Source organism: Eleutherodactylus coqui, chromosome 13 (assembly GCF_035609145.1).
Source record: "Eleutherodactylus coqui strain aEleCoq1 chromosome 13, aEleCoq1.hap1, whole genome shotgun sequence".
Taxonomy (NCBI): domain Eukaryota; kingdom Metazoa; phylum Chordata; class Amphibia; order Anura; family Eleutherodactylidae; genus Eleutherodactylus; species Eleutherodactylus coqui.
Genome location: NC_089849.1, coordinates 18,882,090 through 19,026,268, shown reverse-complemented (window position 1 = coordinate 19,026,268; position 144,179 = coordinate 18,882,090).

The window sequence follows — 144,179 nt, the reverse complement described above, 5'->3', positions numbered from 1 at the left end:
GAGGCTCTAGTACCCTGTTGTACATCTTCTAGCTTGGATACAAGATGTGATATGGGTGGCATGGAGGCTCTAGTACCCTGTTGTACCACCTCTAGCTTGGATACATGATGTGATACGGGAAGGCATGGAGGCTGTAGTACCCTGTTGTACCGCCTCTAGCTTGGATACAAGATGTGATACAGGCAGGCATGGAGGCTCTAGTACCCTGTTGTACCACCTCTATAGCTTGGATACAAGATGTGATACGGGCAGGCATGAAGGCTCTAGTACCCTGTTGTACCACCTGTAGCTTTGATACAAGATGTAATACGAATGGTATGAAGGCTCTAGTACCCCGATTTTCTACCTCTAGCTTGGATACAAAATGTGATACGGATGGATAAGGAGGGTCTAGTACTCTGTAGTACCACCTCTAGCTTGGATAAAAGATGTGCTATGGGGGGCATGGAGCCTCTAGTGCCCCATTGTTTCACCTCTAGTGTGAATATAAGATATGATATGGATGGGCATGAAGGCTCTAGTACCCTGTTGTACTGCCTCTAGCTTGGATACAAGATGTGATACGGGCGAGCATGAAGGCTCTAGTACCCTGTTGTACTGCCTCTAGCTTGGATACAAGATGTGATAAGTGCGGGCATGGAGAAATACAGGGTCCATATGGTATTCTGAGGCATATTGCTCCACATTTGCTGTGACTGAGCCTATAGATAATTCAAAGTTGTAGGCTGTGGAAGTTGGCACCTTAGATGGTCCCATACATGTTTTATTGGTGATAAATCTGGTGACTGGGCAGCCACGGAAGTGTGACAATGTTGTGGGGATATTCCTGTGACCCCCTTTGCGTGCGGCTGAGCATTATCCTGCTGGAAAATGCCTTTTGGAAGCCATGAGAAGCAACACATGTGGCTGTAGGATGTCTTGAACATATTGCTGAGCTGTCATTGTCCCTCATACCACTACTAGGGGTGACCGACTGTTGTATGCGATGACCCCCAGACCATCACACCAGTAGTGAGGGCAGTATGCCACTCCACAGCAAAGGCAGGATTGAGGCGTTCAACACTAGCTCCCCAGACACGAACATGGCTGTCATCAGCGCTCAAACTAAACCTTGATTCATCACTGAAGACAATCCAGTTCCACTCCGTAGCGTTCAGTTTCGATGTTCACAATACCACTGCAAATGGAGGTAACAGTGGGTATCAAAGGCAGTATACGTAATAGGTGCCATGAGACCAAATGTCCTTCAGCCAAGTGACTGGAAATGGTTCTGACAGACAAAGGGGCCCGTAACAATGGGACCACGTGTCTGTTAATGGGGGACAACTAAACATTTGGAACTGCTTGTGCTTGTCTGACAATCAGATGATCCTCTCTACTGGTCGTCTGTCGGGGGCATCCCTGCCTGGTCACGTTGTGGTCCCAACAACTCCTAACAGTTTGGTCAGAACGGCCCAGGTAGTGGCCAATTCGTTAATATGACCATCCGGCTTCTCACATCCCAGTAATGTGCCCCTCTCAGACTCTGGTAATGGGATGAAATCTCTTCTCTGAGTCATGGGCCAATCAACCACAGCTTTAATTTTGCTAGAGTCCATCCTCAGACCATCTGAGGAGATGATATATTCAAGGAATTGGATCCTGGTTTGTTCAAACGTACATTTTTCAAGTTTGATATAAAGATGATTCCTTTGCAAATGTTCCAAGATGAGCCAGACATGCCTGCGAAGTTCCAATTATATACAGTATATACAGGGAGATTTATAACTTATACAGCCGTAGAGAGATATAAGAGAAAGAGATATGAGAGAGAAATATGTGAGAAAGAAAGAGATAGATATGAGAGAGCTATGAGATAGAGAGATATAAGAGATAATAGATAGATATGAGATAGATAGATATGAGAGATAGATAGATATGATTATCTATTTATATATATATATATATATATATATATATATATACACAGAGAGAGAGAGAGAGAGTGTCTCCCTCTCTCCGCCCCTGGGTGGAGGCTTGTGTTTTTAAGGCTGGCAGTGACCTGCATTCACTGCCAGTTATTTGGTTTCCTTCAGCATGCTAGCATCCTGCCTCTGTTGGTCTCCAGTGTTGTCAGCTTGTTCTGTCATATCTGTCAGGTTCTCCCATCTGCCTTGGTCTGCTTGTATTGTTCTGTTGGTTGTATCATCTGCCCATCCTGTCGGTATTCTACCTTGGTATGCCAGTGTCCCCTCTCGGTCCCTAGTGAGAGTAGGGACCGCTGCCCGTTGCCTGCCCGGGGTTAGCCAGGAGTGGAGGCAAGTAGGCAGGGACAGGGAGTTGCGGGTAAGTTCTAGGGCATCCCGGGCTGGCGTACCGGTGAGTAGGATGCTGTAACAGGAGCTCAATAACCATGCAGGGAAGAAGTGGCAGGGCCAGGCTTAAATAGTGTGCCTAAAAAAGGGAACTGGGGAGGGACCAGACAGAGGAACTGGATCAAGCCAGAGCAACGACTAGGCTGCGCTTCAGCAGGGGAGCTGTCCAGCAAACTGGATAGCTTAATAGGTAGAGCTGGAGCACAGGAGTTCCCAAGTTCGAGTACTGAAAAAAATCCTCCAAACTCTTAGGGGTCTCAACTCTGCCCAGCTCATCTTTCACTGGCTCAGATATTTCTCATTAGATTGACTGTTCTGGGTGGTATCAGTCACCCAGCAATGAAATTCTACTGTATATTTATTGCTAGGGACCCCACAAACCTTGCTGGCAGTGGCATGCGGACATCAGAACCTGAATTGCACTTTTCCAGAAGTTGCCTCCGTAAACTGTCAATCTCTTTTTGTTGGTCAACAACCTTTCCCTAGTAGGTGGCACAACGAACTCCATTTTGGGTGAGATTATGTTGTAATGATCCGGTTCAGTCCCTTGTCATAACCGGTAGCATGGGAAAGCCAGAGGTTGGTAGACAAGCAGATATTAGTTCATGGTTCAGAAGAGCAAGCAGATAGCATAGTCAGGAAAGCTAGAGTTCTGAACACAGGTAGCTAACAGTTTGCAGTACAGAGGAGCAGGTGATTAATATAGTCATGGAAGCCAGAGGTCAGTACACAGGTAGTTATCAGTTCATGGTACAGATGAGCAGGCGGGTTGTCAGGGAAGCCAGAGGTTAGTTCACAGATAGGTATATCAGGTAGCAGAATGCAGAATCAGCAGGTGGAAGAGTCTGACTACTGGCTGGGAGCATAATAATCACACAAGCAACTGGAAGAAGGCCCAGGCTTTTATTGCATGTCCAATTAGAAAACAGGGTAGAACCAAAACAGGAACTAGATCAAGAACACAGGAACAGGGCTAAAGTTCAGCAGTGGAGCTGTCCAGAAGGCTGGATAGCTCAGCAGGGAAAGCTACCTCTTAAAGCACGGGAGCTCCTAAATTTTAGCCCTGACACTCTGAGAGCCTTTTTATAGGCCAAGGGTGGAACCACCTTTAGGGCTTCAGATGACAAGACCATTCATCCAATGGCACCACAACTCTCATCATTTACATATCAGCCTGAGATATAACTGCATGCCGAGTTTTGCAGCAAAATGACAACTGCTTCTGGGGGTGGGATTTTTTTTTTTGACAAAGTTTAACCTAAAACCTAACATGTTAAATAAACTGTGTTAAATAATCCTGTACTGATCCCGAGTCTATTGAAACCAGTGGCGAAAAACAGAGACATTTAATTCCATTTTTTTACTCCAAAAATGGAACAGAGAGATGGAAAGCCCTAATGGAGGCCTAAAGCATGTGTGAACAAGCCCTAACAACCTCTCTGAGCTACAATGATGTGCTGGGACAGAGAGTTCTTTCTGCAATGGCCTGTCTACTACATAAAAGAGTGGAGAAAAAGCACAAAATCAAGAAAGAAGCAGTATGCAAGCAATATTTTTTCTTAAAGGTTGGGTAACCCCTTTAAGCCAAGAACTGGGGGATTTTAGCTTGGAAAAGTACAGAATTTTAATTACAGCTCTGAAGTATACTACAGGCTGGAGCTGTAGAAGAAAAGTAGTACACAAAATTCCTCAGCTGTTCATGTAGATTAATTCTACTTATTAAGTGTTCAGAGGTGGATATGTGGCTCATCATGGTGTAGATTCCACTAGGGGATGTAATCGTTCTGCAGGAATATCGGCCCCTGCGGACAGGAAGCTTCTTGTTGTTGCTGCAGTTTAGTTAGAGGTGCTGACATGTTCTGACCAGCTGACGGGAAGGGGTCATCGATTCATACAATCCAAAAAAAAATGTAATGAGTAATGAAAACAGCACAAGTGCTTTCTCTTAATGAATTACACCATTTTCCCAGTAGACCGCAATGTTTTTCAATAAAGGTGACTTAGGATTTTGAGATGGCGATGCTTTGACAATCTGATATCCAATTATTTCAAATGGGAAAACACTTTGTAATGATTGCTCCCAGGAGACGACTTCCAGAAAATCCTTGTCACAGTAGTTGTAATTGATTGTACGAGTAAGGACTACATAACGAGGACTGTTGGCCTATTCATCCGGTTGTCATGGAGAATACATAGACTAGTCAGCTTACAAATCAACAGAGTGGCCTTAGGAAGTTGAGGGTCATCATCTGCATATAGAGTCATGTAGTCATAACTACCTGTAACTTTATTTGTGTTTAATCTTTTTGCCTGCTGTTTTGTTATTACCGGTAGCACAATAATCTGTATAAGTTCTGGTGAAAGTTTTCATTATCCTTCAAATTCACACCAACATGAGGATACAATCAAAATGAAGTTGATATGCTAATGTCCCCAGGAGAACATCATGTCAAAAAATGCATCCGATAATGGATTCCAGGCCCAACGTTCATGTGTTATGTCTGCAGTTCTTAGGGCTGATCACCCATGATGGTGACCAGGGACTGAAAACTGTTAAATAATGGGACTTGGCTTTGTAGGCAATATTTTCTTCAGAACTGAGACACGCTGATAAGTCTGCTGCTTGTGCTAAAGTTTACATTCTAAGAATATTTGCTAGGATAAATGGAAAACAGTTTTTGCATTTTCTTTGTTTTCTTCCTACTCCTTTTCCTCTTATTCCTTCTCGTAATCCTCATATTCTTACTACTCCTCCGCCATCTCATTTTCCTTTTCTACGTCTTTCACCTGTTTGTCTTCTTCCTTCGCCTCTTCTTCTTTCTCCCAATCTTCCACTGCTTCTTTCTTCTCTTCTTCCTACTTCTTTCCTTCTTCCTCCCCCTATACCTCATTTTCTTAATGTATGTACTCCCATATCTTTCTCTTCCTCCTCTTCTTCCTTCTTTCTCCTTCTCCTCCTCCTCATCTTCTTCCTCCCTTCCGCATCATTTTCCTTTCGTGCTCATTTGTCTTCCTCTTCTTCTTCCTCTTTTTTTCTATTCCTCTTCCTCCTTTTCCATCTTCCCCTATTCTTTTTCCTTCTTGTCTTCCCCCTCCTCCTCCTTAGCATCTTCCATTTCCATCTCCTCCTTCATGATCTCCCTTTTATTTTCCTCTCCCTCGTTGATCTCTTCTTTCTCCAATTGTTTCCTTCTTTTCCACCTCTTTTGTCCCCCACTCTTTTTTCTAATCCTCCGCCTTTCTTCTTTCTTTTTTCCTCCTCAGTTGCTTCCTCTTCACTGTATTGCTCCTCCATTCTTCTCCTATTTCTTTTCTATTTCTTCCTGTTCTACTTCCTTTTCCTTTTTTGTTTACCTTCTGTCTTCTCCTTTTTTATTTCTCTTTCTCTTCTTTCTTATCCTCTTTCTATTCATCCTCTTATTTCTGCTTTTTCTTCGCTTCTATTTCCTTCTCTACTCCTCCTCATCCTCCACCACCTTTTCCTTCACTTTCTTCTCTCCTTCCTTCACCTCCACCTAATTTTCTTTTTGTACTCCAACATCTTTCTCTTCATCCTCTTCTTCATCCTCTGCATCTTTCTCCTCCCCTTCCACCTCATTTTCATTCTGTAATCCTTCTTTCTCTTCTTCTTGTTCTTCCTTTTTCTTCTCTCTCCCCCTCTTTCTTATCCTCTTAATCCCCCCTTTCTACACCCTTTTCATCCTTTGCTTCTTCTATTTACTTTTCCTGCTCTATCATCTCCTATACTTTTTTGCTTCTCTTCTCCCTCTTGTTTTCTTCTTCTTACTATTCTGTTTCCTTCTTTTCCTCCTTTTTTGTCTCTTCCTCTTCTACCTAATCCTCCACCTCTTTTTCCTCTATTGATTTCTCTTTATCTTATGGCTCCTCCTTTCTTTTCCTATTTATCCTCCTCTTCCATTTCCTCTTCTTATCCTCCTTTTTTCTTCTTCTCCTTCCTTTTTGTCTTCTTCCTTCCTCTACTTCTCTTGCTTCTTTTCTCCCATCATCACTATTTGAACTACATAAATTGCCATTTCACTTTCCAGTATGATTATTGAGAAGCACAGTCTGCACAACTATTATTATCATGAAAAATACCAAAAAGCCCAACACCAACCCCGATGCATCCCATCAAAGTTAATAAGGCTCTTCTATCTTTTGAATCCAGCAGTGGTATTGCTGATATCCAGGGGCGTAGCTAAAGGCTCATGGGCCCAGGTGTAAAAGTTGAGCTTGCCCATACAGCCCCCCTCGCAGCTACTTTGCTCAGCTTCTGGCCGTGGTCCACCACAAAAAAACATACACACAGAGGCGTAACTTGAAGCGTCTGGGCCCCAATGCAAAATCTGTAACAGGGCCCCCAACTATAATACTTTATTCATACTACTAGGCTTACTACCTATGCGTATATGTCATTATTTATTACATTCACTCAAAGTCAAAAAGTGTAAAAGGGGATGAAAAAACCCTTCCATACCTTTGGAACTAACCCCATCAATGTTAGTAGTGAGGGGGCCCCCCTAGCTTATGGACCCTAGTGCAATTTGGACCCTTTTCACCCCTATAGCTATGCCACTGTTGCTATCATTACCATTTTTCCTGTTAATAGGGTGTGTACCTACATACACCGACACTATCCCATCACTGCTGGCAATGTCAAAGTGATTTGAGGCCATTACAATTGCCATGGGGAATGGCAACACTCAGCTGACACTTTTTTCATACATTTCCAGGAGGAAGAACAGAGAAGCTGCACCATTCCGCCGAAAAGATGATCTAGAGTACTTACGTCATCAGAAATACAGTACATGCATACCCTACTAACATACATGTCAGGAGAGTTGTGGGTTCATCTTTAAAGGCCTGTGTTGTACATAGAGACCAGAGATGGATCACTCACTAAACGATTGCATCCTTTCTCTCTCCTACCTGATAGCATTTCATAATGGACTTCCGTAAAAACATGTCTGTTACAGGACGGATGAGCTAATTTTTATCTAATAAGAGATATGACACAGTAAGAGACTGTAAGATATCGCTCTCTCATCCTCGCAGCATTTGCAAATTTAGTCCAATTTGTGGATCATGAGGCGGATGGAAATTCAAGTCTGTCAGGTGGTAAATTGGGTGTGTGGGAGTCTCAACTAACTCCCAGACTTCAATCTGTTGTAAAATGTACTTTATTTAATAAGTTGCTGCGCTGGGAACGATCCAGACAACATTACTGGCGAGATAAATGGGAATGTAAAACGGAGTCACCTCCATTTTATTAAAACTCGTTTTGCTGCTTGCTGATTCGCAAATAGATTCTAACAATGTAGATATGAAGCGTCAATAATTTACCAAAAGTCAAGTTTTAAGTTCTGGATGTTAAGGAGGAGGATTCAGTATTTGTTCCTGTGCTATGATGTATATCCTATACTTGTATTTTCTGGAAAGCTCAAGTAATTGCGGCTTAAATGAGAAAAAGTCTTTTTATTTGATATACGACCATGTTATTTTTTTTTTTGAAGGGGGGGGGTGTTGTTGTTTGTGCGTTGCAGACAAAAGAACAGTAGAGTACGGAAGAAGGAAAAAGCAGATGCTGCAATGGCTCACCTGAAAAGCCTGGTATCGGTTATCCCTTGGATAGTTCATGAGTAGTTGATGGATGGGGGTGTGCCATTTAGGACCCTGTCCATCAACTGATCATCCAGCGAATGGCAGCTTCACCCTCATTGAAATCTGTTGGAGCACCAAGCTTCTCCTACACTTTTTGCTCAAGATCATGGTCAGGACACTGTGTCCTGTCCTGAAAAATAGAAGTGTATGGCATGATCAGCCAAATTCAGCTAATCATTCGCCACATTGAGCAAACCCAGGTTCATGTTGATCTGTCTTCCTAAAAGATGGGTAGCTTTCACATATAGGCACTCACCCATCCTGGTAGTGGAGAGGAGAACACTATGATCATCACTTTTCGGGCCAAGGGGGTGTGCACCATCAAGATGGTTTCAGGAGGCGTGAAAATGCCTATGATGTTACGGACCAGATATAGACAGGAAAAAGGAAGGATTCCCCTCCTCAGGTGTGACAGTGTCCTTTGTTGCATAGTTTACTCTGGCACGTTGCTAGACACAGACTAGTGATTGGCCACTATGTTGCCGATCAAAGTTTCTAGTGTATGGCCAGCATTAGATCGGTGGATGCACCAGGCTTGAAGCAAGGTATTGCAGGAAACACTTGTCTCCAGATTTGTTGGGTCGATCCCATGAAGGGTCCGAGCGCAGGGATTCCTCCACTAGGGTGGGCATAGCAATAACTAGCATCTCCTCAGGAGGAAGGAGTTCTCTAGGCATTGTTAGAAGGAACAGTTTATAACTTGAATCTACAGGCCATGTTATAGCCGCGGGGCGATATTGCAGTTGGCCCAGGGCGCAACGTATGAGTAGCTGCTGCAGCTCCCTGGATAGACCATATGATGACCACATGCTGAGATTCTTGCAAGTTTACTGCAAAAAACACATAACAGGAACAATTGGCATTCTCAATGTAACTCGAGTATGGTAAGTTGTATGGCTCGGCTCTTGTTTGTAACACTTTAATAACCCTTTTTGTGGAAGTTTCACCATAACTTTACAGCCCGTGAGACTCTAGTTGCAGCGTTTCGTTACCCCATTGAGTAAAGGTCAATATATGGAGCCCATCAATCAGCTTCTGCCGTAGGCATATTCCTTGCTTCTCACTTTCCGTCTGCTGCGTCACTCACTGTAGGACCTTTCCCAAACCACCTGACCAGAACCAAGTGTGCAGTACATCCCAGACCGTCCCAAGACTAAAGGCACATCTACAATTATTTTCTTAAACATGAATCCCTATAAAGTGTAATATCATATATCAATAAAGCAGATAGTGATTAAAGAGCACCAACTTCTATTTGGACTACTACTGTATATAATAGATCCCTTTATGGCCACGGTTGAAAGGTTCCTCAATACTCCATATTAGACACCTAAAACGTTCTTAGATATCTGTATTTGTCCACTGCTCAAAGTCACATGAACTCTAAATGAATGACTTAAATGCTATTCCAGCTCGTTCTTTTAAGAATAGACACTGTAGTTGCCACCGGACTCCAGCACTCACCATATCACAAGACGCCATCGCGCAATGTGTCTGCACCCCTACGTTCTCCGAGGTATAGCAGATCGTATATGTGTGCTACACGTGTCATTGGACCACTGGGACTTGAACCAACATTGAAGGCCTGAGTAATAACACTTCAGCATGTCAACCAAACCATTGGGAGGATAGCGCAACAAGTCGCAGCACTCCCAATGACACTTGTAGCATGCATGTGTGATCTGTGCTATGGTGAGCGCAGCAGTCATTTTAAACCTACGATATCTATGAACATTATAGGTGTTTGATATGCCGTACTGAGGAAATTATCATGTGTGGTAATAGAGAGCTCTTTGGACTATTAGAATTATCCATCTTTAGGAACATTATATAAGAGTCCAAATATAAGTTGGTACACTTTAACCCCTTTGTGACCGCAATATGCCTTTTCTACTGACCTCACTAACATCTTTAAATTTGCACATACATCATCAAAGCAGTGGCTTGGTTAACTGACTGATAGCCAGACTCCTGCTCTAACAAACAGGAATGGAGAAACCTCCGATCCTGGCAGTTGTTATGGGAATAAATCATATTCCAGCAGATTTCACTGGTTTGCTCCAGATTGGTTATAATGAGAAGCTTCATGCATGAATATATGCATTTGAACTCACGGATGCTATCCGTCAGCCCCCATACTCTTCTGGTTTATTCAAAGGAAGTACAATACAGATATACTGAATATGACGCACCACTTACATGCATGCCCCCAACATCATAACTCATGATTGGCTTAGTATGTAATGATGCTGATGATTAACATATGTGAACACATAATTCCTATATACCCAAGTAGCATAAACTTTATAAATATTCCAGCTGGATCAAAAGTATGCAATCAGAGATAAGAAGTTCCTCCCCTTGCTAGCTAATAAGGTACCAGTAAAAACTACAGTTCATCATGCAAAAAACAAGCCTTCGCAGAGCTCCATCCATGGAGAAATAAAAAAGTTAGGTGACTTTGAACGCAGTGATGCAAAATGAAATATATATATATATATATATATATATTTATTTTTTTTTTAAAGGGGTTTTATTTTGCAAAAGTGAAAAACCTAGAAAAATAAATAATTTTGGTATTCTCGTAATCATAGCAACCCGCAGAAAAATGTATCATGTCATTTATACTGTATGATTAACACTGTAAAAAATAATGGCAGAATTGATGTTTTTTTTCCTGCCGGCCTAAAAAAAGTAATAGAAATTTTACAATACATTACATGCACACAAGACTGGATGTACTCGCTCTTCTTTTTCCTTAACCCTCCCTTTCTTAACTTAAACAAAAAACTCCACGTATACTTTGACTTTTAAAGTGCGGTAGGCCACAGCTTTGTTAGTTATTTTCAGCCCTTTAAAACTTTTCCATGGTTAAAAAACACAACTTCTCCCATGAGTCCGAAAAGGCATTACAAAGCCTGGTATAACTCAGGCTTGATGAAACGCCCTTCTCCTACCAACTGCTGGCATGGAAAAAACTTTCCGCCTACATACAGCTGTGACAACTTCTGATATCATAAACAGACCTATTAGTCATGACTCTAACAAGCAAAATATCCTTACTCTACTCCAGGGTGGGAGGGTGTCTTCTTATCCACGCTCCTGGCTTGACTGCTGCAACTAATTCCTCCTCTCCCCTTTGCTCCTACTTCTCTCCTCCCCTAATTATTCTCTCTTCACCTCCCTCCCTGCAGGTCGCAGCCCCCCTATTGCCTAACAGTGCCCTCCAGTCGAAAAATTGTACCAAGAAAAACTACAGCTTGCCATGCAAAAAACAAGCCCTCATGCGCCCATGTCGACAAAAGATTTTAAAAAAGTTACGTCTTTTGAAAAGTGGTGATAAAATCCCCCAAAAATCATTAAATCCTAAAGGCCCAAAATAGGCTGTGTCACTAAGGGGTTAAAGACAAGGAATAGTTAAATTGCAAAATATCCTTTCGCACATTTCTGTATTTCAGCTAAAGTCTTCTGCTGTCATATTAGTTTCCCGTTGACGCGCTGTCACTGCTGCTGGACTTCCCACGACTTCTGCAGATGCTACTTATAAATAGGTTTCATTTGGTAAAGATTTATTATTAAAGTGCGCAAAAAGTAATTACGTTAATATGGGAACTTTTTATCTGATCCAAGATGTAAAAGGAAAGCAATGAAATGCAGGTACACAGGGGCACGTACTCACACCGCAGGCATCGTACATTCAGTTACCAGTGTGACCCACCACTTTGAGGTTAGCAGAGTCTTGAAGACCGGTCTTCGTGACGGCACACCGGTGCAGCAGAGGACAGCAATAAAACATCTGAATTCACTGGAGACAGGTGTGAACTATAGATTCTGGACTCTGATGTGCCAGGGCCCCAACTTATTATTATGGTCCATTTATAGTACTACAATCTACTGCATTTGAGGGGCCACTGGGTGACATTATCCACCAAGGCCAGGGTATGACTACACCCTCTGCACCTCCTATAGCTATGTTCGAAAATGGTGTAAATTCCATATTTGGGGCCACTTGTTGGTTTTTCAAAAATCTTTATATATTTTACCATTGCAAGTTATTTTCAAACTAATACACACTGAATGCCACATTATTAGGGACTCCGGCCCTTTCATGATTGACACTTTACTGTACGGAAATTGGATCTATGACCCCGGAGTGCAGAACAAAATCATGTTACAAGTTTTCCGTGGATCAGCTTCAGTGTAAGTCCACATTAGATAGAAAAATCCAATTATTTGAGCGACTTCCAACAAGTCCTGGTCATCGGTACTAGACTAGTCGGGTCAGGATTTCACATTCAGCCTTGTGGGGTTTCCTTGTGCAGAGGTGTTGAGAGTATACAGAGAATGGCGTGAAGAACTTCCAGCAATAGAGGATCCTGTAGATGGAATAACCCATCACCGAAAGGGGTCAGAGGAGGATGTCAGAAATCGTTGTGATGAACAAGTGCACTGTCAGAGAAATTGCAACAGAATACAAGGCTGGTGCTCCCACTAACATGTCTGAACACACAACTTGTCGTTCCTTAACATCGAGGGGCTATAACAGCAGGCGACCAGTTCCAGTGCCATTTAACATAGAGGTGAGACTCCAGCGGGCAAAAGAGCACAAAAATTGTATCACTGAGCAGCGGAAAAACATCTCCTGGTCAGATGGATCCAGATTTCTGTTTCACCAAACTGATAAAAGGTTCAGAATCTGGCACAAGCAGCATGAATCGATGACCCCTTCCTGTCAGCTGCTCAGAAAATGTCAAAATTATCCATCTAATTTGCAGCTAGTGTAAGGAGCTTCCTGTCCGCAGGGGCCGTTATTCCTGCTGAACACTTAGTAGACTCTATTCCACAAGGAAATCATGCGCTTCTAAAGGCCAAAGGAGGTCCAATGCACTACTAGATGGGGCCTCTAATAAAGTGGTCATTCAGTGCGATGCCTAGTGATGCCAATACATGGTTCCATAGTCACTGTTCTTGATGTGGAATCACCACTTCTGAAAGATGTGTGATAGTAAAGTAATTATTTACAACCTGTATTGCCCAAATTTCAGTGCTAGTGTTTCTGAGTTGTCTGGGACATCCCACCTACCCCTTTTTTAATATTACCCGGCACATAGAGGTCCTCCATGCAGAAACCTCACATTGAAGTGGATTTAAGTTTTAACTAGTGTCCATTACACTTAATCCCATTCGCTACCTAAATATATCACCTTGCTTCAGGGTGGGGGTGCTCCGGTGTACAACCTTCTAGTTATCGACAAGTCTCTGGAGAGGAAACGTATTTCATACTTTTGCTTTAACTTTCTTGACATTTAGCTAGTCATGCCTTAGGCTGTGTCCTCCGTGCTGGAGGCAGAGGAATCATTTTTCGGCTTCTTCTTCACACTCCTATGAGCTCTATCCCTCGATATCCTCATTAGTGCGACTGGTAATTCTGGCGTGATTGCTGTCTGCAATATTTATACCCAGTGGGCATGCAGCACTTCTCAGACGCCCTGTGTTAGCATTTCTGCGACGTTCTTTTTAACTTAATGTTCTCTATAATAAAGGATCTCTGTGCTCCCAGTACACCGTGCCGCATTGTACCCCTGTGTTACCGCCGAACAAAACAAAACTCTAGTTGTGTAAATTAAATTATTACCTCGCCATGGAATTAATCAGTTGGAAGCGTTAATGAAGAACAGAAGGATAGCCGGGCTCCAAGTCTGCGATTTAAGACATCTCAGAACGTCTTATTAGCCATCTAATGTCTTGGAGACAGCACTGCGTTTTCTGCTGTTTTCTTCCAATTCCTTGATAGTTTTCTTAAGATGATAAATTAGCGTGGGGAACATACACTTTTAAGATGTTAATCTTGACCCGTTCACACTAGATAAATTTCTTCAATAAATATTCTTAAAGTGCTTATCAGGCACTATCTTGAAAGTGATGTTTTTTACTTTCAGTTGCACATTTATCCAGTGATGCAGCAGCACAGCATTAGCTAAGGTTATACCATTTCTGCCTGCTGGGAGGTCAGTTTAATTATTATTACCTTCTATATTCACCTAACTAAACTACATATCATAAGTGTACAGGATGAGCTGTGGTCTCCTCTATTATACCTGTGTGACAGGAGCTGTGTGATCTTTAGTAACTATGATAGGAGTGTCTATGTCACCTTGCAGGTAGTTTCAGTGGTAGATCCATGTAACAGCATCACACTGACTAAGAAACTGATTAGAAAATGAATTCATAACCCCCATGTAGATTTGAACTGGTCTGAATTGGGATCACATGACCATCTGAGACAAAAAGAGGCCAGGGGTTTCAGAGAGAAAAAACTAACCAAGATAACACCAACTCACTTATATATACTCAGGGATAGCTACATAATGAATGAATGAAAAAAAATATACTGGAGTGTCCCTTTAAGCCCTTTGAAGGTTGAGAACAGAGCACAGATACAGTAATGACATTCGCACCAGCGGCGGGCCAATGATGTAATTAGAACCAGCAGCTCAGCAGTCATTGCATTGATCCCAATCGCCAAGTATTCCTTAGTGGTCTACATAGTAGGAAATTCAAGATGTCTGTGTTTTTGTATCATGTAAATGGACCCGCAGCTTATCCCTCCAGATGGTGACGGATGTGGATACGTTCTGTCACCTTCTTGTCCTTCTTGTGTCCTTCTTTATTCTTTTCTCCTGGTTCTTGCACAAGTCAGCTTGGAAGGTTAAGATGCATAGGACTTAAAGGGGTTGTATAGAATTAGAAAGACTAAGCTACTTTCTTCTAGAAACATCGACCAAACCTGTCCACAGGCTGAACTTCAGCCCCATTGACTTCAATACAGGTTTAAAGTGCTGTGCTTTGATAGGCTGTGGGGAGGTCACAAGGGGGAAAATCCTAAAAAGGAGAAAGAGAGAGAAAAAGAACTGAGCATGATCATTGGGAACCTATTAGTGAAATGATGCCCTGATATAAAAGGGGGCAATTGAGCTGCATAGTGAGCTGTGTGAATGCAGGGACTGAAAGTAACAGTGGAGGAGCTGCTGCCCGACAGGGTGAAGGGGGGAGAAGACGCTAGATAGGGGGACAGGAGGCTGCGGGCTGAGTGGACAGAGAAGAAGAGAGAAGAGACCAGACCAGAACTGTCCCAAGGGCTGAGTGCAAAAGTGGAGAGGAGCACTCCCGACCTCCAGGCAATACTGTAGGATCTCTGGTGTCAACAGAAGCTGTTGCAACCACACACACTGTAAGTGAGGCCGGCCTCAGTAAAACCGTTCTTGTTGCATTATTGTTCATTTCTATTTTTTTGTGTGTTTTCAATAAATATTGTATATTTTGGTTACTCCTTCTGCTGCATCGTATCATGAATCCTGCATTGCTCTACCTCCACTCTCAACCCTAGTTTAACACTAAAAATGAACTGCGGGTATTAGGTAGATTGCGTCAGCCATCATGGACAGCCAAAAATGGGACCCAAAAAATGGACAGACAGGAGAGAAGAACAAGTGCAGATAATGTATCCCCCCTTTTGCGGTCCTCGAATTGGAGGGTCATCTTAACTTTTTTATTTTTATTCTCTTCAGAAACTACTGGAAAATGTATAATAAACCCGCAGAATTCGGTGCTTTCCCAGCAAATATTTTACCTAATGGGCTCGTTTGTACCATAAAGTAGCCATGTTTTTCTAATTCTCTAGCGGGGTTGAAAACAAAAAATAACCCAAAAACAAGATGATTTATCTGAGAAATGTCTGAAATTGAAACACACTTCATGTCCATGTGGACTGTGTGAAGCATTGGTCTCTGGCTACAATATTGGGCTTAACAAACCACAAGTCCCCCTCTTGCCGTCCTCCTTGAATACTGTTGTTCAATAGATAGAGTTTCATAAATTGTAAATGATTGTCATAATGTTCTGGTTTGATGCCGGAGTGGATATGTGTCTGAGCAAAATACACATCATTTCGAGTCAGTTTACTTTAGCATTAAAGTAGATGCATCGGTAAATAGCTTTGGCCTCTACATATCAACAAGAGGTCGCCCGGAGAGATGGATACCTGAATGTACTGATTGAATAAGGAAAAAGACAATTGTGATAAAAGCATAGCGCGTTTCATGGTATTATTGTGTATCATGATAATGCATTAGGAAGTAAAAGTCTAAACAGGCTCCTCGGGCCATTAATGCAATAAGTGGAATATACAGCGGTAGTTGGTTGATGATAAAAGGTGGATTTTAATGGACCTTAAGAGTCTAACAGGTTTACCAGAAGCCCATCAGAGGGCAGGGCCAGCGTCAGCTGGTAGACCAAGGCAGGTGCCGGGGCCCCACTGTGTCTGGGGGAGTGTGGGCACAGTGCGCAGGTGTCCAGGAGGGGAAGGGGGTCCGGGCTATGTCATCATGTGACACACACAATTGCTGCAGACATTCCCCAGTCACATGATCACATAGCCCAGAGGTCACTCAGTGGGGACAGCGGCGCCAATTACAGCTGCCGGGGAGCGACAGAGGAGGTGAGTATGTACTGTTTTTAAATTTTTTAATCACCTATTTAAAAGAGGGCATAAAGTGGCATGGCTTCTATATGCAAAAGGTGGCATCGCTATGTAAAAGGGGCAAGATGTGGCATCTATATGTGAAAAGAGGCAAGACATGACATTTAAATGGAAAAGGGGGCAAAAGGGTGACATATCTAACGGGGGCAGAAGGTGGCATATCTAAAGTGGTAAAGGGTGGCATATCTAAAAGGGGGCAAGAGGTGGTATTATACCTAAAGGGGCAGAAGGGGACATTATATTTAAAAAGGGGCATAACTATAGTGAGTGGAGCATATGTGGTTGCATCCAAGCCCTCAAACCCTATGGGGTCTATAAGTTCTCTCTTCCCTATTTGGGGAGATCAGTACTATAAACGAGCCATTATAGTTGGAGGCACTGGTGTAACTATTGGGGATGCAGTGGATGCGGTTGCACCCGGGCCCAGGAGCCTTAGGGGGCCCATAAGGCCTCTCTTCTCCATATAGGGAGCCCAGTACTATGAATAAAGCATTTTAGTTGGGGCCCCTATTACAGGTTTTGCATTGGGGCCTAGGAGCTTCAGGTTACACCTCTGCATTAAGGGGGTTAAGAAACGTTGGGGGGCTCCAAGATAAACTTTTGCACCCATACCCATGAGCCTTTAGCTACGCCCCTGGTTGAAGGGTCTTGTTTCAGATTTTGCATTAGAGCCCCACAGCTTAGGACTCATGTCCACAGGGAAATTATATTTATCAAATCCGCGTGATTATCCCACGCATGAAATCCACATATCTGCATGCAGTAGGAAATCATTGACCATCGCGGTTAATTAAATAGCCGTGGATGGTATTTTCAGTGATTTGCAGATTTCACGCGGGGGGAAAAAACGTAACATGCTCCATTTTAACGTGAATCACGTGTGGGTGGGCTCAATTGTCCTTTATTTCAATGGTTCTCCCGCATGCAAAAAAAAAAAGACAATTTAAAGTGCATCCGCTGTGGAAATCTACAGCCGAAATCCGTGCAGGCCATATTTTTCCCGTGGACATGAGGCCTTAAAGTTATGTCTCTGCTGAAGTCTATGATCATTTTAGGACCTGGACCACCAAAGGATCCTTCAGTCCTCTGCTGAGCCAGTCGGGCCCTGTTGGACTACAACCAAACCAAATCTACTATATTTTATTAGGTGTTCAATGTTTGGTAATACACATTTTTGACTTGGACTTGACTTGAAGATTTGGGGATCACGTGAAAAAACTGATCAACCACCCTCATGACCTTATATGTAACTGAAGAATGTATAGACGTAATCTGTAATCTGACTGTACTAAAGAATGTATAGACTCTAATTTGGATTTTGTTTTTCTATAGGGATGCCGCCTCTATGCACATTAAAGGGGTGGTACCCTACCCCATTAAATAGGTGATTAAAGTTTAATCAGTGGGGGTCTCACTACTGATCCTGAGATCAGGGGTTCTGTATCCTCCTCCCCTCCTCACTGTAGGATCACTGCACCACCCTTAGTGAGGAGGAGATCGTATGGATCAGCAGTTGTGCCATTTTTGGCAGCCCCATTGAAATGAATGTAGCGGCAGTGCACATGCGTGATCGCCACCCCATTCAATCTCCACATCATTGCGAGTAAATGCAGCGAGCCGCGTTGGTGAGAAGAAGGAATCACAGGACTCTCATTTTCGGGATCGGTTGGGTCCCAGCCGTGAAACACCTATTGATCAGACTAAAAGTTCTTTTTTTGGTGCAACCCCTTTAATGAGTCATCTGACCTGCCGTTTTCGATGGATTCGGCCAACTAAACTCTAATGTGTATAGAGACCTCTACAACCTTGCAGGGATCTTGGAGCAGATAATAGATATTACAGCCAATAGCGTAAAAGATAAGTTGACAGCCATTTCTCCGTCACTTTAGAACTGCATGAGGCTGAAGAAATAAGGGAATAATAGCTTCTTCGCATTGGCAAATAACTGACTACAGCTCCACTTTAATGATGATTAAAGAATTCTAAGGATGTCAATTACTCCGATAATTTGTTTAAACAAACCATTTTTCCCACTCGGCGGGAAGAAGCCATAAATAAACGGCGCTTGATGTTCTCTAGTCTGAAAGCCCCCTCAGTGCAGCGTTCCTTTTAACATATGCAAATAACATCAAGATAGATTGTAATGGTGGAAACAGGCAACTTTCCTCCTTATGAGTGTAGGGGCCTAATGGGCAGATAAAAACATTTGCCGCAATCTAGATATATCACTATTAGCACTATGCAAATTAGTTATGGAATAATACCTCCACAGCACCAAATACTGGAAGTTATTAGACACCCTGTGAGTCTCAGGGATGTAAGCTAAAGTTCTTCATACACAAGAAGGTTCTGGTTATCTGGGTGAGATGGGGTAATGTGTCCAGAGTCCGCCTTTGGTTATTTAGGCGTTCCCCTCTTAACCATTATAGAAGGAAAGATAATGTCTATATCACTGTTGCAGACAATGGGACGTGTACTATAACTTGTATGCTACATTTCTTTGTATATAGAAGTGGTAAATTATGGTGGGTGCTGGGGTGCCTTGAGGACAGGAGTTGGGATAACCTAAGGGTATCTTCATACGTAGTTGAAATGGTGTTGAAAACCTGCAACAAAAAACATGTCAAAACCAGCATTGTAGGTGCAGATTTTGATGTAGATTCACAGCAGATTTCACCCTTCTAAATGAAGAGGTAAATTATGCTGTGGATCCAAGCCAAAACCAACAATGGTGGAGATGTTAACGCAGTTTTGATGCATATTTTGGTGTGGATTTTCTGCTGTGGAAAATATGCATTGTTTCCGCTACATGTGAACGTTCCCTTAGTATATCCCTTTCCCTACAGTCTATGTCATCAACAGTATATATTCCCCAACATTATAACTCTCCCATAGTATTTCTCTATCACTCCACCACTATAGTTTGTACCACAGTATAGCTTCACTCACAGTATACTTCTCCCTCCACAGTATATATCCTCCATAGCATGTGTTATCAGTTAAATAAAGTGATACTGAAGGGGTGCCCTAGCCTTATCAACCAGCTTTGCCTAATTGTTATTCAATGCATTGGAGAAGAAAACAATGAGAAATACTCAAGTGATATTTCCAAGCATCTCTCTTTCATTGTTCCAATGCAGTGGGTTATATAGTGTGGCATCCCCCCCAAAGTCAACAATTCAAAGTCTACAGCATGTGTGATACTTCTCTCTTAGTAAAATATTTCAAAGGTTAATTACGACAAAGCTGCATGCTCAGCGTCTGGGACCCTGTTGGTAAAATCTCAATGCAATGCATCTTTTGCACACGGCACAAGTATTATGCATACGACACTACTGCTTAAAATATAATTCAATGCTTTCACATTTTCCCCTCTTTTGAATAATACGTTTACCTAAAGGGTATATCTCTTTCAGCTCAAAGAGGGGATCTTGGGAAACTATTCACCTACTGGGGCTATTCCCTTGTAGGACTTTCTTCACCCCAATCCCAGTCAGGATTGAGGAAAACTTTCACTTGTAGATGGTGATATGTGTGTATTCATTGGCTATACATCATCATAAGGCCGTGTCTAGGGTGTAGCACCCTGGTTACCATCTTAGTTCCTTTTCTACAAAACTTAAGGAATATTGGGGAGCAGCATAAAGCTATTCTGAACAGTAAAGAAGGGGCAAGGCGCAATAGTAATATCTGAAATACAGCTTGGATGATTCTTACGAGCCACTTCTATGTCTGCACGCTATATAAATACTAGTAAGTAAGGCTACTGCAGAATCATTAAGAACTTTTTGCCAACCAATATGCAAACATGGTAAACTTAGTCTTCCCTCTAATCAGTGGCGCTATACCTTTTAAACAAGGTGGTGATATCCAGCACTGAGGGAGGATCACCACTAGAGATGAGCGAGCATACTCGCTAAGGGCAATTGCTCAATCGAGCATTGCCCTTAGCGAGTACCTGCCCACTCGGGAGCAAAGATCCAGCTGCCAGCGGCGGGCGGGGAGCGGCGGGGGAGAGCAGGGAGGAACGGAAGGGAGATCTCTCTCTCCCCCCTGCTCCCCCCTGCTCATGGCCGCAACTCACCTGTCACCCTTTGCCTTCCTCTGGATCAACACAGTAGGATAGACAGGCTGGACTAGATGGACAATGTCTTCATTCGGCCTTACATACTATGTTACTATGTTACTATGTTACCCGCGCCGGCAGCCGAACCTTTTCTTCCGAGCTGGGAGATACTCGCTAAGGACAATGCTCGATCGAGCAATTGTCCTTAGCGAGTATGCTCGCTCATCTCTAGTCACCACATGTCTTTTCCACTATCAGCTGCTTTTTTTGTTATGCACCTTGGCTTGATGCCCTTTCCCCTAATGTCTACGCGTGAGCAATTATTTATTGATAGATAACAGAACATCTGGGTAGGAGTTAAAATGATGAAGATGTTACTATGCTCAGCTCTTTGGTTTGGAAGGGAGCGGTTGAGTATTAACCAGGGGTCCTGTAACCATGCACTTATATGCCTTAGCTCAGCTCCTGCTATTAACTCTAGTGAAGCGAGGTGCATCCTTGATTTAATCCCCCTTGTTTCAGAGGTATGACCACGTATGGCATAGCTTTTGAGGCTATGGGGCTATGTGTACATATGTAACAGTTCCCAAGTTTTTGATCTGTCTGAAACCTATGAACCATAACTTTATTGTGTTTCACAAACTTTTTGTTCCAATCATCTTTTAACATGTCATCGAGTGTCTTGATATTAGGAACTATGCAGAACAATAAAAACTTGTAAAGATTGTACGGGAATGGGATCAACACTTTCTTGCAATGACTTGTGGGTATTGTGGGAGATTAGCTCGGTAGCGTGCGGGTTTAGCGATATTCATAGACGGGACACCAGCGGATGCAGTCCAACGCAGGCGTGTCATGCGTTTATTTTTATAACAGCAACATAAAAAGTTCAGCCTTAGTTTCAGGCAAACAAATAATAAGCCGCAATCAAGCGATCAGGCAAACAAATAATAGTCCACAATCCAGCGATCAGGCCATCCCAGCCTAATAAGGTCGCACTTAACAGGTGCGGCGCACAGCGGGGCTTCTATGTCCAGCCGCTCACACAGGCTGCCAGGGCCCAGCAGCCATCTTAGCCTCCCCTGTGTCCGTGTACCTTCTATTTATGTGTACACTAGCACTGGCTCAGCCTCAGCACCTGTGCTGATTGAGCTCGCCCACACCCTGGAGTGGAGGAGGTGGAATGGACAGCCCCACTACCAACCTGCCATCCATTCCAAAAAAAAAACAGGCCCCGATATATTTTTAAAGAGCAGATCTCCAGCAACTGCTTGCTGGAGACCACATTACGCTCCTGGTTTCTTATGTCTGAGAGCGAGACATGACCTTCCTCCAGTCCCTTTATGCATAGTACCGGTACCTAGGGGCAACATAGCGACCGTCCACCACTACGCCCTCAGTACCTCACAGTATCCAGGTGCCTTTTCCTTCCAGTTCGGCTGAATATAGAAATAGGGGGAAAAATTGAATGGAACTGAGCAACCCCGGTGTGGAAAAGTCTGCAGTGAGGATCCTGACATTTGATAGCATGGATAGAATGGAGATTACTTTTTCCTTAGGAATGTGCAGCCCACCTACAAAATGTTCTACCCATAAGGTGAACGTGTGGAATCACAGACAAAAAATATAGCATTTTTTTGGAGGGGTGACTATGGTGCAACCTTCTGATAAAGATGTCATATGTATTTGACTAAAGAAATATTAGTTTATTAATAAGACCATGCTTTTTGAGGTATGTGAACCTCTTCCTTAGTACTTGCTGTCAATACTTTAGAGCCTCATGTGGTGCAGAGTGTAAGCTCTCACCTACGACCTGAAGGTTGCAAGTTCAATCCCCGTGTGATTCAGGTAGCTGGCTCAAGGTTGACTCATCTTTTCAAGGTCAGTAAAATGAGAACCCAGCTTGCTGGGGGGTAATAAGTAATAATTACCTGAAAGTGCTGTGGAATACATTGGCACTATACAAATACCAAGATTTATTTATTTACATTACATGATTACATTTAGAAACATGTATAGAATATGACTTAATAGATGGAAAGTGGGACATGGTTTAGGTATAAAGCAGAAAGTAGTATAATTTAAAGGGGTTGTCCCGCGCCGAAACGGGTTTTTTTTTTTTTCAACCCCCCCCCCGTTCGGCGCGAGACAACCCCGATGCAGGGAGGTAAAGAAAGCTCACCGGAGCGCTTACCTTAATCCCCGCGCTCCGGTGACTTCTCTACTCACCGCTGAAGATGGCCTCTTCCTCCGTGGACCGCAGCTCTTCTGTGCGGTCCACTGCCGATTCCAGCCTCCTGATTGGCTGGAATCGGCACGTGACGGGGCGGAGCTACACGGAGCTACACGGAGCCCCATAGAAGACTGCAGAAGACCCGGACTGCGCAAGCGCGGCTAATTTGGCCATCGGAGGCCAAAAATTAGTCGGCTCCATGGAGACGAGGACGCTAGCAACGGAGCAGGTAAGTATAAAACTTTTTATAACTTCTGTATGGCTCATAATTAATGCACAATGTACATTACAAAGTGCATTATTATGGCCATACAGAAGTGTATAGACCCACTTGCTGCCTCGGGACAACCCCTTTAAGTGAAACAAGAAGGGAGAAATAATAAAATAATACATAAAGGATACAAATATAGCATAAACATATATATATATAATACAATGTATGTATATGCTATATTTGTATCATTGTATTATATATATGTATATGCTATATTTGTATCACCCCCTCTGGGGTCAGTATGGAGTATGGAATGCCAGAGTGATCCCCAATCCCTGTATAATCTCCTGAAGTATCCGACCAGTGAAATGTGGCAACTGATTCAGTAGCAACCAGATGGATAGTTGACAGGTCCAGTAGCTACAGCATTCGCCCTTCAATTCCCTAGGGCCTACTGAGTTGTTTCCTTGGTATGATCCTGGACCTTGATAATGGCTACCTGTTTGCGAAGAGCGATAGCCTGATACAACAAGGATTCTGGATTGGTTTACCTAATGATCCATCAAAATTTATACTGTGATACAAGGGTACAAAATCAAATGTGGTTCTAAAGGCGTACCTCGAGTCAGTGTAGACATTATCAGTCTTACCTTCAGCCGGTTTATACCCTTCATCGAGCTCCATCAGCTCAATCTCCTGAGAAGACTTCCCAAGAGGGGAGTGGTTTCTGTCCAATTACGTATAGTTGGTTAACACTGTATAGCCTGTCTTACTTGCCCATTTTCATGGTATCTAGAGCCATCTGCAAAAACCTCTGCATTAGCAATGCAAGTTTCAACAACATTTTCAAGAGCTCTGATCTTGTTTTTCTTTAACTCTAAACAATCATGCATTTGCATTTGATGCTGCACGTTTTCTCCCCCCTCTTTTCTGAATTCAGTGGAAGTAATGAAGCAGTATTCAGAACTATACATCTTCTAATTGTGATTTGTGAGGCTGCTATTTTGGTAGGGACAGGCATTCATAGAGAGGCTGCAGAAGGCTAGAAGCTTGGGGTATCCACGATGCGTGACGTTGAATAACAGCTGAGCATCTTCTTGTAAGAGTACAATAAAGAAAGAGTTTGCGAGATTCACCACTGTGAATAAGGTGGTGCTGGACAGTACCTGTGAGAACATATGGGGGTTCGGCACCAATTGTGATACTATTAACTGCTCATAAATCGTGGACCATAAGAAAGGTTTGAGGTTGCCTTTGGCATAATTGTAAGGCAAATGACATTCCTTTTGTGATCCACTTTCCAAGGTAGGCCTGGAACTGTTCATGAATACTGACTTCCTGAGCAGCACTCAAAGGATGTTTACGTTAGGTGGCTGCATGCCATGTATGACCTTTACATCTACTGGAGTGACAGGCAGTCATTTAACATCTATTTTGTTTTTGGTCCACAGTGTCTCTGGTACCATTTCAAGAACTTGATAAGGAGATCCATTATCCTGGGAATCTATAACAGTAAGCACAGCACAAATGGTTGTCAACTCTTGGTTAATTAGGGGGCTAGTCACCTTTATACCATTTGGGGTATACTCAATTGTTGGTTGTATCGCTTTAAGCATGTCTGCCCCTAATAAGTTGACTGGCAGGTCTGGGCAAATGGCAACATTGACCCTGCTCACAAATGGAAAGGTCCCTTCCTGAAAAAAGATAGACTGCTCTGAAAAGTGCAAACCTGCTGTACACCTTTCGGCCTGCTACCTGACCCTAACAAGGGGTAAGGAAAAAGACAGAACCTGAGTGTAAATAAGCCAGCGTGCGGGAAACAAACCGTAACTTAACTGATAGATGTACTGCTAACTCTAGGAGGACTTGGACACCACTCCAAGCACCACGACCAAGTGAACTGAAAATGAGACATGCAAGCACACATTCAACAACAATTGACAAATGCCAAAACACTAACATAGAATACCAACACACATGTATGAGGTATTGGTTCATATTTTGGCCAAGATACTTAAGCTTATGAGCCCATGACAAAGGTCCTCGTTGTCTTGTAAGTCCCTACTCTAACAAGACAATTCAAACCCCAGGGAGTCCTGCCTGCAAGCGGGGCAATTGACGCAATAGGAACAGTCCCATGCTGGAACCTAGAGGCCTGGCTTGCCATAGATGGTAAACAGCAAACAAGCAGAACAGGACACTGTTTACACCAACAGACAAGGGAATCCTAGTAATGGAAGGAGGTAGGGGTGGGCACATTCCATTCCTTGTGCAAACTATTCTATCTTTTCAACAGGGTGCATAATACACTCTAATGATATATGTTAGATCACAATTTAATGTATCTGGAAAAAGCACTCATTCATCAGCACTAAACTTTCATAATGATTTGCTACTTTTCTATTGTAATAAGGCGCAATGAAGGGGTGTTGTCCACTGTGACTGGACCACTACATATTTTTTTGTTCTAAACTCATGTGAATGAGCTACGTCCCTCAGAAGAGCTTTTGAACAAGACCCAATTGCTCCATGTTGTCTTCTTCTCTGATGCAACGTACAGGCATAAGTGCTTGATGAGGCTTAGATAACTCTTGAGTATCACCTAAATTAAGGGATTACTTCAACATTTGCATAGCTTTTTACTAGGGAGCTGTGGCAGGGGAATTCTTCAGCCCCACGGAGATAAAGAAATCCTTTGCCACAGCTGTGACAGCTGTGGCAGGGAATTCTTTACTCCCCACGGGGAGGCCCCTTGTCACTGAACACTGTGACAGTGCTGTAACAGTGTTCAGTGACAAGGGGACTCCCTGCTGGGGAATATTGACACGCACCAGTGACCTATGGTGCATGCATGTCCTATGTTTTGCAGGTACGTGTGTTTGCACGCCTGTAAAATAAGGACAAGTGAACACAGCATAGGGAACCAATGGTTCTAATAGACGCGTTGTTTTGTACACTCGCTCGTCTGAATGCACCTTTAGTGTCTGGAACTTTTGAAAATCTGCTCTAAATTCTACTAGTACTTTTTCATTTCAGTTAAGGATTTTCTGTTTTTTTTTCTCTAGTACGTTAAATACCTTCAATACTTTTTTTTGTGGGGATCAAATTGAAAATTGACCAAATGAGACAGATTTTCCGAGGCCATTGTTCCAGACTAAAGATATCTCATAACATCCTCCTAAGGGGAATATGTATAGTCCATTGGCTTTTAAGCTCTAACAAATTGAATGTCCTGAGCAGAATAATGGAGGTCGTAGTTTAGAATAGAACATTTCTTGAGTTTCCTCACTTACTTGATTGAAAGCCATGTTTAAAGTTTTTCTGTCATTTTTTTTCTGTTGATGACCTTTCCTCAGGACAGGTCATTGAATTGAATGGGAGTTGTACTTGCAAAACCTACCCAAGCATTGCTCTATGGTCAGCACTTTCTGATTCTTGGCTATCCTTAGTAAAAGAAGATGAAGAGGATTTTCACCTGTCAGACCGACAACAACACAAACCATACTTCCAAATCAACAAAAGAATGGCTATGTTCCTGCCAGAGCCCAGACCCAAATCCTACTGAAGATCTGTGGATGACCTGAAGAGGGCGCTACACACGGTGGTGCCCTCGCAATCTGGCAGATTTGGAGGGCTTTTACATAGGCAAGGATTACCAAGTTAAGATGGGCCATGCTGATAGACACCTCCCCCAAAAAACTGAATGCTGTCATAAAGTCAAAGGGTACATCAACAAAGTATTAGTTTTAAGGTATGTATATTTATGCAACCATATTGTTTTAGTTTTTGGGTTTTTTTCCACCCTAAAAGATTTCAGTTTGTTATTTAGTGGAATTGTACATTTAAAGTTTTTTTTTTTTTTAAAGCAGCACATAATACCGTGTTTCCCAGAAAATAGTTCCTACCCCAATAGTAAGACCTATCGGGTTTTCTGGGGAGGCTTGAAATATAAGGCCTTCCCTGAAAATAGTACCTAGCTCAGGTGCCCCACAAAAAAACCCCACAGCCATTGAGTGATGTAATTCACTAAATGGCTGTGATTGTCTCATTGAACGTCGGCTGTGATTGGGTGTTGGCACTCAATTAGCCAATCACAGCGCTTGCTTTGCTGGAGGCAGGGTATTCAAAGCCCAGCCCTAGCAGAAGCTCCACTGTGAAACGAGGAGGACGCAACTTACCGCAGCGTCGCCGACGAACACCATCGGGAGGCATTGGGACGCTATGGACCAGGTGAGTATAGCCCCCACCCCCGAAAATAAGACACTGCCATTTTGGGGGCAAAAAATAATATAAGACTCTGTCTTATTTTCAGAGAAACATGGTAGGTATTAAATATATATAAACTGGTATCACAGTAATCACACTGATCCAGATTTGAAAGTTATAATATTACTTTTGCCGAATTGTTGATGCCGTAAAAAGCAAAACCCAAAAACAATTTCCAGATTTTCTGGACATTTTTCAATCTCCCTCCACCCCCTTAAAAAAAATAATAAAACTTCTACAACACATTATATGTACCCCAGAGTGGTGCCATTAAAATATACGACCTAAAAAACAAGCTCTTATACAGCTAAATGCATTATGACTTTTGCAATGATGAAAAATGGGTTAAGGATGGTAGAATTAGTTCAAAAGTTCCAAAAAATCCAATGATTTACATTTTGGAAAGTTGAATTTCTTAGGATCATCTCATCTTTAGGGTTTAGTCCCACGGGCACATCGGGGCCCATTCACGGGCGCCGGTGCGCCCCTGTGACTGAGCCCTCACTGCAGGAAGACGGCCGTACTTCAGGACAGACGACTCCCAGCAGCGCAGAAGAAAGAACACATGACCGGCAATGAAGTCCTGAAGTGTGTCCGTCTTCTTCCTACAGTAACACAGGCGCCGATGCGCCCGTGTGACTAAGCCCTTAGTATGTTGGGGACCTCAGTTTTAGCTTTTCTGAAGGCTTATGAGGAAGACACAAGATAGTTACAGTAAGCTAGATACAAATGAATGTGCAAGAGTAGCCATAAACTGGAGACCCTCCATCGCTACCATGTGCAACTGAGACATCTGGCCATCTTCTGACCCCTTATACATGTACCAACCTAACGAGATCCTACAGATTAGGTCTCCAAAGCATTGGAGGTGCACACCATATTTTCCTTTCCCTAAAGATCGTAGAGGCATTTGAAAGTGTAGTTACAGTCAAAGGGGTGCAGATAGATGCCCAAGGACAGCCATGAACTAGAAGATGTTTTAGGTTAGCGCCATATAGCAACACAAAGATTGCAGTCTTGCATCTGATGATTGCCAATGGTGTTGCACTGTGAGCTAACGTGACTGTGAATTGACAGTTGCATAAAATCAAACACGATTGGAATTTGGTCACAGCTTGCAAGTCATATACAAGAATTCAAAGCCCCGTGTGCACACTCTCCTATACAAGCCTGTGGGAGAGCATGCATATGTGATTTTGAAAAGAGTCAGATTTTCGTCCAGCAGGTGAGTATAAAAAAAAATCCCAGCTCCCTGTCACCTTGGCTAACAGCACCATAAGTTAGTTCATGGTGCTTTGGCAGATGACAGGTTCCCTTTAATGACTTAAAGGGGTTGTCCCGCCCCGAAACGGCTTTTTTTTTTTTTTCAATAGGCCCCCCGTTCGGCGCGAGACAAACACAAGGGATGGGTTAAAAAAAAAAAAAGTTTAGTACTTACCCGAATCCCTGCTCTGCGGCGACTTCTTACTTACCTCACCAAGATGGCCGCCGGGATCTTCAACCATGATGCACCGCGGGTCTTCTCCCATGGTGCACCGTGGGCTCTGTGCGGTCCATTGCCGATTCCAGCCTCCTGATTGGCTGGAATCGGCTCACGTGACGGGGCGGAGCTACGCGATGACGCGTAGAAGGGGCGGAGCCAGAACGCCGCTCGTGCCAAGACCCAAGAGAAGGGAGAAGACCCTTCTGTGCAAGCGCGTCTAATCGGGAGATTAGACGCTGAAATTAGACGGCACCATGGAGACGGAGACGCCAGCAACGGAGCAGGTAAGTGAATAACTTCTGTATGGCTCATATTTAATGCACGATGTATATTACAAAGTGCATTAATATGGCCATACAGAAGTGCTGAACCCCACTTGCTTTCTCGGGACAACCCCTTTAACACAGTACATCTTGTATGACTCTACTGTAGTCTTTGCTCATTCACATTAGTTTTTGGTGGCATCTGCCTAGCATCAGATTTTCTTGGGCATTTCCATTCTTCATTGATTGACTGCCCTAAAGCCCATTGTCATACACATGTCATAAGCAATAAGTTAACAAGTTTTCTATATGATTACTTTACCCAATTAGTACCTTTTTCCCCGGTCTCTGCTCTGGTCATATAACCTGCCACAAGAGAAATTCCTGACTTCCTGTGATGTTATGTTCTTCCACAAATGCCTTCTAATTTGGCCTACGGATGTCACAAAGTTTAAGTTGACTGTTATAACTTTCCGTGATAGATTATCTTAAGCTATTGAAAAACTACTGTTATCTTAACATAACAAAAGCCATTGTAAAGCAATTGAAAGGGCAAACAACCCGCAGCACAGAAAGTTATCTTAGGGGCTAACCACACTGCCGTATTTCGCCTCCCTTTTACATATGGAATATGGAAGTATGTCTTAGCTTCACTGCGGTTTCCTGACCCGAACTCTGAAAATCATAAGTGCATAAAACGGAGGTAAAATACAGCAGTGTGGCAAGCTCCTTAACATATTAAGTGATATGCAAATAAGGGAGATGGAACAATACCTCTGCAGCGCCACCTATTGGAAGGCAGCATTCCTGCAAGTCAATGTTAGACTCTTTATACAAGCCTTGTAACAATGACAGGGAATTGAAAGCTAAGCCAGAATCCATACACAGACAGCTGTTTCAGGGTGTTTGCCCCTCATCAGTGTGCAGTAGGTTTCTGGCTTAGTTAGCGAGAGGCTGGTGGTATGGGTCAGGAACGCTATCTTTTCTCCTTAGGGAGAGCCCCTACAAAGTGAGTGAATGAGGAGACTTATATGACCATTCATGCTCCTCTGGGTAATATGCAAATAAGGGGGATCCAACCTCTAGGATCCCTACTGATCCAGAGAAATAGCCCACGACAGGTCCCAAAATTTTGACAATGGTGGCCATTCACTTCAATGGAAACTGTTGGAAAAATCCAAGTTCAAGTGATCTGCAATCCCAAGCAGTCCCCTTCACTTCAATGGGACCACAGGAGATTACTAGGTGCTTGAACCCGTGGTCCCATTGAAATGAATGGTGCAATGGCATGCATGGCCACATCTGTCAAAATTCTGGAACCTGCCGGGGGTGATTTGTCCGGATTGGTGGGGGTCCCAGCAGTTGACCCTCACCTATACCCAACTTATCTCCTATCCTGTGGATAGGGGATAGCTTGCTGTGATGGAAATACTCCTTTAACATTCTGTAAGACCTTTTTAAAAACTGGATCTGCTCTATTACAACCCTTTTAATAATATATCCCGGCATCTGCTTCTTGCCTCCTCCTCTCGGCACCTTCATACGGCTTCTGTGCCTCCCAGTCAGTCCGGCTTAATATTTCTTCCAGTTTCATTGCCTCCAGATCCCTTCCCGGCCTTTGAGCGTTGATATCCGCTTCCAAGCTCTACACCTCAATTTCTTTTCTTTGCCATAATTATTTCTTACTGACTCTCCCATTATGGGCTAATTATGCACGCTAATTAAGCCCAAATGTTAATGCATTTTTGCATTATTAAGGCATTTTTCAAAAGAAACAGAAAAATAAAAACATTCCACCTCCTGATTCCTTAATTAACCCTTCTATAATACTTAATTTCATTTTATTGGAACTATTACCATTTCAATGAATATTTAAATTTGATTGCCGCTTTATGTGAGATTGTATTACAAAGACTATGGAAATCCTGGTGAGTCTCAACAGAAATGGGATTTTTATTTACATTTATCAAAGAACAGGAAGCGACGGAGGCTTCCCCTCGGAGTTTCGCTTTAATATTTTCTCATAATCAAACTTTAGCCACTATGTAAACAGCTGAAGCGAAAAGTGAGTCATCGCCTTCCATCCAGACGGATAGTGCCTCATATTGCAGAATGCGCTTTTGCAAGTAGAGGTGTCCACTCTATGGGAATATTTTTGCAGTCGCACTTCTGGAACATAGCCAGTGATAATTCCCACCCCCTAGGTGTCCGTTGCGACAATGTTGATCCAGTCCGATTGCCGCTTGTGGTCAAGAAGGAATTGCTAGTGGTATTATGGGAGGAATTTATAAAAATCTGCAATTCATACTCTGGTTTTATCCTGAAGCTCAAATAGGAACCTATGCCAGAGGAAGCAGATTTTGGCTATAATTTATGGCTGATTGTGGCATAAATTATAGTAAATCTGGCCAGCTGCAGGCGGACACGTTCCTTAGAGTGGAGTAAAAGTGAAAAAAGTTGCAATATTTTGTACAAAAAAAAAGCATGTGCCAATATTCGAGATTTTTTATGCTGGAAAACTGGCACAAATGCTTTAACAAATATACCCTTTTTTTGCCTACCTCTGATTTAACATGGGTGGAAAGTTGTGAAATGTACCCTCTCTCTTCACTCTCTTTACCTTTCCCCTGGTTGAACTTGCTGAATATACTATTTACTGTATGTATCTACTTGGGATATTTTTAACCCCTTCCTGTAGCATGGACAGCAAAGAAAGGTGCACCACACGGCATGGGGATGGCATGGACTCAGGAGCGCCACTGTAGTGGCCCAGGGTTAATGGGGGTCTCCTCCAGAATGTTTTATGTCTATCTCGTGTCACTGTCTTGACAGTGTCTTGCTTGTGGAGTGCATTTGATTTATGTATATTGCTGTTTGCAGGAGCAAAAGAGTTTTAATGTCTGGTATGTCCTGTCCTGTCTGGAAAATGTATCGTTTTGTTTGTTTGTGGTCATGTGATGTTGTGTTATACATGTGTCTGCAGAAGTTGGAGACAGGGGCAGGTACACACACTAAGGAGAGACAGAGGAGAGAGTCTGTCAAGTCGGTCTGTGTGTGGAGGAATGGAGGAAGTTGAGCGATTGCCTATCCCTCGTCCTGGGCCCAGTCATCCCAGGGACCCTCCGCACCACTTCTGACTACAAGGAGAGGAGAACCGCTATATAGAGAGAACAAGAGAGAGAAACAGTGAGTGTTTTGCCGGTGGAGAAAATGTTTGCCAGGAGAGAAAGAACCTGCAGATAACTTGGCCTGTGGATTGCTCATTACCCCGTGAGCTTCACTGTGAGATAACTTTTTGTATACTGTGATTTTCTGCAACTGTTATAACAGTGGCCTCACGAATGACAACAGCACTTTAAGGTAACCCCAGGTTACTATTTGCAAGCACCCCCAGCTAGTCGCGAGGTAGCACTTCTCAGCTTCCCTACAGGAGGGTGATGGTAGAGCCACGTGACAGGGTGAACATCTCGACCCCGCTGTCTCCTCTGCTGAGGGCCTGCTCCTCGGACGCTGCACCATCTATAGCACCTTGAAAACCATACATTGAGTGGGTCTGCTTGCTGCACGGTGGTAGACTTGTTCGGTGTTCAGTTTCCAAAAAAAGTGCCACTTAGCTGGTGCTGATCCAGCAGCTGCACTTAGAGCCAGGGTGGCTGCAAGTAGTACTTAGTTCCCTGCTTCTTGACTTCCATTGACCCAATGAAAGGAAAACAGTTATGTAGTTGCACATAGGAGGGACCAGAAAGATAAAAGTGGGCAGATGCACAGGGTGGCATTCATTCTACAAGGACAGGACACATGTAGGGGGCATGCAAATCTTGGCTGCACCTCAAAGCATGTAAGGACACTCCTTAAAACAGGCTGTCTCTGAATCTGCAGCATCTTCTCTGTTTGTCAGAGGAAAGGCTGAGAAACATGAAGACATTCTTCTCATTTGACAAGTAGAGAAAATATGGCATAGGCAATGTCAGCTTACCAGCCAAGAGTCATACTAGATGATTGATGGCAATCCTATGGCACGCGTGCCAGAGGCAGCACGCAGAGCTCTCCATGCTGACATGTGCCGCCACCGGCCGGTCACCACGTTAGTGAATACCGGCAGGGGCCGCAACTCCCCTCCCAGTATTCACTCAGCTGTGCTGCTAGCGGCGCTGATCCTGGTGCACACTGTGACGTCAGTGTGCAGCTGGGATCCTCCTCCACCTTCCCCTGACGTCTCCTCTTACATTCCGCGAGAGCAGGGGGAGAAGGCATCTGACAGCACACTGACGTCACAGTGTGCACTGGGATCAGCCCCGAGCAGAGGAGCTTCCACGAGGAGGAGAGGGTAAGTATGTGGGTCTCAGGGGTGGATGGGGGGCCGCTGTGGGGTGTCACTATTACACTGGGTCCGCTGTGGGGTGTCACTATTGCACTGGGGGCCGCTGTGGGGTGTCACTATTATACTGGGGGCCACTGTGGGGTGTCACTATTATACTGGGGGCCGCTATAGGGTGTCACTATTACTCCTGGGGTACACTGTGGGAAGGTCACTATTACTGTTGGGAGGGTCACTATTACTGCTGGGGCCACTGGAGAGGGGTCACTATTATCGCTGGGGCTGCTGGAGGGTCACTATTACCGCTGGGGTATGTTTACATGCGGCGAAAATGGGCAGGGCTGTTTCAAAATAGACATGGTGCAGATTTTGACTGCTTTTGGATGCGGATATGCTGCCAAATTTTCCACAGAAATTTCCGCTGAGTGCATTCTGCAGCATTTCCGCATCCAAAAAGCAGTCAAAATCTGCACTCGGTCTATTTTGAAGCACTCCTGTCCTTTTTAGAACGACGGGGGTAAAATCATACAACGTGATAAGCCACGCCCTTTGACATATTGGCACCTTACGGTAAATAAGTGGGTTTTGGGGTGCAGTTAGGCACCTGGTCTCTAAAAGGTTCGCCATCACTGTGCTAGATGATCAGAATGACTACTTTGTGTGGAGTTCAGGGGTAACAAATAGCTCTGGTAACAAGTAGCTCCTCGGGGGCGGGATCAGAAGCAGAGGAATAATGGCCTCACAAAGTATGAGATGATGATGACATTTAACAGTTTTTGTATTAGGTAATTGTATTCTACTGCTTCATTATGTACCGGTATAATATATGTCTGTACTATGCAGGCTAAGGGATTTCAGGAAAAACCACAGCCTGAAGGATCAAAATATTGCCATTTTTTATCCATAACTCTAAGACTGCATTCACTCTTAGCACTTTTGGTTCTTGAAGTGTTTCAGAATCGCAGCAAAAGAGACATATCAAAAACCCATGCAATTTTTGTTTTTTGTTGTATGTTTTGCGATGGTTCGGAAACGCTTCAAAAATGCCAAGAGTGAATGCAGCCTGAAGGCCTACATCTCCATGGGTGCAGACTACAAAGTAGAGCAAAAACATATAGGCGTATGCGCTAATACACTCACTGCTATGGAGCGTAGTTGCTCATGAACCGGTTTCTTTTTCTTTTTGAGCCATTCAAACTCCACGCCATAGGACGCGAGTTTGAAAAAAACTGCGGGCAGATAGGTCCTGCCTTTTATTTCCCTTATGGCCTCTTCAGATGAGCGTGATTTAGTCCTCTTATGTGGCCATGATAATCATGGCCACATAACAAGGCGAAACGAAACCATTGATTTTAATAGTTTTGTTTTCATCAGTGGTATTCTCACCCATAAATGGTACGGGCGAGAAACTATAGGACTTGCCCTATCTTTTCCGCACGTAGGTAGTTAGTACTATCTTCCCGCAGTTTTTTTCAAACTTGTGTGCTATGGCGCGGAGTTTAAATGGCCTGGAAAAAAAAACAGTGCATGCGCTACTATGCTCTGTAGCAGTGAGCATAGTAGCGCATACGCCCATGTACTTTTGCCCTGAGATTGTAAACTTCTGGCTAGTGTCTGTTCGAAGCCCTTGTATCCACATTTTAAACACAAGCAGAAGCACTAATCTGTAAAGTGTCACCGAGAACACAAGATTGCAGTGTTAATAGGGTTTTATTGACTTTTAACATCAGTTGAAGAAAGGTTTGATCGAGTGCCGGCCCAGGAAATGAAGATACAAGGGCTCTTAGCTTGTTTATACTCTATTTCCAGGATGTCATATGAATGTGCAGCTCTCTATATGAATATGGCTCTTTTATAAGAGCATCGTACTTTATATTTTTGTATATTTTTTTTATTTCTTTCTCGGACCATTAGTGTTTCTGCAAAGCTATAAAATCAGCAGATTTCTTTGAGGTGGAAGATGGATGAAAATGTTGGGATACAATTACTAGGAGAGAGTGAACTGGCCCTGTGCACAGGGGATTATTCACTTCAGCAGCCCTGGAGCTGAGCCCACTATTAATGCCCCCCCTTCCCCGACAGATACTAGCTGGCAGTATACAGATGTAATACTCCCCCCTCCTTGCACAATATTGGGGTGACTTAAATAGTCCCATGACTGATGTAGACGACATCCCTGCACCATTTGCACAGGTTTGCTATTAATTTATCAAGCCAGACAATACCCGAGGACAAATATATTTTTGCAAAGCCGGCAAGAAAGTTCCATTTTTATGGAAATAGAAACTGAAAATGTTGTATTTGTACAGAATTTTTCTTCTTGGAGGACAAACTGCTAACTTGTGTGTTTCAGGGCTTTTATCTTATAAATTGGCTTTATGTTTCCTTTTCCTTAATGCAAGCCATCATGCCATCAATAATTGCGTAAAATGTTGTTAGCTCCTCCCCCAAATATGCAAGAGGAATAACTTCAGCTTTTCATATTTAATAGGTGTGATTTATAGAACAGTGTAATGTTATGTCAAATATATGGCCGAGATGCATCCATTTTTATTGTGATGAGACCTAGTTTATTGGATACTATTTTATATGTTCTCATAAGGAGAGAAGGTTAGGGTACCACATTATTACATAATTAATATTTAGCAGTTTCCAAATTAGGAATATCACTTTAATCTATTTTAAAGATAGAGCAAGGATTTCAAATTATTTACATAATAAAACCATAATAAAACTACTATAATATACTGCCTCCTGTGTACAAGAAGATTACTGTAATACTGCCCTCTATGTACAAGAATATAACTACTATAATACTGCCTCCTATGTACAAGAATATAACTACTATAATACTGCCTCCTATGTACAAGAATATATCTACTATAATACTGCCCCCTATGTACAAGAATATAACTACAATAATACTGCCTCCTATGTACAAAAATATAACTACTATATTACTGCCTCCTATGTACAAGAATATAACTACTATAATCCTGCCCCCTATGTACAAGAATATAACTACTATATTACTGCCTCCTATGTACAAGAATATAACTACTATAATACTGCCCCATATGTACAAGAATATAACTAATATAATACTACCCCCTATGTACAAGAATATAACTACTATAATACTGCCCCCTATGTACAAGAATATAACTACTATAATACTGCTCCTATGTACAAGAATATAACTACTATAATACGGCCCCCTATGTACAAAAATATAACTACTATAATACTGCCCCCTATGTACAAGAATATAACTACTATAATACTGCCCCCTATGTACAAGAATATAACTACTATAATACTTCCCCCTATGTACAAGAATATAACTACTGTAATACTGCCCCCTATGCACAGGAATATAACTACTATAATACTGCCCCCTATGTACAAGAATATAACTACTATAATACTGCTCCTATGTACGAGAATATAACTACTATAACACTGCCTCCTATGTACAAGAATATAACCACTAAAATACTGCCCCCTATGTACAAGAATATAACTACTATAATACTGCTTCTATGTACAAGAATATAACTACTATAATACTGCCTGCTATGTACAAGAATATAACTACTATAATACTGCTCCCTATGTACAAGAATATAACTACTATAATACTGCTCCTATGTACAATAATATAACTACTATAATACGGCCCCCTATGTACAAAAATATAACTACTATAATACTGCCCCCTATGTACAAGAATATAACTACTATAATACTGCCCCCTATGTACAAGAATATAACTACTATAATACTTCCCCCTATGTACAAGAATATAACTACTATAATACTGCCCCCTATGTACAAGAATATAACTACTATAATACTGCTCCTATGTACGAGAATATAACTACTATAATACTGCCTCCTATGTACAAGAATATAACTACTATAATACTGCCTGCTATGTACAAGAATATAACTACTATAATACTGCTCCCTATGTACAAGAATATAACTACTATAATACTGCCCCATATGTACAAGAATATAACTAATATAATACTACCCCCTATGTACAAGAATATAACTACTATAACACCGCCCCCTATGTACAAGAATATGACTACTATAACACTGCCTCCTATGTACAAGAATATAACTACTATAATACTGCCCCCTATGTACAAGAATATAACTACTATAATACTGCCCCCTATGTACAAGAATATAACTGCTATAATACTGCCTCCTATGTACAAGAATATAACTACTATAATACTGCCCTCTATGTGCAAGAATATAACTACTATAATACTGCCCACTATGTACAAGAATATAACTACTATAATACTGCCTCCTATGTACAAGAATATAACTACTATAATACTGCCCACTATGTACAAGAGTATAACTACTATAATACTGCTCCTATGTACAAGAATATAACTACTATAATACTGCCCCCTATGTACAAGAATATAACTACTATAATACTACCCCTATGTACAAGAATATAACTACCATAACACCGATTCCTATGTACAAGAATATAACTACTATATTACTGCCTCCTATGTACAAGAATATAACTACTATAATACTGCCCCATATGTACAAGAATATAACTAATATAATACTACCCCCTATGTACAAGAATATAACTACTATAATACTGCTCCTATGTACGAGAATATAACTACTATAATACTGCCTCCTATGTACAAGAATATAACTACTATAATACTGCCTGCTATGTACAAGAATATAACTACTATAATACTGCTTCCTATGTACAAGAATATAACTACTATAATACTGCCCCATATGTACAAGAATATAACTAATATAATACTACCCCCTATGTACAAGAATATAACTACTATAACACTGCCTCCTATGTACAAGAATATAACTACTATAACACTGCCTCCTATGTACAAGAATATAACTACTATAATACTGCCTCCTATGTACAAGAATATAACTACTATAATACTGCCCCCTATGTACAAGAATATAACTGCTATAATACTGCTCCCTATGTACAAGAATATAACTACTATAATACTGCCCTCTATGTGCAAGAATATAACTACTATAATACTGTCCACTATGTACAAGAATATAACTACTATAATACTGCCTCCTATGCACAAGAATATAACTACTATAATACTGCCTCCTATGTACAAGAATATAACTACTATAATACTGCCCACTATGTACAAGAGTATAACTACTATAATACTGCTCCTATGTACAAGAATATAACTGCTATAATACTGCCCCCTATGTACAAGAATATAACTACTATAATACTACCCCTATGTACAAGAATATAACTACCATAACACCGCTTCCTATGTACAAGAATATAACTACTATAATACTGCTCCTATGTACAAGAATATAACTAGTATAATACTGCTCCTATGTACAAGAATATAACTACTATAATACTGCTCCTATGTATAAGAATATAACTACTATATTACTGCCCCCTATGTACAAGAATATAACTAGTATAATACTGCCCCCTATGTACAAGAATATAACTACTATAATACTGCTCCTATGCATAAGAATATAACTACTATAATACTGCCCTCTATGTACAAGAATATAACTACTATAATACTGCTCCTATGTACAAGAATATAACTACTATAATAGTGCTCCTATGCATAAGAATATAACTACTATAATACTGCTCCTATGTACAAGAATATAACTACTATAATACTGCCTCCTATGTACAAGAATATAACTAGTATAATACTCCTCCTATGTACAAGAATATAACTACTATAATACTGCTCCTATGTATAAGAATATAACTACTATAATACTGCTCCTATGTACAAGAATATAACTACTGTAATACTGCTCCTATGTATAAGAATATAACTACTATAATACTCCTCCAATGTATAAGAATATAACTACTATAATACTGCTCCTATGTACAAGAATATAACTACTATAATACTGCTCCTATGTACAAGAATATAACTACTATAATACTGCTCCTATGTACAAGAATATAACTACTATAATACTGCTCCTATGTATAAGAATATAACTACTATAATACTGCTCCTATGTACAAGAATATAACTACTATAATACTGCTCCTATGTACAAGAATATAACTAGTATAATACTGCTCCTATGTACAAGAATATAACTACTATAATACTGCCCCCTATGTACAAGAATATAACTAGTATAATACTGCTCCTATGTACAAGAATAGAACTACTATAATACTGCTCCTATGTATAAGAATATAACTACTATAATACTGCCTCCTATGTACAAGAATATAACTACTATAATACTGCCTCCTACGTACAAGAATATAACTAGTATAATACTGCTCCTATGTACAAGAATAGAACTACTATAATACTGCTCCTATGTATAAGAATATAACTACTATAATACTGCCTCCTATGTACAAGAATATAACTACTATAATACTGCCTCCTACGTACAAGAATATAACTACTATAATACTGCCTCCTATGTACAAGAATATAACTACTATAATACTGCCTCTATGTACCAGAATATAACTACTATAATACTGCCCCCTATGTACAAGAATATAACTACTATAATACTGCCCCCTATGTACAAGAATATAACTACTATAATACTGCCCCCTATGTACAAGAATATAACTACTATAATACTGCCCACTATGTACAAGAATATAACTACTATAATACTGCCCCCTATGTACAAGAATATAACTACTATAATACTGTGCCCTATGTACAAGAATATAAGTACTATAATGCTGCCTCCTATGTACAAGAATATAACTAGTATAATACTGCTCCTATGTACAAGAATATAACTACTATAATACTGCCCCCTATGTACAAGAATATAACTACTATAATACTACCCCTATGTACAAGAATATAACTACCATAACACCGATTCCTATGTACAAGAATATAACTACTATATTACTGCCTCCTATGTACAAGAATATAACTACTATAATACTGCCCCATATGTACAAGAATATAACTAATATAATACTACCCCCTATGTACAAGAATATAACTACTATAATACTGCTCCTATGTACGAGAATATAACTACTATAATACTGCCTCCTATGTACAAGAATATAACTACTATAATACTGCCTGCTATGTACAAGAATATAACTACTATAATACTGCTCCCTATGTACAAGAATATAACTACTATAATACTGCCCCATATGTACAAGAATATAACTAATATAATACTACCCCCTATGTACAAGAATATAACTACTATAACACTGCCTCCTATGTACAAGAATATAACTACTATAACACTGCCTCCTATGTACAAGAATATAACTACTATAATACTGCCTCCTATGTACAAGAATATAACTACTATAATACTGCCCCCTATGTACAAGAATATAACTGCTATAATACTCCTCCCTATGTACAAGAATATAACTACTATAATACTGCCCTCTATGTGCAAGAATATAACTACTATAATACTGTCCACTATGTACAAGAATATAACTACTATAATACTGCCTCCTATGCACAAGAATATAACTACTATAATACTGCCTCCTATGTACAAGAATATAACTACTATAATACTGCCCACTATGTACAAGAGTATAACTACTATAATACTGCTCCTATGTACAAGAATATAACTGCTATAATACTGCCCCCTATGTACAAGAATATAACTACTATAATACTACCCCTATGTACAAGAATATAACTACCATAACACCGCTTCCTATGTACAAGAATATAACTACTATAATACTGCTCCTATGTACAAGAATATAACTAGTATAATACTGCTCCTATGTACAAGAATATAACTACTATAATACTGCTCCTATGTATAAGAATATAACTACTATATTACTGCCCCCTATGTACAAGAATATAACTAGTATAATACTGCCCCCTATGTACAAGAATATAACTACTATAATACTGCTCCTATGCATAAGAATATAACTACTATAATACTGCCCTCTATGTACAAGAATATAACTACTATAATACTGCTCCTATGTACAAGAATATAACTACTATAATAGTGCTCCTATGCATAAGAATATAACTACTATAATACTGCTCCTATGTACAAGAATATAACTACTATAATACTGCCTCCTATGTACAAGAATATAACTAGTATAATACTGCTCCTATGTACAAGAATATAACTACTATAATACTGCTCCTATGTATAAGAATATAACTACTATAATACTGCTCCTATGTACAAGAATATAACTACTGTAATACTGCTCCTATGTATAAGAATATAACTACTATAATACTCCTCCTATGTATAAGAATATAACTACTATAATACTGCTCCTATGTACAAGAATATAACTACTATAATACTGCTCCTATGTACAAGAATATAACTACTATAATACTGCTCCTATGTACAAGAATATAACTACTATAATACTGCTCCTATGTATAAGAATATAACTACTATAATACTGCTCCTATGTACAAGAATATAACTACTATAATACTGCTCCTATGTACAAGAATATAACTAGTATAATACTGCTCCTATGTACAAGAATATAACTACTATAATACTGCCCCCTATGTACAAGAATATAACTAGTATAATACTGCTCCTATGTACAAGAATAGAACTACTATAATACTGCTCCTATGTATAAGAATATAACTACTATAATACTGCCTCCTATGTACAAGAATATAACTACTATAATACTGCCTCCTACGTACAAGAATATAACTAGTATAATACTGCTCCTATGTACAAGAATAGAACTACTATAATACTGCTCCTATGTATAAGAATATAACTACTATAATACTGCCTCCTATGTACAAGAATATAACTACTATAATACTGCCTCCTACGTACAAGAATATAACTACTATAATACTGCCTCCTATGTACAAGAATATAACTACTATAATACTGCCTCTATGTACCAGAATATAACTACTATAATACTGCCCCCTATGTACAAGAATATAACTACTATAATACTGCCCCCTATGTACAAGAATATAACTACTATAATACTGCCCCCTATGTACAAGAATATAACTACTATAATACTGCCCACTATGTACAAGAATATAACTACTATAATACTGCCCCCTATGTACAAGAATATAACTACTATAATACTGTGCCCTATGTACAAGAATATAAGTACTATAATGCTGCCTCCTATGTACAAGAATATAACTAGTATAATACTGCCTCCGATGTACAAGAATATAACTACTATAATACTGATCCCTATGTACAAGAATATAACTACTATAATACTGATCCCTATGTACAAGAATATAACTACTATATTACTGCTCCCTATGTACAAGAATATAACTAGTATAATACTACCCCTATGTACAAGAATATAACTACTATAACACTGCCTCCTATGTACAAGAATATAACTACTATAACACTGCCTCCTATGTACAAGAATATAACTACTATAATACTGCCTCCTATGTACAAGAATATAACTACTAGAATACTGCCCCCTATGTACAACAATATAACTACTATAATACTGCCTCCGATGTACAAGAATATAACTAGTATAATACTGCCCCTATATACAAGAATATAACTACTATAATACTGCTCCTATGTATAAGAATATAACTACTATAATACTGCCCCCTATGTACAAGAATATAACTACTATAATACTGCCCCCCTATGTACAAGAATATAACTACTATAATACTGTTCATATGTACAAGAATATAACTACTATAATACTGCCCCCTATGTACAAGAATATAACTACTATAATACTGCTCCTATGTATAAGAATATCACTATTTGATACAGCCTCTTATGGAGAAGGATATAGAACTGAATGAATTCAGTAAGAAAATGTACCATTCTGCAGGTAAATCTCTCACACGATCCAAGATATATTGTGATAATTAGAGCATTTGTTACCATAAATAAGAACATTAATGAGGGACTAATGGGATAAAAGTTTTGCCGCTTAGCGCGTTTCTTGAACATCTTGTCCTGTGATCAGTGCTTTGGACGTCCTCCACCGGCATTTGTCTCATTTTGTTAAGCGCAGATGATTCTAGCAGAACGGCCCTTACTGATTAAAGAACAAATGGATTTCTGGGCAGCCTATGGCCCGGCACAGGTGCAGCTGGTATCAGCCACCGGCTTTCCAAGTCACACAAGCCTCATTTACAAATTATCTAAAACCCAATCACTTCCAACCTGGTCCGTTACACGTGTACAAATCAATGGTACAAAGCAGAAGATTTTCACAGCCAATTTACACCCTTCAATCCGGCAAGAAAATCATTGCATTAGAAGCAGCAGCTGAACGTTTTATGAGCTTTTAGCAGAAAGGAAATAATATGTTAGATGGTAGTGAAATACATATTTGGAAGGTGCTGGCACCATAAAATACAACAATAGACATAAGTTGAGTCTTAATGGTTGGACTTGAAGGCATCAAGTGAAGCATTGCTATCTCTTCTAGATGTCTTCTTGCAAATTTTCACTCTGTCACTTTATAATTGGTTGTCAAAGTATAATCTGAATTAGCTCAATACACGATGTATTTCATACTAAGGTACATTCGCCTTCTGTAAACTTCTGTGATGCTCTACTGTTCACTGTAAGCATAAAAGTTTGCACATAATCTCATAAAAAGTTTCTGCAATGAGTTTTCAGTAAATCCATGGACAATTTGTAGCAAAGGCTGCAATATAGTCTGTTTTTCTTACTAATCCAATACACCAAGGGCTGTGAGTATTAAAGGGGTGTTCCAAAAATAAAACAGCCATAACTCCCCCTTCCATTGTGCCTTTGGCCCAACACTGCTAGCTCAATTGCCCTCTGCTTCGGTTCTCACTGATACATTAAATGTTAACATTAAACTGCATTGATCACGTGATCACTGCAGCCAATTGCTAGCCTCATTTGTGTGTGATACAAAGCAAACTAGTGATTGGCTGCAGTGATCATATTTGTGTTGAATGTGACATCATTGCTTCCTGTTTTGGGGACCGGGACAGCGGTGCTTGATCGGAAGTCCACTGGAAAGCTAAGTAATGGCTGTTTCATGTTTTTTATGCCATTCCCTACTTTGGGCAAGTCTTTTCAATGTTGTATGAACTCCTTTAACTTTCAGACCTGGTGATTGCAATGCTGGAGATGACAGGAAAAAAAGGAACCTCCTCCTATTCATGGCACGATCAGTACTGAATGCACAAGCTCAGCTCTGCTTCCCCTCTACTTTTTCAGAGACTGTGTAGCATAACCATGCCCACTCAATACTACACAGCTATCTCTTCATCGAGCTCATCCTCTTTCTGAAGAACTGCTGTTGTCTTTCTTCCTCATTGTTGATAAGAGCAAAAAGTGTACCCAGAGTGAATTACAGCCCTCTGTAATAGTAGCTTTCACTACTCTCTGCCCTCCTGATCTCCTTCAACATGCACCAACAATCTAAGTCCATGCCACCCACAGAGTGAGCTGGCTGTGACTGAGAGCTAGTCTCTGGCTGCAACAGCAGGAATGGGTGAGAACAAAACATTTTTGCATCTAGGACCAAAGTAGGACATGTCATTAAGGGATTAAATAACCAGGATCAGGGTTTTCACTGATCCTGGATAATAGTACAGGAGTGACTCTGTCAATGACAACCACTCTACTGCTGGTGAACATGTCATCCCAATTGTTGTGCCCATGCAATAAACATTATCTTTCATCTTAATTGTGGCATTTGGGTAAAGTATTTAGCTGTCCTGAAGATGTCCATTCCTTTTTTATTCTGAATTATGGATGCACATAGCCCATACCCCATAAAAAGATCCGGAAGACTTACTAACAATCCTTACATCAAGCATACTTTCCATCACATACATGTAACAGCCAGAGGGTAAAACTCCTCCCTATGTCCATCACTACCACAACCCATGACCACAATTTAGGCTAAGCCCACCCCTGAGGTCCTAGAACAATATCAATACATGAATTTCAATAGATAATGGATGTTCAACTCATGCATAAACCATCTGATGCCTGTTGGCACAGGCAGCAAGAAGCAAAATGTTGTTTTCCTCAAATTGTGAATGTTTCTGGCACATCCCACCCTCTGCACAGTGCAGAATATGATAGATAATTGCTACTCATACATGAAATTCCATTCCTCCTGGCAGCAAGCACCCAGCGTCTTCTGGTCACCATCCATGGCTTGTATTTCAGCTATGTGTACAATGTTCTCCAAGCGTGCCTGAGCATTTCCTACCGAGAATGCCAACTGAAAATGTCAGTGAAATCTTTTCTCTTGATGCCAGTCACCTGCACCCACAGATTTCTCATTCTCTGCGAGTCTCAGGCTTGTTTTACTGTGTCTCATCATATAGCATATGTCTCTCCTTATGTAAGGAGGTGTTCTTGGGCGGTGATTGGTACATGTATTACTGCAATTAATTCTTAAAGGGGTTATGTGGGGACACACAAACAAAAAAAATCAAACTCTCTCAGCCTGCTGTAAGAACATAAAAGAAGACATACTTAAAGTTGCAAGAGTATAGAAGAAGCTCAAGAAGATGTAGGAAGATAAAAGAAGCTAAACCCATCTCCTACCACTCCTGTTCAGCTAGTGCCTGATCCTGCCCGATCCCCCACTGGTCATGCTAACCACGGGCAGCATGAATCGGGGACAGGTTTATATATTGGATCCGTGTATGTCGTATTCTGAAACACTGCAGCATTGAAGGGTAAACATACTTTGAGGATTCTGTCCAAACAGAGCTCCGAGTCATGGAGGCGGGCCGCACTGTCCTCTTAGGCCTTATGTACATGGGCGCTGGGTCGGATTATGCATTCGGGAGCCCGCAGTGGAATCTGACCCTGCTCGTTGTCGAAGACCCTGCTTACCTGTCCAGGTGTTCTTTTTTCTGTACTGCGGATGTATGCGAAAGCGCCGGCCGGTACACGAGCGCAATACAGTTGTTTGTTTTTTTTTTCAAACTCCTGCTTTCCCGCAGAATCAGCGGCCCTTTTGCAATGTCAATTGACATTGACTTCAATGGAAGCCGTCTGTGCGGGAACCACAGCAAAATGGAGCATGCTGCAATTTCTTATCCGCAACCGGAAACTGCAATTGGTTCCCGCTCGTGGACATGAAGGATCTTTTTACCATTGCATGCTATGGAGGCTTATTGCTGCGGAATCCGGAATGGAACGCCGCAGCAAAAATCCGCCCGGTGACATTGGGCTTTACTGCCCGCATCATGGAGAGTTACAGATCGGCCAACGGTATCTTCAAAGTATGTTAATGATGAAATGCTGCAGCATTTAAAATATACAGTAATGTGTAAAACTTTAGGCAAAGCAAGATTTTGCTGTAAAAAAATAGAAGTTACACTTACGTCTCAGGCCTCATAGTGCGGGATCGGGTGAGGCACAACCCACAAGAATCAGGGCTGCGTTCCACATGCATCTGCCAAGTATGTTCATCCTGAAACGGCACAGCATTTCGGAATAAAAATACACGTGTGCAATGCAAAAACCTGCCCCAGGGTCATGCTGCCCTTGATTCAGGCCTTAGTCAGATGGGCGTTTTTTCGCGCGATTTGCGGATCACATGTCAGATGCGCATGCGCAAATCGCGTGACCGGGGGCGAAAAATCGCTGGAAAAATCTGCACCTAGCCACGTTGATCGTCGCAGCAAAACGCCCGTCTGACCGGAGAAAAATCGCCGTGCGCATCAAAATGCGCATGAAACTTAGACTGGCCGGCGAAAAAAATGATTTTGGTGCGCACATAAAACGCCGAACGCAGATAGGCGCGATCTGCGAATCGTCGTGTCCTATAATTTATCGCATATCCGCATAAAAAGCGGACATGTGACCGATACCATAGAGAACCATTGGTTCTATATATGCGCGAATCGCATGCGCATGCGCAAATCGCGCGAAAAAACGCCCGTCTGACTAAGGCCTCAGGCAGCATGGACCTAGTGACTCATCCCCCATAAAATTCTAATACAATGTAGCTGTACCCAATGTAGCAGAGCTCAAATGGTGCACACTGTGATAAAACCAACGAGGCGGCCCTTTTTTTTTTCATTTTTGTTTTTTTTCTCCTAATTTAAAAAAAATCGTAACTCTTTCATTTATCTATTAACATAGCTGTCTGTTGGCTTGTTTTTTGGCAGGACGAGTTGTATTTTTAATGACCACTATTTAACGTACCATGCAATGTACTAAGAAAATATAAAATTTATACATTTTTAAGTGGAGTGACGTGTAAAAAAAAACTACATTCCGCCATCTCGGGGGAGGGGGGGGGGGTTACAGCGTACACACTCTACAGCAAAAATGACATAATTATATTCTATAGGTCCGTATAATTACTACAAGACCACATTTATATAGGTTTTTTTATTTTTGCTGTTCTACTTGCAAAAAAATGCAATATCTCTGGAAAAAAAGTAAAATTATTTTCTGCCGCCATCTCCTGACAGCCAGAACTTTTTTATTTTTCCTTATTTGTAGTTGTGTGACGGCTCATTTTTTTGCGGCACGTCCTGTAGTTTATATTGGTACCATGTTAAAGTACATATGACTTCTCATCACGTTTGTTTTTTAAAGACGGTGTGACCAAAAAATGCGCAATTCTAGGGATGTGTATTTTCTTTTCTGTAGACGTTCACTGAGTGAGATAAATAATTTGTTACTTTTATACATTGGACTTTTACGGATACCAAATATGCTTTTGGATTTTTTGTTTTGATTTTGTTATAAATATGGGAAAATGTTGTTTTTTTTCTTTGAATACGTTTTATTTTTTCTAATAAATAATAAAACAATTTTTAAACTCGGTTTTAATTTTTTTTCCTAATAGGCACCCCAGCTTAAAAAAGACATAGACAAACTGGAGCAAGTTCAGAGAGGAGTTACCAAGATGGTGAGCGGTCTGCAAATCATGTCCTATGAGGAACGGTTAAAGGATCTGGGAATGTTTAGCTTGCAGAAGAGAAGGCTGAAAGGAGACTTAATAGCTGTCTACAAATATCTGAAGGGCTGTCATGGTGCAAGGGGATCAGCCCTATTCTCATCTGCACTAGGAAAGACTAGAAGCAATGGGATGAAACTGAAAGGGAGGAGACACAGATTAGATATTAGGCAGTGAGGGTGGTCAATGAGTGGAACAGGTTACCACGGGAGGTGGGGAGTTCTCCTTCAATGGAAGTATTCAGAGGCTGGACAAATATCTCTCTGGGATGACTTAGTGAATCCTGCACTGAGCAGGGGTTGGACCCCGATGACCCTTTAGGTCCCTTCCAAATCTACCATTCTGATTCTATAAGTCTATGAGGGGTCTTGAACTTGTGATCTTTTGATCACTGATAGAGTACAGTGCAACACCATGTTCTGACACGGTAATCAGTCATGGCAGCCCTTGGGGCATTTAGAAGGCCCCCGGCTGCCATGGCAACCGAACGGCACAACGTAATCTCATCACAGGGGGGCCTTCGGGACCCTAGAATGCTGATCAGGGTATTTAAAGAGCTAACAGCCATGATCAGCATTCCTGCTGATCGTGTCTATTGTGGATGGGTGCCAGTTGTGAAAGACAGCCGGCACCCGCATTGTAAGGAGCAAGATCGGCTCTTCATCCCACTCCATATGAACCCCAAATCTCCATGATGTAACTGTACATCTTGCAGGATCAAGGAGTTCTCCAATTTAGGAAAACAATTTTCATGTACCCTATTAGGAGTTAATAGAGGAGGGTCCTATGTTAGGACTCACTTCTTGGCCTGAGTGGGGAGCGAAAGAGTGCCTCTTACATTGTAGGATACCAAAATCATATCAGTCCTTAAAGTTGTTCTCCAGCATATTAAAAAAGTTCTATGGGCTTAAATTCATGTGAAATTAAAAAAAAAGAATATTCACCCATCCTGGTGGCTCCTCATTCAGTGCAGCAGCTCTGGTACCCACCACTGAGAACCTGGAAGAAGTCAGTCTGTCATGTGCTGTTCATTGTTCACATGACCACTCAGCGAGTCCCAAGCTTCAGCCACCATGGATGAATGGGCATTGAAGTCTGTGGTTGGCTGAGTGGTCATGTGCACAATGAGCAGCATGTGACTGCCGCTTCTTCTGGGTTCCAAGTGGGCTGCAGCGCTGGATGGGGAGCCGCTAGAATAGATGAATATTCATCTTTTCTTATTCCTCACTATTTCATACCTGTAAAGTTTTCTTTTTTTTATGCCCCAGAAACCCCCTTTAAGGGGTTAATGTTGCTGTAAGGGATTTGAAAACATTTTTAAAGGGGTTGTCCATGGATAGAAAAACATGGCTGCTTTCTTCCAAACACAAAGCCACCCTTGTCTGTGGGTTGTGTCTGTTATTGCAGCTCAGCTCTCCTTCATTTCAATGGAGCTGAGCTGCAATACCACAGACACCCCTGTATACAAGGGTGGCGCTGTGTTGGGAAGAAAGCAGTCAAGTTTTTTCTAAACCCCTTTAAGAAACAGCGCCACTTTCAACAATGATCCATATCAAGAGTGACGCCGTGTCTGCAAAAAAAAAACAAAACATGACAACCTTGGGGTTTTTTCAACCCCTTTAAGTAATATGCTACATGAAATTCCCTGTAAATGATAATAAAGGTTTATAGATCCTTCAAGATAGACAACCGGCAGCAAATCCTGCGCTCTTAAGAAAATCTATGCCTCCGACATCCCCCCATCCCTTCCATCCTACTTGGTAAAAAGCCGAAAGATGAGAACGTAGAGCATCAAGTTCATTCTCTGTAGGATCAGGCTGATTCCTTGTGACTTGTCACCGAGGTGTCACTGTAACATGATTTGCCCCGCTGTCACTTTCTTCCCATCTGACAGGCATTTCCAGCGATCTTAACAGGGTCTAAATTAATTATGTAATAATGAGGTCACGTCAAAGCGGATCAGCGCTCCCTGACTCCCTCCCTGGTCATACAGTCACTGATCCAAAGACATTACGGCGGTATGAAAGACATTGCAATGTCATCTGCGACGATCCTCCGTCTTCAGCCTTGTTCTGTAGACTCTGTCAGGATCGGGGGGGGGGGGGGGGGCATCACGCTCCAGGATTGACACCACCTTTATGTACATATCTCATCCCGATCACTCTTTTTTTTTGCTACTGACGTGTATATTATAAGCTATTAAATCACAACCTCTTCATACGGAAATGTTAAATGTCACAACTCTTTACCTTCCTCCGGATCTTCATGCATTTTGACTCGTCTAGAAATACTGTTCCTGATGTCCTGTTATTGAACCTCTGATAGGATGGTAATGATCTGTCGTCTATGAGAAGAGAGAAGCATGGCTGTCGGATTTACTGTACTTTAATTTATTTAGACTGAGCTGCAGTATAAATTGCCGTCTTAGGGCGAGCACCCACTGGCGTTTTTTTACCTGCGTTTTGCGTTTTGCGTTTTGCGTTTTTCCTGCACAGGCATAGAGATAACATGTGTTCCTGTCCACTGGCGTTTTTTTTGCGTTGCGTTTGCGTTTTTAACATAGGAGCTGTCAGTTGCATATGTGTCCTTATTTTTCTCCATGGAAATTAATGGAAAAGCCGCGAAAACGCCGCGAAAACGCTGCGTTTTTTTCCCGCGGAAAACGCAAACGCCAGTGGGTGCTCGCCCTTAAAGGGGATGGCTGATTTAGAAAGGCAGTATTTGGACATTATGAGTTAAAGGGGTACGTAGTTAAAGGCTCATGAGTAAAGTTGCTCATTTTCATTGGCTGGACGATAAAATCATCCTGATTTTCGCAAAGTCGAATCGGGCTTGTCTGAATTAATTTTTAGCAAAAATTGCAGGAAAATCGAATTTCCCATAATGCCTGCCGCAGAGGTCCATGTGCAGCCAATTATCAGCCTGGGTGCTTTGCTGATGTAACTGAGTGTTTCCTCTATCTTCCATATGTGCAACAGTTTCATTGGATGTCTGCATCACATGATATAGCTATTGTGGCAAGGCTCTGCAGAGAATGGCCTGCAGGGGCTGTAACCAGGCCTTCTGTGTACTGAAGGACAGCTGTGCGGGTGTGTCTGGGGGAGCTAAAAACTCCAGACATATTCAATTCCTTGCTGGAAGCTGGAGCTGGCCGCCAGCCAGAGAGACTGTAAAGTAACTTAGAGCCTGAGGTCTGTGGGAGACCAATCTGGACCCGTTACAAGGTCTGACAGAGGAGGACGCCCTCTAGACACCCCAAATGGGGGATAGTGACGGAGACCCTGTTGGGCATTTGTAATGCCGCTAGGCTACTGTGTTAGTAGTGAGGGCACTACTGTTTACTTAGCGCCTTGACGGGCTTATTATTTTTCATAGCACTAAGTGTAGATGCTGCCAGTGGCTGATGTGTTTGCACTGGATTCCCTTGCTACTGCTGAATATTGAAGATCATAAAAGTAATTTGGACTTTTGCATGGACTGAGCATGCCGCTGTGTTGTTGCCGACCCCACTTATCCCATGCAGACTTTGCCACACTATACTGTATATAATATAGGCACAGTGTAACCAGCAGTCATTTTACAGTTGAGCATAGGACAGAGAAGCTGCATCACACGTGATCTGTTATGGACAGATATTCTACAGAGGATATTCTACTGAGGGTGGGAAATCTTGTATACCAGCAGAGAACTTAAACAGAGTTCTGTTGGAGGGAGCAGAGAAAGAAGCTGCATCACATTTATATGCCTAAATAACACACGGTCTGTTGTTATGGACAGATATTCTACAGAGGATGTATTGCTGCTGGGTGCGAAAGCTTAAACAGAGTTCTATTGGAGGGAGCAGAGATAGAAACCGCATCACGTATGTATGCCTACACAAAAAGTAGTCTGTATATTGGGACAGGGTTTGTTTCTGCTGCTATTAATGTATATAGCAGCAAAGCAGACAAACAAAATACACTTTGGCGTGGGGGATATTGCAGTTCTCTGTTTTTGGTCGTTCAAAGTCGCCAGTCCGGCCACTCCGAATTATTTGCAGACCTTACTCAACTATCAGTAGGGTTTGGGGAATTCAATTATGCTGCACCAAACAGGAACAGCTCACAGAAATACAAGCTATACGTTGTGGCCTTCTGTTCTCACATATCGAGCCTCCCAGGTATGGCGGCTTATTTAGTTGGTGGTGCCTTTTTTGTTAATATAAAGCATAAAGATAAACAAAAAGAGAAACAGCAAATACACACAGTGAGTGTCAGCAGCCTCAGATGTTGTTAAAGTTGCTAGTCTGGTCACTACGACCTTTTGCAGGGCTTAGGCAGCTGGCAGTGGTTTTGTGCAAACTAAATTTCAGAACCGGCAACTCTCGGGGCCGCCATGCCCGCACAGCCAGTCCTACCACCCGGGTTGCAGGAGTGCAGCGCAGGGAAGCCCCGGTTGTAGTGATATCCCCTGGCCGCTGTAACTCTGGTCGCCGCCGGGTTGCTAGGGACTATTTTCATGACTACCAGACGTGCTTCCTTGGCATCCGTCTGTTCAGCAAGGCTGGGGGCGGTGTTCCCTGCGTCTCCTTGATTGGGCCCTGCTGCTGTCAGGCTCCCCGCCCCAATCAGCTGCTGGGGCGGGGGTTCTGACAGCATTTAAATGTGTCTGTTTCCTTCCAGCATTGCCAGAGTTAGTTTGGTCTTCCAGCTGCACCCGCGTATTGTTTTGACTCCTGTTGTGACCCCGGCTTTCTGACTTCTGCTTTTGGACTTGACTTTGTTTTTGCCTTACCCCTCTGTACCGCATACCCTCCTATTGCTGACCCAGATAGTCTGACCATTCTACTGTTTGTTTGTCTCCAGTGTCTGTTTGTCTTTCCCTTGTCCTGCTTCCCTAGTGAGTGTAGGGACCACCACTCAGTTGTCGCCCTGGGGGTTAGCCCAGGGGGGGCAAGTAGGCAGGGACAGGGGTTGCGGGTTTTCTCAGGGACTTTCCAAAGGAAATGTGAAGAAAGCAAGGGCTAAGGGATGTAGAAGTGATGGAGGTGGTAGAGGACGGGTTGTAGAGTGGATGACACAGCATGCCTCAAGTACCACCGCCTCCTCTTCCTGTCACAGGCACGCAGCAATCAGTGTGCACCACTCTGCCATGAGCTTCAGCCCGTTTCCAAATCCCCTGCACCCTCTGAAGCAGTGCATGTGGATCAGTATGAGGAGCTGCTTGATAATTCAGTGTTATGGATGTCAACTGGGCGGTCCAAACAATCAGAGAGAGAAGACCAAAACATTGAATGCACCGATACCCAACCATTTTATTTCTCTGAAGAGGAAGATGAGGGTGGGTCAGTGCATGCGGTCTACAGCGGTCACCTCACCTCCAGCGGCCGATTCTTCTTCTTCTAGTGATAAGCGTCCAATGGCGGCATTCTTCTTCCTGCAGGGCAATGCACACTGGTGGGAGGGCTGCAGACTCTTCAGGGTTTACATCAAAGTACTCTTCTGTGATCACTCAGAACGCCATATTTTTTCCTAGTGACCATTCTGGGTAGTACAGGCTTCTCACATTAAAGTGACAGGATCTTTCTCGTACATAAATATTAAAGGGGCTACAGTGCTTACAAAAATGCCACGGCCGCTTTCAATCAGCTGATTGGCAGATATGCCAGTTGACCCATATCTGCTATTTTTTTAATTTCGATGACTCCTCTAAGCATTGACTGAACACCATTATGTATTTTTACAGCGGTCACAAGAGGCTCTGAACCTGGGGGAAATTACCAACCCACTGGGGGCATTCTTGGGGGAAATTACCAACCTACTGGGGGCACCTACCTACTAGGGGGAATGTACCTACCTAATCCAGCTACCACTCCCTCCCAACAGACTGTTACTATACAGGGCGCCAAAGGAGGCATTATTTGGGACAGAGCTCGGTGCTTAAGAGGTAGAAGGGGCTGGCAATGATCAAATCTGGTCCTAAAAGACATCTTGGTCTTTTACTTAGGTGGAGCACCAAAACATGTCTGATGGAACAATCTGAATCCCAAAATGTCCAACAAAAGAAAAATTGATGCAGAAGGAAGGCAATTTAATGAAAACTGGGAAAGCAAATACATGTTAGTGCTTCAAGGAAGATAACCAGTATGTCTGCTGTGAGGCATTGTCAGAGGTAAAGGAATACCATATGCATCATCATTTTGAGACCAAACACAGAACTAAGAATGCTAAATTTAGCCTCCAAGAAAAACAACAGGAATTAAAAGGCAGACTGGAATCAGAGCCGAATATTTTCACAAAAGCTTTAGCCAAAAATGATGCAGCAAGGAAAGCTAGCTTTATTGTGGCTGAAGACACTGGCATAGCTATAGGGGTCGCAAGGGTCACATCTACGACCTGGCCCTTAAGCCAGGCATGTTTTCTCCCCTTCTTCTGCCTACCCAGCGTTGCTCACCGGCAAACTTTAAGTCACCATACTCAGTCACATAACCTGCTGCATGGCAGCCCGTCTCCTTGTCTGTCTGCAGCATGGTCTGAGCGCTAGAGACACAGATGAGAAGTTGGGCTCTGATGCTTCCGGGATAGATGACAGAGCTTGGTGACATGACGTTCTTGCTCACAGCAACACTGGGTGGCCAGAGGACCTACTATGGTAAGGCGTCATCCTCCTGGGCATTTTTAAAAAGGGGACACATTTTGGGGCCCAGTTACTAAAGTTTCAACATTTGGGGGCACTTTTACTTAAGGAGGCTATATTTGCAGGTATTTTTTACTATGAGGGTCCATGTTTGGCGGCACTGTTACTAAAGGGGGTCACGTTTGGAAATATTTTCACTGTAAGCAGTATCATTTGTGGGCACTGCTGCTAAAGTGGCCCAATTTTGGGGCACTATTACTGAAGGGGCCACGTTTGAGGGCACTTTTACTGAGAGGCCTACATTTGGGGTATTTTTACTATAAGAAGGCAGCAGAAATGCAGTCCTAAGCTCTCATTCTGAAGGTTGCAGGTTCAATCCCCGCTCAGGTAGCCAGCTCAGGGCTGACTCAGCCTTCCATCCTTCCGAGGTCGGTAAAATGAGCACCCAGCTTGTTGGGGGATAAAAGATGACTGGGGAAGGCAATGGCAAACCACCTTGCAAAAAAAAAAAACAGTCTACAAAGAAAATGTCACAATGTGATGTTACCCGAGGAGTCAGTCATGACTTGCAGCAGGGGAATTTACCTTTACCTTACTATAAGAGGGACACGTTTGGGATTTGGTCTATGCCACGGGGTGGCAAAGACCTAATAGTCTTAGTTAAAAGGCAACTGACTCTCTGTGTTACGATTTCCATACTGCAGTACCAGAGGGTGTGGACAGGGACTTCAAGAAGCAAATCCAATCAGGGCTGTTGGATAACTTGTGTAATCAAGGAACAGATCAATGGTCAGGAAAGACGGATGTCTTGCATAGTCAAGTAACAGGCCGGGCAAGCAATGGACAGAGAAATACTTAATCAATAAACAAGCAAGAATCAGGAAATCAGGAAAGCTGGGTAGTTCAGGCCCAGGTCTGTTACCAGGGAATCAAATAGAAAATAAACTAGCAGCTTTGCATAGACTATTTAGGGCTACTCCGCCCATCTGCTGATGGTTGGAGTAGCCCAAAATAGTCCAGGACCTGTCAGGATTGGTTGGAGACTTGAAAGCTTGGCTTGCATGCTGGCCCTTTAAGAGGCAAAATGGGTGTGTAGGAGTCAGGAAACTGACAGGAGATGCGGCATCTGCCAGAAACAACATGGGGGACACAGTGCTGCTTGCCATTCTCGACTGCAGGAGGAGGTAGGGATACCGCCGGACATTACCAGCAGCCATAAAAGTTTGCTATCTTGCAAGTATTTGGAAATGCCTTTAAAGCAAAGCTGTGTCAGGTGGCGCCACTGGCGAATAAATAAGGGTCTTCTTCCCTATTTGATAACAGGTTTTGTATACCAGATACCCCCTTTAATCACTTTGGTGTCCATAATTCAGTTATTATCTAGATTCGATTATGAAGCGCGTTAGCCTTGACCAGTCGTTTACGGGAGATGGGGAATATTGTTTACTAAGTGTACTCTAGTCAGCCGTAATGCTGCTGGTTTAAAGGGAAGTTTAACAATACATTTTCTCTCCCTTGTTTGCAGAGAAGAAAACAGGAAAGACAATTCTTCCTAATCTTCCTCCCAAGTGGTCTCATTTACTTCTAAAAATGTTAACTTTTGTCTTTGAACTGAACAGCAACCAGCAACAAAAGCGGGATTTTAATGACTACTTGAGAGCATTTAACATGCAGAAAGCGGCTCTTGTTTCAGAACACTAACCTTTGAAAGAAATATTGTTTTTAAATTATATATTCACTGTAGATAAAGATTAGCAGCCGGCGCCGCCTTGTAGGATTCGTGGAGGAAGATCTGTGCCAAGGGAACGGCTTCCAATGAGGCACCTGAAAACGCTACCTCATTAACTCTGATGAGTGAATCATTTAATACCAAAAGCTAATTTGGAATACATTATAATAATGTTGTCAATGGTCTGTAGGAAACAGCAGAATTGTTTTTCTTTAGAGTTTTTTTTTTTGTTATATTTGCATTTATGGTCCAAAAATAGATGCAACGGTTGGCTGGAATACCATTAATGTCTTAACACCCTGTGCCATAAATGATCCGCACGTAGAGAGACTATTTAAAGAGGTTGTAGGGGTTGGTGTCACAGCATGCCAACGTTGACCACTTCACGTACCAGCTGTGGGGCCGTGGTTGGGCGTCGTCATCATTAACACACTGCTGTCTGTACTCACTTACCTGCTGTGGGGCCATAGTCAGCCGTCGTCATCATTAACACACTGCTGTCTGTACTCCCTCACCTGTTGGGTCTCTGGTGTCTTCCCGAAGGGCTCGTGTGCCATCCTGCCCTCTCTCGTTAAGGGCCATTTTGTGGTCCATAATCCTGTACCTCTGCAATCCTGTCAGAGTATCTGCCATACTAAGCATCCACACCCTAAAGTGGAAGCTAAGCAATTGGTCTCATTAGCTATTGTGACAATCCTAAGATCTGTGCTCTATGACTTTGACTCTGTTTACTGGACTTCGTTATTGCCTGCAGTGACCTTCAACTTGGACCTCGTTATTGCTACAATGCCAGCAGTCTTGACTTCTACTACATTTCTGAATAAGCCCTTGTTCAAACCATCAGTTTTTGTGCCTCGGCCCTGTGCAGTGTCAGCAGCCACACTACTAAGACTATCTGGACAAGTAACAGCTTGTGGATGCCACAGCAAAGACCATATCCTGCTAAGAGGGTCAAGGGTGAAAACTGGTGGTCCCTAGTTGTTGCCTCCCCAGTTAGCCCAAAGTCAAACCGGTGTGTGGCAAGGTGGATCCACATCTACTGCCTGACATATGGTTTCTGTTTTCTTCCAAAAACAGGGTCACACCTGTTCACAGTGGTGCGGGAATTACCTGGGGATCGCCCTGAGTAGGTACCACAGGACATGCCTGCCATTCAAGCTGCCAGATCACGGATCTTCCAAACTCAAAATGATGTTTATTCTCTTCCCTTTAGGTGCGGCAATACAGACATCAGATAATAACACAACATAAAATCTAGCTTGTCTGGCCATCTCTACCTACTAGTGCGTTACCCCCGCCCAGCCTAAATTAATTTCTAAAGTCATTACAAAACCTGATAATAGCGTCCAGTTTTGGAGCCAGTAGTATTGGGTTAAATCACCCCTAATTGTAACATGTTTTTCTTACTTCTTTGGCTTCACATGGGGTTTCTGGAATCCTATAGGGTTTTTACATTGATCTTCACACCTGGTTTTGTAATATTATAATGCTTAATCATCATAGTTGGTCCTGGCTTCTTGGAAAACAAGTCTTTGTTCTGGAGGACTAACTGTCTTCCCTCCTTTTTTTGAACATCTGTTAACTCCTTGGCAATCTTAACCTCTGGTACTGGCTGGTCAGTCATAGGCGGAGCCAGTTTCATAGACAAAGATGGCAGGTCTTTCCAAGATTTGATCAGATTTATGTGGTTCCGGTTTTCTTTTGCCTGGTTAATACACACTGCATGTTAAATTCAGGGCTGGCTCCAGGTTTATATGGGCCCTTGAGCGACAGAGTTTCAGTGGGCCCCTTTGCAGTATCACGGCACATTTGGCAGTAAATCTGCAACATTGCATACAGTAACCATATAACAGTAGATGCCAGCTCTACATAGGTGTCTTGCAGACCATATAAATGATTACAGTACCGCTATATCAAGTGATCACAGGTGATGTGCTCTTTTTCTGGCCCAGGCTGCCATGATGACTTCTCCAGGCCACAACTTGTCTCTGCGACATTTGGCACAAGACATCTTTGGCTATTTTCATCACCCTCCCTACGTTATCTACACCAATACACAACCCCGCCTTCTATAATACCAAAATTTGTAATGATGCCACTCAACTCCTGTGTCACTCCCCTGCAGCTCTAAAGGTCATGTGACAATCAAGGTATTTTTTTTAAGTGTAAAACATAACAAAAACTATATAAAATTGGTATTGCAGTAACTGTATGTAATGTAATATACAATAATGTACTTAAGGGGAAGAAATCCTAAGAACAAATATTGAATTAGCTGTTCTGTGTTATCCAGAACTTCAGGAGAGAAAGATTTAGGGATTCTGATCAAACTGAGTCCATAGTGCAGTCAAGAGGCAAAGAAAGCAAGTAGGATGCTCAGCTGCATAGCAAGAGGTATTACCAGTAGAAAGAGAGAGATTGTGATCCATCTGTATGAAGCTCTCGTGAGACCACATCTGGAATATTGTGTTCAGTTCTGGAGACCTCACCTACAGAGAGACATTGATAAAATAGAACAAGTCCAAAGATGGCTACAAAAATGGTGGAATGGAAGGTCTCAAGAACAAAACTTATCATAAAAGACTTAAAAATCTTAATTTGTATAGCCTGGAGGAGAGAGGAGAGTGCAGAGACATGATGGAAACCTTTATATATGTTACAGGAGGAGAGAAGGGAGAGGGGGACATGATGGAAACCTTTATATATGTTACAGGATGAGAGAAGGGAGAGGGGGACATAATGGAAACCTTTATGTATGTTACAGGATAAGAGATGGGAGACGAGGACATGATGGAAACCTTTATATGTGTTACAGGAGGAGAGAAGGGAGAGGGAGACATGATGGAAACCTTTATATATGTTACAGGATGAGAGAAGGGAGAGGGGGACATGATGGAAACCTTTATATATGTTACAGTAGGAGAGAAGGGAGAGGGGAGACATGATGGAAACCTTTATATATGTTACTGGAGGAGAGAAGAGAGTGGAGGGACATGATGGAAACCTTTATATATGTTACAGGAGGAGAGAAGGGAGAGGGGGACATGATGGAAACCTTTATATGTGTTACAGTAGGAGAGAAGGGAGAGGAGGGGACATGATGGAAACCTTTATATATGTTACAGTAGGAGAGAAGGGAGAGAGGGAGATGATGGAGACCTTTACATATGTTACAGGAGGAGAGAAGGGAGAGAGGGGACATAATGGAAACCTTTATGTATGTTACAGGATAAGAGATGGGAGACGAGGACATGATGGAAACCTTTATATGTGTTACAGGAGGAGAGAAGAGAGTGGAGGGGGAAAGATTGAAACCTTTATATATGTTACAGGATGAGAGATGGGAGACGAGGACATGATGAAACCTTTATATATGTTACAGGAGGAGAGAAGAGAGTGGAGGGGACAAGATGGAAACCTTTATATATGTTACAGGAGGGGGGAAGGGAGAGGGGGACAAGATGGAAACCTTTATATATGTTACAGGATGAGAGATGGGAGAGGAGGACATGATGGAAACCTTTATATATGTTACAGGAGAGGAGAAGGGAGAGAGGGGGGCATGATGGAAACCTTTATATATGTTACAGGAGGAGAGAAGGGAGAGGGAGACATGATGGAAGCCTTTATATATGTTTCAGGAGGGGAGAAGGGAGAGGGGGACATGATGGAAACCTTTATATATGTTACAGGATGAGAGAAGGGAGAGGGGCATGATGGAAACCTTTATGTTACAGGAGGAGAGAAGGGAGAGGAGGACATGATGGAAACCTTTATATATGTTACAGGAGGAGAGAAGGGAGAGGAGGACATGATGGAAACCTTTATATATGTTACAGGAGGAGAGATGGGAGAGGGAGGACATGATGGAAACCTTTATATATGTTACAGGAGGAGAGAAGGGAGAGGGGGAGATGATGGTAACTTTTATATTTGTTGCAGGAAACAATTTGCGGCATGTTCTATCTCCGTGCATGCTCTCGTCCATTATTTTCAAAGGGGACAGTGAAGCGAGAGCATCGCAAGGTCAGCCATGGCAGAGGATTGCTTCTTCCCCGAAGTAATGCCGGGTTGTTTTGACTTGAAAATGCCTTGCATCTGTGGGGAATTCACATGGTAGGTAGCGCGATATGGGGGTGTGATTCACGGCCCCAGATTGCACTCGCGAGTGTCAAGTTAGCCTAAGACAGAAATAATATAATGGGAGACTAGATTTGCCATGTGGTATTTTTCTCTTGTCAATTTTCTATGTAACTAACTTGTAGAACAATTTGCGTGTGACAATTTTATTGGTCAGTGAACACTTTTAAACCCACCCACCCTCCAAATGGTGCAATTGCCTTTTTTTACATTTCACCCCACTTAGAATTTTTTAAAGTTTCTTAGTACATTATACGCTACATTAAATGGTACCAATAAAAATGGTGAACTTGAAAAACACAGATATCAGAATCACTGGGCATCCCAGAGGTTGGATCCTTAATGATCAAGCATGTATCCTTTATCCTGTGGGTGGAGGATAAATGTCATGAGTGCGAAACCCTTTTAAGGTGCTAACAAGGTTTCATCACCTAAGTGTGTGATGACATCACTATTGTAGGATATGTGGTCACTTGCTTGTTGCTATTGTTGGTGGTCTGATGGGGCAACCTCTGTGTCCTCTAACGATCTTGAGACAGAAGCACCCATACTCTTCTGAGTTTTTCCTTGTACAGTGCCATTTAATTGTTGTGCAGATGAAGCAGGATAAGTGGTGGATGGGTGCTTAGCTACAGGCCTGCTGGATCGGGTTGGTACAAGAACCCCTTGCTGGGGCTTACCTGCGTTTGCTGACTTACTGAAGATCTCTCCTCCAGAGTGGTTCCACGGAAGCCCTAGTCTGGAACTGCGCCCAGCTTCTTAGGCCTCATGTCCACTTGAAAAATACAATCCGCGCAGAATCTGCCGCGGATTTCCCCGGTGGATTCCGCGCGGATTTGCTTTAAATGGTATTTTTTTTGCATGCAGATATCCGCACACATTGCTATCAATGTGATAGCAATGTTGCCGATCCACGCAGAATCCGCGGCAGAATGGAGCATGTCGCGTTTTTTCTCCCGTGCGTGAAAAACGCAATTCTTTTAAAATGCCATCCGCGGGTGCAAAAATCAATTTAATGGACCGCGGATGGCCAATGATTCCCTATACGAATCCGCTGCGGAACCCGCAATTCCATTTACCGTAGCTAGTGGACATGAGGCCTAAGTGGGGATATCCGCATGCAAGAAAAAATGCCATTTAAATCAAATCCACGCAGAATCTGCTGCAGAAATCTGCAGCAGATTCTGCATGGATTGTATTTTTCTAGTGGACATGAGGCCTTAAGGCCTCATGTCCACGGGGAAAATCAGATCCGCTGCAGATTCTCCATGTAGAATCTGCAGCGGGTCCCTCCTGCCCCGCGAACATGAGCGCTGAAAATAGCAATTTAAAAGCATTTACCCATCCGTAGCGGGCGGGGAAAGCCTTCTCTTCCTCACGGCCAGATCTTCTTTTCCGGCCGGCGGATGAATTTGTCACGCCGGCGGCACGTCGGCGACGTGCCGCACGCATGCGCCGGGCACATCCGCCGAGCCGAAGCAAGAAAGATCCGGCCGTGAGGAAGAGAAGGCTTTCCCCGCCCGCTACGGATGAGTAATTCTTTTAAATTCCTATTTTAGGTCTCCCGCGGATCCGGACGGCTTCCATAGGCTTCAATAGAAGCCCGCGGGAGCCGTCCCCGCGGGAGACCCGCATGAAAATGGAGCATGGTCCGGATTTTTTCATGCTCCATTTTTTTTGTAAATCCCTTTTATTGACCATCCGCGGGTATTTATCTACCCCGCGGGTGGTCAATGCATCCCTATGGGGTGCGGATCCGCGGGCAGAAGAAGAGTTAAAATCCGCTGCGGATTTTAATTCTTATTTTGCCCGTGGACATGAGCCCTAAAGATCGGTAGGGCTCGATAAAGCTTACGCAGCTCTCAGGAGAAACTGCCAAACTTTACTATGCACTCCATTTGCACTTCTGCTCAGATCTCACCTAAGATCTCTCTCCATCTTCCTCCTCGGTTCTTGTCCCCCTTTAAAGGCACAACAACAAATAGTTAACAAATAAACCCTTCTAACCACCCCCCATTACACAGACACTGCATCTCAGCTCCATTCTCTTCAATAGGACTAAGTTGCAGTTCTCTGCATAATACACCGGCAGGTGATGGGATAAACTAGGGATATTTATCAGTGAATCAATCTAGAAAGAAACAGACCCTAGTGGGCTTTAAAAACCACTCCAAATGGGGTTGTCTTCTACTGGCTCCTTGAGGCAGTGCCTGGATCCAATTGAGAATCTTCTGGTTCTGTGGTGATCCAGTCTGACTCTAGAAATACATCTTCTAAAAATAAAAGGCATTATTTCCCCGAGTGTCAGGAGTTGGACATTAATATTGCACTAAGTCTTTCACCCTTAATAAACAAGCATCAGCCTTAAAATCCACCATTTAATTATATCAGGTTTACTGGCTGCCAGAAATATGTATTTACCGACCAAACAAGATGTTTACGAATCCACTGAGTAAATTTGTCCATATCTCCCCAAACCAGAGTTTACCAATATAGTTGTATTTATCCCTGGATTATTACCTTGCCCTTGTCTGAATTAGATTTCTACTGGGGCCTGGTCCAGAAAACCATCTATCTATCTGTCTATCTATCCATCTCTCAGCTGGCATAGACCCATGGTATAACAGTCTGATTTGACTTAGAGTAACTCCCGAGGGCTACTCCAAGAGGTCACTAGTCTTCACCCTTTAACCCCCTTTAGAGAGACCTGGTCTTCGCTGCAGGTTACCTCTTGCATATTACTTCAGCAGTAGTCTCCGTACAGCGACAGCGGTCCAGGGTGAATCAAAAGGGTACCTGAGTGTGGTACCAAGGGATCAGGCTAAGACAGAGTCAGATAACAGGCAGCGATTGGGACAGGCAGAGTTCATGCAATATAGTAAACAGGTAGGAGGTCAGAGCAGGCAGTGTTCAGGCAAGACATAATCAGTAAACAGGCCAGGGTTGGGAAAGCAGGATAGTCAGGCAAAGGGTCAATCCTGAATACAAGCAGAATTCTGCAACACTAGGAACCTATTGCTCAGGCACCTTGCCATGGGGGAGGTGCCTTAAATAAGCTGTGAAGGACTGTGATAGGCTGATGACCGGAAAGTTGGATGTTTTTTAAGAGGTGGACTGAAAGTATGTGCCCTACAGGTCTTGGCACTGGTACAAGGAATGATGCAGAGCTGGCCACACAACTGACGGGAAGGCAATAGACACTGATGACAGCAACTAGCGGCAGAGGGAGTTGAGAGAAAGTGTCATTGATCACAGCTGATGGCCATCTATCTATCTATCTATCTATCTATCTATCTATCTATCTATCTATCTATTATGCGAATATTCATATAAAATAATATCTTGACTGTAAGTGTACATTTCCTCTTTCTACAGCTCACTTGTCATCTTAGCTGTGTAGATTGGTATAGAATGAACAGAGTCATCTCATAATTAGAGTGTGTGAGGTATAATGATAGCTCTACTGTACTGCTAGAAACCTAGATAAGGCCGGATAGAAAACTTACACTCTATATGCATGGATTAGGCGGGGTTCACACAGCATTTCTGTGTGCACCTAGCTTTTCTGTTCCAGGCTACTGTCTGGATCGCCAATACTAGCATCCAAATAGAACCCTGAACAGAACCATAGACTTTAATGACTAAAGCAGAGACTATGATATTCTGTCCAGAACAAGTGCTAGAAGTGAACATAAACCGACTAAAATGTCTGAGGTATGAAAGCTAATGGTTCCATTTGGAATTCCATCACCTCCTGGAGACTGCAATAACCTATGATTCTTCTTATGTAAATTGACTCCCATACATTACAGCTCCCATAAATCATACATATCCCATTGCACTGTCTATATAGGCAGGGCTGGCATCAGCAGCAGCAAACCCAGGCAGATACCGGGGCTTACTCCACCTGCTGACCACAGATAGACAGAGGGGAACCCAGGGCTGCTGGATTAGGCTCAACCATTGGGTCCCTGTAACTTTAATTTTAAGCATATCAAATGAAAAAAAAACACCTTATGTATCACTGTAAAGGGCGTGCTGTCCAATGCGCACTTGTGTGGGGTCATGTGACAAACACATGAGCGCTGGAGTCAATTTTTAGTCACATGATCACATACAAGTTAGCGGTGGACAAAACATCCTTTGCAGTGGATGGAAGGTGAGTATGGACTGTTGTTGTTTTTTTTAATTAAATACAAGGGGATGTTGGGGGCATGATTACTGAAAAGGAAGCATTATTCATAAAAAGGGCATCATTTCTGAAATAGGGGCATTATCACTAAAAAGGGAGGGTATCATTTCTGAGAGAGGAGCAAAGGGGACTTTATTTCTAAAAAGGGGGGTTATTACTGAGTGGGGACATAATGAAGGCATTATTGCTAAATGGGGGCACTTTTACTGTGCAAGGTTCACTATAAACAGCACTTACTTTGTGGGGCCTACAGTGGGCACAAAAACAGGTACAGTAGCAACTGTGTGGGGTACCGCAGGTGGCATAATTACTATCATGGGCATAATAGAAAGGAGGATTGTATAAAGGTGTAGGTAACATAGAGAGGGTGTTCCCAAAGCAAGAAGCCGAAGATGTCTGTGTGTCAAATTCTACAAGTTGTGGCCAGAAGTTGTAATGGCGGTCTGGGCCAGATACAGGAAAAGGAGGAAACTGAATGACTCCAGTCAAAGAGTACATCACCTGTGATCACTGGATCTAACGATATTGTAATAATGACTTATATGAACTGCAAAACGCCTGTGAAGAGCTGGTATTTACCATTATATGGTAATTATATGTGCCTTCGCAGATGTACTGCCGCACGTGTCGTCACACACTGCAAAAGGGCCACTAAGACTCTGTCGTCCCAAGGGTCTGTATAAACCTGGAGCCGGCCTTATATATATGTAAATCTTGAAACACATTTGCGTCCAATATGGCCGCCTCCAGGTAGATTTGTGAAAAAAGAAGACAAATAAATAGCTACAGCATGAAAAAGTTGTAATTTTATGTAATTTCTAATCTACAAAGCTATATATATAATTGGGGAAACTAAAATTGCCTATATGAAATACTCCCTTTAAGATATTGAAAATGAAAGCAACGATACAACATATCCCATGTACCCATGGCTAAGTAAGGGTGGTTTCACATCTGTGTTGGAACCTTCGGTCGGAGGTTCCGCCACAAATCCGGAAGGAAAAGTACTGCATGTAGTGCTTTTTCTTCTGTCTAAAAGCCGGGCAGCTGAACAGAGACCAGGCGGACCCCATTATAATCAATGGAGTCCGTTCAGTGCTGTTTAGTGCCATCCTAAGATTGAGCCATTCGTCTACAGGGGTTCCCCTTTCCTGCTCCCCGAATAGAGCAGTAAAGCAGAGCCCCGGGGTGCAGATGTGAAACCACCCTAAAGCATGCAGCTGATATCAGGTCTCTTAGTACGGCACAGTCTTCATAACTGTCCCACCCATCAGGTGTGTCCCGGGATGCTCATTGGAGCGGACATACCTGAGTGACAGATGTCCATTCTGAGTCTGTTCAGTCTTGATTCTTAAATCTCTCTTTTGTTGTTCTAAAGGTTACAGCCGACACGTTTGATCTGAATTATTTATCGCCACTTACATAAACTTCATCCATTTTTCATGAAGACTATAATTTAGTTTATAAATCTAAATCATGAAAATCTAGTGGAAAGCAGCATTACATATTCAGAAGGGGAACGGGTCCGATAGGCAAGGTTAAAGGTGCATCCAAATAGACTTGGAAGTGTGTTGAGAAACTTATCTATAACTTAAAAGTCATCTGAATATAAATTAAGTTTTTTGGTGAGAGAGCTGCAGCACAACAAGAGGACATTTTTGTCTTTAACTACAAGCATGAAGATTGCCATCATTAGATGTGATCCAAAGGCTTGACTGTATTCAGATCATTGCAGAGGTGTACATAGCATAAAGGCAATGTAGCAAGAAATCCCAATAACACTCAGTTCGGGTGCTTGTTCACAGTATCACACCTTTATTTGGGGCCTAAAGGACTCAATAATTGTTGCCCCCCTTACCCCATCCAATCTTTTAAAGTGAAGAAGGAAAGCATGACCTACTATGACTATGACCTATTATTTCGCTCTCCTCCTTTGTCCCTGATAATCTGGACTATAAAGAGCTGTTATTTGTTTAACTCGGTCTAAATTCTTGATAGAAAATGGGGCAGCAAGGCCTTTAGGTTGATTCCTCTCCTTTATTTGCTAATATCATGCCCATAAAGTGGTGGAACCTTTAAGTTCTCATTGTCCATTGGGATCCAGGAAGTGGACCACCTAAAATTTTTCCTCCCTTCTCTCCATGGACCCCAAAGGAGCTGCCTTACAAAGCTGGGATGAGGGAAAGACAGTGGGCCACGGCTTATGGTAATCATATATATATATATATATATATATATATATATATATATATATATATATATCATATATATCATATGATAAATAAGACTGTCAGACATTGGTGGGCAGAGAAATAAGCCATTGTTCATCTGGCAGCTTTTGTGGCTTTCAGTGACTGAAGGTGGTGAGTCTCTAGTTTAAGGAAGTGAAGGGGTTAATTTTATATTCCCTGGTAATCTAGGGCAGCAAAAGGGGTCAATTGTAAATTCAGGTTGCTGCAAAGGCCCCAACCCTGCTTTTTTTTTTAGATTTAGGGCAGTTAAGTGATCAATTTTACATTCTTGTTGGTCTAGAGGCTTGAAGTGGCCAATAAAAATGTGGTTACTCCTTAGAATTCATTCTTCAAAGGGCCCCAAAGAAAATTGGCTTCTTAAGAACTTGACTAGCTTGCCACTCCATCAAACCAATCATGTCCTTTTCATTGATGTGTAATATAAAAAAGTTTCCAAAAAGTTGCAGTTAACATGTCACAAAAGGATACCATGTATCTTCTCGTTTTCTGGGTTGTCATGTAGCCTCATGCTAAAGAGAATCAGAAGCTATTTCATGAAGAATATAGCAGAGTAGGACCACATGGACATGAGAGGCCTGGGTATACTGGCATCATTGTGCTGTGTATTATGTCATTCTCTGCTAGTGACTTTCTATATTCCTCCTTTTCTGTCTATTGTATGTATGACCGTCTGTGAGTAGAAAGAACATTTACAAATCAGTTCAATCAGTAAAAGACATTTACCGCACATTGGAAAGTATCTGTCACTTCAGAAGTGGCAGCATCTGAGGCTATTCATGGAAATGGAAAGCAGATAGGTTATTGAAAGGAATTAATCATGACGACAATACAGGCAAAAATATAGAAAACCCAGAGAGGTTCCTTGTTCTCCCGAGGCAGCAATGCAAAATCAAAAAACAGACCCCCCGGTACCACGTGCTATTTATCATACAATTGATTCCTAAGTGAGAGGTGGGCTTTTGAGCCCTCTTAGGCACCAGGTGTTGGGTGCGACTGGCACTTCTTCTCTCTCTCTCTCTCTTAGCTTTGGGTGGGTCTTAAATCTGAGTGCCTGGAAAAACGTAATAAAAAGAGGTTGTCTCACCTTGACGACTCATTCTTTTAACCAAAGTTAGCAAATCAATCAGATAATTACCAGATTCATCTTAAAACAAAACACCCAAGGATCACAACTTCAAATGGACAACTAGATCCACCAGAGTTTGAGCCATTCTTTCTTAGTGGAGCTCCTCTTAGTGGAGCTCCTCTTGGTAACACAGGGGTGCCCTGTGTGAGGTAGGAGTCATACCCAGAACCTGCTGTCTAATCTACCTTGCCATCCAAGAAAACAATTGTATCATATAAATAGCGCTTAGTAGCTGGTGACCACCTGTTACAGGTTTTTTGGTTTTGCATTAGGACCTAGGAGCTTCAAGTCACCCCTCTGGATCGTCAATATATTTTTATCTTTATTGTTGTCCACGTAGCATTACTGGGCAAAGCTGATCACATTGTGTCTTGTTTCTGGGTGCCCTAGCAATCAGCTGTACATTTTGGGAGGAACCTGGCAGAAAGTGCTCAGTTATCCCACAATGCCTCCATAGGAAAAGAGAGGTATTATATACACTATCCTACCAAAAGAGGTTGGACACCTGAGCAAGAATTCAAAGTAGAATTTATTTCCATATACTTAGTGTGGTCTCTTTTGGCCCTAATGACATTGGATACTCTTCGTGGCATACGTTCTACTAACGTCTGATACACTTCAGCTGGTATTTCCCTAAATTCCTCTTGCAAACGTCTGGCAAGTTCTCCCAAAGAAGATGGACACTGTTCATATTTCCTGACCTGACGTTCCAGTTTCTGCCACAGTTGTTCAGTAGGGTTCAGGTTGGGACTCAGTGCAGGCCAGTCTAATCGTGGAACATCCATATCCTCAAACCAATGTAACACAGTGTTGGATTTGTGACAAGGTGCCTTGTCTTGTTGGAAGTATGGCCGACCATTCCCAGAGTATTGCCATATTGTCGGCAGCACATTATTGTCTAGAATGTTCAGGTACACCTCTGTGTTCAGAACTCTTGTCACTACAACCAATTGACTGAGACCATGCCACATAACACATCCCCAGACCATAACAGAACCTCTGCCATACTTTACTGTTGGCACAATACTCTCAGACAAAAGGCTTTCCCCAGGCATCCTCCACACCGCAGGTAAGTCCGTCTGATGGAGTAGTGTAATTTGGCACTCCATAGAACATTCTTCCATTACTCAACAGTCTAATGACGATACTCCTTGCACCATTATGTACAGGTTAATGCATCCTGTTTGAGAGAACTCGCCAGACGTTTTCCGGATGAATGGAGGGAAATATCAGCTAAAATGTATCAGACGTTAGTAGAAAGTATGCATCGGAGAGTATCCCATGTCATTAAGGCCAAAGGAGGCCCCACTAAGTAATGACATATGGAAATAAATACTATTTTTGATTCTTGCTCTGGTGCCCAATTACTTTTGATAGGGTAGTGTACTTCCCATTGAAATCAAGAGGCTGCCTGTGATATCTATGTCCTGGTTCCTTTTTGAGCCACTTCGGTTAATTGCTGAAGGTCCCAAATGAGGAAGAACAATACAAAGATGGAATTTTTAAGCAAGCCAACCCCTTTAAAGGAAATTGTGAATCCCAGAAGGTTGGAATTGTTTTACTTTATTTGGTCTCTAAAGTTTACAAGTACATTTTGTGAAGTCTTCTTACACTACAACATCATTCACAAGGCCTCGAAGTACTGAAAACTATGTAGGACCATTTTTTTTTGAAAGCCCCACAATATCATTTTATCACACAGACAAGCATCTGGTGACTTCCTTACAATGTCACCTTCTACGTCTACGTGGAACAAGATTTTGGAGTGCTTGCATTGCAGAAATGTGCAGGTCAAATCCAGTAGTATATTAAGACACAACGCTGCCAAATGTTGATCTCTATGCCAAGTCCACTGGCAGTCCCGGAGCCTTTAGGGCCCCCTTGAGTCCTCCGTATGACAAAAGGACGTAGCTAGAGGCGACATATGGGACACAATCTCTATGTATTTTGACACTTTCTTGCTTTACCTGCCATATACAGTAGATGACTTATGGTAAAATAGCGTCTAACTACAGATCAGTGATGTTGCAGCTTGACGTATTCTTAATTTTGTTGAAGGACTCAAAAGTCAAAGACGGCGCAGGCAGATGGCACTAATGAGACCATTAATTCTGAAGAATGTCCCTTCTAAAAGATATGGAGGCTGATGTATAGAATGACCACCAAGTTTAGAGATAAAGTGTGAGACAGAAAGGACAAAACTAATTGAGCCTATGCTTTTAATGTCCTGCAAATGTATGTCTACTGCAGAATGCCGCTCAAAATAATTGCCATCGTTTTCGCACACCGCCAAGGAAAATGTAGAATTTTTTTTCTTCATATGATCTCTCGTAGAAGGTAAATGAAAGCTGGAAATCTTCAGTAGAGAACTGTGAAGTTTGTCGAGCTCCAACCTTTGTTGCTTCAGTGGCTGATACTTATTAGAAAACCTTCTGTGCACAATGAAAGACACAGATACTTTTCCCCGAGACCTCACAGAAAATCTTCTGGTGCGGGGACGGCCGCCGCAGCTGAGAACCTAGATGAAATAATGAATGTGATGCTGGGGCAGAGAAGACAATACAATTATGACATTACAAAGGAAAACAATCTACTGACACAAAAAGACTTCTAACGGACCACGGAAAGAGACAGAAACTTTGGTAAACTTTTTTTTTCAGTGTAATTGTTATGTACATGTAGAGCAGCAACAGTAAACCTCTGTATAACAAGGTTCATCTACCAACTATTGTATCATTTTCTGGTTGATATAGCTAGAATTGTGTTGGCTGCAGACTGGGGATCATGAGTAAGGCTATAGGAGGTGCAATCGGACCTGAATGGCCCCAAAGGCACCTCTGCCACATAAGACACCAGTGTCAAAAATGGCAGATGGTAACTAGTGAGCCTTGTAATGAAAGACTGGGGGGTGGGCTAGCTGTTAACATCTCCCCCCCACCTCCAGTTCCAAGTGGAATTACGGTAGGGCATAGGTTGTGATGGGATGATGCAAGACGAAGAGCAGAGAGACAGATGATTCAATTCAAACTCATCATTTATGTAAGGAGGCAAGCGGACTTACTGATTGCAACAAGTTGCAACGGAGCACACTCTTGGTGGTTGCAATACACAGGATGGTTCTTATTCTGGGTTAAGTGGAAGGGTGATCACTGACTGTTGGCATACCGGACAGTCCACCAGTCACTTCACCTATGGGTCACTGATTATATCACTAATTCCTTCATTCAATGGCCATGAAGTCCTCCTTTATCTGTGCTATGAGGCAGGCCTTCTCACCAGACAGAACTCCTCCACTAAGGGGACATCATTAGTGTAGTGGGTCATCACTGGAACACTTTTTCTGTGTGAGGGCACTAATGGAGCACATTTTTTGTGTGGGGGCACTAAGGGGCATCATAATGTGTCGGTGGCATAGCTAGAAGCTTTATTTCTATGTTAGTGCACTAAGAGGGCATTAATGTGGGGGAAGCACACTAAGAGGGTATCATATTGTGTGTTGGGACTAAATAGACATCTTTTAAGGGGGCACTAAAGAGGTGTCATTACTAATAGGGGGCATTTTTGCTGTGTGAGGGCACTAAGGGGCATCATACTGTAGAAGGCATCAATAAAAGAATTTCTTCTGTATTGATGCTAAGGGGGCACCATGTCGTGGAGAACACACTAGGATGGTATCATATTGTATTGAAGTCACTAAACAGGTAGCCTTACTGCATGGAGGACATTAATGGGGCATCATTAGCGTATGAGTGGCATCATTATGATCTAAGGGGCACTAAGAAGGGCATCATTACTTTGTGCGGATCACTAAGGGGGAATTATTACTGTTAGGAGGGCACTATTGTTGTGTCCCACATTAAGAGGCAACAGTAATCTGTGTTACTCAAAGGAAGGCAATGTTAGGGCAACTTCACACGGACATATCTGGGCATGTTCTTGCGCACACAAAAACTTCATGTACAAAACACTGAAAATAGAACCCATTGTTTTCAATTGGTCAATTCCCTTTTTTTTTGCAGTGGCATTTCTCACGGGGGCAAAAAAAATAGGACCTGCTCTATTTTCCTACATATTTGTGCACCAAGAGCCCAATAGGAGTCTATGGGAGGTGCACAAATGCGCAAGCAAAAATGCCAGAATATTCTATGAAAACATCAGGACCTCATTAGGATAACTAGTCTTTTAACCCTTTCCAATCCACTGTCTGACCTCTGAAGACATTATGATTTAAGGCTGTACAGCTCCGATGTTTAAAGACATCCATCGGGGTTCTCTTACTGTATATTGCCAGCCTCTTTGCTGTTGAAGTCTATCCAATGTGTCACCCCATGCAGTACTGGCTTTAGCCAGCAGATAGCGCCGTTGTATAACGGCCGAAAAAGAGTAAGCCCCCTAGGAAAACCAGGACACAAATTGGATTGGAAAGGGTTAAGTCAGGGCAGGCTGGTGTCACGCACGCATGTGAACAGGCTCTGCGTGCGCAAAAAAGTACAGTTCTATGCACAGACATGCATGGAAATTAACCTCGTTGACTGCGCTAATGCAGTGTGCCGAGGAGAGCATATTTGCGCATGAAGTCGCCTGAAGTCGCCCTTACTGTGTGGGGGCACAGAGGGGACTGGATAGGCGTAGAGGCGTGGCTAAATGTTAGAAATATATATATCCATAGAGATCCCCACCGTTATTACCACTCCTTTCAAGTTTTAAAAGTTGAGAGGTGTGGAAGGAGATCTTCTGGTGTAGCCAGCTCCCAGACATCTCTCACCTTTAGAAGTCCGAGCTGAAAAGAGCAAAATAGAGTCAGATATTCCGGCGCCAGGAGAATGTAGAGTACGTGCGAGGGCATTTAACCCCTTTTGTGAAACTACAGCACCGACATTATATAAATCACAGAGAACTAGGGAACAAAGGCACAATCACATTGAAATCGTTAAGAATTGCCGGCAGCGCAGACACTTAGCTCTCACTGCTGTACAATACGGAGGTAGACCTTCCGCTGACTGATTAATAACCTTTAGAAAAGACCCTACTAACAGGAACAATAGGGAATTATTTGAATTTTTGGGCAATTAAGGAGCTGTGAGTCAGACTGCTGACTTATCAAGCTTGTCGAAGACAGGCCGCATTCAATAGGCGTTATTGCCCCCCTTTATATTTTAACTGAACCTGTCAAAGCACCGGCGTCTGCAAAGACAAAAGTATTTTCAAGGAAATGCCACGCTGAACTTTTTACGGTAATTAAAGACATAAAATATATTGCCCTCGCTGCGTTCTAGTCTGAACTCCGCAAGAACATCTGTCCACATTGTACGTTCCAGCCGTCAGGAACTCCGCCATCACACAGTCAGGAGGATCTGTCATCCGGATTCTTGATCATAATAGATATGGTGTCGGAAATCAAAACAATCAGCGAGCGGCTCGTGTTTATCACGCATCTTATGCATATGTTATAGCTTTATGGGGTTGTAACAGTGGTAATGATATCCAGCGACTGATGGAGCTCACAGCAACAACAATCAGTGCATGCTAGGAGGGTCATGGCAAACACAGAATAATGGAAAAGATCATTCCTGTCACCAACTCCAGCGTTCAGCTACTGTTTTATACATAAGGAATACTATTATATTCTTGTACGATATTATAGTAGTTATATTCTTGTACATAGGGGGCAGTATTATAGTAGTTATATTCTTGTACATAGGGGCAGTATTATAGTAGTTATATTCTTGTCAATATGAGGCAGTATTATAGTAGTTATATTCTTGTACATAGAGGGCAGTATTATAGTAGTTATATTCTTGTACATAGGGGGCAGTATTATAGTAGTTATATTCTTGTACATAGGAGCAGTATTATAGTAGTTATATTCTTGTACATAGGGGGCAGTATTATAGTAGTTATATTCTTGTACATAGGAGCAGTATTATAGTAGTTATATTCTTGTACATATGGGCAGTATTATAGTAGTTATATTCTTGTACATAGGGGGCACTATTATAGCAGTTATATTCTTGTACATAGAGGGCACTATTATAGTAGTTATATTCTTGTACATAGGGGGCAGGATTATAGTAGTTATATTCTTGTACATAGGGGGCAGTATTATAGTAGTTATATTCTTGTACATAGGGGGCAGTATTACAGTAGTTATATTCTTGTACATAGGAGGCAGTATTATAGTAGTTATATTCTTGTACATAGGGGGCAGTATTATAGTAGTTATATTCTTATACATAGGGGGCAGTATTATAGTAGTTATATTCTTGTACATAGGGGGCAGTATTATAGTAGTTATATTCTTGTACATAGGAGGCAGTATTATAGTAGTTATATTCTTGTCAATATGAGGCAGTATTATAGTAGTTATATTCTTGTACATAGAGGGCAGTATTATAGTAGTTATATTCTTGTACATAGGGGGCAGTATTATAGTTGTTATATTCTTGTACATAGGAGCAGTATTATAGTAGTTATATTCTTGTACATATGGGCAGTATTATAGTAGTTATATTCTTGTACATAGGGGGCACTATTATAGCAGTTATATTCTTGTACATAGAGGGCACTATTATAGTAGTTATATTCTTGTACATAGGGGGCAGGATTATAGTAGTTATATTCTTGTACATAGGGGGCAGTATTATAGTAGTTATATTCTTGTACATAGGGGGCAGTATTACAGTAGTTATATTCTTGTACATAGGAGGCAGTATTATAGTAGTTATATTCTTGTACATAGGGGGCAGTATTATAGTAGTTATATTCTTATACATAGGGGGCAGTATTATAGTAGTTATATTCTTGTACATAGGGGGCAGTATTATAGTAGTTATATTCTTGTACATATGGGGCAGTATTATAGTAGTTATATTCTTGTACATAGGAGGCAGTATTATAGTAGTTATATTCTGGTACATAGAGGACAGTATTATAGTAGTTATATTCTTGTACATAGGGACAGAATTATAGTAGTTATATTCTGGTACATAGAGGACAGTATTATAGTAGTTATATTCTTGTACATAGGAGCAGTATTATAGTAGTTATATTCTTGTACATGGGGGGCAGTATTATAGTAGTTATATTCTTGTACATAGGAGCAGTATTATAGTAGTTATATTCTTGTACATAGGGGACAGTATTATAGTAGTTATATTCTTGTACATAGGGGCAGTATTATAGTAGTTATATTCTTGTACATAGGGGGCAGTATTATAGTAGTTATATTCTTGTACATAGGGGGCAGTATTATAGTAGTTATATTCTTGTACATAGGAGGCAGTATTATAGTTATATTCTTGTACATAGAGGACAGTATTATAGTAGTTATATTCTTGTACATAGGGGGCAGTATTATAGTAGTTATATACTTGAACATAGAGGGCAGTATTATAGTAGTTATATTCTTGTACATAGGGGGCAGTATTATAGTAGTTATATTCTTGTACATAGGAGGCAGTATTATAGTAGTTGTATTCTTGTACATAGGGGGCAGTATTATAGTAGTTATATTCTTGTAAATAGGAGGCAGTATTATAGTAGTTATATTCTTGTACATAGGGGTAGTATTATAGTAGTTATATTCTTGTACATAGTGGGCAGTATTATAGTAGTTATATTCTTGTACATAGGAGGCAATATTATAGTAGTTATGTTCTTGTACATGGGGGGCAGTATTATAGTAGTTATATTCTTGTACATAGGGGGCAGTATTATAGTAGTTATATTCTTGTACATAGGAGGCAGTATTATTGTAGTTACATTCTTGTACATAGGAGGCAGTATTATAGTAGTTGTATTCTTATACATAGGAGCAGTATGATAGTAGTTATATTCTTGTAAATAGGAGGCAGTATTATAGTAGTTATATTCTTGTACATAAGGGGCAGTATTATAGTAGTTATATTCTTGTACATAGGAGCAGTATTGTAGTAGTTATATTCTTGTACATAGGAGCAGTATTATAGTAGTTATATTCTTGTACATAGGGGGCAGTATTATAGTAGTTATATTCTTGTACATAGGGGGCAGTATTATAGTAGTTATATTCTTGTACATAGGGGACAGTATTATAGTAGTTATATTCTTGTACATAGGAGGCAGTATTATAGTTATATTCTGGTACATAGTGGACAGTATTATAGTAGTTATATTCTTGTACATAGGGGGCAGTATTATAGTAGTTATATACTTGAACATAGAGGGCAGTATTATAGTAGTTATATTCTTGTACATAGGGGGCAGTATTATAGTAGTTATATTCTTGTACATAGGAGGCAGTATTATAGTAGTTGTATTCTTGTACATAGGGGGCAGTATTATAGTAGTTATATTCTTGTACATAGGGGGCAGTATTATAGTAGTTATATTCTTATACATAGGAGCAGTATGATAGTTGTTATATTCTTGTAAATAGGAGGCAGTATTATAGTAGTTATATTCTTGTATATAGGGGCAGTATTATAGTAGTTATATTCTTGTACATAGGGGGCAGTATTATAGTAGTTATATTCTTGTACATAGGGGGCAGTATTATAGTAGTTATATTCTTGTACATAGGAGGCAGTATTATAGTAGTTGTATTCTTGTACATAGGGGGCAGTATTATAGTAGTTATATTCTTGTACATAGGGGGCAGTATTATAGTAGTTATATTCTTATACATAGGAGCAGTATGATAGTTGTTATATTCTTGTAAATAGGAGGCAGTATTATAGTAGTTATATTCTTGTACATAAGGGGCAGTATTATAGTAATTATATTTTTGTACATAGGAGGCAATATTATAGTAGTTATGTTCTTGTACATGGGGGGCAGTATTATAGTAGTTATATTCTTGTACATAGGGGGCAGTATTATAGTAGTTATATTCTTGTACATAGGAGGCAGTATTATTGTAGTTACATTCTTGTACATAGGAGGCAGTATTATAGTAGTTGTATTCTTATACATAGGAGCAGTATGATAGTAGTTATATTCTTGTAAATAGGAGGCAGTATTATAGTAGTTATATTCTTGTACATAAGGGGCAGTATTATAGTAGTTATATTCTTGTACATAGGAGCAGTATTGTAGTAGTTATATTCTTGTACATAGGAGCAGTATTATAGTAGTTATATTCTTGTACATAGGGGGCAGTATTATAGTAGTTATATTCTTGTACGTAGGGGGCAGTATTATAGTAGTTATATTCTTGTACATAGGGGACAGTATTATAGTAGTTATATTCTTGTACATAGGAGGCAGTATTATAGTTATATTCTGGTACATAGAGGACAGTATTATAGTAGTTATATTCTTGTACATAGGGGGCAGTATTATAGTAGTTATATACTTGAACATAGAGGGCAGTATTATAGTAGTTATATTCTTGTACATAGGGGGCAGTATTATAGTAGTTATATTCTTGTACATAGGAGGCAGTATTATAGTAGTTGTATTCTTGTACATAGGGGGCAGTATTATAGTAGTTATATTCTTGTACATAGGGGGCAGTATTATAGTAGTTATATTCTTATACATAGGAGCAGTATGATAGTTGTTATATTCTTGTAAATAGGAGGCAGTATTATAGTAGTTATATTCTTGTACATAAGGGGCAGTATTATAGTAAGTATATTTTTGTACATAGGAGGCAGTATTATAGTAGTTATATTCTTGTACATAGGGGGCAGTATTATAGTAGTTATATTCTTGTACATAGGGGGCAGTATTATAGTAGTTATATTCTTGTACATAGGAGGCAGTATTATTGTAGTTACATTCTTGTACATAGGAGGCAGTATTATAGTAGTTGTATTCTTATACATAGGAGCAGTATGATAGTAGTTATATTCTTGTACATAGGAGCAGTATTATAGTAGTTATATTCTTGTACATAGGAGGCAGTATTATAGTAGTTATATTCTTGTACATAGGAGCAGTATTATAGTAGTTATATTCTTGTAAATAGGAGGCAGTATTATAGTAGTTATATTCTTGTACATAAGGGGCAGTATTATAGTAGTTATATTCTTGTACATAGGAGCAGTATTGTAGTAGTTATATTCTTGTACATAGAAGCAGTATTATAGTAGTTATATTCTTGTACATAGGGGCAGTATTATAGTAGTTATATTCTTGTACATAGGGGGCAGTATTATAGTAGTTATATTCTTGTACATAGAAGGCAGTATTATAGTAGTTATATTCTTGTACATAGGGGGCAGTATTATAGTAGTTATATTCTTGTACATAGGAGGCAGTATTATTGTAGTTATATTCTTGTACATAGGAGGCAGTATTATAGTAGTTATATTCTTGTACATAGGGGGCAGTATTATAGTAGTTATATTCTTGTACATAGGGGGTAGTATTATAGTAGTTATATTCTTGTACCTAGGAGGCAGTATTATAGTAGTTCTATTCTTGTCCATAGGAGAGGATAGACGTGTGCTTCTGAGCTCCAGTAAACCTGTTGCTAAATCACCTAAACAGCAGCCATGTAAGGCTACAGAACCCTCCGACTGAGCCGCAAGGCCCAGACGCCCCCCTGTGGATCAAGAGGGGTTCCAGGCGGTTAAAAGAAAGAATAAAACTGCAGATCCTGCTAGAAAAGTCACTGCAGCAAAGAAAACTCCAGATCAGCCGGTGCCGGCCATAACCTCCGGACAGTATGGAGTGCTGGGAGAAGAATCGGAGAAGTCAGAAAAAGAATGCATCTCTTTACATAACTCTGATGAGGACCTTCAGGAAGAGGATCCTCAACCATCAGTGTCCACCAAAAGATGGGGCTCTGCAGGTGACAGCAGCGGACGGAGGAGGAAAAGCAAGAAAGTCCAGTGACTTAGATGAGTTTGAGAGTCTGCTCTATAAATGTGAACAGTGTAAAAACTAAGAACAGGAGGCAGGCGATCTACCAGCGGCTGTCAGAGGAGAGATCTGATGTCTTCTTCTTACAGGAGACCTACCTGAAAAGTAATGCTGATGTGTATGCAGCCAGGAGAGACTGTAGACATGGAGCATCATTCTGGTCCTTTGGATTGGAGAGAAATGATGGTGTGGGAATTCTCTTCAATAAGGACATAGAGGTGGAGAGGGTCCTGGAGATCAGTCCAGGCCGGTGCCTGATGCTGGACTTTATAATGGACACTATATATTATAGAGTTATTAATATCTATGCTCCTCAGACTAGAAAGGAGAGGAGGGAGTTGTTCCAGCTGATGAAGCCGTATTGTTTTACATCTCGGGTGTTTATAATGTGTGGGGATTTTAATAGTGTCTCCAGTAATGTAGATAGAACCAGTAGGCACAAACAACTAAGGTATGATGAGAACTTCCTCAATAATCTGGTTCAGCAGGCTCATTTAGTTGACCCCTATGGCTCCCAATATGCTAAGAGATCTTACACCTATCATAAGGGAGGTAATGCCAGCAGAATAGATCGCATCTATATTAAGAAAGGCATGAAGTGCACCAAGTATAGGATCAGCCCCATAGAGTTCTCTGATCATTGTATAGTGAGTGTCACGCTGGGTCAGGATGGGACCGGGGTCTGCGGTCGGGGATACTGGAAGATGAACAGTTCGCTGCTGCAGGATCCACAGTTTAGTGAGGCCTTCACTACCTTCTATAATGAACGGAGGACTACCCAATGTATGTGTGATGATACAGCAGAGTGGTGGGAGTGTATGAAAGGGGACATCAAGCAGTTTATGATTAGAGCTGCCAGGAGACGCAGTAATGTGGAGTATATGAAGTATTCTATGCTGGGACAACAGCTGAGTCGCTTGTATGGTCGGATGAACGGTGGGGAGAAGGTGGACGGAGCGAGCATCAGCCAGATAAAGCAGAAGATGAAGGAGCTTCAGTATGATCGCTTCAAGTCTCTTAAAGCTGAGGGACAGTTTGATAATTGGAGGGTTTACACCCCAGACCCTTTTATTGCCTGTAAGAATAGGGTTAGTAAGAAGTTTATGACTGGGCTATTAGATGAGAACGGCACGGAGCAGTCAGAGCAGAAGAAACTCCAACAGATCATTGGAGATTACTATGGGAATCTTTTCCAAGGGGGGCAGATTAGGGAGGATGACATTAAATGCTATCTGAAGAGTGCGACTCTGCCCAAATTAGACCCAGTGCAAGCAGAATGCATGATTGTGTCCATAACTGAGGAGGAAGTGAAGAGAAGCATCGACTCCTTAAAGCCCAAGAAGAGTCCGGGGCTGGATGGCCTGACCAGCGAGTTCTATAAAGAGTTCAGAGACTTACTAGCTCCAGACTTGGTGCAGGTTTATAATGATTGCCTCTCTGCAGGGAAGATGCTGGACTCTCACTGTAAATCTGTGTTGGTTCTTTTGGCAAAAAAAGGAAATTTAAAAGATATTAAAAATTGGCGTCCACTGTCTCTGCTAAATACGGATTATAAAATCTTGGCCAAGATCTTGTATTATAGGCTAAGTGATGTGGCAGATGAACTAATTATTGCTAATCAGACATGTGGCGTGAAAGGCCGAACTATAGAGGACTCACTACTACTGGTGAGAGAAGCCATAACCTATATGAAACAGCATGGGGAAGGGGCATATGTGGTTGGCTTAGACCAGAGTAAGGCCTTTGATAGAGTTCATCATGGCTACTTGTATCAGGTGTTGTTGGAGTATGGCCTTCCGGTGCGCTTTGTACAATGGCTGCAGGTTCTCTATAAGGGAGCGGTAAGCCAACCTCTGATTAATGGTCACCTAGGAGATCCCTTCAGGATTATGTCAGGGGTGAGGCAGGGTTGTCCTCTCAGTCCACTATTATATGTCTTTAGTCTGGACCCATTCCTGAGAAAGCTACAGGCTGATGGGGATTTACAGGGGTTGAGGTGTCATCTTCATGGGAAAGTGGAAGTTATAAAGCTTAGTGCTTATGCGGATGATGTGACACTTCTGGTGACTTCTGCAGATGATTGTGCAGCACTTGAGCAGGACATAGTAGAATTTTCCAGAGTCTCAAATTCGGTGGTGAACATGGAGAAGAGCGAGGCATTGTGGTTAGGGAGAGATAGCGAAGTCTTTTCGGTGCCCTTCAGGAAAGTCCAGGATAAAATTACAATTTTGGGAGTTGTGTTTGGAAAAGTAGATGAAGGGAAGGTGAATTGGGAGGAGAGGCTAGTGTGAGCAGAAGGAGCGGAGCTGGAAGCATTGGAGGCTGACATACCAGGAGAAGGTCGGCCTTATGAGAAGATTCCTGCTTCCCCTCTTTTTGTACATCTCAGTGGTGTTTCCAGTGCCAGATAGTCTGCGGCCCAGACTAACCAATGTCTTCTTCAACTTCTTGTATGGTAGTAGGGTGAGCATAGTGAAGAGGAACATTGCCTATCTCCCTCATAGGGAAGGAGGACTCTCCATGCCTTGTCCAGAATTATTCTTAAACTTGATGTTTTTGATGAGAAATTTCTCATTCTGTAAAAATTCGGTGCAGAAACCATGGTGCTATCTGTTCAAGAGCCAGATCCAGCAATTTGTATCTGTATGGTCGGTAGGTGATGCCGTTAAGAGGATCTCGGGACGTATTAAGAACAACGTGTCTTGCTATGGAGTACATGTCATCAGTAAGATCATTAAGTGGAGGATTTTATATGATGAGGTCAGATTGTCCAGTAGGAAGGAGATCTATGACAAATTGTTGAGATCTCAGTTCAGTGTCCAGATACAGTTGAGAGATGCGCCACATTTAGATGTGAAACAGACTGCACAAATCTTACAGGATTCTAGAGTGCCGACACACATGAGGGATGTGGCATGGCTGGCATTTCATGGGAAGATGTATGTCAGAGACAATTTGAGATGTCGCAATGTAACAAATAGATCTTGTCCTAGAGAAGAGTGTGGTCAGTGTGTAGAGACTATGGAGCATCTTCTTTTAGACTGTCCATTTAGTATACAGGTATGGGAAGCCGTGTCCCTGGCCCTGCAGTTACCCCAACTGAGAAGGCAGCCATATTGTCAAGTAGTGTATGGAGACTTCCTGCCTCAGCTTAGTGAATATAACAGAAGTACTCTATATGTGATAAATGTGGTGACCGTGTACCATCTGTGGTGTGCAAGATGCTGCCTGGTCATCAATAAGGAAGTCAACTCCTGTAATAATGTCATGAAGAACATCATTGAAAGTCTGAAAACAGTATATAAGAAAGACCTAGAAAACAATGTACATAGTATAAACTGGAGGAAGATCCGGGCACCAACTTCTGTGCGGTTGTTCTGAAGTTTATTTTGTTCTGTTTTTCTGTTCTGTTTTTTTTTGTTTTCGTTGTTGATTCTTATGTTTTCCTCTTAGGATTTTATTGTAAATATATTGTAATAATTTTGTTACAAGTTTTAAATAAAAAGATCATTATAGTAGTTATATTCTTGTACATAGGGGGCAGTATTATAGTAGTTATATTCTTGTACATAGGAGCAGTATTATAGTAGTTATATTCTTGTACATGGGGGTCAGTATTATAGTAGTTATATTCTTGTACATAGGGGGCAGTATTATAGTAGTTATATTCTTGTACATGGGGGGCAGTATTATAGTAGTTATATTCTTGTACATAGGAGGCAGTATTATAGTAGTTATATTCTTGTACATAGGAGGCAGTATTATAGTAGTTATATTCTTGTACATAGGGGGCGGTATTATAGTAGCTATATTCTTGTACATAGGAGGCAGAATTATAGTAGTTATATTCTTGTACATAGGGGGCAGTATTATAGTAGTTATATTTTTGTACATAGGGGTAGTATTATAGTAGTTATATTCTTGTACATACGAGCAGTATTATAGTAGTTATATTCTTGTACATAGGAGGCAGTATTATAGTAGTTATATTCTTGTACATAGGAGGCAGTATTATAATAGTTATATTCTTGTACATAGGGGGCAGTATTATAGTAGATATATTCTTGTACATAGGAGGCAGTATTATAGTAGTTATATTCTTGTACATAGGAGGCAGTATTATAGTAGTTATATTCTTGTACATAGGAGGCAGTATTACAGTAGTTATATTCTTGGACATAGGAGGCAGTATTAGAGTAGTTATATTCTTGTACATAGGGAGCAGTATTATAGTAGTTATATTCTTGTACATAGGGAGCAGTATTATAGTAGTTATATTCTTGTACATAGGGGGCAGTATTATAGTAGTTATATTCTTGTACATCGGAGGCAGTATTATACTAGTTATATTCTTGTACATAGGAGGCGGTATTATAGGACTTATATTCTTGTACATAGGAGGCAATATTATAGTAGTTATACTCTTGTACATAGGAGGCAGTATTATAGTAGTTATACTCTTGTACATAGGAGGCAGTATTATAGTACTTATATTCTTGTACATAGGAGGCAATATTATAGTAGTTATATTCTTGTACATAAGGGTCAGTATTATAGTAGTTATATTCTTGTACATAGGGGGCAGTATTATAGTAGTTATATTCTTGTACATAGGGGGCAGTATTATAGTAGTTATATTCTTGTACATAGGGGACAGTATTATAGTAGTTATATTCTTGTACATAGGAGGCAGTATTATAGTTATATTCTGGTACATAGTGGACAGTATTATAGTAGTTATATTCTTGTACATAGGGGGCAGTATTATAGTAGTTATATACTTGAACATAGAGGGCAGTATTATAGTAGTTATATTCTTGTACATAGGGGGCAGTATTATAGTAGTTATATTCTTGTACATAGGAGGCAGTATTATAGTAGTTGTATTCTTGTACATAGGGGGCAGTATTATAGTAGTTATATTCTTGTACATAGGGGGCAGTATTATAGTAGTTATATTCTTATACATAGGAGCAGTATGATAGTTGTTATATTCTTGTAAATAGGAGGCAGTATTATAGTAGTTATATTCTTGTATATAGGGGCAGTATTATAGTAGTTATATTCTTGTACATAGGGGGCAGTATTATAGTAGTTATATTCTTGTACATAGGGGGCAGTATTATAGTAGTTATATTCTTGTACATAGGAGGCAGTATTATAGTAGTTGTATTCTTGTACATAGGGGGCAGTATTATAGTAGTTATATTCTTGTACATAGGGGGCAGTATTATAGTAGTTATATTCTTATACATAGGAGCAGTATGATAGTTGTTATATTCTTGTAAATAGGAGGCAGTATTATAGTAGTTATATTCTTGTACATAAGGGGCAGTATTATAGTAATTATATTTTTGTACATAGGAGGCAATATTATAGTAGTTATGTTCTTGTACATGGGGGGCAGTATTATAGTAGTTATATTCTTGTACATAGGGGGCAGTATTATAGTAGTTATATTCTTGTACATAGGAGGCAGTATTATTGTAGTTACATTCTTGTACATAGGAGGCAGTATTATAGTAGTTGTATTCTTATACATAGGAGCAGTATGATAGTAGTTATATTCTTGTAAATAGGAGGCAGTATTATAGTAGTTATATTCTTGTACATAAGGGGCAGTATTATAGTAGTTATATTTTTGTACATAGGAGCAGTATTGTAGTAGTTATATTCTTGTACATAGGAGCAGTATTATAGTAGTTATATTCTTGTACATAGGGGGCAGTATTATAGTAGTTATATTCTTGTACGTAGGGGGCAGTATTATAGTAGTTATATTCTTGTACATAGGGGACAGTATTATAGTAGTTATATTCTTGTACATAGGAGGCAGTATTATAGTTATATTCTGGTACATAGAGGACAGTATTATAGTAGTTATATTCTTGTACATAGGGGGCAGTATTATAGTAGTTATATACTTGAACATAGAGGGCAGTATTATAGTAGTTATATTCTTGTACATAGGGGGCAGTATTATAGTAGTTATATTCTTGTACATAGGAGGCAGTATTATAGTAGTTGTATTCTTGTACATAGGGGGCAGTATTATAGTAGTTATATTCTTGTACATAGGGGGCAGTATTATAGTAGTTATATTCTTATACATAGGAGCAGTATGATAGTTGTTATATTCTTGTAAATAGGAGGCAGTATTATAGTAGTTATATTCTTGTACATAAGGGGCAGTATTATAGTAAGTATATTTTTGTACATAGGAGGCAGTATTATAGTAGTTATATTCTTGTACATAGGGGGCAGTATTATAGTAGTTATATTCTTGTACATAGGGGGCAGTATTATAGTAGTTATATTCTTGTACATAGGAGGCAGTATTATTGTAGTTACATTCTTGTACATAGGAGGCAGTATTATAGTAGTTGTATTCTTATACATAGGAGCAGTATGATAGTAGTTATATTCTTGTACATAGGAGCAGTATTATAGTAGTTATATTCTTGTACATAGGAGGCAGTATTATAGTAGTTATATTCTTGTACATAGGAGCAGTATTATAGTAGTTATATTCTTGTAAATAGGAGGCAGTATTATAGTAGTTATATTCTTGTACATAAGGGGCAGTATTATAGTAGTTATATTCTTGTACATAGGAGCAGTATTGTAGTAGTTATATTCTTGTACATAGAAGCAGTATTATAGTAGTTATATTCTTGTACATAGGGGCAGTATTATAGTAGTTATATTCTTGTACATAGGGGGCAGTATTATAGTAGTTATATTCTTGTACATAGAAGGCAGTATTATAGTAGTTATATTCTTGTACATAGGGGGCAGTATTATAGTAGTTATATTCTTGTACATAGGAGGCAGTATTATTGTAGTTATATTCTTGTACATAGGAGGCAGTATTATAGTAGTTATATTCTTGTACATAGGGGGCAGTATTATAGTAGTTATATTCTTGTACATAGGGGGTAGTATTATAGTAGTTATATTCTTGTACCTAGGAGGCAGTATTATAGTAGTTCTATTCTTGTCCATAGGAGAGGATAGACGTGTGCTTCTGAGCTCCAGTAAACCTGTTGCTAAATCACCTAAACAGCAGCCATGTAAGGCTACAGAACCCTCCGACTGAGCCGCAAGGCCCAGACGCCCCCCTGTGGATCAAGAGGGGTTCCAGGCGGTTAAAAGAAAGAATAAAACTGCAGATCCTGCTAGAAAAGTCACTGCAGCAAAGAAAACTCCAGATCAGCCGGTGCCGGCCATAACCTCCGGACAGTATGGAGTGCTGGGAGAAGAATCGGAGAAGTCAGAAAAAGAATGCATCTCTTTACATAACTCTGATGAGGACCTTCAGGAAGAGGATCCTCAACCATCAGTGTCCACCAAAAGATGGGGCTCTGCAGGTGACAGCAGCGGACGGAGGAGGAAAAGCAAGAAAGTCCAGTGACTTAGATGAGTTTGAGAGTCTGCTCTATAAATGTGAACAGTGTAAAAACTAAGAACAGGAGGCAGGCGATCTACCAGCGGCTGTCAGAGGAGAGATCTGATGTCTTCTTCTTACAGGAGACCTACCTGAAAAGTAATGCTGATGTGTATGCAGCCAGGAGAGACTGTAGACATGGAGCATCATTCTGGTCCTTTGGATTGGAGAGAAATGATGGTGTGGGAATTCTCTTCAATAAGGACATAGAGGTGGAGAGGGTCCTGGAGATCAGTCCAGGCCGGTGCCTGATGCTGGACTTTATAATGGACACTATATATTATAGAGTTATTAATATCTATGCTCCTCAGACTAGAAAGGAGAGGAGGGAGTTGTTCCAGCTGATGAAGCCGTATTGTTTTACATCTCGGGTGTTTATAATGTGTGGGGATTTTAATAGTGTCTCCAGTAATGTAGATAGAACCAGTAGGCACAAACAACTAAGGTATGATGAGAACTTCCTCAATAATCTGGTTCAGCAGGCTCATTTAGTTGACCCCTATGGCTCCCAATATGCTAAGAGATCTTACACCTATCATAAGGGAGGTAATGCCAGCAGAATAGATCGCATCTATATTAAGAAAGGCATGAAGTGCACCAAGTATAGGATCAGCCCCATAGAGTTCTCTGATCATTGTATAGTGAGTGTCACGCTGGGTCAGGATGGGACCGGGGTCTGCGGTCGGGGATACTGGAAGATGAACAGTTCGCTGCTGCAGGATCCACAGTTTAGTGAGGCCTTCACTACCTTCTATAATGAACGGAGGACTACCCAATGTATGTGTGATGATACAGCAGAGTGGTGGGAGTGTATGAAAGGGGACATCAAGCAGTTTATGATTAGAGCTGCCAGGAGACGCAGTAATGTGGAGTATATGAAGTATTCTATGCTGGGACAACAGCTGAGTCGCTTGTATGGTCAGATGAACGGTGGGGAGAAGGTGGACGGAGCGAGCATCAGCCAGATAAAGCAGAAGATGAAGGAGCTTCAGTATGATCGCTTCAAGTCTCTTAAAGCTGAGGGACAGTTTGATAATTGGAGGGTTTACACCCCAGACCCTTTTATTGCCTGTAAGAATAGGGTTAGTAAGAAGTTTATGACTGGGCTATTAGATGAGAACGGCACGGAGCAGTCAGAGCAGAAGAAACTCCAACAGATCATTGGAGATTACTATGGGAATCTTTTCCAAGGGGGGCAGATTAGGGAGGATGACATTAAATGCTATCTGAAGAGTGCGACTCTGCCCAAATTAGACCCAGTGCAAGCAGAATGCATGATTGTGTCCATAACTGAGGAGGAAGTGAAGAGAAGCATCGACTCCTTAAAGCCCAAGAAGAGTCCGGGGCTGGATGGCCTGACCAGCGAGTTCTATAAAGAGTTCAGAGACTTACTAGCTCCAGACTTGGTGCAGGTTTATAATGATTGCCTCTCTGCAGGGAAGATGCTGGACTCTCACTGTAAATCTGTGTTGGTTCTTTTGGCAAAAAAAGGAAATTTAAAAGATATTAAAAATTGGCGTCCACTGTCTCTGCTAAATACGGATTATAAAATCTTGGCCAAGATCTTGTATTATAGGCTAAGTGATGTGGCAGATGAACTAATTATTGCTAATCAGACATGTGGCGTGAAAGGCCGAACTATAGAGGACTCACTACTACTGGTGAGAGAAGCCATAACCTATATGAAACAGCATGGGGAAGGGGCATATGTGGTTGGCTTAGACCAGAGTAAGGCCTTTGATAGAGTTCATCATGGCTACTTGTATCAGGTGTTGTTGGAGTATGGCCTTCCGGTGCGCTTTGTACAATGGCTGCAGGTTCTCTATAAGGGAGCGGTAAGCCAACCTCTGATTAATGGTCACCTAGGAGATCCCTTCAGGATTATGTCAGGGGTGAGGCAGGGTTGTCCTCTCAGTCCACTATTATATGTCTTTAGTCTGGACCCATTCCTGAGAAAGCTACAGGCTGATGGGGATTTACAGGGGTTGAGGTGTCATCTTCATGGGAAAGTGGAAGTTATAAAGCTTAGTGCTTATGCGGATGATGTGACACTTCTGGTGACTTCTGCAGATGATTGTGCAGCACTTGAGCAGGACATAGTAGAATTTTCCAGAGTCTCAAATTCGGTGGTGAACATGGAGAAGAGCGAGGCATTGTGGTTAGGGAGAGATAGCGAAGTCTTTTCGGTGCCCTTCAGGAAAGTCCAGGATAAAATTACAATTTTGGGAGTTGTGTTTGGAAAAGTAGATGAAGGGAAGGTGAATTGGGAGGAGAGGCTAGTGTGAGCAGAAGGAGCGGAGCTGGAAGCATTGGAGGCTGACATACCAGGAGAAGGTCGGCCTTATGAGAAGATTCCTGCTTCCCCTCTTTTTGTACATCTCAGTGGTGTTTCCAGTGCCAGATAGTCTGCGGCCCAGACTAACCAATGTCTTCTTCAACTTCTTGTATGGTAGTAGGGTGAGCATAGTGAAGAGGAACATTGCCTATCTCCCTCATAGGGAAGGAGGACTCTCCATGCCTTGTCCAGAATTATTCTTAAACTTGATGTTTTTGATGAGAAATTTCTCATTCTGTAAAAATTCGGTGCAGAAACCATGGTGCTATCTGTTCAAGAGCCAGATCCAGCAATTTGTATCTGTATGGTCGGTAGGTGATGCCGTTAAGAGGATCTCGGGACGTATTAAGAACAACGTGTCTTGCTATGGAGTACATGTCATCAGTAAGATCATTAAGTGGAGGATTTTATATGATGAGGTCAGATTGTCCAGTAGGAAGGAGATCTATGACAAATTGTTGAGATCTCAGTTCAGTGTCCAGATACAGTTGAGAGATGCGCCACATTTAGATGTGAAACAGACTGCACAAATCTTACAGGATTCTAGAGTGCCGACACACATGAGGGATGTGGCATGGCTGGCATTTCATGGGAAGATGTATGTCAGAGACAATTTGAGATGTCGCAATGTAACAAATAGATCTTGTCCTAGAGAAGAGTGTGGTCAGTGTGTAGAGACTATGGAGCATCTTCTTTTAGACTGTCCATTTAGTATACAGGTATGGGAAGCCGTGTCCCTGGCCCTGCAGTTACCCCAACTGAGAAGGCAGCCATATTGTCAAGTAGTGTATGGAGACTTCCTGCCTCAGCTTAGTGAATATAACAGAAGTACTCTATATGTGATAAATGTGGTGACCGTGTACCATCTGTGGTGTGCAAGATGCTGCCTGGTCATCAATAAGGAAGTCAACTCCTGTAATAATGTCATGAAGAACATCATTGAAAGTCTGAAAACAGTATATAAGAAAGACCTAGAAAACAATGTACATAGTATAAACTGGAGGAAGATCCGGGCACCAACTTCTGTGCGGTTGTTCTGAAGTTTATTTTGTTCTGTTTTTCTGTTCTGTTTTTTTTTGTTTTCGTTGTTGATTCTTATGTTTTCCTCTTAGGATTTTATTGTAAATATATTGTAATAATTTTGTTACAAGTTTTAAATAAAAAGATCATTATAGTAGTTATATTCTTGTACATAGGGGGCAGTATTATAGTAGTTATATTCTTGTACATAGGGGGCAGTATTATAGTAGTTATATTCTTGTACATGGGGGGCAGTATTATAGTAGTTATATTCTTGTACATAGGAGGCAGTATTATAGTAGTTATATTCTTGTACATAGGAGGCAGTATTATAGTAGTTATATTCTTGTACATAGGGGGCGGTATTATAGTAGCTATATTCTTGTACATAGGAGGCAGAATTATAGTAGTTATATTCTTGTACATAGGGGGCAGTATTATAGTAGTTATATTTTTGTACATAGGGGTAGTATTATAGTAGTTATATTCTTGTACATACGAGCAGTATTATAGTAGTTATATTCTTGTACATAGGAGGCAGTATTATAGTAGTTATATTCTTGTACATAGGAGGCAGTATTATAATAGTTATATTCTTGTACATAGGGGGCAGTATTATAGTAGATATATTCTTGTACATAGGAGGCAGTATTATAGTAGTTATATTCTTGTACATAGGAGGCAGTATTATAGTAGTTATATTCTTGTACATAGGAGGCAGTATTACAGTAGTTATATTCTTGGACATAGGAGGCAGTATTAGAGTAGTTATATTCTTGTACATAGGGAGCAGTATTATAGTAGTTATATTCTTGTACATAGGGAGCAGTATTATAGTAGTTATATTCTTGTACATAGGGGGCAGTATTATAGTAGTTATATTCTTGTACATCGGAGGCAGTATTATACTAGTTATATTCTTGTACATAGGAGGCGGTATTATAGGACTTATATTCTTGTACATAGGAGGCAATATTATAGTAGTTATACTCTTGTACATAGGAGGCAGTATTATAGTAGTTATACTCTTGTACATAGGAGGCAGTATTATAGTACTTATATTCTTGTACATAGGAGGCAATATTATAGTAGTTATATTCTTGTACATAAGGGTCAGTATTATAGTAGTTATATTCTTGTACATAGGGGGCAGTATTATAGTAGTTATATTCTTGTACATAGGGGGCAGTATTATAGTAGTTATAATCTTGTACATAGGGAGCAGTATTATAGTAGTTATATTCTTGTATATAGGAGCAGTATTATAGTAGTTATAGTCTTGTACATAGTGGGCAGTATTATAGTAGTTATATTCTTGTACATAGAGGCAGTATTACAGAAGTTATAGTCTTGTACATAGGGGGCAGTATTATAGTTGTTATATTCTTGTACATAGTTGGCAGCATTATAGTAGTTAAATTCTTTTACATAAGAGGCAGTATTATAGTAGTTATATTCTTGTACATAGGGAGCAGTATTATAGTAGTTATATTCTTGTATATAGGGGGCAGTATTATAGTAGTTATAGTCTTGTACATAGGGGGCAGTATTATAGTAGTTATATTCTTGCACACAGGGAGCAGTATTATAGTAGTTATATTCTTGCACACAGGGAGCAGTATTATAGTAGTTATATTCTTGTACATAGGTGCAGTATTACAGTAGTTATATTCTTGGACATAGGAGGCAGTATTACAGTAGTTATATTCTTGTACATAGGGGGCAGTATTACAGTAGTTATATTCTTGGACATAGGAGGCAGTATTAGAGTAGTTATATTCTTGTACATAGGGAGCAGTATTATAGTAGTTATATTCTTGAACATAGGGAGCAGTATTATAGTAGTTATATTCTTGTACATAGGGGGCAGTATTATAGTAGTTATATTCTTGTACATCGGAGGCAGTATTATACTAGTTATATTCTTGTACATAGGAGGCGGTATTATAGGACTTATATTCTTGTACATAGGAGGCAATATTATAGTAGTTATACTCTTGTACATAGGAGGCAGTATTATAGTAGTTATACTCTTGTACATAGGGGGCAGTATTATAGTAGTTATATTCTTGTACATAGGGGGCAGTATTATAGTAGTTATAATCTTGTACATAGGGAGCAGTATTATAGTAGTTATATTCTTGTACATAGTTGGCAGCATTATAGTAGTTATATTCTTGTACATAGAGGCAGTATTATAGAAGTTATAGTCTTGTACATAGGGGGCAGTATTATAGTTGTTATATTCTTGTACATAGTTGGCAGCATTATAGTAGTTAAATTCTTTTACATAAGAGGCAGTATTATAGTAGTTACAGTCTTGTACATAGGAGCAGTATTATAGTAGTTATAATCTTGTACATAGAGGCAGTATAATAGTAGTTATAGTCTTGTAGATAGGGGGCAGTATTATAGTAGTTATATTCTTGTACATAGTTGGCAGTAGTATAGTAGTTATACTCTTGTATATAGGAGCAGTAGTATAGTACTTATAGTCTTGTACATAGGGGGCAGTATTATAGTAGTTATCTTCTTGTATATAGAAGCAGTATTGTAGTAGTTATAGTCTTGTAGATAGGAACAGTATTATAGTAGTTTTAATCTTGTACATAGGGGGCAGTATTATAGTAGTTATATTCTTGTATATAGGAGCAGTATTATAGTAGTTATAGTCTTATACATAGGGGGAAGTATTAAAGTAGTTTTATTCTGGTATATAGGATGAGTATTATAGTAGTTATACTCTTGTACATAGGAGCAGTATTATAGTAGTTATAGTCCTGTAGATAAGGGGCAGTATTATAGTTGTTATATTCTTGTACATAGGGGGCAGTATTATAGTAGCTATATTCTAGTACATAGGAGCAGTATTATAGTAGCTATATTCTTGTACATAGGGGACAGTAATATAGTAGCTATAGTCTTGTACATAGGGAGCAGTATTATATTAGTTATAGTCTTGTACATAGGAGGCAGTATTGTAGTAGTTATAGTCTTGTACATAGGGGGCAGTATTATAGTAGTTATAGTCTTGTACATATGAGCAGTATTATAGTAGTTATATTCTTGTACATAGGAGGCAGTATTATAGTAGTTATATTCTTGTACATAGGGGGCAGTATTATAGTAGTTATATTCTTGTACATAGGGGGCAGTATTATAGTAGTTATATTGTGCTACATAGGGGACAGTATTATAGTAGTTATATTCTTGTACATAGGAGGCAGTATTATAGTAGTTATATTCTTGTACATAGGAGGCAGTATTATAGTAGTTATATTCTTGTACATAGGAGGCAGTATTATAGTAGTTATATTCTTGTACATAGGAGGCAGTATTATAGTAGTTATATTCTTGTACATAGGAGGCAGTATTATAGTAGTTATATTCTTGTACATAGGGGGCAGTATTATAGTAGTTATATTCTTGTACATAGGGAGCAGTATTATAGTAGTTATATTCTTGTATATTGGGGGCAGTATTATAGTAGTTATATTCTTGTCCATAGGGGGCAGTATTATAGTAGTTATATTCTTGTACATAGAGGGCAGTATTATAGTAGTTATAGTCTTGTACATAGGGGGCAGTATTATAGTAGTTATATTCTTGTACGTAGGGGGCAGTATTATAGTAGTTATATTCTTGTACATAGGGGGAAGTATTTTAGTAGTTATATTCTTGTACATAGGAGGCAGTGTTTTAGCAGTTAACATTCTTCTACATAGGGGGCAGTATTATAATAGTTATTCAGTAGGTGCAATATCTAATTTTAGCTCTTACTACTGCCAATGCTCAGTGTTTACTTCACGAGAAATCTGCTTTTTTACGTCCGGCACTCCATTTGTTGGCCATGATCTGAACATAAATCCTGGCATGGTGGCTGACAGCCTTTGCATACATTTATTTCCCACCGTCATCTCTTGTGATATTATGACTGCTCTGACTACGGTGTACTGCTGGTCCTGGGTTGCTCCCATTGCCAATCGACTGTCTAACTATTTGTTTCCCAAAAGTCATAATTTTAAAATATTAATTTTGTACAGAGAGAATGGCCAAGGAACACGTCGGGGGAGAAGAAAGCCGAGCTTCAATGCAGATGATTGCCTGGGTCATCGTCAATGTACTAATTAGCTTCAAAGCATTGTTATTTTTCCACAATGATAACTAAATTATTCTCTCTGTCTCCTCGCAGAACACAGAAGGCATTTTTCCCCTAATTGTGAAGCACTTATTAAGGAAGCAGACCATCGCACTGCACCGTCCCCGTGGAACCAGCTTTCTGTACTGTTTTTAATGATAATAAGTATTACCAGAGAACTGCTACCTGTCGTTATAGCAACACTGCTATCTGGACCCTTTCTTAAATACTACATTGGGATTTATAGGAGAGCACAGGGATATCAGCTAGAGAAGTCATAGTAAACTACAACCCCCACCATATTATGGCCTTGTGTGGTGCAGAGTGCTAAGCTCTCACTCATGACCTGAAGGTTGTGAGTTCAATCTCTGCTTGGTTCAGGTAGCCAGCCAAGGTCAACTTATCCTGCTGAGGTTAGTAAAATGAGTATCCAGCTTGGTGGGGGGCAATAAATACATTACCTGTAAGTGCTGCAGAACAAATTGGAGCTATGCAAATAACAAGATTTGTTTTATTTAAGTATACACATCCTTTAAAGAGTTTCTATCATGAAGACAACATCTCTCATGCACATGGACACCATAAAGGGGGATACACTTTGAACCCCCTTTCATGAGCCACTAATATTTGGTCAGTAAAAAACTGACTATTTTTATGCGTGCACCAAAATGCTCGGGTGCTCGTTACTCGGGATGAACTTTTCGCGATGCTCGAGGGTTCGTTTCGAGTAACGAACCCCATTGAAGTCAATGGGCGACTCGAGCATTTTTGTATATCGCCGATGCTCGCTAAGGTTTTCATTTGTGAAAATCGGGGCAATTCAAGAAAGTGATGGGAACGACACAGAAACGGATAGGGCAGGCGAGGGGCTACATGTTGGGCTGCATCTCAAGTTCCCAGGTCCCACTATTAAGCCACAATAGCGGCAAGAGTGCCCCCCCCCCACCACCACTGTCAGCATAAAGATCGTTCTCCTCTGCCATAGCTGTAACAGCTGTGGCAGAGAAGAACGATGTTAGCCCATTGAATTCAATGGAGCCGGCAATACAGCAGGTTCCACTGAAAGCAATGGGCTGCCGGCGATCGCAGGATGAATTGTCGGGAAGGGCTTAAATATATAAGCCCTTCAGCCAATCACAGCCAATGACAATGATGTCATTGAATGGCTGTGATTGGCTGACGGCGTGTGTTTTCTGGAGGCGGGGATTTCAAGCCCTGTGTCCAGAAAGCAATGCTCTTCCGGGGACCAGGAGGGAGCGACAGCCTGCAGCAGCGCCGCAGAATGCCAGGAGAAGTGAGTAATGATTTTTATTCTTTGCTCCGCTGTACTCCCGGTGTATAAGGTGACAGTTGGGGGGTCGTCTTATACGCCCCGTCGCCTTATACGCCGGTATATACGGTATATATTTTTATCGTAACACATTTCTGGATGAATTGCAGGGAAGGGCTTATATATTTAACCCCTTCCCGACAATTCATCCCGCGATCGCCGGCAGCCCATTGCTTTCAGTGGAACCTGCTGTATTGCCGGCTCCATTGAATTCAATGGGCAAACATCGTTCTTCTCTGCCACAGCTGTTACAGCTGTGGCAGAGAAGAAGGATTTGTCTTCTATATGTTCTCAATGGGGTCGGCGCTGCTGCCGCCGGCCCCATTGAGCGCATATAGAGAAGAGAACAGGAATCGCAGATCGCACATAGGTGCAATCTGCGATTTCTATGGCCTAAGAAGGACCGTTGGGGTTCTTGAAGCCTAAAATAACTCCTAACGCTCTCCCTATAGCAGCAGCACCAGCAGCAGCACTTTCCCTGATCTCTGTCAGAATGCATCTGTGGCGACCCGCGGGAGGGGCCGATTTATATACTCGGGTGACACCTTATCTCCCCAGCCACTCACTGCAGGGGGGTGGTATAGGGCTTGAACGTCGCAGGGGGAAGTTGTAATGTCTTCCCTGTCTTTCTATTGACCAGAAAAGCACGCTAACGTCTCAGAGAGGAAAGTGAAAGTAACTCGAACATCGCGTGGTACTCGTCACGAGTAACGAGCATCTCGAACACCCTAATACTCGAACGAGTATCAAGCTCGGACGAGTATGCTCGCTCATCTCTATGCATGTTACTGCACGCTTTTCTCTCCTCTGCACTTCCTGGTACTTTTTTCACATAGTTCCTATAATAATCTGCATTAAACATACATCACCAGTGCATGGAAATCACATAGCATGTGATTGAGCTGCGTTTGTTTTTACTGCTCCCATAGAAAAAAATGGGTGATTCTTAAAGAAGAATCGCACAAAAATAGGATATGCAGCCATAATTCTAACTTGAACTATCACTCCCAGAGAAAAATCACTTGTGTGAATTAGCCTATGCAAATGAATGGTTTTTTTTTCCCATGCGAGTTCTGTCCATTTTACAATTGGATAGATGTCGAACCGGAAAATCGCTGGTGTGAATACTCCCCAAGGCCGGTTTCACGTGGCTGAGAAAATCCGCTATGCAGCAAACACATCGCAGCATGTTCTATCTTCTTGATATCGACCATTGCTTTCCATGGGGCCGGAGGCAGCAGCACCGACCCCATGGAAAGCGATCCACTGCTGCGGCTGTGATGGCCCCGGCTGGGGGAATCCCTTTAGTAGCGCCTGGAAAATCTCCTTCATCCCCGTGGGGATGAAGGAATTCCCCGGAGTGATGGGAATCTGTATTCACATGAAAACGCCTCACATCCACAAGGCTTTCACTTGGTGAAAAGTGCGATATTAGGCCGTGATTCACAGCCCAATATCGCCATCGCCCATGGGAAACTAGCCTAAGGATGCCTTGACCATTGCGATAAAATCACGCAATGTGAGAGCGTGTGAATTATGATGCAGAATTATGAAACCCATGCTTTTCAGTGGTTTCCTTCATAGTTGCAATATTTTCACTCATGCGAAGTGGAGTGAAAAAAAATCGCAGCATGTCCTTTCTTTCTGCATTTTGCTTTTTCCTGTGTCCCATGTTTTTCTATGAAGCCTCTTTTTATCGCATTGCAAAGCACAAACGTGAAGTTTTCCTGTGATGCGTTTTTAATAGAGATGAGCGAGCACACTCGTTTAAGGCTGATGCATCAGTCTTTTCGAGTACCTGATTACTCATCTGAGCACGATGCACGGTGGGAGCAGGGGGGGAGAGATCGGCCTTAAACGAGCGTGCTCGCTCATCTCTAGTTTTTAAGATTAGAAATCGCAGCAAAATCTCACAATCAAAACCCTCGAGAGAATTGCAAGTGGCAGCGATGTCTTTGCCAGAAAAAGCATCACTGATGCCCAGACATCTCATGAACAAAATTTCAATTTTGCCGCAATTTTCTCTCTCAAAATCGCAATCACCAGTGTGGATACTCCCTACCTGTTATGCAATACTACATGTTTGATTGCCAATGCTGAATTTGTGGCTATGGATTAATTCTGGGACTATTCCTCCAGAAACCTGCCTGGTCTCTGCTACACCATTGCCAGTATTTAGCTTTGCTATATTATCGCTTATACCTGCCGAAGCTCTGCTACATCATCATCACCAGTCTCTGCTCAAGCTCTGCTACATTATCATCACCAGTCTCTGCTCAAGCTCTGCTACATCATCATCACAAGTCCCTGCTCAAGCTCTGCTACATCATCATCACAAGTCCCTGCTCAACCTCTGCTACATTATCATCACCAGTCCCTGCTCAAGCTCTGCTCCATTATCATCACCAGTCCCTGCTCAAGCTCTACTCCATCATCATCACCAGTCCCTGCTCAAGCTCTGCTACATCATCATCACCAGTCCCTGCTCAAGCTCTGCTCCATTATCATCACCAGTCCCTGCTCAACCTCTGCTACATCATCATCACAAGTCCCTGCTCAAGCTCTGCTACATCATCATCACCAGTCCCTGCTCAAGCTCTACTACATCATCATCACCAGTCCCTGCTCAAGCTCTGCTACATCATCATCACAAGTCCCTGCTCAAGCTCTGCTACATCATCATCACAAGTCCCTGCTCAAGCTCTGCTACATCATCATCACCAGTCCCTGCTCAACCTCTGCTACATCATCATCACCAGTCCCTGCTCAAGCTCAGCTACGTGTGGATCTCTCTTGAGGTCTAAAGGAGTTGATGGCACAACTGTCTGCATAAGTTTCATAGACCCACGTGAAGATGACCATCCATGTGCCTACCATAAGAGGTCAGGTGTGAAGGTGGAATGGACCCCCACCAATCTTAATTCAGCCCCATCAGCCAGAGAGAGAAAACAAAACAGCTGACTAGTTTTAAGCGAAGGGAACCAGTAAAAACCTGTTTTGGATCAAACTTAGCTAAAAGTTTGGTTTGGCACAAACCTAAACTGAGCATTTAGCAAATTTTGACCCAAAACAGGGTTCTACTGTTCAGTTTGCTCAACGCTAGTCCTTGGTAACACTGTCTGAGATTAAAAAAAAAAAGCCCAGTTTAACACACTCAGTGTTAGGCCTCGGTCAGACGGGCGTTTTTTCGCGCGATTTGCGCATGCGATCTGCGCATAAATAGAACCATTGCTTTGCAATGGGATCGGTCACATAGCCGCTTTTTGTGCGGATGTCCAATAAATTATAGGACAAGAGGAATCGCAGATCGTGCCTATCTGCGTTCTGCGAATCGTTGTGTTCTATATATGCGCTCAATGGGGCCGGCGGCAGCAGCACCGACCCCATTGAGAACATATACTACAAAGATCATTCTCCTCTGCCACAGCTGTAACAGCTGTGGCAGAAAAGAACGATGTTCGCCCATTGAATTCAATGGAGCCGGCAATACAGCCGGCTCCATTGAAAGCAATGGGCTTCCGGCGAGCGCGGGATGAATTTTCGGGAAGGGCTTAAAAATATAAGCCCTTCCCTGAAAATCATCCTTAAATGTGTAAAAATAAAAAAAAATATATATACTCACCTTGTCCCTGCAGCCGGAGTTCAGCCGCGGCCGGCCGGCAGTTCTCCTGAACTGCTCTGTGTAGTATTCAGCAGGCGGGGATTTAAAATCCCCGCCTGCTGAATGGGTTGCCTCTGATTGGTCACAGCCCTCACCAATCAGAGGCAGCTCTCACTCACCCATTCATGAATTCATGAATGGGTAAGTGAGTGCTGCCTCTGATTGGCTCAGCGCAAGGACCAATCAGGGCCAGCTCTCAGCTATTGAATGACAGCTATTTGCAATAAAAGGAGGTGGGATAGGGGCGGGGCTAAGTTCCGAGAATTTGCCCCACCCCGCCTCTCCCCATTGCAAATAGTGCAGAGGGGCGTAGAGGAGGCAGAGAGGAGGCGGGAGCTCAGAGCACTGCTCCTGGCTCTTCCCCCCTGCAGAGAGAGATGACGTATATCGGCTCGGCGTGAAAACTGAGCCGATATACGGTTGTCTGAATCCACCCTTACCCTGTTCAGGGCCTGAGGTTCTGTACTATCTCCACAGAGCAGTTCTGATTCCTGATTTGCTGGTTTTGCGGATACTGCCTGTGTTTCCTCTCACTTCTGTTTTTGGACTTTATTTGTGTTACCTATTTTTCTTGCTCTCATCACAGACATTTTTTTTTTTATCGCTGCCTGATGTTCTATTAGAGATTTCACATTCCTGGGTCCCACGGGGTCTGAAAGAAGATATTACCCTTCCACCGCCACTGTGCTTAGATTTTTGCTGTATAACATATCTTTCATTGTAATGAATGCTAAATTTGGCCTTTTCAATTGCAAAAATGCAATTCTAGTTTTGACCACCAGGATTCTGAGTTCTAATATTCAGAATGCACATTATTGTACCCTGTTATTTCTAAACAAGATGGGTTAAAATGTGCTTGTATTATATATTGGATTATATACATTGCACCAGCAGTTATTGCTTTATCATCATTATCATCTCACTATCATCTTTAAATACTTTTGGTTTCTGCAGTGCGGTGCGGTTGATAGCTGTGACAACGTGTGTTCGATCTTATATTCCTTGTTCTTGTTCTATGTACTTAGTTCTAGTCCATTTATGTCTAGTCTGTCCAGTCAGTGTGTCCCCCTCCATAGTTTTCTAGTTTAGTCCTAAGAGCTGAAACAGATGAGCGTATGCATAAATACGCTCAGCGCAACGTAGCGTATTTGCACATTAACTAAGTTTGGAGATGGCACTAAACAGGCCGATTTTGTGCATGCCAGTGCATATTACTGTACTTTTTGTACTCAAATTGCCACTGCTCACGCATGGAGTGGAATAGCAATTTAAAGCTAAATTATGGCCAGCTGTCATTTTCCCGTTGTAAGTTCATCCACCTCCCTTCTTTTAACCTGCCATAGACTTCTACGGCAGCCTTCTGCATAACACGGAGAAAAATAGGGCAAGGCCTATCTTTTCTTGCATCCCGAGTTTACGTATAAAATATCACACAAAAACACTAACTGTGAGGGAACCCATTGAAATCAATGCGTTCTACTCTCTGCAGTTTGAACAAGTGATTTTACATGCAGAAAAAACTTACGTGAAATCACTCATCTGCAGAAACCCTTAGTTTTATCTGTCCAGTCAGTACGTCTTGCTCCTTGATTTTCTAGTCCTGTGTTTTCTAGCTTGTGGTTTCTAATTCTTCATTGCTTGTTTCTGTCTGCCTTGGGTCATTCCAGCTTTTACTTCTTAAGCCTCTGAGCCTTTGTGCCCTCTTGATCTCAGGGATAGTATTTTAGACAGTTATCCATAGAGACAACCTAAAGCTGTTTAGGGACAGTAGGGTCTGGTGTAAAGGGGCAGTGTCAGCGAAAAATTAGGGAGAGATGTAGGTAGAGCAGGGGCGTAACTATAGAGGATGCAGGGGATGCGGTTGCACCCGGGCCAAGGAGCCTTAGGGGGCCAATTAGGCCTCACTTCTCCATATAGGGAACCCAGTACTATGAGTAAAGCATTATAGTTGGGGGCCCTGTTACAAGTTTTGCATCGGGGCCCGGGAGCTTCAAGTTACGCCTCTGAGGTAGAGCAAGTATTAGGGTCAGGACATGTCATCAATAGTTGATCTTTTAGTACCCAGGAAAGTCGACTGTTACAGTTGAAGCCAAGTTTTGCCACTTAGCACCCAGACAGCATCACTGCGCAAAGGATAAGGTTACAAAGGAAAGTAACAAATCTGTTATAAAGCTGAAAGAAGATAAAGGTACATTGTTGCTCAAAATTCACTCAAAACAAATGAAAGTACGCAATAAACCGTTACGTCTAAACGTGACACATTGTGCACTTTTCGGTCGCTTTTCGTTTGTCGCTTAGTTTCATCCTGCGTAAAAATCATCACTGGTTCGCTCACTTCTCGTTACAGTTAAACACTCCCAGCTCAGTGTTTCACATAGAAAGATGAAGCACTGAACGAGAAGTGAACAATTCACTACACTCTCCCATAGAAGTCAATGAGCATTTTTCCAACTTTCTTTGCAGCTGGCATCAGCTCAAACAAGACGACTACCTATATAATCAAAAAAAAGGAACTTGAACTCAAGCATAGAGTTCAATTGGTAAAAAAGTTAAATGATCAAAATCATATTGCCAATAGCAGGCAATGAGAATGACCTTTCTATGTAGTTGTGGTTGTTCTCTATATAGGCATATTTCCTGCTGGCAAGCAACCTATGTACATTGCTGCATCTAGACTATTTTTCTTCTGGGGATGGCTCAACCTTAGCCATTTATCTTAGCCATAATAAAGTAGGCAAGGAGCTGTCCCCAGTCGCCGACCCAATCCCCTGCTCCTCATCCTCCAGATGATTTACAAGATCCAAAGTGCCTTTGTATAGACATATGGTTCTCCTCTGTCGATAATTGGCCAAATGTTGTAAAAGTTTGAGTTATTCAGCAGGTCAGAGGTGATTTCTCTGCTCAGAAGATGCTGGATTGCAGTGCTAGCTGTATACAATATAAATCAAAACGAGTGTCTATTATTAATATATAAGCCAGTGGTCGGAGAGAGTGCCAGGAAAAACCTTTAAGGTTCCGTATTCTGAGCCTTCAGGAAAATATAATTGGTTTTGAAGGGTTGTAAGAAAAAAACAAACAGAACTTTTTTCTTTGCCTTTGCACAAAAAAAAAGTAAGTTTGTGTGTATTTGGTATAGAAAAATCGTACATATGTTTTTGAAACGGGAAAATGATAAGAACTTCATAAAATCTAATAGAGTAGAAGGAATTTCCTGATAAGGAGTAATGTCTATGACCTAAATATTCTGTCCTAAGTGCTGTTCTACTAGTCCAAAATCCATTCAACTTCTTAGATGAGAGCAAGTAAATCTAAACTCACATGAACGTTGGATTCACCCAATGTACTGTACAGCAATGGTTGGCTGATGACCAGTGATTTTGGATATGCTTAAGGATATGGGTCACACCAGACCACCCTGATGGTCTTTGCATGTTATAAAACATGAAATATAAATGCTGTTTGGGTCATAGCTTGAGGCTGGAGGTTACTCCATGACTCAACATGCTTCTCTTGGCTCCATCGTGTTACCTATCTTTTGCCCCGCTATTTTTCAATAGCCTTAATGTCCACAAGAGTGAATTATTCTTTTTTGGGTCTCCACAACCCTCTTCAAACTATTCTGACTACAGTATACGTGGGTTGACTAGTCACCTCGACCCAGGTTATCTTTTGACCTTACTTGTGTCTACCTACCATACCTGTTCTTTATATCCAGACTTCTGGTTGCCTACTATTTTTCTATTATAGCAACCAATGGTGCTGCTAAGCTAGAACGCCATTCTAAGGGCAAGCAAATGAGGAGGGGAAGCTGGGGGTGTGCACAGGTGTTCTGTAGATGCTTGTGGTGTAAGCCATAGAGGCAGCACCTTCTCTACCTTATGCATAGTTGAGTAGATGTGTCTTTCATACAACTACTCAACATGAGCTCAAGCCCTTTGGGTACTCACCCAAGATTCTATTTGCTGTGGCTACTTGCTGAACTATAAGGTGCTTGCTCTTTTTTTCCATTCAGTACCAATTATAGGAAGGGCACAAGGAGGACATGCCCCAAGGTCTCCACCACCCTAAAGACTTATGGATCCTCTACCACCCATTTTTCTTGTCCAGACCTGTTCTCCTAGTCCACTTTACTCAGCATTTTCTAGTTATGCCCATGGAAGTTACTATTTACATGGATAGTATATACACTGTTCCACTCTGGGACCTGCACCACTTAGAAAAACTGCAGTAGCCTGATAATTTTTAGCAATCCTATTCAGTCAAGAAGAGATGACTTCAGCTACATGGGGATCTCTCTTGAGGTCTAAAGGAGTTGATGGCACAACTGTCTCCATAGCTTTCATAGAACCAAGTAAAGCTGACCATCCATGTGCCTACCATAAGAGGTCAGGTGTGAAGGTGGAAAAGACCCCCACCAATCTTAATTCAGCCCCATCAGCCAGAGAGAGAGAACAAAACAGCTTACTGGTGTTGAGCAAAGACAACCAGTAAAACCCTGTTTTGGGTCAAACTTAGCTAAAAGTTTGGTTTGGCACAAACCTAATCTGAGCATTTAACAAATTTTGACCCAAAACAGGGTTCTACTGTTCAGTTTGCTCAACGCTAGTCCTTGGTAACACTGTCTGAGACCAAAAAAAGCCAGTTTAACACAGTGTTATGTACGGTTTTCATGGCTCTTAGAGAGTGTTATACACCAGTCTTAGAGATTTTGGTGAACTTCTGATTCAGTTTGAACTAATTTGGACCAAACTAAAGTTTTTGCAAAAGTTTGGCAAACCAGCTGAACAAAAGTTTGTTCATGACTGCAAATAACTAGACTAAAGTTCATCCTGAGACTGCCTCTCGGATTTGGTTGAAGTCAATCTGGGCGGTCTTTGGGGGACAACAGTAGGATCTTCTAGTACTAGAATGTCTATAAGGGGCCGAAATCATCTACCATCAAAGATCTCTCCAAATAGCAAGGTTCTTTCATCGGACCAGGAATCAACTTCAAAAGCTTTTCAAAGCCAATTCCTCCTTAAAGAAGTTTGTACGAAGTCACCATTTTAACATGTTTACCATTAAAAAAAACTTTCACCTCTATCAATCCCTGAAATTTGCGAGCACTCTGCAGTACTTAATCCCAAATTCTCATTTAGCGTCACGGCGGAACAATGTTAGTTTAGCAGATGATGCACCAATATGTCAGGCCTGCAGCTACATCCACAATACAAAATGCATTCAGCGGGGTGCCCTTGTGTTCGCAATCTCATCTTAAAAACACGAGACTCTTAGAATTATCATTTTCAAACTCTTTACATCCCCGCAGCCAAGCATACAAATTAATTCAAGCAAAACCTAATTTAGAATAATAATAACATGCTTTCCTAATGCGTTCTACATTAATCGAAGTTAAGACAGTTACTATAGCAGCGCTACAAGAATTTATTAGGAAGGGGGAAAAAATTACCACTGAGCCCTCTACTTGTTAGAAAGGATTATAGTTTGCTTTAAAAAATCCACCTTCTGGCATCTTTTTGACCTAATATCTGTCTTATTAACATGTTTATGCAAAAAAAAAGGAAACTAAAATCAAGAAAACATTAGCTTTAGGGAAGCCATTATGACCTGGCCTGTTTATCAAGAAAGTACAAATATTTGCATTAGAGTTTCCAGGCCCCCAAGAAAACAGCTGGGAATATCTCCGACTAACTGCACTATAAGTAATGAGTACACCTAGAGACGCAGCAGAGCAAAATGTTCTTAATTGCCTCTCTTCTGTACCTTAAAGGGGTTGTCCCATAAAAATAATGTATCCCCCTACTCACAGAATAGGGGATAATTTGCTGATCAGAGGGGTATGACCACTGGGATTTCTACTAATGTCAGGAACAGGGGTCTGGGGCATCCCAGCATGAATGGATCGTTGGTCGCAAATGCACCCCACGAGGCCATTGTTTTCAATGGGGCCACTAGAGATAGGTGACTTCAAGCACTTGGCTGTCTCCAGCAATCCCATTGAAATGAATGGAACCACGGTGCAAATGTGTGACCATCTATGCTCTGTTTGTGGGATTAGTGGAGGTCACATTCAGACCCCCATCGATCAGCAAATTATTTCTTATCATGTAGATAAAGGATAACTATTAGAGACGAGTGAGCACGCTCGGTTAAGGCAGATACTCGAGCGAGCATCGCTCTTCTGGAGTAACTAACTACTCGTCCGAGCAAATGCAGGGGGCGGCAGGGGGGAGCGGGGAGGAGCGGGGGGGGGGGGGAGAGTGGGAGAGAGATCTCTCTCTTCCCCCCTCCCGCTCCCACCCGCTCACCCCCACCACCCAGCATTTGCTCGGACGAGTAACTAAACCACAACTAATACGCAGACTTGGTACACCTCCCCTCAGTAGGCAGTCCTTTTTTTTTTTCACTTCACTCCACTTAGAAATTTTAAAAAGTTGTCTAATATATTATATGATTAATGAAATCATACAATTGAAGAATACAACTTGTTCTGCAAAAGACAGACCTTATCATGACTATGCCGAATAAAAATGAAACATTACTAATTTTTTGAAAGCAGGGAGGAGAAGACAAAAGCAAAAAAAAAGCCAAAAAAAAAAAAGAAAAATGGGTATGTCATAAAGGGGTTAAAATCCTAGTAAACCTACAGCATGCAAACTGTCCACAGGCAACCCCAAAGAGATTTCTGGTGAGATCTCACTTGGCATTTGTTGTTTATTAGAAATAAGTAGAGATACAGGTCAGGGTTGGGAAGAATATAAAATAAAAACTGTCCGTGACTTTAAATGTCAGCTCCAGGGAACACATTATTCTCTGTTATTACATGAGCCTTGGGTAAGGACCCTAAAGGTTTCAAAAACCATTTGGTTTAATACTGCCAGTTTTTAAAAGGTCTGACTATAATAGGGATTTTACGCTTTACATCGGACATGCCTTGAGTGCAGTTTTTGCTAAGACTTTAACCTGAGTACTCTCTGTTGAAAATACTGTATGTAATACTCCACAGCTCACTTCATGCAGTTGTCATACAGTCTGCAGACTGCAGAAAGCTAGCAGACAGCTAACACTAGATAAGAGAGAGAGAGGATTCAAAAACATCTAGACAAGCTTGAACGGTGGGCGGCGACTAACAGAATGGTTTTTAACAGGGAGAAATGCAACGTCCTTGGCAAGAAAGATGAAAAAAGCACATACAGAATGGGAGGAATTGGGCTAAGCAACACATGTGAAAAAGACTTGGGTATACTAATAGATCATAGACTGAACATGAGTGAACAATGTGATGCAGCAGCCAAAAAGGCAAACACAATTCTGGGATGTATTAAGAGAAGTATAGAGTCTAGAGATAATTATCTCTCTCTACTCTTCCTTTGTCAGGCCTCATCTGAAAAACTGTGCCCAGTCCTGGGCACCCCAATTTAAAAAAAAGACATCGACAAACTGGAGCAAGTTCAGAGAAGAGTTACCAAGATCGTGAGCAGTCTGCAAATCATGTGCTATGAGGAACGGTTAAAGGATCTGGGAATGTTTAGCTTGCAAAAAAAGACTGAGAGGAGACTTAATAGCTGTCTACAAATATCTGAAGGGCTGTCACAGTGCAGAGGGATCAGCCCTATTCTCATTTGCACAAGGAAAGACTAGAAGCAATGGGATGAAACTGAAAGGGAGGAGACACAGATTAGATATTAGACAGTGAGGGGATCAATAAGTGGAACAGGTTGCCACGGGAGGTGGCGAGTTCTCCTTCAATGGAATACCCTATTCTGTGGATAATTGAAAGCTTTTTGATCGGTGGAGGTCCAACTGCGGGAACTCCCACTGATCCAGAGAACAGGGGTCCTGAAGTTCTCCATATGAATGGAGTAGCAGTCAGGCATGTCCATCATCACTCCATTCACTTCAAGGGGAGCGCCACAGATTGCTGAGTACAAACTCTCTACAATCTCCAGCATTCCTATTGAAATGAATTGAGTTCCAGCCACAGGATAGGGGATAACTTTCTATAAAATCAAATTTCATACAGTAGTAAACTAATAAATAATATGAACATTAGGATTGAGGGCCCTGCTCACAAGAGCTTACAATTTACCAGGAAATAGGAATGAGGTCCTTTTCACAAGAGCTTACAATCTATAAGAACATAGGGATGACACAAGAGCCAGCAGTGCTTGTTCTGTACAATAGCCCAACCATCTTTTATATAAATAGGGTAGTATACATAAAGCTGTATGAGCGGCTCCCAGCCACTATGCTTGTGTAGTGGCTCAGAGTTAATAGGGCCCCTATATAACGTTATATGTCTGTCTCATGCCATTGTCTTGTCAGTGTCTTGTTTGTGGAATTAGGTTTATGCGAATTGCATGGTTGCAAGACTGAGAGAGTTCATGTCTGGTATGTTTTCTCTTGACTGGCAAATGTAATGGTTTGTATGTATCGTCTGTGGTCATGTGATTGTGCCTGATATATACGTGTTTGCAAGAAGGTGAGGAGCTACTGATGCTGGCCAGTGAAATGCCAGACAACACCCAGGAGGCCAGCGAGAGATGGAAACCAAAGTTCTAATAGGAGTTTCTGCTGGATATCCACCACCCAGGCAGCAATGTTACTTGGGAGATGAACCAGAATTACAGGAACTTCTGCCCACCATTTCTCCGGTTTCCCCCGAGCCAGAGGAGAGGATGAGAGAGCTGCCAAATCCTGATCCCAGTATGGAGAAGGAATATACCACACCAATTGTTGCTGTGGGCTCTGCTGCTTCCAATTCTGTTGCCTACTCAAGGACTTATACCTCTCTTTTGCCTGCCCATCGAGAACCAAAGGATACCGTGGGATTCTCTGCAGTTGGTGCTACCGTCACTACCCCAGAAGACAAGAGAGGGAAGCGTTGTCATTTCTTGGCAATTCCTAAGGGTTTTGTTGCTTCAACATACTCACCCTGGATCCTGCTGTACCGTACTAATCCACTTAGTGCACCAGTGTCTGTCTGCCATCTTTTTTTTTTCAGTAGACACAGCCTCATTATCCCTTTTCTTCTAGTCAGCTCGGTTGGGGGTATTGACTGAAATGCTACCACCCTTCACGAGATTAAGAGCAGGTGATGTTATGCCACTTGCCTTATCTTTTTCAAATCCTACCAGTCACCCTTTTCTATTCTGTTTAGCTACAGTGTTGTATTTTTCTTTAGTCTTTGGGGAGAAGAATTATGTAAGTGCCCCATAGCAATTTAGTGTATCCTGGATTCCGTCCAGCCTAACAGTTTTTCTCAGTGGGTATGGCCATACCACTTCTTTACATGCTGTCATGTATTATGACTTTGCAGAGAAAGTGAGATCCCGGGTATTCTGAGTACAACAGTATGGGTTAACTCTGAGTAGTAACCAAAGGGGGAATTTGTGTAGCAGTTTTGCCTTACACTATCCAAGACTGTGTAGAGGGTTCCTAAAGTGGTAGTGGGTAGAACACTGAGGAATTCCAGTTCTGGACTTTTGTTCTGTTTTAAAGAGTCACCGGAGAAGAAGAAGAGAAAGTGAGAGTGAGTGTTGACTGGTAGAGAGAGAGAGTTTGCTGAGAGTGGAATTGCACAGATAACGTAGTCTGTGGAATATCCTGATACCCCAAGAATCCTCCTTGTCACACCACTTTGGCTTGATGTAACTGTACCAGGACTGTTTGCTGAAGTTATTTTCAAGAGTTTGCAGAACCAACCATTCCCGTTTCTTGTTCAGAAAATTACTCTGTGTGGACTACTTTATTTCATCTGGAAGATATGCCACAGAGGACGGAACAGGGGTGTCATGAGTGACAATCAGATTTAAGGTAACCCCCGGTTATTACCCCTGTGATCTCCCCCAGCGGTAACGTGGTCAGTTCCCGAGCTACCCCCAGAGGTGGAGAGCATAGAGCCCCATGAGAAAGCCTTTCTCTACCCCACTGTCGTTTCAGCTGTGGACCCGCTCCTCGGAGACCACATGTGTAGGTACAGGTATGAGGTGCATTAGGGTGAATGGGATGTGGGAGTATTGTAGGATGAAGGGACTGAGGAAAATGTAGATAAGGGGTAAATGGAGAATAGTCTCTATAGAGATGAGTTTTTAGGGCCCACTTAAAGGGTTTGTACTAGACTTTGAAGTTATTTCCTAGCCACAAGATAGAGAATAGCTTGCAGATCAGTGGTGAATTACCACTGAGATCCCCGCCAATCTCAAGAATGGGGGTTATGTGACCCCTGTCCTTCCCATTGTGAGGTTACTGCACTCACACATTGATGAGGAGACTGAATGCACACCATTGCTCCATTCATTTTCAATAGGACTGCCTAAACCCCCAACTGGCACCCGCTTGGTTATTTCCATCAGCTCCACTGAAATAAATGGAGCACTGACCAAACATGCTTGGTCAGCGCTTCATTTATACTGATATCACTGCAGGGGGAGAAGCGACCCCTGTAGTGATAGGAGAACAGAACACAGGAGTCCTATTCTCATCATCATCTTGTGGATAGGGGATAACTTCAAATTCTGGTACAACCCTTTTAAAACTGTAGATATTGGGAACTAACCTGATTGCCTGGGGTAGCGCATTCCAGAAAACTGGTGCAGCTCAGGATAAGTCTTGGACACAGAAGTGTGAGGTATAGTTTATGAAAGAGGTTAGTCTGAGATGATAAGCAGAGCAGAAGGCAATGATATGGTGGTAGACAGAAATGAGGGCAGAGATATAGGGTGGTGCAGCACTGTGGAAAGCTTTATGGATGAGCATAGTAAGCATAAATTGTATTGCATTGTGGATGGGCAACCAGTGTAGTGACTGGCTCAGGATGGAGATATCGGTGCAGTGACTGGCACAGGGTGATGGCATAGATGTCGGACAGAAAGATGAGCCTGGCTGTTGTATTCAGGATGGATTAAAGAGGGGAGAGTTTAGTGAGGCAAATTAATCTCAATGGGCAGAGGGCTTGAACTCCACTGTATCTGGCAGTCCTATTGAAATTAATTGAGTGGAGATTTGCATGTAACTTAAAGACACACCAAAGTCTTGTTCTCAGGATTCTTGGAAATCCCATATGTTGGACCCCCGCAGGATAGGGGATAACATTCAATCCTGGCACAACCCCTGTAAGATGCGTTTTAGCAAATCAAAACTGTTTGCATAAGTATACATGCATTTTAATGAATTCCTTGTAATTGATGCAAGAAATCTCGACAACCCCTAATGAAATATACATGTGCCCTCGTATGCCTTGCTCTTCTGTTTCAGCACCACAGACAGCTCCTCACGGTGTGTAGCCCAAGATTCCTGCTCTTGAGGACATAATAACCTACCCATAGTTCGGAAGCCTTAGGACAACACTATGTTTGGCTCATGCTCCCAGATAAAGATCAAGTAATCACACTGTGCGTCTGAGCATCATTAAAAAGAGAGCAGCTGAGATTAGGATAAATGACTTGTTCATATTTATTCTTTTGCGACGTAATCCACCAGAAAAAAATATATTTGTTTAGAAGTTGCCTGAGCTAGTAAATCACAGACATAATGTTATGTAAACCAGTGCCCGGGAAAAGAAATTAATGCAATTCAATAATACAAGCAAATGTCCTTGCTAATGGAAGAAGGATTCTGGCTGCGCACCAGTCAGGCATATGATAATGCTAATATACATAAATGCATAATTACCGCGAGCCGGGCTCCTGTTCTGCAAACTCAAGGCTATGCAGGATTATTGATTCCCTAAAACGGTTGCATTTTAAGTAGGAGATCTAAAGTACTGATTTACATGAGATGAAAAATAGTTACATGTAAATACAAACAGAGGCAGGGACTCTTTAAATGTGCTTTATGGGAAAAACATGAACTATATAGCAAGTTCGACCCATTCTGTTGTATTGTCACACATGTATGCCATCTAATAGTGCCATAGTATACATGACCCCTTTGGCCGGCTGCACATGGCTGGATTTGCATTGCGAAATCCAAAGCGGGCATCCGCCTCCATATTCCGCAGCAAATACCGCCCATTACATGCTATGGAAAAACGTTTTTTCCTGTACATGAGTGGAAACCAATTGCGATTTTCCGCTGGCAGAGGAAAAATCGCAGCATGCTCTATTTTAGTGCAGATTCCACATGGACAGCTTCCATTGACATCAATGGAAGCCATCCAATCTGCAGCTCTTCCACAAGTGACATTGCCGAAAGGTCGCTGATAGTGATGAGCAAGCATACTCGCTAAGGGCAATTGCTCGATCGAGCATTGCCCTTAGCGAGTACCTGCCCGCTCGGGAGCAAAGATACGGCTGCCGGCGGCGGGCGGGGAGTGGCGCGGGAGAGCAGGGAGGAACGGAAGGGAGATCTCTCTCTCCCTCTCTCTCCCCCGCTCCCCCTGCTCATGGCCACAACTCACCTGTCACCCACGCCGGCAGCTGAACCTTTTCTTCCGTGCGGGCAGGTACTCGCTAAGGATAATGCTCGATCGAGTAATTGTCCTTTGCGAGTATGCTCACTCATCTCTAGTCACTAAATCTGTGTCAACGCCTACTGACGACGTGGGAAAACCTGTACTGCGCATGTCCGACGGCTCGCCATGTGGACCATCCACAGTATAGAAAAAGAAGAAGAATGTCAGGTACGCGGGGTCACCAGGCAGACACAGGGTCGGATTCCGCTTCAGGGTCCTGCATGAGGAATCCAACCCGGTGTTGTGCAGCCAGCCTTTATCAGAGATGCTAGTCCTTTTACAATTGGAGCTTGTTGTATGGAAATTATCCCAGTGACCCTGGAATGCAGCATAAAATCACGTGACAAGTCTTCAATGGATCAAGGTCAGTATGAAACAACATTTTATGGGAATCTGAGCGACTTTCAATGAGACCTGTTCATTGGTGCTAGACTAGGGCCAATATTTTACTGCCAACCTTGAGGGGTTTTCTTGTTTAGCAGTGAAGAGAGTATAACGAGAATGACGTGATCAAAGAAAAACATCCAGCTAGAGGGGATCCTGTGAATGGAAACAACTCAACACCCAAAGGGGTCAGAGGAGGATGTCAGGAATCATTCTAATGAACAGGCACTGCACAGTCAAGCAAATTGCAGCTGAATACAACACCGGTGCTCTAAATAATGTGCCTGGACACATAAGTAATCATTCCTTAGCATGGATGGGCTATAACAGCAGATGACCAGCTCCAGTGCCATTGTGTCTAAGAGAAACAGAAAGGAGAGACTCCAGTGGGCAAAATAGTGCAGACATTGGATTCCTGAGCAGGGGGAAAACATCACCTGGTCAGATGAATGACATTGTGCATCGGTAATCTAAGGCATTACACGCTGCTCTGATTGGCCAATGTTGTGCAATGAAAAAGCAGCATTCAGTGGCTGATTACCAATGCACAGTGTGCATCAAGTAGTCTTAAGCAGTGGTGCAATCATCTTGAATCATTCGAGCTGGGCCCCATGATTTTCTAATTCGAGCTGGGCCTAATTTTCCTTTGATCCAATCTGAAGTTTGTATTTTCTATGGTCAGTTTTAACAATTTTATTGTAATATTGAACAAAAAGAATGAAGAATAGTTAAGAATTCTGAACTTATAGAAAGGGGCCGCTCTTCAGGATAATACTCTAGAAGGTGAGCAGAAAGAGGCTACAAAAAACACTCTTGCTCTGGAGGACCATTCAATTTCATGAATATGTCAGGGGACTAGAGATGAGCGAGTATACTGGCTAAGGCACCCCGAATCTTTAGAGACGAGCGGGGAGATACTCGGCTAAGGCACTACTCGCTCGAGTAATGTGCCTTAGCGAGTATACTCGCTCATCTCTACAGGGGACCTATCTAACAAAAAGAAAAACAATGTTTAAAGTGGACAATCCCTTTAAGTGTTGAGAGCACTATTTTTTTCCTATACATGATATATTTACACTGCACCTGCTTTGTATTAGGAACTGGATTTTCTTTCCCTTTGATGATATGTATTAGTAATTCTAGAAAGAACTCCTCAGTCCTGGTGATTAGTCACATGCATAGAAACATTATTATGCAAAACTGCTTCCGATAATAAAGCTAAGCACAGGTCAGTCTTCTCATCTGTTCCCATAAGCAGCCCTACTCTTTCTGCCTCACTGATCAAGACTCCCTGTTAGCCATAAGCCATTATGTTTATTGAACTTCTCATAAAACGTGTTAGGAAATGAAAAATTCTAGATTATACTCCCATTTATGGGTAATTTTACAGTTGTATTACAATTACTGCCACATCCCATAGAATTTGAGGTCATTAGTCTTCTCTATTTACTGTTCTTTACTGCCTTTTTAAGGCATTTCATGAACTTGCATGCTGTAATTTATGTTTTCTGTAGGTTCTGTACATGGAAATCAAGCTATAGGAATAGTACAGAATTCCAACCTTGAATCTAAGAAGTTAGGGAAACATGGGAGCACTAAAAGACCATCCCACTCTCCCGCATCAGATACTTTCATTGCCTTCTTACACCTTCCTCATCTGCCAGCTATTACAATGGTTCCATTCCCATTGCTATGATTCATTATGGTTTCCAGGTTTGGACTAGTCCACCTGAGGGCCAAAAGATCCTAGGCTCCAACACAGTAATGGGCCTCAAAGGTTAAGCAGAAGACTCCCTCCAAGCTAACCCTGATAGCTGTGAAATACAGCTAGAAACTGGGCATGAGAAGATGGAACAGATAAAAAAGTATTACAAGGGTTCTTCACATTGGTCAACCTCTTTTTGTTAGAAGCAGTTAAAAAAATAAATAAATCTTGAATGGTGTCAATTTATTCCACAGCATTTTCAGGTAATTTATTTATTACCCCACATCAAGCTGGTTACACATTTTACCGAAGAATGGAAGGCTGAGTCAACCTTGAGCCAACTATCTGAACCATGTGGGGATTGAACTTGCAAACTTCAGGTTGTGAGTACAGATGAGCGAGCGTACTCGGCCACGCTCCTTTTTCGCCCGAGCACTGCGATTTTCGAGTACTTCTGTACTCGGGCGAAAAGATTCGGGGGGCGCCGTGGGTGAGTGGGGGGTTGCAGCGGGGAGTGGGGGGGAGAGGGAGAGAGAGAGGGCTCCCCCCTGTTCCCCGCTGCTACCCCCCACGCTGCCACGCCTCTCCCCACCCCCCGGCGCCCCCCGAATCTTTTCACCCGAGTACTGAAGTACTCAAAAATCGCAGTGCTCGATCGAGTAAATACTCGAAACGAGTATACTCGCTCATCTCTAGTTGTGAGCAAGAGCTTAGGACTGCATTTCTGCTGCCTTAACACTCTGCGCCACATGAGGCTCCTGATAACAAAGTATTGCAATGTTAGGACCCCACAGTGATGGGCTGTACTGTGTGAGGAATCCTGGTAATAAGTATTTAATTTCTTTGCAGCACCACCACAGGGGAAAGTAAGTATTACATAATGCTGTCATGCAATATACAGCTGACTGATTTGACTTTAGGCTACTCCTGAGGACAGCACCTAGGGTAACCTGTTTTTTTTACCATTTAACTTCTCCAAGCAGGATCTGTCTTAGCTGCAAGGACCCCTAGATTGTTACTGCAAGAGTATTCTTCGTAAAGTGGCAGCTGACACAAACAGGTCAGAGGCACGGTAGGGTGATACTGTTGGGACAAGCAGAGATGTAGTCAATAACACAGGCTGAGGTCAGGACAGGCAGAAAGGCAGAGAGTCAGAGTAAGTAGCAAACAGATAAATCATGGTCAAGATACAAGCAGAGGTCAGAAGAAAAGACAAAAAATCTGGGTGAACAAGCACAGGTCCGATCTAGGAATAAGGCAGAAATCAATAACATTTTTGTACGACCAAACAATACCTATTGCCTTAAATAAAAGTGAAGTGTCTGGATTGGTTGGGGATGAGAAAGCTGAGAGCTAGTTTTAAGAGGTGTAAAAAGCACGGAAACAGAGTTCTGACAGCTGCGACAAGTTTGGGGGAGAGTTGAGGTGAGACACTGCCAGCCGCACCTAGAGGTCATAGTCATGACAAATACCCATTTAGATCAACATATTGTTTGTGTAATGCAGGACAAGACAGGTCCTTGAGAGTGAGAAATACTTGTTATAACAGGTCACAAACAAGAGAGAATCCTGAACAGAATCCCCTCTATTAAAGGGGTTTTCTGGGACTAGGATATTAGTGACCTATCTTCAGGATAGGCCATCAAATTTCCATTGGTGGGGCGTTGACCAACTAGGAACCTCACCGATCAGCTGTTTGAAGAGGCCATGGTACTCAGGTGAGCATGGCAGTCTCTTCTTAGGCCAGTGACAGCATGTTCATTTGTTATGTAGCCTTTCAGCAGCTCAGTCCCATTTGAGAGATTGGGATTCAGCATCTATACTAGGCACAGCTCCTACCAGCACTACAACCTCTTCAAACAGCTGATCAATGGGAGTCTTGGGTGGCGAATCCCCATCAGTTAAATATTGATAGCCTATCGCAAGGATAATCTGGCAAAACCTATTAACTCAAAATTCCCTCATAGGGTGTATAAAAATGGGGTTTTTAAACAGGAGAGCTCACTTATTGGTGCAAGAAAATTGTCGTAAATATATGCCAGGCATGAGTTGGCAAAAGAAAGTGAAATGTGTCTAATCTGCCTAGCAAGATGTACCAAATGTATCTTGTGCACCTGTGCTGTTGCGTTCTTCGGAACCGCAACCGCAAAAACACAAACAAAAGGCTCAATTGTGCAAAAGGAAACAAAAACTAAAGAGGAATGCTCTCCCTATTGTCCCCTTACCCAGGAGGGGGCTCTGCCTACTCGGTGGACCGACCGCTCAGACAAGTGCGAGCCCGCACGCGTGCCTGGGCCACTGACAAGTCCCTATATTGGAGCCCTAGCACAACAGAAAGTAAAAACCGAAAACAAAACAAAGCATAAAAGAACTTAGCTAGGAGCTTCAGCCAAGGTGTGTTCCTCCGTCGCTGTCCAAAGGAAACTGAAGGATTGACCAGCACAGGAGATCATGCTGGCACTGATTAAGTAGGAGCCAAGCTACTCAGCACCAGGTACTGACTGACATTACTCCTGCAACTATCACGCCCCTCAGCTCCAGGAGAAGCAAGGGCACACCCAAAACCTGGTCTGGCCTGCAAGCCTGGTCCAGGCCTCAGAACGGCTGCAACATGTGCTAAATTTTGGCAATTTGCTCTAGTTTTTTACACTAAAACAAAGGTTGAATTGATGCAAATTGCATTCAAAGGACTATTTCTTACAATCTTGGGTAGAATAGGCTGAGATTTATAACTTGGGAATCAAATTTCCGATTTTTCGCTCATTTTCCCTGCCCACTACAAGCTCATCCCATGACATCCTCACATATCGCACGTACATCTCACTCCTGCTGTGTGCATCTTATAATCACCCTTTCCTTCCTGATTTTGTAAACATTTAATGAGGTATTTGATGGGGATACATAATTTATGGAAAGAGACTAACGCCTCTTGAATAATTCTTTATGTTTATCCAGCAAGGTGGTATTTCCAGATCCTGGAGCTTTCTGCTAAACACTCATCAATATTCAGGGTCCACTAGAAAATATGAGGAAACAAAAACGATTTCTATCTTAATAAGCTTTTGTCTCATTTAATCACTGGGTCCCAGTGAAACTGTGCAGTAATTTGCCATCAAAGGACGAATATGCATTCCCGTCTTGTCTTAACCCACTTAAGATACAAAGAAACAAGTCTATAGCTTTCAAGGGAATGCATTCGGGGATTGGAGGTACAGAAGTAGCTGAACTGAATGTTGCTGAGTTAAAGAAGTTGTCTCAAGACCTGAATATGGTTAACCTAGAGCGGCGCTTTCTTGGACCCCCTCTTCTATTCGGAAAGCTGAGACCTCGCCAACCATGGTTGGATAATTTATGTGACTGGATAACGTGTAATACTACATTGCTCCTGTTGAGGCGCTGCAGGGGAATTGTACGATCAGCTGCTGCTTCCTTCAGGATCACTTTCACTTTAAAAAACGTTGTTGTCACAACCCTTTTAAGATAATGTGATAGGTTCAGGGCATATTTCTGCCCATATTTTTTACGGACTGAATACGGGCAGCGCATGGAGCCATTAAATTGGTATATACAGATGTGAGGTTTTTATGCAGACCGATGTTGCACAAAAAAAATTGCAGCATGTCCTATTTTGGTCCTTATTCACAAACCAAAATTGCCAATTAAAGTCTATGGGTGTGTCTAAAAAAAAACACAGTGAACATGCATTAGCATCTGTGTACACGGCATTTTTTTGTATAGGTTGTAAAAAAAAACTGATATTATTGGGGCCTCTTTGCTTTTTTTTTTATTTGCAAGTGTGAAAAATGGATGATTCAAGGCTGCAATATGGGCTGTGATGACTTGGGGGTAAGTTACAGTCAGACCGCCATCTTATACCCATAAGATGGTTGGGAGCCCACCAGAAATTCATATCCACAAAGTAGATTCCTTTAACTCAGCGATTCACCAGCGTCTTATTGTTACTTTTCATCAGAACAGGATGATGTTCATAATGTATCACCGGCTCTTCAGTATAGAATATTAAATAAACTCCTGGCGTCTGGCCACTAACTAAACATAGTATCATACCTTATTAACAAGCTTAATGCCACAACTTTACAGATCAATAGTCCGTACCATCAAAGTGTCCGCGTAGGGGGCGTCCTCCCCGTCGTGCTTCTTGGCAGGCAAAGTTCATCTCTCACAATTACCAGACTAGACTGTATCACAATGGACTCAGGGCTGAGAAGTTTAGCACTCTTTTTTGTCAGTTGCCAACCACTCAGGTGTCTCTTAATTAATGGACAGATACATCCTTTCTATGCCAGACATTCCTATAAGCTGTCTGCCCTCAAGCCCCCTAGTGGCCACTCACATAAGTAAGCTCCTAGAGCAGTGATGGCGAACCTTTTAGAGACCGAGTGCCCAAACTGCAACCCAAAACCCACTTATTTATTATAAAGTGCCAACATGTCAGAGGGCGGGGCTTATCACGACGTATGATTTTTACCTCAGTCGTTCTTAAAAGGACAAGGCTGTTTCAAAATGGACAGGGTGCAGATTTTGACTTCTTTTGGATGCGGAAATGCTGTGGAATTTGCCACGGAAATTTCTGCTGATGACATTCTGCAGCATTTCCACCTCGTGTAAACATATCCCAGCAGTGATATTGACCCCCCCCCCCAGAGCGGCCCCAGCAGTAAGGGTCACCCCCCAGAGCAGCCCCAGTGCTAATAGTGACCCACCCCAGAGCGGCTTTAATGGTTATAGTGACCCCGCACAGCGGCCCCAGCGGTAATAGTGACACCGCACCGTGGCCCCAGTCGTAATAGTGACATCACACAGTGGCCCCCCAGTAGTAATACTGACACCACACAGTGGTCTCATTAGTAATAGTGACATCCCACAGAGGCCCCAGTAGTAATAGTGACATCCCACAGTAGCCAGTAGTAATAGTGACATCCCGCAGTAGCCCCCAGTAGTAATAGCGACATCCCATAGTGGCCCCTGTAGTAATAGCGCCCCCCTCTGAGACCCAAATCCCCCCCTCCCCACCTCCTCTGCTTGGTGCTGTTGCTGCCACTGATGCAAGGAGCACAATGTGACGTGCTGCCAGACACCTCCTCCCCTCTCCTGCTCTCGCGGAACCAAGTAGGAGACGTCAGAGGAGGGGGAAAGAGGATCCCGGCTGCACTCTGACATCACAGTGTGCGCCGGGATCAGCGCCTCTAGTAGCGCTGCTGAGTGTATACCAGCAGGGGAGCTGAGGCACCCCTGCCGGTATTTACTAATATGGTGAGCGGCCGACAGCGGCGAGTGCCAGCTGGGAAGGCTCTGAGTGCCGCCTCTGGCACGCGTGCCATAGGTTCGCCACCACTGTCCTAGAGGATGTAAAAAATGCACATGTGCACTAAAAACACAAATACATGCGCAGTGAAATCGGTGTGTTCTTCATGGACCAAAATTTCATATGCCTCTGTGAATGAGCCCTTATATGCAATCCCATGGAAAACTAGATATGATATTTCGATGAGTTGCTGCAGATGATAAGCCTAGCTTGTACAGTATATATATTTTTTTGTGGATCATATACAGTATATATATATGATCCACAAAAAAACCCTACAGAAGAAACCATAGTACAAAGAATGCCAGATAAGCAGACAGAGACATCAGTCCTGATGGTGAACTGATGTTAGAAAAAGAAAACGACAAATGGAAACACCAGCTCTGATGGTGACCTGGTGTGAGAAGGAGAGCCACCGTCTGACACCAACCCACCAGCAGAGCTGGAGTTTCCAATTATTATTTTCTTTTTCCAACATCAGTTCACCATCAGGACTGATGTCTGTATCTGCTTATCTGGCATTCATGGTCTAATAATCTTGGCTGGTGCATCTTAGGTTTATTCACCAGCCTCTAGCTGAATTCTCTGATATATACAGGGTGATTGTGCCTCAGATGTATATTAGCATCTTCAGGGTGTCAATGGAGATTATTGGGTCTCAGCCCTGTGTCTTTTTAAGGACATGTTAGTAGGCCTCCGTTTTCCTTAGAAGTTACCCAATTGTGGGTTTACATGACTAAGGTTTGGCCCCACCTGAAACCAAATACCACATCATTAACTACCGAGTGCAGTTCCATGATATTCTCACCACATTAAGCTCCTGATGTTCTGTCCATATGGCCAGAGAAACGCGTCAAGCACTCTAAATGTCTGCAGATTTTAAAATTGGATTATTGAGAGCTCTGTCATTTTTACCAGAGCATCCCAATAGCATACTTTGGGGCATTGAAGGTCTTTTTGAGCATCCAATATATCTGCATACTGTTGGAACATCAATCCAATAGTTTTGTAGTATACATCTTTGGCTCCTTGGTTGTGGATCTTTGGCCACAGTCCTCAACCTCCTTTCTGAGGTCAGACACCACAACAAGGTACTAGCTAGCCTAGTGATACTTATGTGGGGGTCTATCAGCTTACAACCCCTCCTTTATTAGGCCCTACCATCCATCAAGGCTTTGTTATCCCTTTTTCACATCGTTGGGGTTTGTTCACCTTTGTACCATGGTTTCTTTTTTACCATAGAATCTAGGTGTATATGTGTTTGTCCCTTTACACCCCATGGTTTTAATAAAACAGTTGTTTTAGGTTATTCTTTTGTAGGGGGGTTTTCTGTGAATTATAATTTAGCTCTTTCCTAAGCCTCTGTGAAACATACAGTTTATATATATGTATGAATGTCTGGCATGTAATACTGCATTTTTCCTATAGAGGCACTGCAGGGGAATGGTATGGCCAGCTAGTGCTTCCTTTAGAAAGACTTCAATTTAAAAAAGGAGTTGTCTTGGTGATATGACCGCTAGAGATGAGCGAGCGTACTCGTCCGAGCTTGATACTCGTTCGAGTATTAGGGTGTTCGAGATGCTCGTTACTCGAGACGAGTACCACGCGATGTTTGAGTCACTTTCATTTTCTTCCCTGAGAAATTTGCGCGCTTTTCTGGCCAATAGAAAGACAGGGAAGGCATTACAGCTTCCCCCTGCGACGTTCAAGCCCTATACCACCCCCCTGCAGTGAGTAGCTGGCGAGATTAGGTGTCACCCGAGTATTAAAATCTGCCCCTCCCGCGGCTCGCCACAGATGCATTCTGACATAGAGGAGGGAAATCGCGATTTTGCGCGATCGCGATTTTAACATTACAAGTCCCATAGACCCCTGCAGAGAAAAAAATGCTGCGAATTTCACAGGGAAAAAAAACGCTAGTGGGTAGGCACCCTAAGGCCTTAGGCCATAGAAATCGCAGATTGCACCTATGTGCGATCTGCGATTTCTGTTCTCTTCTCTATATGCGCTCAATGGGGCCGGCGGCAGCAGCGCCGACCCCATTGAGAACATATAGAAGACAAATCATTCTTCTCTGCCACAGCTGTTACAGCTGTGGCAGAGAAGAACGATGTTTGCCCATTGAATTCAATGGAGCCAGCAATACAGCCGCCTCCATTGAAAGCAATGGGCTGCCGGCGATCGCAGGATGAATTGTCGGGAAGGGCTTAAATATATAAGCCCTTCCTGCAATTCATCCAGAAATGTGTTACAATAAAAATAAATATCGGCGTATAAGACAACGGGGCGTATAAGACGACCCCCCAACTGTCACCTTATACGCCGGTAATACAGTGGAGCGAAGAATAAAAATCATTACTCACTTCTTCTGGTGTTCTGCGCCGCTGCTGCAGGCTGTCGCTCCCTCCTGGTTCCCGGCAGATCATTGCTTTCTCTATGAAGGGCTTTAAATCCCCGCCTCCAGAAACACACGTGCCTTCAGCCAATCACAGCCAATGACAATGATGTCATTGAATGGCTGTGATTGGCTGTGTTTCTGGAGGCGGGGATTTCAAGCCCTGCGTCCAGAAAGCAATGCTCTGCCGGGAACCAGGAGGGAGTGACAGCCTGCAGGAGCGCCGCAGATCGTCAGAAGAAGTGAGTAATGATTTTTATTCTTTGCTCCACTGTATTGCCGGCGTATAAGGTGACAGTTGGGGGGTCGTCTTATACGCCCCGTCGCCTTATACGCCGGTATATACTTTTATTGTAACACATTTCTGGATGAATTGCAGGGAAGGGCTTATATATTTAAGCCCTTCCCGACAATTCATCCCCGCGCACGCCGGCAGCCCATTGCTTTCAATGGAGGCGGCTGTATTGCTGGCTCGATTGAATTCAATGGGCAAACATCGTTCTTCTCTGCCACAGCTGTTACAGCTATGGCAGAGGAGAACGATCTTTATGCTGACAGTGCGGGGGGGGGGGGCACTCTTGCCGCTATTGTGGCTTAATAGTGGGACCTGTGAACTTGAGATGCAGCCCAACATGTAGCCCCTCGCCTGCCCTATCCGTTTCTGTGTCGTTCCCATCACTTTCTTGAATTGCCCAGATTTTCACAAACGAAAACCTTAGCGAGCATCGGCGATATACAAAAATGCTCGGGTCGCCCATTGACTTCAATGGGGTTCATTACTCGAAATGAACCCTCGAGCATTGCGAAAATTTCATCCCGAGTAACGAGCACCCGAGCATTTTGGTGCTCGCTCATCTCTAATGACCGCACTAAAATAATCTGCTAGTTTTATATGCATTCACATGGAAAACTAATTATCATGATATCTCAATGTGTCAATGTCCGACCCTTTATAGGCCTTAAACATGACAAAGGTAATAGGCCAAACCAAACTATTCTCCAGATGGGTATGGGTAATAGTCAGGGGTAATAAAGGTATTCCTTTTGGAGAGCACCACGTTGACATAGGGAGTCTTATATGGATTAAGCAATGCTTCAAGGGAAAAAGGTATGTAAATAAAGATGCAAAGGAACATTCACAAAACTACCTGGGGGAAGATGGCTTCCATGTAAGTCAATGTCCAACCTTTCAACAGACCTTGCAACATAAATAAGGATTAAAGATGAGCGAGTATACTCGCTAAAGGCAATTGCTCGAGCGAGCATTGCCTTTAGCGAGTATCTCCCCGCTCGAGACTGCAGGTTCGGGTGCCGGCAGCAGGCACGGAGCTGCGGGGGAGAGCGGGGCGGAACAGAGGGGAGATCTCTCTCTCCCCCCCGCTCCCTCCTGCTGACAGCCGCTATTCACCGTTCCCCCGCGCCGGCACCCGAACCTGCAGTCTCGCTAAAGGCAATGCTCGCTCGAGCAATTGCCTTTAGCGAGTATACTCGCTCATCTCTAATAAGGATATAAACCAAACCAGAGCCTTCTCCAGAAGGAAGAGACACCCATCAGCAGACAAGATGTTTCGGGGTGTTTGACCCTCATCAGTACAGAGCAGGATATTAAGTGAGGGGCCTTAGATGCAGGTCCGAGTGGAATAATGTCTTCCCTTGCGGAGAGTGTCTAGTTGGCTTAGGGAGTCTTTTCCATCTGCTATTTGCTTACCCTTTTACCTAGAAATCATTGCATTGCCTATAAAAGGCTCCTCTTACATCCAAGTTGAGCATCAAAACACCATACTCAAATCGGGTATAAAGCAGTGTCCACATGGGATGAAAATACATCAAAAAGTAACACCGAGAACACAACAACCACTAACCAAACACAACCCTAAGATACTTAAGGTTGTGATACACAACCCTAAGATACGTAAACTAGAAAAATCCAGTCTAAAGTTGGCTGATTGCCTTGAAGAGGGTGGCTCCACATCCATAACCTGGGTCATCGAAACTGTGCCAAGGTGGAAACAGGGAATGCCAATAAACAGATGGAAATGACTATTGACACAACAGACTATAAAAAAGATGTAATACCATTATACAAAACAAATGCACCAGCAACTTAGACCAAACCAAAACTCAACTAACTTCATAGGAATAATCAGCACCCTACAAAAGGCAGGACCAGAATATATACACTTCTATTATAGTCGATTGGCCTGCCAGGGAAAACATAAAACACTGAGGAATTTCCAACAAATGCCACCCAATAACCCTTCTGCAGTAACAGGAAACCCTGAGGAATATCTGGCATAAGACACCCAAGGGAACTACTGCAGGATGCATGTGCCGAAGCGTGATCAGATGGGTTGGGCCTCGTGGCTGTTACCAGTGAGCCATGACAGCTTCCTACACCAGCCTCGCGTTCTCCACAAGCAGAAATATTATTCCCCACCTAGATCAAGGTGAATGGATCAAAAGAATATCACTAAATAAGTAAATGCAAAGTAATGTAAAATATATAAAAAATGTACTTAAAGAGGTCTCCAGGCAGCTCCCGCTATCAGTGTCGGAATACACCAAGGTCAGAGCAGAAGCCACAGCTCCGATCCCTGTGTAGTGGCTCACACTTGTAATTGAAGGCGCAGCTCTCGTTGATTTCAATGAGAGCCCAGCCTGCAATTACAAGGGCCAACCACTACACAGGGGTCAGAGTAGTGGCTTCTGCTTTTACCCTGGTGTATCCTGGCATTGACAGTAAGCACTGCTTGGAAAACTCCTTTAAGTTGAGTAGATATTGCCTGTAAAATGTTGTAATTTTTGGTGGATTTCCCCTTTAAATAATTACTGCCTTGAACTTAAAAAATGCGAAAAACCTTCTCCGGCTATATTCTTTGTTCACGATCAACAGTTCAGCTTGTGCCAGTCTCCTTCTAGACGGAGTGAAGCATTTGTGCTGTCTGGTAAATCACCCAGAACAGTGGTAATAATATCAGCCCACTGCTCCTTGGCATTGGGTTAAAGACCTAAAGATTCAGCTCAATCATTCCTTCATCTCTCATGTCAAAGGCAAAACAAAGATATGAGCAGTTAGCTCACCGCCGCTGCTAGCGCACCCCACACCAAGCACATTAAATGTAATATCGGCTTATTTCTCTCAGCCACGTTGATAAATTGCTGCCATGTCAGAGGAAAGAGCCTGACATAAAAACTTTGGTAGTGCTGGAAATCGAAAACCTCATGATAAAAAGGGCGGCAAAAGAAATGTTTCATTTTCCAGAAATGAATTCGGGTTTTCAATGTAACAAATCATTTCCGTCAGTTTCTTTAGGATTTTAAACTTTACAAACCATAGACCTTTAATGTAGGATCGGGGGGGGGGGGGGGGCTCCAAGCCTTTCAGTCCTCCACCAATTAGCAGAATGAAGAGGCTGTGTGGCTTGATGGAAAGTCATGACTGCTTCATGGGGGGCATATTTATTTAAATAGCATTTCATACTCTGGTCTAAGTGCAACAAATGTAATAATGGGGGCTTCTAGGGAAATACTATTGATGACCTATCTGCAAGACAGGTCATCAATACTTGATCCACTGGGGTCCGCCACTTGGGACCCCGGACGATCAGCTGATCAGGTGTTTGCTGCCATTGCCTCTACATACAGGGTCTGAGTCCCTGTGTGTAGTGGCAATGGCAGCTGTTGTCTGGTTAGCTGATCGGCCAGGATCCCAAAGAGTTGACCTGGGCCACTTAACTGTATCCCAAAAATAGGTCATCAATAGTATTTCCCTGGAAAACCCCTTTAAGAAGAGCTGGCCTCTTAATACATGTGTCATATCTGGTGGCGACTCCATACACCAGACTGAAACCGACGCCAGATACGAGCTGCAGTAGGTTTTAGCTTTAATTTACAACAGTTTATGGCATAAATTATACTAACAGGCCGTGTGCTGCCATGTCCCCTTTTTGATAATCACCCCTCTCTTTTAGAAAAGTGGCGGAGGCCTGAGTAAGAAGGCCGATTGTTGTAAATAATGGGGTGCGCCGTAATTTGTAACTTTTATATGCCAGAAATCTGGTGCACAAGATGTCATGGATATGCTCCATTGTTAATCCTGGCAGCTGAGCCCCACTCACCAATGGGCTGAGCTGCAGTACAAGGCAAAGCCACATCCATAGCTATGCTGCTGTGCCTAGATAAACCATGAATGGTATACAGCGTTCTAGCCTGCTCTGTAGCTCCATTCTGCTGATGGCTAGGGCCAGCTCCAAGTTTATGTGGGCCATTGGGTGACAGAATGAACTCTCTTAGCAATTAATAGGCCCCACTGTGCTCACTTAGTAATTTAAAGGCCCCACTGCACTACCTTAGTAATTTATAGGCCCCCCCTGTGTCCTTTTAGTAAATTATAGGACTCATTGTACCTCATGAGTCATTTATAGGCCACACTATGCCCCTAAATCATTAGCAGGGCCCCACTGTGCTCCTGAGGAATTAATAAGGCCCCATTGTACCCTGGCAATAAAATAAAACAATAAATTAACTCGCTTCTACCATGTCTCCACTGCATCCTCCATCCTCTGCGTTGGTCTCTTCTGGTCAAAATTGTGCAGACATGGATTCAATTGATTTAAGTGAACAAGGACTGGGTCAATCCCACTCCCTCAGAGGGCACTCTCTGGGCTCAGTGGGCATCCACTGCCAGGGTTTACTTTGTGCTGGGTAAGTCTGGGGAGGTTGTACCACTGATGATTGATGGTCTATCCCAAGGAAAAGCCAGAAAACCCACTTAATATTTCTCTGAAAAATGTAAAGCAAAAATTATTGTAATCATTTATTTGGGGAGATGTTTGTTGTACCAAAAGACCAAATCTGGCTTTTGCTCACCCAAATGCAAACAAATATAATGAGTCCCACAAAAAATGACCAAGGACACAGCGTATCCAAACCCAGTCCAAAAGAGAAAGGATGCCCAAAGCCAGGCCCATAAGGGTCAGGGACTAGTGCCCACTCCTCACCATTGCTTAGGGACACCAACTGTGCTGAAATGTTTGACTCCCAGCAGTCTCCGGGGCACAAAGTCTAGAGACTCAATGGCAACCAATATGTCTGCCCTACATATTGTCATTTTTTTTATTTTTTTTTAATGGCCCCAAAACAGTAATAAATTTAGTGGGGGCTGAATTATTTATGGGTTATTAATTACCATTGGATCTACTGAGCGGTCAGTATTAATTTTAGGGTCTGATGAAGTAGTGTGGGGGTTGCTAAAAGAGTTAGGGTGCACTAGTCATAATTCAAAGTCATTAGGTAAGGGGTGTTTGGGGGTACAGCCTATATATTCGGATGAGGCATGCTGCTATTAAGATCTCATTTCTGAAAAGGAAACCAGAAAGGTTTTATTTGACACATTTTTCATAGTTTTTTCCCCACTTTTTTCACTTTTTTTTTAATATTGTTGTGTGTGTGCCGCACCAACCTCAACACATGACATTGCCAATTATGTAATCCCATACGTGAATAAAAGCGAGCAGCTAATGTTTCCCTCTAAGTTGTAGATGTGATAAAGAGAATAATGTGCACATATTTATTTTATGTCGTTTAATGACAAACGACGATGTTGGGGATGTGAGCCGGCGTTGCAGCCTGGCAGATGTTCACTTTTCCTAGATAGATTAGAAAGTCTTCACTTTTCGCTGTAGTGTTTAATTAATTAAATGTTTCATACAAACAGTCATAAAAAAAAACCGAACTCAGAGCTTGATGTGGCAGTCAATAAATTGTGACCGCCGCGGAAGTTTCCAGAAGCATTTGTTATCGGAGTATTGAGAAGCTGCTCACTTATCTAACCATTAAAATAATGCATTTATTTGCTGGATGTAATCAGCCTCATTGTTGACTTCCTGAGGTTGCTGACAAGTTTTACTGTCCTCCTGACTCCACCGGTAATCATTTTTTTACTGATGGTTTCATGCAAAAATATATTGACGGATGTTAGTAATGTCTTTTACTCAAGGGTACCCCAAGCTTTTATGCTGTCTGAGGTGAAATGTGAAATAGCACCCTTCGCTCCCGCAAAAAGACACTAAATTTAGAGGGAGTTAAAGGGGTTGTCCCGCGGCAGCAAGTGGGTCTATACACTTCTGTATGGCCATATTAATGCACTTTGTAATGTACATTGTGCATTAATTATGAGCCATACAGAAGTTATCAAAAGTTTTATACTTACCTGCTCCGTTGCTGGCGTCCTCGTCTCCATGGTGCCGACTAATTTTCGGCCTCCGATGGCCAAATTAGCCGCGCTTGCGCAGTCTGGGTCTTCTGCTGTCTTCAATGGGGCCGCTCGTGCAGAATGCCGGCTCCGTGTAGCTCCGCCCCGTCACGTGCCGATCCAGCCAATCAGGAGGCTGGAATCGGCAATGGACCGCACAGAAGAGCTGCGGTCCACGGAGGGAGCAGACCCCGGCGGCCATCTTCAGCAGGTGAGTATGAAGACGCCGGACCGCCGGGATTCAGGTAAGCACTCTCCAGTTTGTTTTTTTAACCCCTGCATCAGGGTTAAAGGGGTTGTCCCGCGCCGAAACGGGTTTTTTTTTTTTTAAACCCCCCCCCGTTCGGCGCGGGACAACCCCTTTAACCCTTTCCAATCCACTGTCTGACGTCTGAAGACATTATGATTTAAGGCTGTACAGCTCTGATGTTTGAAGACGTCCGTTGGAGTTCTCTTACTGTATATTGCCAGCCTCTCTGCTGTTGGATGCAGTACTGGTTTTAGCCAGTAGATAGCGGCGTTGTATGACGGCCGAAAAAGAGTAAGCCCCCTAGGAAAACCAGGATACAAATTGGATTGGAAAGGGTTAAAGGTCCAATCCACAAGATGCTCAACACATATTTGAACCACTGAGACATAGTGACAAAGTAATAGTGCCCCCTGTAGTGGCCCCAATAGTAAGTGTCCAATTAGTACCTCCAGTAGTAATAGTGACCCTGTTAGTAGTTCCAGCAGTAATAATGACCCCCAGTAGTAGCCCCAATAATAATAGTAACCTTTTAATAGCCCCAGTAGTAATAGTGACCCCATTAGTTGTCCCAGTAGTAATAGTAACCCATAGTAGTGGTCCTAATAGTAATATTGACCCTCCTAAAGGCCTCAGTAGTAGCAGTGCCCCGTTAGTTGTCCAAGTATGAATAGTGACCCCCGTCAATGGCCCCAGCAATTATAGTGTCCCCCATAGTGACCCCAGTATTAACAGTGTTCCCTATCTTGGGAATCAACCCAACAAGCATTGACCTCACTCTGTCCACAGCTCCCACCTGGCAGCCGCCATTGCTGCTGTGATAAATCTATGAACTCTGACCTTTTTCGTCAACTGAACTGCATGCAGGAACGCAGACACTGGGGGGAGAGGTCAGGGTTCAAAGGCTGATTACAACAACAGTGGCCACCGAAGGAGAGCTGTGGACAGAGTGAGTTCAATACTTGTCAGGTTGCTGCCTGGCCGACTTGCAGCAAGCAATTTTTTTTACTGCTCATTATTATGGCCTGTAAAAAATAAATACCGGCCAGGCCGGTGACTTACTGGTTGGGTGAAAACCCTAGCACTACCCCTATAAGATTCTGCAGACTACCGCCTGAAGCGGCAGGCTTAGGTCGCCTCATGATAGGGGCGCCCCTGCTTCCACTAGTACAATAGAAGCAGCCCATGCAGCTCGTGGGGGGTACCTGGAGAAATGGAATGTAACCAAAAGTGGGTAAATACCTCTTTTTGGATAAATCAACAGACATATAGTGTTAACGAACAACAGTGTAAGGAAATGGACCATGGAAAGTACAGGGGGTAAACTAACCCAAGCATGGTGACCCCATATGACGTCCAAATGTCTTTACAGGGATGATGGGCAAGAATTGTCCTGAATGGATGAGCCCTTCATAGCACTGAACAGTAAAAAGTCTCATCTGCCCTCCAGTCTCAGGTGGTAAAGGGTGCGGGGTGTCAACCAGCAACAGAATGGGATCTCTGCTCCAGTCTCTGCTCACTGCCGAAACAGATGGTTATGACTGAGGGTGCTGTTTGCATCTTAAAGGGGTTCTGACATGAAAAAAAAAAAATTGTACTCACCTTGCCTGGCCTGGCCCGATCGCCAGGCATGTCCCCTCCAGCCGGCATCTTCTTCTGTGCCTTTAAAGCAGAGCAGGAGCGGTCAAAAAGACCGCTTCCTGCTCTGGTCCGTCCGTCAGGCACTTCCGAGGTCAACGGACGGACCGCCACAGCAAGCACGTCACAAGCAGTGCTTGCTGTGGGCGGCCCGTCCGTCCGGCTGGCATATTAACACATTCTGCCGCAGTTCTCCAGCGCGGCCGATTCACCCAATCAGCTGGCTGGAATCGGCACATGTGACTACACAGCGTGCACGCGGATTGCCTGCAGCAGCCGTGTGCACTACACAGTACAGTTAAGCAGCCGTGTACTACACACTACACTTAAGCAGCACGGGGTTAGGGTTTAGGGTTAGGTTTACGGTTAGGTTTAGGGTTAGTGTTTAGGGTTAGGGTAAAGCTTTAGGGTTAAGGTTTAGTGTTTAGGGTTAGGTTTAGGGTTGGGGTTAGGGTTAGGTTTAGTTAACCCTAAACCTAACCCTAAACCTAACCCCGTGCTGCTTAAGTGGAGTGTGTAGTACACGGCTGCTTAACTGTACTGTGTAGTGCACACGGCTGCTGCAGGCAATCCGCGTGCACGCTGTGTAGTCACATGTGCCGATTCCAGCCAGCTGATTGGGTGAATCGGCCGCGCTGGAGAACTGCGGCAGAATGTGTTAATATGCGTCCGGCTGAACTCCGGAGTGCTGCGCATGCGCAGTGGAGACGCAGCCCGTCCTGACTCCTGTCAGAGGGCACTTCTCCACTGCGCATGCGCGCGATCCCGGAGCGGCGCGGCTGCTGGAGGAAGAAGACTGCCTGCCGGGAGGCATACTAGCACTTTCTGCTTAGGTTAAGCAGCGCTGCTGATTAGAGCCACCTGATTGGCTCTTCGGCACCACGTGACTGCACAGCGTGCACCAATCAGGTGGCTCTAGTCAGGCTGCTTAACCTAAGCAGAAAGTGCTAATATGCTGCCGGGAGATGACCCCCCGATGTCAACAACAACAGGAGACAAGGTAAGTATAAGATTTTTATGCTTTAGCAGCCATTAACCCATGGGTTCCCTGGGTCCATTAGGCAGACCAGGGAACAATGGCTGCTAAAGCATAAAAAAATTATTCATGTCAGAACCCCTTTAAATGCGTGAGAAACTGACTTTTTGATGTATTGTGGTCAATGCCCTAAATCAGTGTTCCCCAACTCCAGTTCTCAGGGGCCCCCAACAAGTCATGTTTTCAAGATTTCCTCAGTGTTGCACAGGTGATGTAATTATTGTCGGTGCCTCAGACATTGCACAGGTGTTCTTATTATAGGATATCCTGAAAACATGACCTGTTGGTGGTCCCTGAGGACTGGAGTTGGGGACCCCTGCCCTAATGTACCATATTTTCAATATTTTTGTAATGAAAGGTACTTTTTAAATTTCTTATTCCACCATTGGCTGAATTGGATTTTCCACCTGGTGCTATTTTATTAAAAATATTTAAATCCATGGGACGCCTTTCAAGCAAAGGGGGTCTAATTACTTGGGGACCACAAAAGGGAGGCTTGTTACTGTGGGGCCACAAAAGGGGACTTATTACTGTGGGAGTGACAAAGACCAGCTTATACGGGGGTATCTTATTTCTATGAAAGCCACAAAGTGGGGCTTAGTACTAGTAGGGCCACAGAGGGGGGATTATTACTTTGGGGCTTATTAGTGTAGGAACCACAAAGGGTACTTATTTCTATGGGGAGTTATTACTATGGAAGCCACATAGGGGCTTATTACTATGGGGGATTACTACTGTGGGGCCACAAATAGGGGCTTATTACTGTGAGAATATAAATGAGTGCCTATTACTGAGGGTGCCACAAAGAAACATTTATTACTGTGGGACCTCAAAGAGGGTGCTTATTACTAGAGGGCCACAAAGGGAAGCTAATTAGTGTAGAGGCCATAAAGGGAGTTTATCGCTGTGGGGCCACAAATATGAGCTTGTTACATTTCAGGCCACAAAGGAGGCTTATTACTGTGGGGGCCACAAAAGGAAGGTTTTTTTTTTTACTGTGGGTCTACAAAGCGGACACTGATTACTGTGGAGTCCTTAAAGGCGGCTTACTACTATGGTTGCTTATTACTGTGAGGTCCATAAAGGCAGCTTATTACGCCGACATATAAAAGGGGGTGTGGCCTGTCAAAAGGGGTGTGGCCTACATTTGGCTATTTACATTCTCCCTGAAGGCACTTTATAAAAGTTAACTAATATGTGCTAATATATAGCACAATGTTATCTTCATTCCTCCCCGTGATATACAACACTACAGCATTTTTATAGAAATAAAGAAATTTAATACCAAATATTTAATTTATTGCTATAGGCGGCTTTACTTCTGCTGTCACCATGTAAGCACGTTCTCTCCTGGCGCAGCAACTTACAAGCGTGAGAGAAATGGGTCATTGTGACAGTTTAGACATTGAAATCTTGTGTAATCGGAGGCCTGGAGGCTTTATTGATCAGCCGAGGAAGGATCAAGGCCTATAAGCAGCATTAAATGGCCGGTGCATTGTAAAAGATTTGATACCTTCTGGCAAGCCTTAAACTGGGAAATTTCAAAGCAGATGTTCATGTCATTGCTGTACATCGGAGAATTACCTCAATTAAAAATTTACCAGTCCAGTCTTCCAGCCTCTGCATCATTTAGTAACCGAATGCTGCAAATAGCGCCAGCAGCAGCTGTCTCAGGCCCACCACCCCAACACCATATTAGACCTAAAATCATATAAGGCATGACATCAGGTCAAGATAAATCACAAAAGAAATCAGGTCATGCATGAAAGGAAACAGGAGAGATATAAGCTTCAAACGTAACTCTTAGAGGGGTTGTCCACTTTTATGTGTAAAGTTTATAAGCTTTAGAGTTGGAAAAAACTCTTTCTGTTAGAAGGTTTCCTGGAAATAAGTTAGAAACAGGTTGTCCTGCTGCTGAGACCCTCAGAAATTAACTATGATTAATGAGGGAATTTATTAGCTTATGTGTTCAACTTCCCTTCAGCGCCTCCAGAGGTGAAATGGAGCATTACACAGTTTGTATTAAAATGAATAGGCTGTATGTGCCATGCCAGACATGACAGGTCCTCCAGAGAGAGTCTCTTTATGTAGCTATCCTTCGTTGTGGCACATAGCTGTCCGCCTCTCTTCTTTTGATTCTGAATTCCCGTAAAATTGGTTTTACAAATAGCCTAAGTCAACCTTGTATAAGGAAAAGTATTGCAACTTACTTATGTACTTTAAATGGGTTGTCCGGTCATTTAAAACTAAAAAGAAAAACACTTGAATGCTTTAATAAAAGTAGTAGTACTCACCTTACACCCCCAATCTGATGCTTACTACTTTTGCACTATAGAACACTTCAAGGGTCACTCCGGTGAAAATACTTTTTTCCATCCCTGCCCCTCTCACCAGATTTTTTGCCACACTCTGGAGGTCTCTTTGATATACTGCAGTCACTTCCATGCAGTGTAGTCCCTGTCTGATGCTTATCAGGCACCATCATGATGTTGCTATCCTTTTCACTGTTGTGCATTATTAAAGGGAACCTATCGCCTTCCTATAGCGGCATAAATTAAGCTATAGCACTAATAGGGGCTGTAGGGGATGTAGGTGATGCTTTTTTAATAGATCCAGCGGCATCTCCCTCTGAAATTGGCACATAGCACAAAAAGCCAACTCTTCAGAGTCCTGTGTGCACACTGTTCTATACAAGTCTATGGGAGAGCGCCACACGGAATGAGTTGGATTTTTAGTGCCACATGCCAATTTCAGAGGGTGATAGTGTGGGATTGCGCGAAATGGTAAGTAGAAAAACACATCACATCCCATTACAGCACCATTACACAGTTTATGGTGCCGTGGGGAAGTGACAGGTTCCCTTTAATGCTATTATGTATCAGTACAGCATTACAAGAGCAGCTAAAAACTATATGATCTCTGCAACATTGCCATTACCATCTGTATTTTATATGCACCTATATAACCTACAGCCAATAAGTATATAGTCAGGAGGATGAGCTGTGATCTCCTCTATTATAACTGTGTGACATGAACTGTGTGATCATCATCAGCAACTGTGATAAGAGTGCCTGTAGGCAGTATCACACAGACTTAGAAACTGACTAAAAACTTAAAGGGGTTGTCCCACGCCGAAACGGGTTTTTTTTTTTTTCAATAGGCCCCCCGTTCGGCGCGAGACAAACCCAATGCATGTGTTAAAAAAAAAAACGTTTAGTACTTACCCGAATCCCTGCGCTGCGGTGACTTTTTCCTTACCTTACTAAGATGGCCGCCGGGATCTTCACCCACGATGCACCGCGGGTCTTCTCCCATGGTGCACCGTGGGCTCTGTGCGGTCCATTGCCGATTCCAGCCTCCTGATTGGCTGGAATCGGCACACGTGACGGGGCGGAGCTACGAGGAACAGCTCTCCGGCACGAGCGGCCCCATTCACCAGGGAGAAGACCGGACTGCGCAAGCGCGTCTAATCGGGCGATTAGACGCTGAAATTAGACGGCACCATGGAGACGAGGACGCTAGCAACGGAACAGGTAAGTGAATAACTTCTTTATGGCTCATAATTAATGCACAATATACATTACAAAGTGCATTAATATGGCCATACAGAAGTGCTGAACCCCACTTGCTTTCGCGGGACAACCCCTTTAATACACAGCACCAAGTAAATGTAAGCTGGTCAGATCACATGACCATCTGAGGAAAAAGAGGTCAGAAGTTTCAGATAGAAAGGAATAACTAACTAAAGTAACACTTGACAATTTATGTATACTTGGGGAATAGCTACATAATGAATGAAAAAACTAAATTTCACAGGAGTGGTGCTTTAAGTCGCCATCTTCTGAGAGCTATCACTTTTTTTTTATTTACCCATCAACACAACTGTATAAGGGCTTGTTTCTTGCAGAATACATTGATGTTTTTATTTGCACCAATTTGGGGTACATACAGAGTTTTGAACTCTTAAGAGCCATTATACAATGTTTACATTGATAGCGATTACAGTGTAGTAACCTTCAGTGATCACACATGACATCTCTGACTGGTGACATTAATTTTTGTTGTGCTTCGCTGTCTGGACTGCCTGACCAGCCATGACTCATCTCTGCACACTCTTCCCGTCCTGCCACTACTCCCAATGCCCTTATCAATAGTAAATAGTGCCCCCTTTGTGACCCCTTTTAATTATGCTAACCTCCTGTGACCCCGCTTAGGTATATTGTCCCCTCTTATAGTGCCTCCTGCGGTCCGTCTTAGTTATATTGACCCCCTGTGGCCCTTTTTAGTTATAGTTCCCCATGTGGCCCCTTTAGTTATTTTTGTGGCCAGATGATAATTTCTTTGGGAAGACCCCTTTAATACCGGCAGCTTTCAACAAAAACTGGACTGAAAAAAAATGAAATAGCAGCTGAAAGTAAGACCGATGGAGGAGAAGAAACATTTAAGAATCACTGACATCCAGTTTAGAAGTAAATAACGAAAAAAAGCACAAGTATAATAAAGACGCATTAGGCGGGAGCTCAGCCATTACAAGGTAATTACAAGAACAATTTCGGGAATTTAATTTCTTTTTAAGTTCATAGGATTTTTTCTAAACTTTCCGGGCTGCCCCTTGCTTGGTAACTACTGTGGCAGAAAATAATTAGCAGAGGACAATGGAGGACGGCTGCCTGATTAAAGAGGAAGATAGGAAATATTATGCCCATGCGCTGAGCTCATAACTAGTGGAGAAGATATCCAAGCCTTTTCTTCAGCTGCACGAAGGTCCTGAGGACAAGGGGGCCTTAGGCCCGGTGTTAGCACTCAGCAAACCAGGGCAGATGCCAGGGCCCACTGAGTCTGGGGTCCCACTTGCTGACCAAAGATGGGTCACAGGGGGGCCTGGGCCCCCCTGATTGTAATTTGAAGGAAGTTTAATTAGAAAAATAAAAAACATGCATACCCACTTCCTGTCCCTTGGCGCTTATTTTCATTACGGCATCGTGCGATCATGTGACAATAGCAGTGGTCAATTCCTGTCATCAACATTAGTGGAGGCAGGGGAATGTTGGTATAGACCGTGAGATTGTTATTGTGTAAGTGAAAGCTAGCCGGTGACAACGGCGTCCTTTACAGCTGCCGGGAAGCGACACAGGAAGTAAGTATGGACTGTTTGTTATTTTATTACATACAAGAGGATGCTGGGAACATGTTTTCTGAAAAGAGGGCATTATTTTTCAAAAGGAGCATTATTACTGAAAAGAGGCCAAATACGCATTAGTTCAAAGGTGAGCAATACTTATAAAAGGGGCAAACAGGGTATTATTTCTGAAAGGGGAAAATTTGGGATTTATTTCTAAAAGGGAGAAAATGGGCCATTACTTCTGAAAAGGGGCAAGAGTGGCATAACTTCTAAAGGGGCAAACATTGCATTATTTCTGGAAGGGGACATTATTTTTAAAAGGGGCATTATTACTGAGTGGAGGCAAAAGGTGGTATTATTATATTATACTGTGTCGGACATAAGGTATTATTGCTAAGTGGGGGCACGTTTACTGTGAGCAGCGCTTACTGTGTGGGGCCTACAGTGGGCACAAAAATTTGAACAGTACTACCATGTGGGGTACCACAGGTGGCATTATTACTATCTTGGGTATTATAGAAGGGGCGATTGTGTAAATGTGGTGGAAAAGTGAGTAGCCAAAGATGTCTGTGTGTCAAGTTCCACAGAGACAAGTTGTGGCTGGGAGAAGTCGTCATGGTGGTCTAGGACAGATAAAGAAGAAAAGGGAAACTGAATGACTCTAGTCAGACAGGACCTCACCTGTGATCACTGGATGTAATGGTACTGTAATGACTTATATGGTCTCCACACCTGTGTAGAGCTGGTATCTATCATTGTTTGATCACTGTTGCAGATTTACTGATGCATGTGTCAGGGCTAACTGAGACTCTGTCACCCAAGGACGCATATAAACCTGGAAATGGCCCTGGTGGGCCTGATACAGTCAGTTTAATCATCATAAGGACTGGTATCCACAAATGTACTAGTCTGTCTTACTTGCTGGTAATTAGAAGAGGCAGTATTAGGAAATGTTGCTAAACTGTTCAGTATGACATGTTCTATCCATACTTACCAAGTCTTGAACTCCAAATCATAAGATATTTTAAGCCCCACCCACATGCCACCTGTTAGTTGTCACAAAAAAACCTGATATGCCCATTTTATGCAAATTACTGTACACTCTATCCATTTCGTACTCCGATAACAGAACAGTTCTGCGAAACTATTGATGGTTGGCAGCTCTGCTCTATCTGGTTCTGCAGGTGCAGGTGCCTACGGAGATGTGCTACGGGCGGCAAACTCGTGTCAGCTTTTGGAAAGCAATGGGTGAGATTTATTACAAAAGATGCAATGAGAAAGGGAGAGCAGTTGCTCATAGCAAAGAAAAGCATCAACGCTGCACTTTACAAATCAGAGGGGACATGAATAGACAAAATGAGATATGACATATAGTAGTAAGCTAATAAACAAGCCTAACAATAGGAGTGAAGGTCCTGCTCACAAGAGCTCATAATCTACGAGGAGATAGGGGTGAGGGTCTTGCTCACAAGAGCTTATAACCAACGAGGAAATAGGGGTGACATCCCACATAGTAAATGCACCCCTCACAATAATGTCTAAATACATTAAAAATAATAATGCCTCTATATATTGCCCTATTCCATAGTATTATTACCTCGTCCATGCTGCCTCTATAATATCCCCATAAAAAAAACACGCCCCTCATATAATGCCCCCATAAATAGTAATATTGCCACACATATAATGCCCCCATAAATAGTAATATTGCCCCTAATATGACCTCCATAAATGGTAACCCTGCCTTTCATACCCCCTTGAATAGTAGTAATACTCCTTATATTATGCCCCCATAAATAGTAATACTGCCTCTCATATAATGCTACCATAAATGGTAACCCTGCCCCTCATACCCAATTGAACAGTAATAATGCCCCTCATATAATGCCCCCCCAATAGTAATACTTCAACTCATAAGATAGTAATATTGCCCCTCATGTAATGACCCCATAAATGGTAACCCTGGTCCTCATACCCCCTTGAATGGTAATAATGCCCCTAATATAATGCCCCCATAAATAGTAATATTGCCCCTCATATTATGCCCCCTATAAATTGCAACCATGGCCCTCATACCCCCTTAAATCGTAATAATGTCCCCCATATGATGCCCCTAATGCCAATGAAAATAATAAAAAGGGAGTGAAACTCAGCTGTCCCCAACAAGAGGATGATTCTCTCTACAGTCCAGGGCTCAACACAGGGGACACAATACAGTAACGTCATTGCGCTGCTGGATATCCTCAGCATAGTGGGAGCTCTGGAAGACCCCAGGCTTAAAGCAGCATGCAGCCTGCCACAGGAAGTGGCGGGGCAGTGAGCCAATGGCTCTACTGCGTTCTTCAACTGAATCAGCATCTGGGAGGGCACAGATACAATTGAAAGTGGTACTTACCCAGGGATCCGGTTGGACCCCCTTCCAGGCTGCACCCTTTTCAACCACAATCATTATACCAGTGCCAAACTCAACCCACGGCCGGCTGTGGCGCTGTGTCTGCAAGCAATAAAGCATGCTTTCCTAGTGGTAATAAATCTCCCTCCCCGTCTGCAGACCGAACATGTCCTTTCAAATAAATCCCCCCAAATACATCTAATTAGCAGGAAATATGTTCCATGCTTCCAGTAGCATATGGATAACCATTAAACCCCAAAATGTTACATTTAACTTAATTTCTTTCCTTGCAAAACCCATTTTCGTTTTTATCTCTATGCTGGCGTGAAAGCATTACAGGACGCCAATGGCTTAATGCATAAGCAAGCAAAAGAATATTAAGCAGAATATTATGCCAGTGTTTACCAACAGATCTATAATTACAAAGTAAATTAGCCGTGAAATGAAACGCTTGTGATTCTTCGCAACGCTGTTAGGAACAAATGGCTGATTATTTTAAAGTAACTGTGCAAAGGGGTTCAGACCTCACAATGCAGCCATTCAGCCTGCCGCACCTTCCGTAAAGGGAGAGTCGACTCTACGGAAAGTCGACGCAAGAGTCCTGCGGACTGGAAATAAAAGCTGCATCATATAGTGATATGAAGTCCTCATCCTGGAGGAGGGCGATGAAAAACAACAGATGAGAGCCCAGACAGCAGGTTTCTATGCAGATTCCAACGCGTTTCCTTTTGGTCTACAGGAGACTAATAGAAGAGCAGACATGGTAGCAGCGGTGGCATCCAGCACTGCCCAACGACTAGAACCAGACCTGCTGTTCATTAATACTATTTACTTCCATGGTATTTCATAATGAACTGACGGGGGTTAATTGTATAACAGATTAGGACGGCTTCAGATAGCTCGCTCTTTAATGAACAGGCTTAATTGTATTAAAAATGAGGCCACTATATGATATTATAGATGGAACATAAATAGAACGGATGAATTTTCAGCTATTATGGAAATCTGTTCTCAAAGATGGAAAATAAAATATAATTCAATTTAATCATTTATTTCATTATGAAAATGCCGGGCACGGGGAGCCGCTGGGGGGTCATTGAACACTAAATGATGAATGGACAATTAGCGCTCACACAAGGCTGCTGCCAGGGTTTTGCTTGCAGGTTTTGATGTTTTAGGAGGAAAGGGAGGTTTTGATCCATTGTCCTTCTGCTTTTAGCAAAATCGGGGGGTTGAAAACTTTGGAAAAACATTGTTGCAATCAGGGCCACGCACCTCAGCGCACACATATAATACTGTCGTGAAATTGTACAACCGTTGTTTATACAAACCACATGAAAATGCGAGGTTCTTTGCCTATGTTTTGATTAAAACATGGGAGGCCCATTCGCCACATGCAGATGAAAGTTTTCAAAACAATATTTTTATTGAATTTTGACAGTATTGGTGGATGGTGAGTTCTAAAAGAGGTCTGTTTTTGGGCCATGAGTCTCAAAATGAAAATGAACTCAGGGAAAGCAGGATAGCAGCTACCACGTTTCCCTGAAAATTATATTAATTTTTGCCCCCCCCCCCCCCCAAAAAAAAGCACTAGGTCTTATTTTTAGGGGATGTCTTATTATACTTACCTAGCAGGCTCAGTACAGGTCCCTCTGGAGCGCCGATGCGCTGGGCCGTGCTATTGATTGGCTAATTGATAAATCCTGCCTCCACGATGTGATGGCTCTGATTGATTATTCGACTGCTGCTCAGCCAATCAATGGAGCGCTCGATGGACCAACCACAGCCATAGCATTGGTTCATCAAGCGCTACATTGATTGGCTGAGCAGCGCTCAAGAACAAAATCAGAGCTGTTGCTTCCTGGGCGTGGGATTTATGAATACCATAACCAGGAAGTGATCTTCTGTGGGCTGCCAAGGACTGCAAGAGGAGCTCCGGAGAGCAGCAAGAGGGACCTGGACTGAGCCTGCTAGGTAACGGATTCCTTTTTTTAATGTAATGGAAGTTAGGGCTTATTTTCGGGGTAGGGCTTATATTTTAAATCTCCCCGAAAATACTTTAAAATCAGGGTAGGGCTTATTTTTGGGGAAACGGGGTATGTGCTCTCATAGAAGCACCTGAAACAGATAGAAAATGGAGTGTATGATCACGTTTTGATCAAAATATGAGCTAAGAACCTTGGATTTTTGGGGGTAAGTATAAACAACAGTTGGGCAATTTTATTCAGATATTTAATGTGTATGATTCAGTAGTTGCATTTGTTGCAGTCATGGCATATGTGTACTCTTGCATTTAATGTATATATAATAAGGTGCTGATTTAGGTGGAACAGTCCAACTTTCCGCCGCGGTAACGGCGGGTCAGCCATTTGTCCCACTTTTGGGATGTCTGGTGACCATTAAAGTGATTATCAGTCAGAGTGGCTGTGGCTCCTCAGCTAGTAATCACTCTGCTGCGCCACGACCGGATACACACACTGATGGCAGTGTGTGCATCCGGGATCTTCATCCCCTCATCTCTCCTCCTTAGTTCCGCTAGATAGGAGGAGTGGGGAGGAGGCGCTGCTACGGGCGCACCACTTTCACCAGCAGCAGCGCTGAGAAGAGAAGGGAAAAACGGCGCTCTGAAGACCAGGAGAAGGTAAGTATATGGGGGGGGGGGGGCTTTCTTACTACTGGGGTTACTGTGGGAGATAACTCACTACTTGGGTCGATATAGGGGACACTATTAGTAATAGTGTCCCCTTTATCATCCACAGTAGTAATAGTATTACTACTGAGGCCATTGTGGGGGGGTCACTATTACTCCTGAGGCCACTATGGGAATCACTATGACTACTGAGGGCCACTGTGGTGGTTACTATTACTACTGAAGCCACTGTGGGGGTCAGCATTACTACTGGGGCCGCTGTGGGGGTCAGCATTATTACTGAGGCTACTGTGGGGTCTCTATTACTACTGAGGGTCCTGTGGGGGTCAGCATTACTACAGAGGCCACTGTGGGGCACATTTTACTACTGAGACCACTGTGGGGGACACTATTGCTACTAGGGACGATATAGGGGATACTATTACTACTGAGGCCACTGTGGGGGACACTATTGCTACTTGGGATGATATAGGGGATACTATTACTACTGAGGCCACTCTGCACGAGGCCGCATACCTCAAGCTGTATGTTTACATTTGCTGGAAATTCTGTGTAAAGTCCACTGCAGAAATTTCCGCTGCAAATGCCACAGCATTTCTGCATTCAAAGAACAGTCAAAATCTGTACCCTTGGTGTGGATTTTGACTGGATATAGGTCACGTAACTGCAGCTAATTTCATACAATGCGGCACTCCCCCTCACCTTCTCCGAAGGCTTTACGCTGTCAGCGCTCCCCGGCTTTCAGGTTCCCAGCAGCCTGGTCAGGTGTGGCCCCGCTGTTCAGGTGAGGCCACTACAGGCTGCTGGGAATCAGAAGGCAGGGAGCACTGACAGCGGGAAGTCTACAGAGGAGCCACATAGTATGAAATCAGCTGTGGGTATGCGGCTGATTTCCAGTATAAGGGTGGAGATGGGACAACTTCTAGCTGCAACTTGACATAAACTTTTTCTGTTGGCTGAACATACAACAAAATACCCAGAAAAGTTGCATGCAAGTTGTCCAATGGTGTGTAAGAACTTGTAAGGACCTGTATGGACAATTCATAGCTGACTAAGAATGTCAGGGTTCACTTGGACAGGTCCACCTGGTGAAAAAGTGTTGATCCCCTCAACAGTTGTCAAAGTTGTTAAAATTGTTCAACATTATTGAGATTTACCAAAACAGTTCATACAACAGTAATTTATTGTACTGTCCCTTTAATAAAGGTAAGAAATAACTAATTTGTGATGGCTCGTAAACAGCAGTCATGGCAGAAGTAGCTGAGTGAGTTGATGTGTGGTTTTCATGGGGGACGTGCTATAAGGAGGAGGTCCAAACAAGGCGGACTTGCCGCAGAATTTCCATGCAGGCCCACCGCACGCAAATTCCGTAGCATTGACAGTAGCATCAAAGTGGATATAGAAATACGCGATAAAGCCGCTTCACAATCCACACCAAATGGTGCGTGTTTCGAGGTAGCCTTTTTGATACTGATCTGCAGCGCAATGCCCGCTATGGACATTCCAGTGCAAATCAGCCCCTGTGTGGACCAGCCTAGGAGTCAGGTTGCTGCATTGAGCAGAAGCTGGTGACATATTATTAAGACAGCAAGGTTTTGCATTTGCAAAATGTCACTTGACCCCAAGAGCAGGGGCGTAACTATAGAGGATGCAGAGGATGCGGTTGCACCCGCGCCCAAGAGCCTTAGGGGGCCCATAAGGCCTCTCTTCTCCATATACGGAGCCCAGTACTATGAATAAAGCATTATAGTTGGGGGGCCTGTTACAGGTTTTGCATTGGGGCCCAGAAGCTTCAAGTTGTGCCTCTGTGCAGCATGGTTTAGGTATGGGTACGGGTACAGATACAGATAGAGGGGGGCCCCAGCTCACCCTGTTGCATCAGGGCCCCGGAGCCTTTAGTTACGCCCATGCCCACGAGACAGCAGCCATGACCGGTATGACTTTGCTATACCTGTACTACTTTTAAGTTACTTGCATCAGCTACATGCTGTGATAGTGGCTGGTCCAAACCCCCATGGCCTATCTGCAGTTGGCTTACAGGTGTTCACTACTCTGCCAACTTCTGCTACAGAGTTTATGAACCAGTTTATTATTATGACATTGGCTACTGAAATCATATATAGAATTGAATTAGATATCGAAAGCCTTCCAGGACTGGAGGGAGCCTTGTGGCAGAAGAGGGCTTAGTAAATATGTCAGATAATATGGAAGTCTGATCCCTTAACAATAACACCGGTACCGGGGAATTGAAAAGTTGTAACAGGTCAGCCTAGCACATGCCAGAGTTTCATTCGAGTCTCTCAGAGGGCCTGGTCCTCATCAGAAATTCTCCAACCTCCATCTGGTGTCGTTTCTTATTAAGGACGGAAGGTGCAGAGTCTCAGGGAGGGGGGAACAAGTGTCAACTGCAGACACATCTCACCAAGTGCACTCCATCTGATATTAAAAATACTTCATTTTTGTATTATTTATTACCTTTTGTCCCCAAGCGCTTAGTTTAGTGCACTTTTGCCAACTATTATTTTTAGTCGATGTGCAAAAGGTGACAGGATAGAATATTCTACATTGGAATAAACAAGGGGAAAAGAATCTGAATCATGTTCACTTAGACTGACTGGCCACTTTATTAGAGACTCCCATCTAGTAGCAAGTTGGAGGTTCTTTGGCCTTCAGATCCACAGAAAATTGTCGTTGCATAGATTCCACTAAGTGTTGAAGTTGTTTTGCAAGCATGTAGGTCAAGAACCAAAGCTAAAACCACTGAATCTCAGGCAATGAATGCCCGAGTAGGTTCCATTTAACAACCCATTACCTGGGTTTCTTCAGTGGCGTTGGGGATGTAACAACTGAAGATAAAAGGGAAATCCAACGCTAGAGGGGGATGAGATGGGTAATATCATCGATGAGTTTCTGGAACTTGAAAACAGATTGTGGGATGGGTGGCATCTCATGAGTTGAACTCAAGGATATGGAGATCATCAAAAGTGGTGGGCATATATTGGACAACTGACACATGCCCTTTGTTATTGGACCATTCATTGAGAGGCTTTGTGTTTTGGCCAATCATTGGAAGCCTGTTGCTCAGGATATGACCTCTTTCTGGTAGTAGAAATGAGTAGACCTGTATGTTTGGGCCATTCGTTGAGAGCCTTTTGCTCAGGATTTCATTTCTTTCTGGTGGTAGAAGAGTTCTTTGTGTTTTGGCCAATCCTTGGGACCCTGTTGCTCAGGATGTGACCTCTTTCTGGTAGTAGGAATGAGTAGACCTGTATGTTTTGGCCATTCGTTGGGAACCTGTTGCTCAGGACGTGACCTCTTTCTGGTAGTAGAAATGAGTAGACCT